The 139,333-nt window shown below is 36.6% G+C and overlaps 3 protein-coding genes across 4 annotated transcripts; 2 read left to right on the top strand and 1 right to left on the bottom strand.

Moving 5' to 3' along the window:
* The first annotated feature begins 41,574 nt into the window (after window positions 1-41,574).
* On the top strand, window positions 41,575-64,733 carry RPF1 (ribosome production factor 1 homolog). The gene is made up of 9 exons (XM_080801420.1): window positions 41,575-41,844; window positions 43,281-43,337; window positions 45,021-45,101; window positions 54,018-54,113; window positions 54,669-54,822; window positions 62,749-62,831; window positions 63,246-63,427; window positions 63,623-63,749; window positions 64,369-64,733. Exons 1-9 carry the CDS (start codon window positions 41,617-41,619, stop codon window positions 64,408-64,410), a joined length of 1,050 nt encoding a protein of 349 aa, XP_080657546.1. The 5' UTR covers window positions 41,575-41,616; the 3' UTR covers window positions 64,411-64,733.
* Window positions 64,734-65,121: 388 nt separating this feature from the next.
* GNG5 (G protein subunit gamma 5) lies at window positions 65,122-72,966 on the bottom strand. Of its 2 annotated transcripts, XR_013966709.1 has the most exons (4): window positions 72,708-72,928; window positions 68,728-68,872; window positions 66,544-66,579; window positions 65,122-65,629 (listed from the first exon to the last, which is right to left on the bottom strand). XR_013966709.1 is itself a non-coding variant. In XM_080801421.1 (3 exons), the coding sequence occupies exons 1-2, from the start codon at window positions 72,948-72,950 to the stop codon at window positions 68,747-68,749; spliced, it is 369 nt and encodes a 122-aa protein (XP_080657547.1). In that variant the 5' UTR covers window positions 72,951-72,966; the 3' UTR covers window positions 65,399-65,629; window positions 68,728-68,746. The 2 variants fall into 2 exon arrangements, 1 of the variants encoding a protein (XP_080657547.1); XM_080801421.1 differs by lacking the exon at window positions 66,544-66,579 and having other exon boundaries at window positions 65,399-65,629; window positions 72,708-72,966.
* A 23-nt stretch (window positions 72,967-72,989) lies between these two features.
* On the top strand, window positions 72,990-125,565 carry SPATA1 (spermatogenesis associated 1). Its single transcript, XM_080801419.1, has 15 exons — window positions 72,990-73,124; window positions 81,254-81,427; window positions 91,499-91,605; window positions 93,027-93,144; window positions 96,475-96,528; window positions 96,624-96,852; window positions 105,990-106,110; window positions 106,858-106,918; window positions 111,865-111,976; window positions 113,070-113,195; window positions 115,923-116,101; window positions 117,973-118,071; window positions 118,833-118,920; window positions 120,338-120,450; window positions 125,328-125,565. Exons 2-15 carry the CDS (start codon window positions 81,326-81,328, stop codon window positions 125,364-125,366), a joined length of 1,548 nt encoding a protein of 515 aa, XP_080657545.1. The 5' UTR covers window positions 72,990-73,124; window positions 81,254-81,325; the 3' UTR covers window positions 125,367-125,565.
* Window positions 125,566-139,333: the final 13,768 nt, after the last annotated feature.

Raw genomic sequence — 139,333 nt, 5'->3', positions numbered from 1 at the left:
TATACTCATTTTTTTTGTTTACACGAAAAAATGGTATCTCTTTTTTTATCAAGTGTAACTGGTTCTTACTGATTTTAATTTTTTACTCTCCTACTTGGAAGTAGGTTTTACCACCATAACCCACTGCTCCCACAGAGCTTATTACATAACACCCAAGGGAAAAAGTCGCTTTGGTGAGAGAGAAACAGAAAACTCTTTTCACCTGTACAGCCCCTAGGATCTCCTTATTGGAGACTCAACAATCATTGCACACTTAATAGGCAGAGTCTCACCATATAAATGTTGGATGGCGACATTCATCAATGATAATTTAATGACAACCAACTGCTGAGAAGCCTGCTAGCAGCTGATGCCAATGGCCTTGACTATATCACATGGGCCTCTGAAAATGTGATCCTACCTGTATGTGTGTGCCTGATGGACAACTATACAAGCCTCTGCATCTAGAGTTTTCCTAGACTTTTTAAAGAAGAGGACAATAGAAAAATCTGACCCCTTCCTCCAGAGGCAAAGCTATCATTTTCTCAAGGTAATTGGAAGACAGGGAAAACTCTTCCTCTTCCCTACTCGAGTCTCCAGCTGGGTCCAAGAATTAAACTGACATAAAACTAATAAACAGGAGAAAATCATACAGATTTTATTGAACATAAGTTTTATGCAACATAGAGGCCTTTGTAAGGAAATGAAGACCTAAAAAAGTGGCAAAACCTAAATGCTTTTATACTAGGTTGGTCATTAGAGACAACTGTGGAAAAGGTCCTAAAAATATGGGGAAGCTAAAGGAAGAAAAGAGTCATTCTCTGAGAATTCTCTCAGCTGCAATTACCCGATTCTGGTGACAAGAATGTTTCTTTCCTGCAGGTACAGAGAAGACATCTTCCACATGGGAGTTTCATCTCCTGCTCTTAGGAAGAATAGGGAAGTTCAGAGCCCCCTTCATAAGGTGGCTGTTTTTCAAGTGCCCTTAGCTCGAAATAATCCTCTCGACAAAATGGCATATTTTGGAGTGACATTGTGGTTTCCTTCATATTTCTGAACCAACCCCTCAGTGCCGGGTCCTTCTTGTCCGTGGGAGACCTCGGGAAGAGGAAGGAGCCAGAAAAAGTAGAGTGAAACCATTAACCACAGTTAATATGGATGTCAGCGTACAGACCCAGTTATCACCTGCCGCTGCCTCTGTGTGCACGTGTGTGCAGGAATGCCAAAGAAAGAGGTATACCTCCCATGGGGGATGTTAGACAAAGCTTCTACCTGTGGGGTAGTCCATCTGGGGTTAACCAGTTCCTAGGGAGTGGAAGTTGTAAAACTCTAGCCTAGGAAGCCTAGGAAGCTGTAAAACTCTAGCCACTTTTACCAGGGAAAAAATAATTTGGCCTTATTGACAGGAAAACAAAAACAGAAATAAGACACTAGTCAGGTTTCACAACTCATGTGGAGCAGTACCCAGTAGCTCAGGACCATATGCAAATGAGGATTTAATGAAAGCCTCCTGATGACTCAAGTCTATACATCTCCAGGAGGAAAAAGAGTGTCTAGCGACCAAGGGGAGGCTCAACCAAGCTGTAGGGCTTGCCAGTTGTGTCTCTCCATCCAAGAAGACTGGCAGCTTCTTCAGCTCCCACCTGAAGAACGGGCAGGGACCCCAAGACAGGAAGCCCAGCTCCTTCAGGCCAGGGCTCTGCGTGAAGGCACCTGAGAGGCTGGACCAGTTGTCCCGGGTCCATGTCTGCACTTTGAGGCTGGCCAGAGCTGCTCTCGGGCCCCCACCCAGCACGTGGCTACAAAGCGAAGGCAACACACGAAAAGCGGGGAGTTAGGACACACCGACAACGGCAGAGGAGTGACAAAGGACAGGGTGGGAAGACAGAACCACTCTAAACTCACAGCTTTCTGGAGCCATTTGGTATTGGGCTAACAGCCCCGAGGACCTCAAACGTTCCTGAGGGCATGGTGGTATTATAGCATTGGACAATGACTGATTGTTCAAAGTGAATCATCAAGCAAGGGCCAAATTATGTTCAGAACATTTGCTTTTAAGAAAGTGAGGTAAAGCATTTTGGAAAAATCACTTTTCAAAATAAAATGTTAAAGTCACCATTTAAGTCTGGGTTACACTATGTGACTACTAATAGTATCTCCACTTAAAATATTAGGTATATTCTGTGTTATGATATTAAATAAATCCCATCCAGAGAGAACTGATTTTTCTCTTACATGGTCTTACTGATATATAAATATATGTATACTTATATATCTATTTTTAAATCAAATTCTATATATTCCTTCCTTTTCCAGGACCTGATGCCATTATTTATCTACCCCCACGTTTTCAGCCACATGCTCTCTACTACATCTTTCTCTTCAGCATACAAGCATGTTCAAGTCTCTCCTGCCTTGAAAACAAAACAAACAAAAGAACCTGCCTACAGCCCTTACAACTACAGCACCCCACCCCCTCCCAGAATTGACCCATGCCTTTCCTTTCTTTTATAATCAAACTTTTTAAAATGGTCTGAATCTCATGGCCACTTGTCCAAGGAATCTTCTCTTGCTAATGCTCAGTGCTCTCTATTTAGAGTTTTAATCTTGGGGCACGTGGCTGACTCAGTTGGTTAAGCATCTGCCTTCAACTCAGGTCATGATCCAGGATGGGAACGAGTCCTGCATCGGGCTCCCTGCTCAGTGAGGAGTCTGGTTCCTCCTCTCCCTCTGACCTTCCTCCCCATTTGTACTTGCTCTCTCTCTCTCTCTCTCTGTCTCATATAAATAAAATAAAATAAAAATAAAGTTTTAATCTTATCTTTTATGTCTTTTCATTTGTAGATTTGACTGTGCCCCCTTCTTAAGTCATGCTTTCCTCCAGGTCCCTGTGATATGGCTCTGCTTTATTTTCTTCCTACCTCTGTCCAGCCAGGGTCTCCTTTCAAGTTGCCTTTTCCCCTCAATGTCCATATTTCTCAGGGTCCTATCTCTGGATCTCTTTTCACTTGAAACATTCTCCCTGGGCAGTCTATCCACTATTGCTTTGATGACACCCACATCTATGTTTTTGACAAAGTTCTCACATATGTGTGTGTTTACATGCATCTGTGTGTGTAAAATAGTGCAATAAACATCTCTATTGGAATGGCATTTAAAATGTCCCATATTCAAGACTCCCTTCTGCTCATCAGACCTGCTCCTCCTCCATTTTTCCCTGTTTGGGAACCACTCATCCAGTCACCCAACTTTGGAGACATCATAGATTTTTCCGTTTCCTTCCTCCATTGACTCAAATAATCATCACTTCCTCCTGATTCTGCTTCCTCAATAGCTCTCCTATCTATCCCTTCCAGTCTGCCTCCTGTGTGCTCTTTTACTTACACATTGGGTCGGGATAGGGCCTCAGTTCTCATCTTCACACTTCAGGTCTTGATTCCTGAACTTCTGTGTTGTCGTGCTTGGCTTCTCTTTGGAATTTTGCATTTGGTAATCTGGGTTTATTCTCACTCACTGTCCAGGACATGAGGTCCTGGTTCTGTTGTGTGAGCCAAAGACAGTTCTCCTACTCTTACCACGACCTTCCATAAGGATGAGAGAGAAACAGGATAATTTCTCTTCACTGAGGACACTCCCTCACAAATCATAGCCCAATCATAAGTAACTTATTATTCTATACTGGAATGGTTGGTTCCTTTGTTGTCTTCCACTTCGTGCTCTGAATTATTTTATAGTTCTTTTAACATTTAGATCATCAGTGGGCCTAATTCTATTATCTGCCTTGATCCTTGGTTATTAGCCATGTTTCATTGGCTCATCATATGTCTATTAATTTTATATCATATGCCAAACATTAGACATAAAAATATCACAGGGAGTCTGAATGTTACCCTCCACCAGGGAAGGTTCCCCCTTTTTCTTTGTTAGAGAGAGGAAGGGCTTGGTTCCTTCCATTATATGAGAAACTGGGATGTGCTGGGCCTGAACTGCAATTTACCTGAGACTTGCTCTACCTCTGACCTGCCCCTTGTTCCTAGGGCATGGCTCTCTTGGGCTTGAATTTCTGAGCCTAAGGGTCTTCGGCTTCTTGGCCCTGACAGATTGCAGGAGATCCAGCCCTGCCCTTCAGAAATTCCAGCCCACCTCTTCAGCCTACCTCCCTGTCACAACTTCAATATTTCAATGTCTTAAGGAGAGATGAGAAGCATTTTGAAACAAGGTTGTCTCCAGAGGGCCTTTATTTCCTAAGCATTGTGAGCGAAGTCTGCCTCTTAGACGTTTCATCCTAGGTCTGTAGCCTCCAGTGTAGTACCGAAATTCAGCAAATATGTTAGGGGGGAAATCAGTCATGCATTTGAGTCTCCTTCTTCTTATTTGTCACATATCCCTATTTGTCACATCATCCTTTTATAGCTGCTAAAAACTTGACTGGTTTTTCTTTGCCCCTGCAGAGGTTCTCTGCATAAGCAGGTCCCTCACCCAATACACTACATAGCAAATGCCATCGGGAAAAAAATATCAGGTGGTGTCATCTTACTACAGAAATGATTCTTACTCTCTCTGGAATTTTAGTGTATGTAATCTTCAGTGATTCCATAGCAACCTGATGCCTTTAAAGTATAATATTTGTCATTTATAACAGATTATCCTAATTATTGTACAAGGGGGAGTGTTGGTGGGCCGTGGACTACTACATCTGACCCTGAAGATAAAGTCCCATAAAAGACTTTTTGATGCCTATCTCAATATTTTGTGCATAATACACAATAATATGCCAAAGCAAATTTTAAATTAATGAAAAAAGAAATCATTTAACTTTTCTTAGCATCACTTCCTCCCAGTAATATAGTAGTATCTTCCATTAATGTAATGTTTAATGCTATACAAAATATATTCCATATATATTTTATTCCATATCCCATATTCATTTAATTCTTACAACATCTCTTTAGTAGGATTCATAATAATGACAAAATAGATAAAGGTAGCTGCTAGCTACTGAGTACTACTTTGGGCCAGGCCCTATGCTAAGGAGTCTACATATATTATCTTATTTAATCCCTATAATAAACTGCGAGATAGGTATTTCTCTCCCCAGTTCCATAAAGAAATGGAGGCTGGAAAATGCTAAGTGACATGTCTAAGTGCTGAAAGGTGATAAATGGAAAGAATTGGATTCAAAAACTGAACTGAATATTGAGTTCCCCTCCCTGGGTATTTTTCACTGCACTTCAGCTTTCTGTTTGGTATGATATCAGGTTTCCTACAGGGTTCAACTAAATACCTAAAATTCCTCAACTTACCATCTTTCCTAAGTACTACATGAATAAAAAATATAATTATGAATGAGCAGTCCCAAGATGATACTGAAAACACTTAGAGGTAGGGTAAGGAACGTGAGTTGATTTCCTCTTACTGATGCAGATGGTTTGGCCGTCTTCAGATGACATTTCATTGGTCTCAGATCTGACAGTGATAATAAATGGTAAGATGAATGAATACTTAGTACTAGAGATGGGTCTGTGGCCACAGTAGTTGAAGTAAACCTAAACCTCACAGGTTAGGTTAACCTCTGAGTTAACCAGCCGTAGATCAAAGAGATAAAATTGCATTCTGTGATGGAAAACTATATTGGTAAAAACGAAAACTATCATAATGATGTACTATATGTTGGCTCATTGAACTTAAAAAAAAAAAGTGAAAGCTATCCCATTTGTTTCTTTAAAATTCAGTACTTAAGAAAATAACAGTCTTGGGGCACCTTGGTGGCTCAGTGGGTTAAAGCCTCTGCCTTCGGCTCAGGTCACGATCACAGGGTCCTGGGATCAAGCCCCACATCAGGCTCTCTGCTCAGCAGGAGGCCTGCTTCTGCCTGCCTCTCTGCCTACTTGTGATCTATCTCTCTCTGTCAAATAAACAAAAATAAAATCTTTAAAAAAAATAACAGTCTTAATGTCATATGTTAAATTATTTGTTGTCATTTGGAAAAAGAGAAAAATTTACTACTGAAATAAACCCAACCATTTTTGAAGCTAAGTGAGTAAAATGCAAACTTTTTATCAAAATTAACTAGATTTCTCCTTATTCGGCATCATGTATATTTTTGTCATCTAGTTCTCTCAAAATGCTTACAAAAAATTTTGATGCCATGCTTCTATTCAGAGTACAAATAAGATGAAGGAAAAGCTAACTGGCAATGTGTTTAATCAGGTATATTATTAGATAAGAATGGGCGTATATTATAAGCTTTAGTTAAAGCATCATCTCTAATTCTTTCCTTATAAAATGCACATGGGAAATAGGAGATACAAACTTTTCCTCACCAGATAAGAATTTTAAGAAGTAACTGATTATTAAGAGTCCTGCATTCTTTATTATTTCTGCCTGTAAGCTATTATTATTCTCAGTGGGTGGGTGGAATAATTATTATAAAGAGAGTAATACTTTCAGAAAGAATTGTCCTTACCTGTTTACCTCCTCTGTGTATAGATTGCATATGTATAAAGAGATATAGATTTTATATATATATCTCACAGAGATATAACGAGATCTATTTAGCTATACATATACATACACACACGTGTATACCTATATGCATATGTACTTACACACACATGGGGTGCACAGGCACTATATATGCATTTAAGCCTATATACATACAGACGTGTCAAACTAGATCTTCTGCGTAAATTATTATGTAGTTATTTCCTGATCTTTCGAGGTGTTTTCAAATCTTTTATAACATTCCCTCATCACAAAAGTGTGTGATGTTATTAAAAGCAGAAATCACGGTACAAAGAGTTAGGTGAACTATTTTCTCCGTGGTCACGAGCAGAATCCAGATGAGAGCTTGGTCTCCTGACTCTTCCTTCTCATGGTTCTGCCACACTGGCTTGATAGGCTTCCCTCCAGCCGAGTGTGAGGACACCATGTCCTCACTGCCATCTCCTTGAATCAATTCACTCAAACAAAAGGTCGTTTTAAACAGAAACCCCGTTTGACTGATTTCTTTTACTGCATTGACCAGTTTAAATAAAATGAGCAAATCAGTGTCTTTGTTTCTGTGTCACATAGACACTGCCTAAATACTGACCAGGTGCTGTGCTACTAGCCTCCGTGACCCATTTTAAACCCTGGCTCCTGGATTAAACAAAGCCCTCTCTCTCTCATTGGAATGTGACCAAAAGGCAAGACAGAGAGGATGAAAATACAGCAGATGACATTTCCTTAAGCAAACACTATTGAATTACAAAGGCGAAAAAAAAAGCTATTTTTAACATTTGCAACCACAAGGGAGCAAATGTATTGATCCTATCATTGTTGTTGGGTTTTTTTTTTTTTTTTTTTTTTTTTTTTTTTTTTCTCCTTGTTGCTAGGATGTGGTCTATATTAAAGATAGTTGTTGCCTTGGTGAAAATCTTCCCAGAGCAAAGTAGTAGTGCTCCCCCTGCTGGCCGAGAAGCCAGGTTGGTTTTGGGGGGTTTTGTTTTTTGTTTTGTTTTTTTATTTTGTGGTGGTTGTTTTCAATTTAAAACAAAACCACAAAAGCAGAACAAAACAAAGGCGAGTAGACATCTTTAGTAAATAGCTTAGGACTTTACTTGCAGAATTGTTATTTCAATAATATTAGAAACTTGCTGGAACAACGCTGGATAGTTTCTTTCATGCTGTATCTGAGGAGAGGAAAGGCAAATTCTGATCAGGTGTCAGGTTTCTCTCTGCTTGGGGCTATTTCTTTGTTTTACCTCTTTAATTAGGGTGAGCCTGGGAAGTAATACTTTTCTCACCTTGATAATTTAAGCAGTTTGGGGGCCATCTGAATTTTTGAAAAGGCCCGGGACAAGAAATTGCTTATGATATTAACTAGTGATTTTTGCTTGTCACTAGTTACCCGTAATAGAAGAGAGGGAGGAAGAGAGTGAAATCCACAAAGCTTTAGTTTCTTTCACCATGGAAATTACTGAAAGCTCCGACATTGAAGCTGAAAAGTGGCAGGGTTAGGATGGGCAGATTATGGAGGGGAGGGCACACCCTGTTGAATTTGAAGGACTGCAGCCTATCCAGTCAGCTATGACCAGTGGGAATCGTCCAGAGAGGAAATGGGAAATGAAGTTATAGACTTAAAAATCATCAGCCTATATGTCGGAGTTGAAGTCATGGATGTGGGTGAGGTCATCCGAAGAGAAAATATAGAGACTGAAGAGAACAGGGCTGAGCATGGAAACTTGGGGAACATCACCAATCGTTAGAGAATGGGCAGAAGGGGAAGCATTAGTGGAAACTGAGACAGAATCCTCAAAGCTTTGGGGGAAAAACTAAGAGAAATTATTATCAGATTGACCAAAAGGGGCAGAAAATGTCAAGAAGGGAGAAGTTAACAGTGTCCAAAGCCAAAGGGAAACCACCAAGTCTAAGAACTTAAAGAAACCACCGGCTTTGTTATTTAGCAGATCCCTGGTGACCCCCAATGAGTAGTTGATAGGGAAGTAGAAGAGAGAAAGGGTGACTCCCCCAGAAGAGAGTGGGGCAGGAGAAACTTCCCTAAGACCAGCTGACTTGAATACATTTGGAGGATAATGAGGAAGAGCCTGCGAAGAGGGAAAGACAGAAGAACGAGTGGTTCAGACAGATTCAAGAGAAGTTGGGAAAGGAAAGGATCAAGAGCACAGGCTGAGTCTTTTTTTTTTTTTTTTAAAGATTATATTTATTGGTTTGTCAGAGAGAGAGCACAAGCAGGGGGAGAGGCAGAGGGAGAAGCAGGCTCCTCCCTGAGCAAGGAACCTGAAGCAGGACTTGATCCCAAGACCCTGGGATGATGACCTGAGCCGAAGGCAGACGCTTAACCAACTAAGCCGCCCTGGTATCCCACAGGCTGAGTCTTAACAGAGTAGAACACATCTACGTCCGGGACAGCTGGACAGCAAGAGAGGCTATGCAGATGACTTGTGAATGGTGGTACGGGTGGTGATTTCTGGAGGACCACATTGAGATGAGGGTTTAAGGAGACAGGTAAAGGTTTTTACTGCTAGAACAGTTGCTTTAAGAGAAAGGGAAAATCAAACCTGCTTAATCTTCTACTAAAGATTTGTAGAAGACTCCCTGGGCAGTACTGAGGGGACAGACAGTGAGACTGCAAATATAAACTGAAGGAGATGAGCATCACCATGTGTTGTTAAGAAAAGGAGAAAAGTCAGGAAGAGAGAACATATATTAATGACAAAAAAAGCAATGAATAAAGGACTTGAAAGCTCACGTGTTTCTCTCTACCCTGTAGCCTCCCCAGAAAGGTGTGGCCTAACAGGACGGCAAAATCTAATTACCAGCAAGGAAAAAAAAGAAGCCTTCATTGCTCCCATCCTCTTCCCTCACCGTTAAATATTAGGTTTTATTTTAAAATCAGAACGTAGGGGCGCCTGGGTGGCTCAGTGGTTAAGCGACTGCCTTTGGCTCAGGTCATGATTCCGGGGTCCTGGGGTGGAGCCCCACATTGGTCTCCCTGATGGCAGGGAGCCTGCTTCTCCCTCTCCCTCTCCCTCTCCCACACTTCCTGCTTATGTTCCCTCTCTCGCTGTCTCTCTGTCAAATAATAAATAAAAATCTTGAAAAAAAAAATCAGAACCTAAACTAAATGAAGTTGCCAACATCAAGCCTTCCTGATTATCTTCTATGTCCTAAATTGTCATGTGGGCCACGTAAATAAAACAATTTGTTCTTCTCTAACACAGACCTCTCCAAACACGGATCACCGCTGTAGCTTCGTGCCAATCCTCCCTCCACTTCCATTAAAGTAATGAAAATGAGCTCAGATTCCTCTGAGGACAGAGATAATTAATACGAAAGGAAATGCAGCTGGATTTTGCTGGTCTGAAGCTGAAGTGAGAATGAGAAAGGTTTTGTGTCTTTGTAAACTCACAGGGAAGTGCTTCCCCACCAAAGTCACTGGAAAGGAGGACATTTTCACAAGTTTCTATTTTTTGCTAAATATTTTTAAGAGTGCAATGTTGTAATGAGAGAAAACTTAGCACTTGAGTGCAGGCTCTTGGAATAGTTTCAAGGACCCTTATCCATCAAACCTAGCCTCATGACACTCTGGTGAAGGGTTGTTAAGCCTCTGGCTGTCAGGGGGCTGGTGTCTTGCCCTCCAGGTAAGTTGGGGGCAGGTAAGCAACAGCCTCAATTTCATCAGGACACAGATCAGACCTCCAAAGGCAGGAAGAAGTACAAAATAAAGCTCTTGGAAAAGTTGCTTATAGCAAATCGGGCGGTCTTCAGAGGTCTTTGTGGGAGAATGTTTGTGTGGTGTCTCTGTGCGGCTCTGGGGGTGTACAGGAGGGTGAGAAGGAGAAGTTGGAGGAGGCTGGGGACCCATTGCCCTTCTGTCTAGCACAGCTCTACTTTTATTTGTTTCATATGCTAGGTTTCTAAATGAGATTTCTTTTAAGCAAAGATCATGTTAATTAAAAAAAAGCAAACAAAAATAGAAAGCTGTAAGGTTCTTTCTAGTTTTAAAAATACGCTAGGATTATGAATCTATAGAGTGGCCATCCCCCAAAGTGGAATGCTGTGATTTTGCTGTGCTTTAAGGAGATCCACAAGGGTTGGTTTGTTCAAAAATCTCTCCTGTAAGATTCTAGATGGAGGATTGAAGGAGGAACGGCAGCTGGGAGAGGTTTCGATTGCTCTAGGGAGGAAGGGGACCTCTCAAGTGATCCAGAGGGAGAACATAACCTGCCTAGGGACATCACAGGGGCTCAGAGAGCCTGCAGAGGAGAAGGGCCTTGAACAAGGCTATGAGCACCTGGGAAAATTCCATGCTTTAGCTAAAACTGGCCCTAAACACAGTTTAGGCAAAAAGCTTGAATTTTTTTCTGGTATCCAAGGAAACATAATTAAAGGGACACAGGTGTTAATCCCTCCTAGAACTGACAAAAATTTCTCAAAGCTTTGAATACTAGGTTTGTGTCAAACAAACAGGCTTGGCTAATCAGAGGAAATCAGCAACTCCAATTAGATAAGATGAGATAAATGTTCAAGAACTTTGGTCATGGATGGGAAGGGGAAGAAAAGAAGCATTATTTGATCCTTGTCTATTCTAAGCCTGAGGAAGGGAGGAGATCGTGATTCTCAAATTGACGGTCAATATAGAGAACGGAACATTCTATCTTTGTAATATTTTATGTGACCAGGATTCATTTTCAGCTTGTGAATAATAAGGCCTCAGGACAGAGGTAAAGTTATTATTAGTAGAAAAGTATAGCTTGAAGATAATTCACACATTTATTAGGCTCTATATTTTTTTTGATTCTTGAATATCTGTATTCTCTCAACAGCCGCTTGCCCGTAATAGGTGTTGAATGAACAAATAATGAAAAATATTTTTTTAAAGATTTTATTTGACAGAGAGAGAGAGAGAGAGATCACAAGCAGGGGGAGTGGGAGAGGGAGTAGCAGTCTCCTCAATGAGCAGGGAGCCCTATGAGGGGGCTCACGTGGGACTCGATCCCAGGAGCCTGCGATCATGACCTGAGCTGAAGGCAGATGCTTAATGGATGGGGCCACCCAGTTGCCCCAATAGTGAAAAATTCTTATGGGTAATAAGCCATGGGATCATTAAATGCTTTCCTTACCTAAGACCACCAATAAAGTTTTCTAGGGGGCAGGAGCATTCTTGAATGAATTCTTGAGCATTCTAAGGTTGGTGTTAGCTGAACATCATCACTATTACCGTGTGCTTTAATATCCGGAATCAAGGATTCCTGTGTGGAAGAGTTGTGTAGGGATCTCTGTAAATCTAAAAATATGCTAAGCTCCTTGCTAGCAGTGCATATAGAAACCACAGTTTGCTTCCAGGGACAAGCTTATGGGGTAGCAATGTTAAAGCTTTCCAATAATTAATGACAAAAACAAACTGAATTTAGTGGCAATGCAGTGCATTTAAATAACGCACTGAATAAATAATAAATAATAAGCTGAATTTAGTACAGTGGCAATGCAGTGCATTTAAATAATGCACTGAATAAATAATAAATAATAAACTGAAATTAGTACAGTGGCAATGCAGTGCGTTTAAATAATGCACTGAATAAATAATAAATAATAAACTGAAATTAGTACAGTGGCAATGCAGTGCCTTTGGAGTAATTTTAGGAAAACATAAACAATTGCAATGTAAATAAAGACTTTTCTGCAAAGGAGAACTAGTGTGAAGGCTGAGTTTCTATACATAAAAGAAAGGAAACGAAAGTTTTTAATTCCATTTCTTGTCAAAAGTTCTTCCTGGTTGGGATTTGGGGGCTACATTAACACAGTCAAGAAGGGCCTGCTCCTTCAGAGGATGAACTACTCCTAAATGTTCTACATTTCTTTCTGAGTAAGTCACAATTCTGTGAAACGGGATACATTTCTACAAATACAGAATGTTAATTAGAATCATATTTACATGTCTATTCCCAAATCTCATCATTCATTTGTTTAAATAACAATCTCCTTGATGATTACTGCTGAGCCAACTGTTGAATATTTTGAAAGATTATTCCCTGCTTCCTGTTCAACTTTTTTATTATGCAGTAACTTGTTCTTAATGACAAACCTGGATCACGAGAGGCACCCTGTACATTACTAACAAATTCTTGCTTCCTGAGGGTGTGCATATTTCAGAGAAGATGGCTGATTATAAACCCCAAATCCAGCCTTCTAGCCACCCTTTCTATTTTTACCTTTATCTGCTTTTATTCTATTCTATTTAAAAAGGTGTCAGAATATCTCACTCCTCTGCTCAAAACCCTACAGCAGCCTAAACCCCAAATCCTTACAGAGTCTGTAAGATCCTGTCTGGCTTTATCTTCTATGACCCTGCACCCTGTTCACTCTGCTCCAGCCACACTGCCCTTAAATAAGCTAGGAACACACACACACACACACACACACACACGCATGCACACCCTGCTCAGGACATTTGCACTTGCTGTTACCTGTGCATGGAACATTCTTCTCCCAAATATCCTTGTGGTTTGCTCTGCTTTTCCACAATTTCTCTCAAATGTCACCTGCTCAGTATCTACCATCTCCCCTATTTAACACCATAATATTACTCTCACTCTGGAATTCCAGGCCCCTTTCCTCTGTTTTATTTTTTTGTCCTTAGCACTAATCACCATCTAAAATAATATATATTTTACCTTAGTATCTTTCTTATCTGTCCCCTCACTAGAGGATAAGCTCTATGAGAGGAAAGGTAGTCCTCTGTTTTGTTCTCTGCAGTATCCCCAGCATCTAAAATAATGCCTGGTATCTAACAAATACACATAGATATTTGTTGAATGACGTGCATGAAGTCAAATAGTACCAATCTCCTCAACCAAGAATAAATAGAAAAAAAAGTGAGAAAATATGTAAATAGGCTTTATTATTTTGGATCGACTGCCTTTGATACAGTTAGAACACCTGAATCATTTGAAGCTTCTGATTAGCAAATATTTTCCATTTACCCAGAGGTTTCTTTTTTTTTTAATTAACATATAATGTATTATTTGTTTCGGGGGTATAGGTCTGTGAATCATCAGTCTTACATAATGCACAGCACTCACCATAGCACACACCCTCCCCAATGTCCATAACCCAGCCATCCCATCCCTCCCACCCCCCAGGTTTCTATTTTCCCACAAAAACTTCCCAAAATGATGTGATGAGCAGAAAAATATTGTTTTGTATTTCATCCACTTTCTCTGTTTCTTTCTATCACTTTAAAGGCATAATGAGAGAGAGTAAAAGTAAAAGCAAAAAAATATAGATAATGTCAAATTGGGCAAACAGTCCCTAAAAAAAGGAAGAAGAAGAAGAAGAAGACAGTTGGTCTTATCAATGGAAATTATCAAGCATGACCACAAAGAAGTTTTCTTCAATGAGGCACCCTACCTGGTTTGAGTTGTTTAAGCCACTTAATTCAAATGAAAATATTTTCCCCCCAAATTTTATTGACTAATTGGGCTGGAAGGTAATTCTCTTACACAAGGAGGCAGTGTTGCTCAGAAAAAAAAAAAAAAAAAAAAAAAAAAACCTAAAGATTCTACTTCCTTAGCTAAGTCATGGTTATGAATCATCATCACATAGCCAAAACCACTACAGAAAGAACCAGCATAATTTCCATATGACTATTTTTTTCAACTTCTCCAAAACTCCTTACCTTCTGAACGAAAGTTGTTGCAAGAAACCCAACACAAATGTCTTTATTAAAACCCCACTGGAAGGTGCTCTATTTGAATGTTCACTCAATACAACCTTGTTTCAGATCCAGGTTTTGCCTTCCACAGGATCTCCAATAAGATTTTCTTTCAAGAATGCTTTTAAAAGGTAACTTTAGATGGGGGGGGGGGTGGGGGAAGAAGCAGGCCTTTATAGTGTACACATTTTCAAGTGTTAAACTTGTTTCAGCAGGAAGTAGTCTTCCTTCATTTAAGTTAAGTCCACAGCTATCCAGGGCTTTGTTGGCAGAGCTAGTGTGGGAGCTGAGGATTTCCCTTCTCGTGCTTTATCAGCCTTTTATTAACTCACCTTCGAGATAAAGATATTGACAAGGCATGCCATGGAGATTAGAGTTACAGCTGAACAAAGTCACAGATCAACCAGCGAAACAGGTTTTGCTTGTGAAATCAACTCTCAATTATTCCCTATGTGGATTACTATTTCGTACATTTTCTATGTGGAATATTAATACCAGCCTGGCTTTCTGCTGCTATCAGGAATCTCCCAAACCCACTCCGGCTGCTCCCAGCTGATGGGTCCTTCTCAAACTGAAGTCATTACAAATACCACCTGTGTAAAGCCAATCATAATTAGGAAGGAAAATCCACTACAGGGTAATAATGCAACACATTCCAAGATCAAACAAACTACAAAGTTTTAAATAATTAGCACCACAATTGCTCCTGTTTCCTATGATACTGGCTGCTAATAGCATTGTACCCTGTAGTTTCATGCCTTTGTTTCATTATTTTATTTTACTTTATTTAAACTCCAGTTAGTTAACATAGAGTGTAATATTAGTTTTAGGAATAGAATTCAGTGATTCATCATTTACATATAATACTTGACGCTCATCACAACAAGTGCCCTCCTTTATCCCCATCACCCATTTAGACCATTTACCCCCTCCATTTAGCCCAACGTTCCATTTGTTCTCTATAGCCAAGAGTCTGTTTTACAGTTTGACTCTTTTTTTCCTATGTTTTTCTGTTCTGTTTCATAAAATCTACATATGAGTGAAATCATACAGTATTTGTCTTTCTTTGACCGACTTATTTCACCTAGCTTAATACACTCTAGCTCCATCCACATTATTGCAAATGGCAAGATTTCATTCTTTTTGATGACTAAGTAATATTCCATTATGTGGGTGTGTGTGTGTGTGTGTGTGTGTGTGTGTGTGTGTGTGTTTTCACACTGTCCTTATCCATTTATCAGTCGATCGACATTTGGTCTCTTTCCATAGTCTATTGTTGATAATGCTACTATAAACATCTGGGTGTGTGCATCCCTTTGAATTAGTATTTTTGTATCCTTTAGGTAAATTCCTGGTGGTATGATTGCTGGATCATAGGGTAGCTCTATTTTTAACTTTCTGAGGAACCTCCATACTGTTTTCCAGAGTGACTGTACCAGTTTGCATTTCCACCAACAGTGTAAGACTGTTCCCCTTTCTCTGCATCCTGGCCAATCTGTTGTTTCTTGTATTGTTAATTTTAGCCATTCTGACAGGTGTGAGGGGATATCACATTGTAGTTTTGATTTGTATTTCCCTGATGATCGGTGATATGAGCATATTTTTGTGTCTGTTAGCCATCTGGATGTCTTCTTTAGAAAAAATATTCATGTCTTCTGCCCATTTTTTAACTGAATTATTTGTTTTTCAGGTGTTGAGTTTTTTAAGTTCTTCAGAGATTTTGGATGCTAACCATTTATCAGATCGGTCATTTACAAATATCTTCTCCCATTTTGAAGGTTGCCTTTTAGTTTTGTTGGTTATTTCCTTTGCTGAGCAGAAGCTTTTTGTTTTGATGTAGTCCCGAGAGTTCATGTTTGCTTTTGTTTCTCTTGTTAAGCATACACCTAAAAATTTAACTCAAGACCATGGGTGACCTAATGACTTGCATTTTGACAAGTTGGTCTGGAGAAGAACAGCTGTGTTTAGAGCTCTCCCTGGATCCTTCAGAGTAAATCCAAGGAGCACTCTTCCAGTCCTTGCTTATTTCCTCTTCAGTTCTCTCCTCTATTCCAAATCAAGGTTAACATGTGTTTTAATTTGACAAAAAGCTAATGACAGGAAACTTTTCCATCTCAGGATAATCTGGGCATGCCTTAGTATTAAAAAGCAGGATTTTTCAAAAAAATTAAACAATCAAGATAGTACAAAATCCCTTGGGGCCAGATATAATTTTTTTTCTATTCCACATGAATAAGAGAGCTTAAATATATGCTCCTGAATAACAATAAAGACAAAGAAACAGGGTGTTTACAAGGAGATCCAGTACTTAGTTTCACCATATAGATCACTAGAACTTAAGGAATGAGCCAGTGAGTACAAGAACATCTTAGTGACTATTCTGTGAGTCCAAGTTGGGTACTTGAGGTTTTGTTAGAGAATATTATCATTGCCCCTTGTGCCACAGACCATCAACAAATGTATATCTGAAAAAAATGTGTTGGGGCGCCTGGGTGGCTCCGTGGGTTAATGCCTCTGCCTTCGGCTCAGGTCGTGATCTCAGGGTCCTGGGATTGAGCCCCGCATCGGGGTCTCTGCTCAATGGGGAGCCTGCTTTCCCCTCTCTCTCTCTGCCTGCCTCTCTGCCTACTTGTGATCTCTGTCTGTCAAATAAATAAATAAAATCTTTTAAAAAAAATGTGTTGCTGACCATAACTGCAATGTTACTTGCACTCCAGTTTCTTTCTAAAAATATAATTTTACACATGCTACTGACAAACTCACATTGGCAGTTCACTGACCGGAAATATTTAATAAAAGCTGCCTCCCAAATATGTTATACATTTATTTCTCTAGATCAGTGATTTTTCACTTCTTAAAGGCGAAGATTGCTTTCTTCAAAATAAATCATATTTAGAACCCCAATTTTTAAATGAATAAAGTAAGGCTACCCTGGTTGGAATGAGGGTGGAGGCTCACAGCCCCTTTAACACCACTGACAGACCCCCAGTAAAACTTCTGTGCCACCCTAAATTCTGAGTGGTTTGACTCCGTCACTCAAGACTGTCTCAATCTTCTTGTATCAAACCAAACCATCAGAGAGCTATACATCTGAACAATGATTTGGGTCTTTATAGAATTAATTCTCCAAAACTGCTTGAAATTAACTCAATACAGTGAGTTACCCTATTTTTAAATTAATTTGGATATACTTGAATAGTAACCCCTAAAACAAGAGTAGTGTTTAGTATGATGGTCAAGGGTGTAGATATCAGAGCTAGACTGCCCAGGTTTCAAATCACAGACCTACCATTTATGAACTACATGATCTCAAGCAAATTACTTGACCTCCTTGTACCCTTGCTTCCTCATCTGTGAAAAAGAGTTGAGGACAATAATAGTGCCTACCTCAGAGAACGCTGTGAGGACTACCTAAAACAATTAGAAAAACACGATTTATGAAGTGTCATGGAGAATTCTTTTCTTTAGCCATCAACATTAAGAAAGTATATCTTCCACCCTAAGCGTGTGTTTTTTTATGAAAGCATCGCGATTCTTATCAATGACTATGAATTCTTTGTTGTGACCAAGTATAAGGACGTGTCTCCATTTGTCCCTTCAGGACTCATGGGAGGCACAACTAGCCATTCTCACACTGAAATCATACAAAGCCTTGAAATATTTTGTGAATAATCCAGTAACTACTCCTACTCCTACTACTACTGCTACTACTAACTCAAAGCTGGCATTGAAGTGAAACGTACTACTCTCCCCATGTTGCAAGTACTCTTTCCATTAAACCACTTTTCATTCCAGGTCAAAGAAAGAGCAACACCAGAGAAATGAATATGGAACATGCTTCTGAAATAAATACAACAAATAAAAGAAGCCAGCCTAAGTTTTTATTTATCAAAAATTAACATTAACATATTATGTACCAGGTACTTTGAAATATGAACTGTTAATACCAAATAATATAAACCTCATGATAGCCCTTTTGAGGTAAATGCCATTATCCCTATTATATATATACGAGAAGGGAGGTGGGGAGAAGTTGAGAAACTTCCCACGATCACACAGCTTGTAAACAATAATGTAGGCAGTCTGACTGCAAAGGATAGCATTTAATCACCTTGTGATGAGGGCTGTCTTTGGAGTAGGAAGAGAGAATGTCAGAGCTGGACTTTAAGAGGACTCACTGGAGGGCAGAAAGTAGAATGAATTTGGAGCGCTGAGCAGTGACATTTATTATTTTGTGCTGTACACTGATCATGTGCCAGGCATTCGATGAGTACTTTACATACATCCTGTCAGCTAGTTCTCACAACAAGCCTTTGAGACCAATACAGTTGTGTTCCCCATTTTACAGAGAAGTTAACTCATGGTCAGGGAGGTTCAGGAATGACACATAGGCAGAAAGTAGCAGGGCTAAGACTCAAATCCAGTTCTGCTTGACTCCAAGCCTATGTTCTTAACTTCTCACAATATATGACTTTATGGGGCAGCTGGGTGGTGCAGTCAGTTGGGCATCCAACTCTTGGTTTCGGCTCAGGTCATGATCTTGGGGTAGTAAGATGGAACCTTGCGTTAGTCTCCACTATCTCTTTCCCTCTGCCCCTCCTCCTCATACGCACTCTCTAAAGCAAATAAATAAATCTTTTAAAAAATATGACTTTAGGGGCATCTGGGTGTCTCGGTTAAGTGGCTGCCTTCTGCTTGGGTCATGATCCCAGGGTCCTGGGATCGAGTCCCGCATTGGGCTCGCTGCTCAGTGGAGAACCTGCTTCTCCCTCTCCCTCTGCCTGCTGCTCTGCCTACTTGTGCTCTCTCTCTATCTCTCTGTCAAATAAATAAATAAATAGATAAATAAATCTTTATAAAAAATATGACTTTATCTGACATATGTGAAAAATAATAGGAACAAAGAAGGAAAACTGATGTAAGACATACTGCAAAGAAGGAATCCATAGAGTTTAGGCTATTGTAATATTATCAAAGAAAGAGGAAGGGTTAGAAATGACTAAAGTTTGACACGTAAGTAACTTGGTGAAGAGTGACACTGAACAAACAAATAGAGAATTCAGGAAGAGCCAGCCTCTGAGAGCTGGGTGAGTTCTTACTCAGACAACACTCATTCCAGAGCAGGAAAACCGTGTGTGGGACAGAGTTATCATTTTCACACCAGCTCACGCTACTCATCCATCAGATTTTCTAAAACCCATGCATTGACTGGAACTCCTGTTTTTTGCTTTTCCAAACAGATTTTTCTGATCTCTTTTACCATGTGAACAATGAACATGATTTTAAAAGTCAAGTAAGAAGGGAAAAAATGTTAAGATGTTGGTTTCTTAAAGAGCAGGGTGGTCTATTTCTTCAGGAGTTACTGGTTTGTGTTTAACTTTCAAGCAACCAACAAAACCTCTGCACAACAGTCACCACTATATTTTTTTAAAGATTTATTTATTTATTTGAGAGAGCGAGAGAGAGCGAGCGAGCATGCGCATGAACAGGGGGAGGGACTGAGGAAAAGGGAGAGAATCCCAAATAGACTCCATGCTGAATGTGGAGCCTGACACCGGGCTGGATCTCAGGACCCTGAGATCATGACCTGAGCTGACACAAGAGTCAGATCCTTAAGCAACTAAGAGACCCAGGCAAGGCAATGCCATCTTAGCCGAAATAGGAGTTCCACCTTTTTGTGAAAAATTCTGTTTCTTCTACACACATTATTACCATCACCACCACAAAAAGATTAGAATTTTTCTGAGAAAAAAATTCTTGGTTGATAAAAATGTCAGGCTTCGGCTATTGGTTAGTTGTGTGACCTAGACAAGCAACGTGACTTTTCTGTTTTCACCTCCTTCCTCTATAAACTAAGGAGGTTGTTTAGATTCAGTTTAGCTCAGACTGTACTAACATTAGGGGAACCGATGGTAGGATTCTTTCCCATGCTTTATGTTCCATTATTCAAGAAGGTAGAAAGGAGGGACTAAAGGTCTGGAACCTAAACAGAACATTAGAGCTGAATGTGCTGCTATAGCCCATTTCATGCACTTCCCTTAGTTTATAAACCAAGAAAATGAGGCACAGAATCTGGATCCAGCTAGGGAGCGATGAAGTCCAATCCAGAACCAAGATCCTGATTCCCAGTCTTAAGCTTGTCCCACTACACCGCAGTGTCTCTTCTAACCAACTGGCTGATTTAGAAATATTTGCCTTGGATGAACTCTGACGAGTTGGGGGGTGGGGGGGGGAAGCCAAAATACAAAGCCTTCCTGACCAGAGAGAGATTTATGTGATGGACTTAAGGTTCTTATAAAATGAAATCCCATAACACTTCAACTGCAACATAAAAGTAGACTGTGTTGTGTGCTTTTTATAGAGCAGTATAATGGCTCAAGCCTCAGACAGAATTTCTGGTCTTCCCACTGCAAACACAGTGTAACCTGGAAAAGTCACTCTGAAGTCTCGACTCCTGAGACCACAAAACGGAAATGATCGTATCCTCCTACGTAGAGAATGCCCTTGGCCAAGTGTACATTTGCTCCCCACATTGACTCTGCTGCTGGAGAAGCAAAGAGAAAAAAGATGTCCTGAATAAGATAGACAGGAAAGAAAGTGGGTGACAGAGAGAGTGCCAGCCAAGTCCTCCACCCACATCCCAGATCCCCATCTTCAATTCCCCCTTTCTTTACCACTGGCCCTAAAAGGATACAGAGAGAGAGGAACAGCAAATACAAAATCCAAACACAGAAACTGAAGTGAAAGTCAGCTTGTCCCTGCCTGAGGAACTATAGGCAGATGTACACTGTCCACCCCAGGGCTGCCTCAGCTCACACTTCTCTGCTGAGTTGCCAGGCATAATACAACCATCCGGGAATTATCTTGGAATTCCTTAGAGATAAGCACTCAATGAACACAGGAAAAAAAGACCAACAAATAAAACAAGTTCATTGTTTTTTTAGATCAGAGTCTTTATATCTTCCAAACAAGAGTGAAAATGAAAAGATGAAATTCACCACATGCCTCCTTTGAGGCAAAACCAATCTGGAACATAAAATAGCCACCCTGTCTGTGCATAAAGGAGCATACCTCCTCTGACACTTGGATGCCTCAAGCTTTCTTTGGGGTCCTTTTCTGGATGATGGGCCTTCTGCTATTCACAATCCCAGGCTAAGTGTACTTAGGACAACTCTTACTCCAAAATGAATCTTTCTTTCTTTCTTTCTTTCTTTCTTTCTTTCTTTCTTTCCTTTTTTTAAATAGCACACTGATATTCGTTCAACAAGAAGTATTTATGAAGTGCCTCCTATGTGCCAGGCACTGTTCTGAGTGCTAAGGAGCGCAATGAAGAAAGGAGACAAAATCCTGTGCTCCTGGAGCTTACGTTCTCGTTGAAATCTCTCCCTCTTTGTTTGCAAAGTGCCTACTTTCATAGATGTTTGTTGAATGAATAAATGATAAAGAATATTTGGGGTAACCTGTGAGAATCAAATGGACTATAGTATAAAGATGAGCAGTGAGCCACATAAAACCTAAAATGTATACTTTTTTTTAATCAATCCTTAAATTTCATCTCCATTCCCCTTCGACTCTCTTTTTTCTTACTGGCTGGATGTAACAGAATAAATGGAGATAATTCCTAGGAAGTGTTTCTCCCAAGACCCTGAGTTAAAATATCAACAAAGGGAAAAGAAGCTCTTAGAGAAAAGAAGGGAGAGCCTCCTAATGATCACCCTCATTCCATGAAGTCCTACATTTAAACACCTCATGTATCTATGCTAAGCGTAAATTTTTTACTTGAAGAATAGTTGACATACCATATTATATTAGTTTCAGGTGTACAATGTACAACATAGTGATCTGATACTCACATACATTATGAAATCACCACCATAACAAGTATAGTTACCATCTGTCCCAAACAAAGCTGTTGCCTGTTAGTGACTTTATTCTCTGCTGTACAGAGAATGAAATCTTCATGTCTGAATTATCTTTTACTAGAACACTGTACCTTTTAATCCCCCTCACCTATTTATCTATCTCTCTATCCCCAAGCATCAAATTTTTAGAAATTCAATGAAGCAGCATCTCAAAACCAACACTGAAATAAGTAATAATCTGGCTGAAAACTTACTTCGAGGAGGTTCAGAGATGACCCTCTACAGGCTGGCCTTTGGAGTTCCATGTTGGTTTAGGCTCATCTGAACCCAGAAGACTACTACTGACCTCCAGTTAGTGGCAACTTCATTTTCATAGTGTCCTGGGTGGTGCAGCCTATGGAGGGATGGGTCAGACAAACCCAGGTATTTCATAATATAGGCAGGCACAAAGCATGTTCTTTGCCTCTGGGGAGTAAAGTTATGAGGATAAAGGTTATGAGGGAAATCACCTCCAGCATCAAGGAATGGCAACGAATATGGAAACATAGACATCAAAGCTGAGGTGATTATTAACACGAATCTCCAAAGAAAGAAATGCCATCATTTGATGAAACTGACTCTCACCCTCCCCTTCTAAGGTGGTTAGATGAAAGAAGAAAGATATTTATTTTTCTATCAGAAAGTTCAAAAATAACAAAATACCGAACACCACAATCACATAACATTTGGTAGCATAAACAATGCTACCTTCATCTCAGTGTAGCTTCTCCTTAGAAGGAAAGCCTATAATAAAAGGAACGAACTAGGCTTTCTTTGCCATTCCTCTTGACCAAAATGCCATTTATAATACTATCAGTTACATCCATATCCAAAGAAAACAGCAGAAATTAAATAAAAATTTTCAAATAATTCTAAGGACATACAGGTTAAAAGAAATCATAAATATGTATATTTACCTATATATGATATAGAATTCACATATATGTGACATATAATCATATGTATAATATATCATATATATCAACATGAACAAGAATAGAAAATGACATTACAAAGTCAAGAGTACAAGCTAGCTCCATCTGATGATGGTAGCAAGAGGTGGATTCAAATCTTGATTCCCCTCTTGGGTCATCCTTTAAGAAAGGTAACTTTACTACTGGTAATGAGAAAGCAGTCAGAAGTAGTTCTCTGTTTAGAAGAACCTAAGTAATGATGAGCAATAGCTCTATTATGTATATTGAAAGAACATGTTTAAAACCACTGGACTTTTATCAACAGATGAATGGATAAAGAAGATATGGTATATATACATACAATGGAATACTATGCAGCCACCAAAACCCCCAAATCTTGCCATTTGCAATGACATGGATGAAACTAGAGGGTATTATGGCAAAAGCATCCAAATGTTTATAGCAACAATGTCCACAATAGCCAAACTATGGAAAGAACCTAAATGTCCATCAACAGATGAATGGATAATGAAGATGTGGTATACACACACACACACACACACACACACACACACACACACACACACGGAATACTATGCAGCCCTCAAAAGAAATGAAATCCTGCCATTTGCAGCGATGTGGATGGAACTAGAGGGTATTATGCTAATCAAAATAAGTCAATCAGAGAAAGACAATTATCATATGATCTTGCTGATATGAGGAATTTGAGAGGCAGGACAGGGGGCCATGGGGGAAGGGAGGGGAAAAGTGAAACAAGATGGGACCAGGGAGGGAGACAAACCATAAGAGACTCTTAATCTCAGGAAACAAACTAAGGGTTGCTGAAGGGTGGGGGACGGGGAGGGATAGGGTGGCCGGGTGATGGACATTGAGGAGAGTATGTGCTACGGTTAGAAAAAAAAACAACAACAAAAAACATTGTGACTTTTGCGCAATGTCCCTCATCAGCTAAAACGTCCTGTGTAAGAAAGTCGTGGGCAGGAGAAGGATGATGGTGGAGATGCAGATGTGAAAGGAGGAGAGAAGGCATAAGTGATACTTTATGTGTTTTTGTTAACTCCTCCTCTTCACCTCCATCCTCTATGTATAGCAAGGCTCCAAATTTCTGTGTCAGAGAAAGGAACAACATTAATTGTTGTTCCATAAATGAGAGTATGATCAGGATTAGGGAAAGAACTGTTTTTCTCCCTTCAGGACTGGGTCTCTGAAAAGATCTGTATAAGCTGGTGAGAAATATTGCAGGATGTGACAGAGATGGATCCTTAGGAAAGGAAGTCCACCATTCTAAATTCCAGCCCTGACACATGATCAAATACAGTCATTTATTGCACCTCCATACATTTCCCCATCCAGATTTTATTTACATAAATGCATACAGGAAGCTTGGAATGGCAGACATAAGGTGTTCATGAAAAAGATGACTAAGACAACACCTTGCCAGTGACCCGAAAGCCAAAGTTTAAGATGGATAGGCTGTGCCCCAAACACTCTGACAGGAAGGAAGAGTGGTTTCCAAGAGCTCTTTCAGATGATTTGGAAAATACATAAAGATTGTTCATTTTTGGACACAGGCATAATCGTTGCTGGCATTATACTGACAAAAAAAGAGCCACTATAGACCCAAGAAAACAATCTAATACATCTAATAATAAATGTACATTCATGAGTAAAATATTAAATAAAGCAAAATACACCAAAAAATACAACAAAGTGATAACAAAGATGTCTTGAAAGGTACCACTATTTTTATTATTAAACCACTGGGGTGTTTGGAAGTGTGAACTTCTTTTCTTTTCTTCTTTTGTGTCTTTTCATTTTTCTTCTATGTCCAACCTTTTCCCAGTTCAAGGATATAGAAAATGATGTGCTTATGGACTCTGAGTAGCTTTGGGGCAAAGTGGAAAGTAGAAGAGGCCTACAAATCTTTCACTACTCTTCCAGGACCTTGGGAGAACACAGTAGTTCTTTGAAGGAGATGAAAGTCTCTATGCTAAACATTGAAAAAGTGTCTTGGCCAGAAATAAACAGGGAAGAGGGTTTTCACAAGTAGAGATCCCCCTTGTTCTACACTGGTGGTTGAGGGGAGAAGAGAAGGTGAACGGAGGAGGTCTGCAGGTTCTGAGAGCAAAGCACACCTAATCCTACTTCTTGCCAGCATACTAGGCCAGCAGCAAGACCCACAGAGGAAAGGGCTACCTGCTGTGTCTAAGCTTGTGGGAGTAAAACCACCTTAGTACAAAGTTTCAAGCTATTTTCAGTAGGTAAAGTTGAGCAGAGTTTCACCACGGGGGAGGTATTAAATCAACGTTCTTGGCTTAGAAGCAAACTACACCTGGTTTGAGCAAAAAAAGAATGTACTACCATCAAGCAAAAATGGAATTTACTGGAAGGTTATGGGGAAGTTCAAAGAATCAAAGGCAATCCGGGAGCACCTAGTTTCAGAAGGGGAAAACTAAGGTAAATTTGGAGGCCGGGACAACAGGAAGTATGGGCTTCCTCCAGGGTGCTGGCATCAAGTGAATCAGCTATAATCTTTTTTCTCATCCTCGAGTCACTCCTCACAAAACTGAAGCTCCTGGAGAAAATGAAGGAGGCTTGCTCAGAGCCTTTGTTCAGCTTTCAACTAAGGACAGTCTGATAGCTTGTTTGATCATCGTAGGAGATTGTAGCCATCGGGGAAGTGTTAATACCCCAAAGAAAAGACGAGGTATAATTACAAAAAGTGAAACCATGGAGGCTAAGCAGACATAAGCAGAATATGCCCACTACAGATGGCCACTTAAGATATACAAAAATCTCATATGTTTGATTACTGCTTAAAACATTATTCATGTGTGATAATTAACTGGAAGAAGTTGGAGCTCAATTTGACTGAGCATTCAATACATGCTGTCACTTCCCTGCTCACAACCATTTATTGACTCTTTGTTCTTTCCCATAAAATTCCAAATTCCTTCCTGTTCTTCTAGTCCTTCCCACTTCCTCCAGTTTCATCTTTTATTCCCTTCCTTCCCTGAACCTTATGTCCCCATCATACAATGGAAGATACAGTTCTTTGAACACATCATCCTATTTCATATCTATGAGTCTTTACATGTGCCACACCCTCTGCTCAGAATGGCTTTCCCTATTCCTGGTCTGCCTGGAGAGCTCCCCCACCCTATTCAAACACTTCCGTTTTAGGGATGCCTCTCTGATGTCTTCTTATTCCTATCATCCCTTCCTCCCACTACTTCTCTTTTTCATTTTGGTACTCCTACTCTACATCTTCCATATGCCTCTATTTTTAAATTTATTCTCATGGGATGTAGTTATTTGTGTATGTGTTTATCTCCCCTACAGATCCATGAGCTTTTTGGAGAGTAGGTTCTGAGTGGATGGTTGCTGAATAAACTAATGTACTTTCCAATCAGACACCAGTATTCACCAAGGGCCCACTCTGCCACAGAAGGCATTAGTATGAGAGTCATGCACATTATCAGCTAAAGAAGTAAGTCTTTACTAGGGATATGCAGACCATCGGTAGGCAGAGAAAAGTGGTCTAGGTGGGATGAAAGGTTTTCATTAGAATCTCCAAGTACTCATTCTTCCTTAATCACCATGTCCACTTGCAAGCATAGTGCACCACTTACTGCCTACTTTATTTGCTTTATTTACTTTTGCAAATTTTTATTTATCTTCATTTCAGGTATATAAGTGGTAAAGTGTATACTCCAAAATATTATCATCTTTTTAATTATTAGTAAAACACTTAGTTTCATATAGTGGATCATTTTGTACCGTGGCCCCTAAGAATATGCAGGAGCCAGGTTGCCTGAGTGTGGATCTGGTCCAGATTGGGGTCCAATGACTCTGGGCAAAATATTTAATTTAATTTAATTTCTCTGTGACTCAAATACCTAATCTATAAAAATGAGACTCACAATAGTACCCAACACATGGAACTGTTGAGAGAATTAAATGAGTCATAGACGTAAAACACTCAGAACATTGCTTAGCATGGGAACAGTGCTAAGTAAAGTTGGCTGCCATTATTCTTGCAATAAAATGTACTTCCTACCATATTACCACAATTTTTTGGTCAGTAAAATAATATAGTAAATGAGAAATATAATAACACAATGCACATAACCATGAGTTTGTTTTCATCATAGTAGGATTCAGGTTCTTGGTGAAGTAATTAAATCTCTTCCAGTCCTGTCCATGTTGCTGCAAAAGTTGGGTATTCGTCCTTTCTGATGGAGGCATAATACTCCATAGTGTATATGGACCACATCTTCCTTATCCATTTGTCCGTTGAAGGGCATCTTGGTTCTTTCCACAGTTTGGCGACCGTGGCCATTGCTGCTATAAACATTGGGGCACAGATGGCCCATCTTTTCACTACATCTGTATCTTTGGGGTAAATACCCAGTAGTGCAATTGCAGGGTCATAGGGAAGCTCTATTTTTAATTTCTTGAGGAATCAGCACACTGTTCTCCAAAGTGGCTGCACCAACTTGCATTCCCACCAACAGTGGAAGAGGGTTCCCCTTTCTCCACATCCTCTCCAACACATGTTGTTTCCTGTCTTGCTACTTTTGGCCATTCTAACTGGTGTACGGTGGTATCTCAATGTGGTTTTAATTTGAATCTCCCTGATGGCTAGTGATGATGAACATTTTTTCTTGTGTCTGATAGCCATTTGTATGTCTTCATTGGAGAAGTGTCTGTTCATATCTTCTGCCCACTTTTTGATATGATTATCTGTTTTGTGTGTGTTGAGTTTGAGAAGTTCTTTATAGATCCTGGATATCAACCTTTTGTCTGTACTGTCATTTGCAAATATCTTCTCCCATTCCGTGGGTTGCCTCTTTGTTTTGTTTCCTTTGACTGTTTCCTTTGCTGTGCAGAAGCTTTTGATCTTGATGAAGTCCCAAAAGTTCATTTTCGCTTTTGTTTCCTTTGCCTTAAGAGACATATCTTGAAAAAAGTTGCTGTGGCTGATATTGAAGAGGTCACTGCCTATGTTCTCCTCTAGGATTCTGATGGATTCCTGTCTCACATTGAGGTCTTTTATCCATTTCGAGTTTATCTTTGTGTACGGTGTAAGAGAATGGTCGAGTTTCATTCCTCTACATATAGCTGTCCAATTTTCCCAGCACCATTTACTGAACAGACTGTCTTTTTTCTACTGTATATTTTTTCCTGCTTTGTCAAAGATTATTTGACCATAGAGTTGAGAGTCCATATTTGGGCTCTCTACTCTGTTCCACTGGTCTATGTGTCTGTTTTTATGCCAGTACCATGCTGTCTTGGTCCAAGCCTCCCTCAAAAAAATTGAAAAATCCAGAATACACCAGCTGTCTCTACACCTTAAAGAATTGGAGAATCAACAACAAGTCAAACCAACTCCACACATAAGAAGGGGAATAATCAAGATTAGAGCAGAGATCAATGAGGTAGAAACTAGAGATACAGTAGAACGTATCAACGAAACTAGAAGCTGGTTTTTTTGAAAGAATCAATAAGATCGATAAACCACTGGCCACACTAATCTAAAAGAAAAGAGAGAAAGCTCAAATTAATAAAATTATGAATGAAAAGGGAGATATCACAACTAACACCAAGGAAGTGGAAACAATCATCAGAAGTTATTATCAACAGTTAAATGCCAATAAGTTAAGCAACCTAGATGAAATGGATGCATTCCTGGAAAACTATAAACTCCCAAAATTGAACCAGGAAGAAATTGACAACCTGAATAGACCGATATCTAGTAACGAGATTGAAGCAGTGATCAAAAACCTCCCAAAAAACAAGAGCCCAGGACCTGAGGATTCCCTGGGGAATTCTACCAAACTTTCAAAGAAGAAATAACACCTATTCTCCTGAAGCTGTTTCAAAAAATTGAAGCAGAAGGAAAACTTCCAGACTCTTTTTATGAAACCGGCATTACCCTGATCCCCAAACCAGGCAAAGACCCTACCAAAAAGGAGAATTTCAGGCCAATATTACTGATGAATATGGATGCTAAGATTCTCAACAATATCCTAGCAAACAGGATCCAACAGCACATTAAAAAGATTATCCACCATGACCAGGTGGGATTCATCTCTGGGTTACAAGGATGGTTCAACATTCACAAATCAATCAATGTGATAGAACAAATCAATAAGAGAAGAGAGAAGAACCACATGGTCCTCTCAATTGATGCAGAAAAAGCATTTGACAAAATCCAGCATCTGTTCCTGATTAAAACGCTTCAAAGTACAGGGATAGAGGGAACATTCCTGAACTTCATAAAATCTATCTATGAAAAACCCACAGCAAATATCATCCTCAATAGGAAAAAGCTCGCAGCCTTCCCGTTGAGATCAGGAACACGACAAGGATGCCCACTCTCACCACTCTTGTTCAACATAGTATTAGAAGTCCTAGCAACAGCAATCAGACAACAAAGAGAAATAAAAGGTATCCAAATTGGCAATGAAGAAGTCAAACTCTCTCTCTTCGCAGATGACATGATACTTCATATGGAAAACCCGAAAGACTCCACCCCTAAACTACTAGAACTCATACAGCAATTCAGTAACGTGGCAGGATACAAAGTCAATGTACAGAAATCAGTGGTTTTCTTATACACTAACAATGAAAATACAGAAAGGGAAATTAGAGAATTGATTCCATTTACTATAGCACCAAGAACCATAAGATACCTGGGAATAAACCTAACCAAAGAGGTAAAGGATCTGTACTGGAGGAACTACAGAACACTCATGAAAGAAATTGAAGAAGACACAAAAAGATGGAAGACCATTCCATGCTCTTGGATCGGAATAATAAACATTGTTAAAATGCCTATACTACCTAGAGCAATATATACTTTTAATGCCATTCCGATCAAAAATCCACTGGTATTTTTCAAAGAGCTGGAGCAAATAATCCTAAAATTTGTATGGAATCAGAAGAGACCCCGAATTGCTAAGGAAATGTTGAAAAACAAAAATAAAACTGGCGGCATCACGTTACCTGATTTCAGAATAGAAAGCTATAAGGCCCATGTAAAATCTTATTCCTGAGAAAAAAATTTTATTCCAGAGAAAGAAACCTGGAAGATAAATCAATCATTCTCCTGGTCTCTAGACCAACAATTTTGTAATTGTGTCAATCAAATAAATTTCAGTTTATTACCTCACATCCGGGAATCATAAAGATAATTTTTTCCCACTTTCTATAATTGGGAACCCCTGAGGAAAGTTTCCCTAGTTTAATTACATATATGGGAAATAATACAACAAATATATATATATATATATATATATATATATATATATATATATAAGCTTAAATTCATTTTGCCAGGGCCCTGAGTAGCTCAGTGTCCCTTTGGCTCAGGTCATGATCCCAGGGTCCTGGGATCAAGCCAGCAGGGAGCCTGCTTCTCCCTTTCCCCCATGCATGTGCTCTCTCTTGCTATCTCTTTCTTTCTCCCAAATAAGTAATAAAATCTTTAAAAAATAATTCATTTTGTCAAAACCGTATCAAGCTCTACCATACGGGCAAGAGAAACAGGTTGAAGGAGTTCAGTGTAAAACAAATATTGCTCTTACATTCACTACTTCAAACTTTATGTGTCTGACTCTTTTAAAGGATCCACACTGCACTTCAAGTTCTTTGTTCCTGATCATTCACTGCAGAGTCAAGAAAAGAAAATGAGTTATATGCACATGTATGGGGTTGTGTTCATTTAATAATTTACTCTAAGTAATACGGATCTAAAGGCATGACTCATGATTAGTTGAAAGAGCGATGGCCTAAGAATTATAATTTGTGGTTTAATCAGTGCTGTTTTTTTGTCTCTTTGAATTGTCATTTTCCCATTGGAAAAATGGTGATAATTCCTACCTTGCATCTACTTATAAGAATTTTAGAAGGTCTGAGATGATATATTGGAAATATTTTGAGTATCTCTAATGTTAGATGTATCATAATTCTTGATTATTTACTTATTTATTTAACAGAGGGAGAGACAGCAAGAGAGGGAACACCAGCAGGATGAGGGGGAGAGGGAGAAGCAGGCTTCCTGCCAAACAGGGAGCCTGATGCAAGGCTCCATCCCAGGACCCTGGGATCATGACCTGAGCCAAAGGCAGACACTGAACGACAGAGCCACCCAGAAGCCCCAATTCTTGATAATTTTAAGTAGCTTTGATTTTTATTTACAGAAATACTACCAAGGAACACAGAGAGAAAGTGTTCCTTCTCTTACACACATTTTTCAGATTTTCTCAACACACATCAAGAGCCACAGCAAGATAGTATTTGTGATCCTTAATTACCTTAAAAAGCAAAGTATAATAAAACAAAAAGCATGGAAGAAACAAGACTGGTAACTTTCTGTTCAGCCCAAAATTTATTTTAGAAATGTTAACTTCACCACGAACTATTCACCTTCAGTCTTGAGTGTATTTCATATGGATGATTTAAATTTTTGATATTCTGGTTTCCACTGACAAATTCTGCATTTTGACAAGTTTTGATGAGGTCTATTCATTCTAGACAATTTATGCAAACCTAACTTGAGTAGTTGATTTTGACTTTATCCCCTTGAGTTCCTAGAACTGCCCTGATTAAATTTTAAAATATAATTACAGGTAGCACATTGAGTCAGTCAGTTAGTCAGAGAAATCTGAGCTCTGAATGCCTACTTCCTGCAGTGGCTGCGTTAAGTGCTCTGGAGGAGGGCGGGGGTGGATGGGAACAGTCATCCATGAAATGATTTGAGGATTATTATTAAAACAACATATCACCAAGTACAAAGTACTCAAGTAGGAACAAAACATAAAAGTTCAAGGAAAGAAGAGTAGAGCAAACACCTTTCCTGCTTTTATTGCCTGTCCTATATACTTAGCAAATGTGTTTGGTGACTATTAGCCGTCATCCCTCGCTGGCACCCCAAGGAAACAAATTAAACAATGTGCTCCACCTGACAAATGGGCAGCCTGGGTTGGTGGAGAGCAGTTCTCTAATTTCTTTTATCTGGTAATACTTCAACAGCTGTGTTAAGTGAAGGATCAGGCAGAGTTGATGGGTTTTTTTTTTAAATCATTTTTAAATTTTGGAATGATTTTAGATTTACGAAAATATTGCAAAAAGAATACGGAGAGTTCCTATACACCCTCATCCAGTTTTCCCTATTCTTAACATTTTACTTTGCCATACCACATTCCTCAAAACTAAGAACCAACAGTGGCACGTTACTGTTATAAACTTTGGACTTCATTCAGCGCTCATTGATTTTCTGCTATTGCCTTTTTCCAGTTCCATGATTCAATCCATATACCACGTTGCAAAGAGATTTTAATGTCTTTCAGCTGAGATTTGAAAATCAACCATTTTGGGGCAATGAAGTTAATCATTGTCAAAATATTAATGTAAGTAAAAATAAATCGAGAGTCTAAGAACCACCTGAGCATACCACAATGTCAAGTTCTTTACTAACTTAAGCAAAAAGTAAGCATGATCTTATAGTCAATCATTCTCTCTCTTTTATTTACCTAAAGACTATGCTTGCATCAATATGGGCTTTATTATCATTGCTAGGGTATTTTTTTCATATCTGGGAGAATAATTATTTTGGTATCACATAGGGTGGGCACCTACATTTTCTTGTATGAAGACACAGACACAGGCTGATTGGGTTTCCAGTTAGGGAAGCTTAAGTACCATAATCACTAAAGAAACAAAACCTTAAATAGTCTGTTTATTTGAATCAGAGGATAATGGATCAAGATCAATGGGTCTGCAACTTGGGTATGCAAAAAAGATCTCCTGGAGAGCTTACTAAAACACAGATTTCTAAGTCCTTTCCCCAGAGCCTCTGATTCAAAGAGCCTGAGCTTGCCCAGGCATCTGCATTTCCAAGACTTCCAAGATGTGGATACTCCTGGTCCTGGTACTACACTTTGAAAATCCCTCTTGTTGATAGTTGCTTAAGAGAAAGTAAAGTCGTTTTGTTCTGACAAGGTACAATTATAGGTCCCTAGATTGGTATGTTGCCTATCAGTCAGATAGGGAACCTGTTAAATCTCATTCCAAATGTGTGCAAAGACTAAGTTGGCAAATAAAACAAATATATTAATTTTCCATAATGGTTATCAACATTCTATCTTCAAGTAATGCAATCATTTGTAAAATAATAAAATATCGTTTTTAACAATAGTAAAATATAACTGTAAATGAGCCTTTAATTTGTGTCCTGAAACAAGGCCTCTGGCTGATCAGTAGATATCAATAGGGGTGAGGGATGTAATACACATCTTCTTCAGCAGTGTTTCTTTAACGTTTTTATGAATCATCTAGGGGTCTTTTAGTTGGTCTGGAGATGGACCCTGTGATTCTGCATTTTTATCCAGCTTCTAGATGCTGCACACATTCTCTTTCTGCTGGCCCACTTTTGCAAAGTTTTAGCAAGTACAAGGTATTCCAGCATCTAGTGATCCCTGGAGAACGCTGGAACTTCTTAGCATGTCTCTGTCATAGAAAGACTGCCTTTAACTAAGGCAAATTTTGGAATGTATCAATCTGTATCCTGAACTCTTTTATTCCTTTAGAATAAAGAAGGGATAATTATAGGGAAACTGAATTAATCATATCTCCCTGGAGGATAATTGGAACATAGTGGAATTTTAGGAATCCGATCACTTACCCAGGGGCCTTTTATTCCTGATCTCCATTTTTTCACCCTAGTATCAATCTAGTAAGAATGACATAGGGAAAAAAATATATGGGATAAGAGTATAATCCAATTTTGCCATTTCTGCCCATATCACTATTGTTAATGCTGATCTCATAAACACATCTTCTGTTCCTCAGACTGATCTTCCATCTTCTCACCTCTGTCTGTCACAGCGGGTCCTCCTGGCTCTTGTGATGGAAATTTCAAGAAAGCTACTATTTGTTTCAAGAAAGCTACTATTTGTTATTTCCCCTAGACGAAGCTTATAATTTTCAATTTTTGTGAAGGCGGACTAACATTATATAAGCTCTTACCATCCCTATTACAGTGTAAAGGGATAAATAAGGTGTCTATTCTTTCTTTCTTTTGAGATTTGTTTATTTATCTTACAGGGAGAGTGTGCATGTGAGCAGGGGAGGGACAGAGGAAGAGAGAGAGGGAGAGAGACTCTTAAGCACACTCCCTGCTGAGTGCAGAGCCCGACTTGGGACTTGATCTCATAACCCTGAGATCATGACCTGAGCTGAAACCATGAATCAGACAGACGCTTAACCAACTGAGTCACCCAGGCACCCCAAGGTGTCTTTTATTTCTATTTGATCTACAGGAAAGAAAAAAAGGAAACTTCAGAAAAATTGAAAAGGTTTGTGGATTGCCTCAGGGGAAGAGAAGCTATGAGAACACATTCTCTTTCACAACTGATGAGAAGGAAAAAACCTCAGTCAAAAGCAACAAATAGAATAAACATTGGATCCCTCTAGATGCTGCCTTAGGATCCAACATATGGTGGATTGCTAGCTTATATCCTGCACAAATTAATAGGGTGGAAGAACCAGACAAAGCAGTCCTTGCACTGCATCTGTAAGTAGACTCCAAATATATTCAAGTCTTCTGATAATGTTGCTCTTTGCTAACTAATGGTGGCAATGGAAAAATAAGCCAACTTTCAGGGGCCCATAGATAAAGAAAAGGCTCTTATCACCCACAACTCCCCTAAAGCCCTGTGTCCAGCCCCTGCATTGTCATTAGTGATGGGGGTTGGGGTAGGGGTAGTGGGAGAAAGTCCCCACCCAGTGAAAATCAGAATTGTGGGAAACTTTTCTCCACCGCAGTAAGCCTGACAGCTTACCAGTACCAGTATTTGAAGACTATTCATGAGATTAGCACTGATTTTAACCAACATGAGTTTTTGGTGTCGTATAATGAAATGTGTCAACTTTTGGAAGATATACATAACTCAGTGAACCAATTGTTTCCAAATGACTACCAAATGCTTGATGTTACAAAGTCTTGCGTGGGTAAAAGATCTATTCAAAATGCAAGACAGACATATAGATTTAGTGTGATAGAGTACATATAGACTATTGATACGATTTCAGATTACACAGTGCAACTGACCTTTAGGAAACTTAAAACTTCTCAATTTTTCGTGTAATATCAAAGATGAATATCCATAGTTATCTGAAAAAGTTCTTAAATACTCCCTTTTCCAACCACAGACATGTTTGAGGTCACATTTTCTTTATATACCTCATCCAAAACAATATGTCACAACTGGTTAAATGCAGAAGGAGGTTTAAATCCAGCTATTTCCTATTAAGCCAGACATAAAAGAAATTTGCAAAGCATGTGAAAAATGCCACTCTTCTCACTAATTTTTTTTGAAAATACAGTCATTTCCATAGAGTGTGCATATTATCATGAAATGAGTTTCTTATTATTGTTCTTAGATAAATAAATACATATTTAATTCATTCTCAGTTTTAATTTCTATATGGTGTATATTGATATAATCTAAATAAACAAAAATTCTTTGGGGTCCTCAGTAATTTTTAAGAGTGTACAGGGGTGGGGCGCCTGGGTGGTTCAGTGGGTTAAAGCCTCTGCCCTTGGCTTAGGTCGTGATCCCGGGGTCCTGGGATTGAGCACCACATAGGGCTCTCTGCTCAGCGGGGAGCCTGCTTCCCCCTCTCCCTCTGCCTGCCTCTCTGCCTACTTGTGATCTCTGTCTGTCAAATAGATGGATAAAATCTTTAAAAAAAAAAAAAAAGAATGTACAGGGGTTCTGAGGCAAAAAGTTTGAGAACTGCTATCTAAACTAAGGATTATGCTGCATTACTTTTCATTTTTTAAAAATTTTTATTTAAATCCTAGTTAGTTAACATACAGTGTACCTTTCTTTTATTGTCTTTTATTCGTTTGAAAAACAGAGAGAGAGAGCAGTGGGAGGAAGAAGGAAAGAGAGAGAATCTTAAGCAGACTCCGCCCTGAGCATGGAGCCCAACATGGGGCTCCATCTCACAACCCTAAGATCACAACCTGAGCTGAAACTAAAAATTGGACACTTAACCAACTGTGCCACCCAAATACCCCCTTTCATTTTAAATATTGTGTCTCTGATAATTGCCCAGAATGTGTGTTATATTTTATGTTTGTGAAGTGTATAGTAGAGAATATTTTATTTCATATAGAAATTCTTTCTAAGGTTCTGGAAAGTTAAAATAGAAATATGGAGAAAAATTAAACAGTATTGGCTTAAAACAAAAGAAACAAATATTTGTGTCTCTAGTCTGGGTGGATCTTATCACTACACATGGGTTAAATTTTATGGAAAATATGTTCTCAGCTACCAACAAGGGACTTAGAAACATACCTAATCTGGCTCTTAGAAGACATGAGAAGGTGTAATTCTAAATTTGGTCGTGATTATACAACAAGGTAGCAGTCCTAGAACCTTTTACACTTTTTGGATTTGCTTGTGTGTTTGTCTTTCCCCACTGGCGTTCTTTGATGACAGGGAGTAGTTTAATTTTGACTGCTGTAGCCAGAGGACTGACACAAATTATTACTTAATAAATATGTGTTGAATGAATGAATCAACAGAAAAAATTCTTAGACACATAAATGCCATTCCAGGTTGTTATTTAAGTTATGTTTATGGTTACTCCATTATCAGAAACGTAAGCCAGAGGCACCACATACATTCGAATCAAAGATATAAATAAAAGCTCCTTTGATGAACTCAACCAATCATAAATCATTTTAGGAGATAATATTTTAGTGAAACTGAAGTCTGTGGTGCTGCTTTCCCCGGTTATGTGAGAGTCAAGAATATGTATCACCAAGGATGCCTGACTGGCTCAGTTGATAGGACTTGTGACTCCTGATCTCAGGGTCCTGAGTTCAAGCTCCACATTGGGTGGGGAGCCTACTAATTTAAAAAATAAAATAAAATAAAAGTGTATCAGCAGACAAGACAAATGTGGAACTGTATACACTACAGAAATATTAACAGGCAGAAAAAAAATTCTGTTTATCCAAACAGCTCACCTTGACATTAAGGACCAAGCTACTTGGAAAAGACAACAAAAACTGCCCTTGTATCCTATAGCATCATGGCCAAGGTTAGAATATGCTCAAAAAAGTTTAAAATGCCTCAAGGGAATGGTTAGAAATTATTCCAAAGTCACAATCTGAAGACTTATTTCTGGAATAAAATTTCTGGTTTCCCAATATGTTTCTGGTTTCTGGCCAGCGCACGCATTATGTCTCTTTCATAGTGTGGAGTACACAGAGTTGACAGTATTCACCATATGATTACTCTTCAGGTTTTTAATATTTGGAAAGTCTTCATGTTTGAGTCACCAATTCATTTTCCGGTAGGAGGGGGTATGACTCTAACATCTCCTCCCAAAATTATACTGATTCTATTCTTCTTGACTTTAACTTCTTTCAAAGGAGAGTGGCTATTGTGAAAGTCATATTGACACTATAAATCCCTGTAATAACTTTTCAACCTACTTCCTGGGTTAGTAAAGCCCAAGGACCCGAGGAACAAACCTCATTAATCACTTAGATAATTTTAAATATAGAACAAATAAAAAGGAAAACTCTCAAAATGCCTTGAGATAAGTAGTTTAAGTGCCCGAAACAGCTCTTGGGTACCTCTGAAACATCCACAGATGAGAGGCTAGTTCTGTAATAGGTCTACTGTTCTTGTCAAAAGAAAATTCCAAGAGCTTTGTTTGATATGAATATTCTATTGAGCAAGAAACGAAACTGTTCACAGACCAAAGGGACACTTCAGCTAAAAGGGGTTAGGAGCTCAGCTTTTAGCAGCTACCGCTCAGTTTGTAAAACCTGAATGAGGGAGTACATTGGTAGTTTTTAAAAAACGTGATTGGTTACTAAAAACTTCGTCTTTTTAGCATAGTAGCACTGTGTAAGCTTAATTGTATGTAGCTGATTGGCTAGGAAGCTATAAGGTGACATTGACCTGAGAAAAGTTTAGGTTTTGTTTTAGGTCAGTCAGTATTTTGGGGAAATCAGGATAGTTTAAGTTTTGGTTACATGACTATGAGTGGTGGTCTAGGTGTGTTTTCAAAATGTGGCCTTCATGTTGGTTTTTTCTTTAACAGTTCTTATCAACAAATCATATGGCGTAATTCAAGTCCAGGAAGCATTAATTTACTTTGTGTTTGTCAAAGGTTTATACCACATTGTAAATAAAACATCTTCCAACCCTCAAACTGGTGCCCCTTGTTCTTAAAAAATGGATTTATATTTTGTACGTCTATAATAATTTCTGTGATATAAAGAGCTTAAGTCACATTGTAAAATAATAGATCCAATATTCTGAACAGAACCGTGGTCATTTATTAGTTTGGATGATTGAATTCATCTGGTGTCTAGGAGTTGTATTTCAGGGTATCTCATATACCATAACTAAAATAAGCAAAAAAAAATTTATTAAATATTTAAAATAAGCATTTTACTTTAAAATAACAAATACTCTTTTGGGAATGTGTTCTGAAAATAGCAGACAATGAAGCAATTAGTGAGAAAAAACAAATGGCTGAAATGGAAATCAAGTTAAGAAGCATTCTACACTGACATTATTCAATACATACCCTAGAATTGTGCTTCAACTTCTTCTAAACTATAAGCTACTTGAGGGAAAATTATGATGTATTTTTTTCTCCACAATGTTTGGCATAGTCTCTTACACTAAGAATTATAAAAACAGCTAGTTAGCATTTACTGGATGTGTTTCTACATGGCAGTATAATTAGCCCCATTTACAGATCAAGAAATTGAGGCTTACAGAGATTATGCGATTTAGTTCAGATTTTATAGCATTCAGATGACTGAGTAAAGGTCTGAACACAGAACATAGAGCCCACAGTTTCCATCATAGTCATTCACACTGTCCATTTATTGAGTAGCTTAAATATATATTTGCTGAATTGACCAATGCTTTTGTGACTTTTTCAGATTTTATTCTGATCACAGAAATCCTTTCATTCAACTCACACAATGTTATTACAAATGAGCCATGAAGGAAAAATAGGCAGTTTCTATGTTAAGCAGCTATGGTCTCATTTGTATGGTAACTCTGAATAAATTTAAGACAGTTATCTAATTCCATTTCAGGATTATTTTGTGTTCTTATGAGGAAAGGATATATTAAATATAGGGAGATGAAATATTAAGAATAGAAGATACTTCCTCAATATTTTTTCAGTCTATATTTTTTAGATATAAACTGGTTTGTCTCCTCTTGCTTCCCCCTCCTCTTCCTCCTCCTCATTTTTGATCTGGTTATTCCTCTTTAAATAAGTGGTATAGTATTTTATGACTTATTGCAGCCCAACTCGTATGTCAGTGATTTTAAAGCTCAATATTTTTTCCTTCCTATTGTATTGCCTAAGTCAGATCCAGTTTTGTATCTAAGGATTATGGTTTTAGTTTTCTAATCACAATTTTGGACTTTTGGCTTTATAGCAGGTCTTGATGGAGTTTGTATTCTGGAAAATGAAGTTTTGATGTTTTCGATATTCTATTTAAAAGAACTTAAATGGTTAAAAAAATGCAGTATGGACACCAAACTACTGAATTATCAAAACACTCAATGTCAATACTAAAATGTATTATTTCAAATTAAGGCAGTTTCTAACAATAAACCAAAAGGAATACTTTTGTCTCTGGAGGACATTTTCATAAAATTAAAATGAGGAATACAGAAAAACTTAATAATTGTGTAAACACTTTGTTGGTTTCTATGACACTCTTCGTTTTCCCTTCTCATTCTCCTTTACTGGGTCCCCCTTTCTCTCCAGCTCTTTATGTATGACTGTTCCAGTGATCAGTACTTGATCCTCTTCTCTTTTTCAGTTCTTTATCCACACTTGCTATAATTATTTGAAATACTATCTATATGACAGTAACTCCTACATTTTTATCTCTAGTCCATACCTTTCTCTCCTGCTACATAATCATACATAATCATAGAGCCCAACTGACAACAACAATCAGTTGACTACTAAGTGTCTCAAACTCAATTATTTCCAGAACTGAAATCTTGATCTTCAAATTTGCTCTACCTAAAGTCTCTCTCATCTCAAATGATGGGAACCCCATCTTTCCAGTCACTAAGTTCTAAATTCTAAAGTCTTGGAGGTCATCCTTAACTTCTCTCTCTCATGCACTTCATTCAGTCATCAGGAACCCCACCTTGCAAAAGAAATCAGATCACTTCTCACCACCTCCATTAGAACCACTCTGGTTCAAGCCATTGTCATTTCTCCCCTCCTTTCACTTTCCTTCCCCTAAATAAAATTTCTTCTCCGAAGAAGAGCCTGAATGATGCTTTCAAAATGTTAAGTCAGATCATGTTGTTTCTTTTCTCAAAATCCTCCAGATGTGCATCTCACAGAAAAGCCAAAGTTCTTACAAAATTCTACACAATCTGTTACTTCTAAACTCTTCCCGCACCTACTCTCCTCCTTTCTCATATTAATCCTAGCTTCCATGGCGTTACCCAAACATATCATGCTTACTATTGACTGGGAGTCTTGGAATTGTATGTTTCCATTGCTTGGACAGCTTTTCTCCTAGATAACCAGCTTTACTCATATGAACAGCTCTTCCCTCAAATAACTGCCAAGTTTACCCACTACCTCTTTCAAATCTCTGCTTTTTTTTTTTTTTTTAAGATTTTATTTATTTATTCGACAGGCAGAGATCACAAGTAGGCAGAGAGGCAGGCAGAGAGCAAGGAGGAAGCAGGCTCCCTGCTGAGCAGGGAGCCCCATGTGGGGCTTGATCCCAGGACTCTGGGATCATGACCTGAGCCGAAGGCAGAGGCTTTAACCCACTGAGCCACCCAGGCGCCCCTCAAATCTCTGCTTAATGTAACTTTTTCAATGACGGCAACTCTAACAATCCTATTTAAAAGGTGCAACCTACCCCTTTATCCTCTGATCTTCCTTTATCCTATTCTATTTTCTCCCTACCGTGTGTTATTTTTTAGCTCGCCACACTATTTGTGTGCTCATTTCAGGTCTTCTTCCAGTAAGACATAAATTTTATACAGCAAAGGCTGCTTTGTTCCAATATTTTGAGGGATTGGCACATAGTAGACGCTCAATAAAGGATTCTACAAACTCATCATTTCAGTATTCAGACCGCAGGGCAAACCGCCCTAAACTTTTCTCAAAGCTAAATTTCGCTTTTTTTTTTTTTTTTTAAAGATTTTTATATATTAAGAGACAGAACGAGAGAGAATGAGCAGGGGGAGGAGCAGAGGTGGAATGCGACTCCCCGCTAAGCAAGGACGTAATGAGGGGCTCAATTCCAGAATTCAGGGATCATGACCCGAGCTGAAGGCGAACGATTAACCGCTTAACCAAAGGAGCCACTCAGGCGCCCCTAAATTTTGCCACCTTCTTAAATGGCTAAAAATCACAAAGTAGTCCACCTTTTTCTTTAAGAACTTTTTGACCCCGGAAGTAAAAGTTTAAGTGAGGGAGTCACGGGGGAAAGCTGTTTCCGTTTCCGTACAGACGCCTGGAAGCAAACACCATGGCGAAGACCGGGGATAACAGCGGCAGCCGAGGAAAGAAAGGCCTGAAACGGAAAGCGGCCGCCGAAGAGCCCCAGGAGGCTGCAGTCGCTGAGGATGGAGCGACGGAAAGCGGGGTCCAACCCCCGAAAGCGGCCGCCTTCCCCCCAGGCTTCAGCATTTCCGAAATTAAGAACAAACAACGGCGACATTTAATGTTCACGCGGTGGAAGCAGCAGCAACGTAAGGTAGGACGGGGCGGAGGCGGCCGGGCGCATGCGCCGCATCATTCACGCGCGCGCCTGACGGTGGGGCGGGGAATAGCACTTGCGTGGTCGCGCTTGCCTGGCGTGCGGGAGGAGATAATTAATCTGGAGGAGTGAGGCTGAAGTTCTTGCGTCCTGGTACCCTCGCACTGCTTTGGAGACATTCTCTAGGTTTCAGCTTTTTGTCCGAGCGTCAAGGATTCTCTTCCTTTTCAGCCCCTCTTGGTTCCCCCTCTGAGAATGAAAGCAGGAAGTCCTGCTCTCGTAGCAGTGAAAATACCCCTCCAGACCTGGAACGCGAAATTCTCCCATCTCTATGCTTCGCCCGGTCCGCCTAACTTTGCTGATTCCTAGAATCTGTAAAACGGGCACTACATAAACCCAAAGTGATGCTTCTCTGATTCCTGGGCAACTCTTACCGAAATTATTTATGCAGAGTCTCTAGTAGTGGTATTTGTAGCGTTGTCTTCATACTGTTCTAGGGATAAATATGAAGAGATAAATAAAACTCAAGGTCACAGTACTTATCTGTGGTTAAATTGCAATTGGAAGCAAGCATCTGTTTATCTTTATACGTCGTAAAAGTTCACACGCAATATTCTTTTCACTTGCCTGGCTCCTCTTACTAGATACTGGATTTTTTGAGACTGTGGATTGTGCCTTACTCATAATAAGCGTCAGAGTGCTATTGGAATATATACTCTAACTCACTCTAGGAGAGCAGGTTTGCCGGAAGGGTCTCCTAGAAGTCTTCTTGACACTGTCATCTGAAACTTGATGAGGGGTGGAGGGTAGATAGGCACTGGGGGGGGGGGGGGGTGAGTGCTTTCTGTTGTGTATTAAGCATTCTCTTCAGAAATCTCGGGAAGGTACAGATTTACAGTAATTACAGGTGTAATTCAGCCTGCAAGTTCTTAATAATCTTGAAAGCATATTTTGATTGTAAGATTTATGGATAACAAATGGTGGTTTATTGGAAGCAATCTGAAAATGTATCTCCCATTCTCATTTATTTTTAGTACTTTCCAAAAGAAGTAAGCAGCATACCCATGGTTTTCTTTAGAACACAACTTATTAGGAATGCAAAATGAAATAAGAAAAACCTGTTAACTTTTTTAAGCATACATTTTACATTTTCACTTAAGTTGGACTTTATAGTTAAAGATAAAGCTAGTAAAACTTTAAATATTTGAGCTTGCTAATTTAGATCTTTTTGAAGGAGCAAGATATTTATGTTTTATTGATTGGCCAGCTTATTTGGTTTACAATAATTTAGGTATGAAAATCTGTGTTAGGATATTTAATACATTACAAAGATTTCTCAGTTTATTTATAGCATTAGTAATGTATAGTTTCAGTATGTGTTTGTGATGTAACTGGTGGTTTCTCAATATTGTTCTTGTCTTTAAACTTTTTAGGAAAAGTTGGCAATTAAGAAAAAACTTAAGAGAGAGAGAGAAGCTCTTGGTGATAAGGTAAATAAAATATTTAGCCATCTGCTTTCTGTCTTATGTTGAGGAATGCTCTCTGATATTTATGTTGTATCACTTCTAAATTTATTATAAAATATTACAAGTGTATAAAAGATGTGAAAATAAAATAACAAACCCCTTTCTATTCTCTACCCAGCTTAGAAACAGTGCATTGGCAAATAATATTCAAAGTCTTTTGTATGCTTTTTCCTGATTGCTTTTCCCTCTAAAGATAACCACTTATGAAATTGCCGTGTTTTGTTCCTGTGCACTTCTTTTTTTGTATTCCTAAATGATGAAAACAATAGTGGTGTTTTGCATTTTTTTCAAAATTTCACGTAAATGGTATGTCTGCTTCAGTGTGCTTATTTTACTTAATTTTATGTGTTTGAGAGACAGACACTCACCTTCCTGACTTTGGGAATGGGGAAGCTCCCCAGTCTAGTACTTGCCAGACTTGCCAGTATTAGACTGTTCTGATGTGCAGAATCCTATCAGGCAACATTAGTCTCAACTCTCAGTACTCAGTCAATTACAGCAAATATGCTGATCACCATTTGGAAATTTCACCATTCTTGTTTCTTTAACTGAAAGATGACTTCCTAGAACTGCCTCCTTTAAAAAAATTTTTTTTAAACTCAGTATTTGTTTCATAGAATAATAAATAAAATCCCAAATAGTTAATCAGTTCATACTTCTTCATATCTCTGCTAGCATACATATGTTTTGAATTTATTTTAGTCACTGTGTGCTTACAGTTCTCTCTTCCTGCTCCTTAGCATTTCATTTACAAATTTTTTGGTCTGAGTGTGCATGTTGCCAGTTCTAACAGTATTCCATTATGTTGAAGTGTTGTAGTCATTAACTTTTTGTATGATATTGGCCCTATTTGCTGTTCATTTCCACTAATAATAGTGCTGCTGCATATTTTTTATATAAATTGCTCCTCCCTTTCATTCCTTACTGTAAATGCCTCAAACTTTCTAGTTCAGTAGATAGACTCGTAGCTTTGTTACTTATTTCTGCATAGCTTTCTGGAAGTACTGGAATAAAGCTGCATATAGATACACCTTTGTACAGCCGACCCCCGAACAACATGGGTTCCAGACCATCTCCATTCCTGCACAGTTGAAAGTCCCCAAAACTTAACTGCTAATACCCTACTATTGATCTGAAGTCTTACTGAGTAAATAATCAGTTAACACATATTTTATATGTTATATGCATTATATACTGTATGCTTACTGTACTATATGCTTACTGTAAAATAAGCTGGAGAAAATGTTATTCAGAAAATGATAAGAGAAAATACATTTATATTCTTGTACTGTAAAAAATTCATGTGTAAGTGGGCCTGCACAGTTCAAATCCATGTTTTTAAGGGTGAACTGTAATTTTTCTCGTTCTGTTTTAATATTCTTCTTAGTGGATAATTCTTTTAATTCCAGTTTCTTCTTTCAGGTACTTTTGCATGGTATTAAGTCATTTCATTCAGTTAGCGTTTCTTCTAGGATGTTTATAGCTCTGTTCAGAGTTAAAAACCTCTTACTCAGTATTATTGGGATGAATGAGGAACAGATTTGGTTTTTGGATTATTTGGAAATTTCTGTTATTCTTCCCCAATCATACTGCAAAATTAGTAATGTAAATTGCTTCTAAAAACTTAATTTTTTTTCTTTTATTTAGGCTCCACCAAAGCCTGTACCAAAGACCATTGACAACCAGAGAGTATATGATGAAACTGTAGTAGACCCTAATGATGAAGAGGTAATGTTATAAGCCTTAAATAAATTTGGATGGCCACAGTTGATAAATCATTTGTTCACATATTGACACTTAAAAGTACTGGCTGGTGAAATTGTATAATGGACTGATTCAGCTATAATGTTGGCATATTTGCTATAGATCATGTCATAATTGAATTTCTCAAATGTTCTAGAAAAAGGCAGAACATAGAAATATATTTCTATTCTCTAGAAATGTATGATATTTTATGCCTAGGTAAACTTTTGTCATTTAGTATCTTATATAGTTCTATTTTTAATATCATTCGAAAAGCATTATTCATACTATAGATTTTTGTTGTATTAGACATTTTGATATAAGGATAACATTTGGTGATATTTTCTGTGTCCTCATAAAACTTTTGGTTTCAAGATTATCATCCACTTGTCACTTTTCACATTTTCCCTTTATTTGGTGACAGTACAGTGAGAGAATCAAGGTTTTTAAATTTTTTTTTTTTTTTGTATAGCAGATTTGATTTTGGTTATATTTGCTCTCAAATAGTACTGTTTGTGACATTCCTTAACATTTCTAGGTATAGTCATTCATTCAGTCAATCTGTCAGTCTTCCAACAAATGTGTATTGATCGTCTGCTGTGTATTGGGATCTGTTTTAGGGACTTGGATTCCACCAGTGGACCAAACACTCTGCCGTATATACATACAAAATATCAGCCCACCCAGAACTTGTATTCTAGGGAGAGAGATAAACAATGAACATAATAAAATAAATTATGTGTTAGCAGATGATAGATTACTACAGTTAAAAACTAGGGTGAAAGAGGGGTGCCTGGGTGGCTCAGTCAGTTAAGCATCCAACTTGATTTCAGCTCAAGTCATGATGTCAAAGTTGCAAGATCGAGCCCCAGGTCAGACTCTGTGGTTAGCAGGGAGTCTGCTTGAGATTTTCTCTCTCCCTCCCTTTCCACATGTGCGTGCTTTCTCTCTTCCCCTAAAATAAGTAAATCTTAAAAAAGAATCTGGATAAAGTAGACTGAGGACTATCTGAAGTAGAGAGAGTTTGCAATTTTGTATGTATAGGAGTATGTGTGTGTATGTGTGTATGATTTATTTAGTTTGACATAATTTCAGACTTAATAGAAAAGTGGGAATTCATGCTCTTATTAGAGTCATATATTGTTGATTTTCCCATTATAGCTTCTGTTTTTCCCTTTGTAATAAGTATTTGGGAGGGGGTATGCTTTGAGATTATGTAAATGTGTACTATTCAAACTTTCACTCAAGATTTTGCAATTACAAATAATTTTTTCCAGTCTTATGGGTGATTGTATCTCAGTGTAGTTTTAGTTTTTTGTTCACTTGTTGTGAATGAAGTTGAACATCTTTTTATGCTTTTTTTCTTTTTAATCAATTGTGGTCATATCTAGTGGCCATTTTTTTGTTGATTAGGGTTGCAGTTCTATATAATGATTGTCAGGGTAGGCTTCATTGAGAAGATGACCCTTTAGCAAAGACTTGAAGGATATAGAGAAATCAGCTATTTTTGGATGTAAAGAAATTGGCCTCCTTGCAGTTCTGCCCCACTTGGTTTCCAAGGAATGACGAATGTAAAAACTATTGCATAAACAGTGCAAAAGTTCTAAGGCAGGAGGAGCATGCTTAGTATGTTTTTGAAGAACAGCAAGGAAGCCAGTATGCTGAAACTAAGTGAGCAAGAGAGAGGGTTATAGAAGAAGGGCCAGTATTGGGAAGAGCAGAGGCCAGAGCAGTGGCTTGGTTGACCATCGTGAGGACATAGGCATTTTATACTTAGTGCAATGAACCATTGGTGTTTTGAACAGGGGGATGATATGATCACACTTAATTTTTAATAGTAATTGGTTGCTATACTGAGAATGTAATTTAGAGAGGGGGAAATAGATACTTAAGAAGCTACTGAAGTAATCCAAGATTATGATGATGATTTGGGCTATAGTGGTTACAATGGGTGTTGAGAATCAATTTGATTCTAACTAAGGTTTGGGTTTTTTCCCCCAGGTATATTTTGAAATTAGAGCCAGTAGAATTTCTTGATAGATAGGAAGTGGGATGTGAGAAAAAGAGGATTCAAAGGTGGTATTGAGGTTTTTAGCCTGAGTAATTAATTAGAAGGATAGAAGGATGGAATTGTCATTGACAAGATATGGAAGGGGTCTTGACTGGAGATAAATTGGAATTCACAGGTGTTTAGAGGCTACATATATATGAAATTTTCCTAAATTTTACCTAGGGGAGAATTTGTTAGGTCGCGAGGTATGTGAATATTCACCTTTATATGGTGGTGCCAAAATGTTTTCCAAACTAGTGCTTGTATCATTTTTCACTTGCATAGAGTAAGGGCAGTGTTTCTGGCCATCTACGTTCTGACCAATACTTTGATAGTGATAAAGGACTATCTCACTGTGGTTTGAATTTGCATTTCCTTGATTCCTAATGCGGTTGAGCATCTTTACATGTATGCACTGTGTTTTGCTAAAGTTATGCCACCTCATGTCTTTTGCCCAGTTTTATTAATCCATTTTTTTTACTGATTTTTTTTTATTTTACTGATTTGTAGAACAACTTTTTATATTTTGTATACTAATCTTTTATATGTAAGTATCTTCCAATTTGTGGATGCTCTTTTTACTTTTTCTGTGCTGTCTTTGGTGAATAAAAGTCCTTAATACACTTGAGTTACAGTTGAGTTTAAAAGTTTTTTAATATTTTTAATATTTAATATTTAATTTTTAAAAAATTTTAATTAAAATTTTTAATTAAAATTTTAAAATTTAAAAATTAAAAATTTAATTTTTTAATTTAATTAATTTTTAATTTAATTTTTTTAATTTAATATTTTTAATATTTAATGTTTTTTGGGTCAGATTTAAGAAATCTTTATCCTGTGATCATATGTTCTCATATGATCATTTTTTTTTCTTTAAAAAATTGAGTGGATTTTTGCATTTATGTGATTAATCATCAGGAATGGATTTCTTTGTTTGGCATGAGAAATAAAACCAATTTTTCTTTCCTCCTCTGCCCCACTTCCTGCCCCCACCATATGTAACCAGTTTCCCCAGCACCATTTTTCCAGTAGTACAACCTTTCCCACAGTGGATTATAATGCTGTGTCATAAATCAAGTATCCATATATACTTGGCCTTTTGCTGAGCAATTGGTCAGCTTGTTGCTTTATCACTTATTTTCTAATTTATTTATTTTCATGCTAAGTTTTGATATCTGTTAGAGCAGAATGCCCCTCTCCACCCCCATCCTCTAATCTCTCTCTTCAGGAATATTCACTTTGTGAACCTTCGGTCTGCCATATAAAATTATAAATCGTGTTAAAGTAGATAACTTAGGGGTTCTATTTATATGGTTTTTTTTTTAGGTAAGTTTTCTGTACAAAAAATGCATTTCGGTGAATTTTGTAATTTTCTTCATGCAAGTTTTATACATAAATCTTGTTAGAGCTATTGCTGGATATTTTGTGTTTTTTATTAGTGTAAATCACATTTCTGAAAATTGTTTTATTTGCTGATTTATAAAAATCCATTGATTTTTGTATTGTGATCTTCTAAACAGTATACCTAAATTTGTTTCTAATCATTTGTTTAAATATTGTTTTCATTTCATGCTTAGCTAATCATTTCTGCAAATAACTTTCAGTCCATTGATAATTTCTTTTGTGCTGAGTAGAACCTCCAGCATGTCAAATACATAGAAATAGCAATAGTGTTATCTGTGCCATGTTCCTGATTTTAAAGAGAATACTTCTAACATGTATCATTAATGTTTGTGTCTTTAATGGTAGATTCTTCTTATGAGCTAAGGAAAATCCATTTATTTTCTTGCTGGCAGGATTGTTTGTTTTATCACGAACAAATGTAAAATGTAAAAAAAAGGTGCTTTTTCTGCAAATGTTGAAATAATTATGTACTTTTTCTCTGCAAATATTGAGATGAATGCAGTTTTTCTCCTTTACTGTGTGAATGTAGGAAATGAAGTAGATTTTCTAATGTTAAATCTCTTTTGCATTCTTGGAATAAATTCAATTTAATTAAGATGTTTTATCTTTTTCACATTGTTTTGGTTTGTCAGTACTCTGTTTAGAATATGTATATCTGTATATATAAGGGAGACTGCAGTGATGCTCCTTTCCATTCCTAATATTATCTATTTGGGCTTTTTATCAGAGATAATATCTATTTTGTTAACTCTTTCAAAGTACTTTTCTGATCATCTCTATTTTGAAACTTTGTTTTCTAATTTATTTATATCTCACCTTACCATTTATTTCTTGTTACTCTCTTGAATTTATTCTTTTTATTTGATTAACTTGTTTTTCATCTTCCTTTTTATAATGAGCAGTTAAGTCCACAAAATTCCCTCTAAATACCACTTTTGGTACATCCCTCAAGTTTTATGTGTTTCCTTTCTTTTTTTTTTTTTATGTGTTTCCTTTCTTATGGTTCAAATCTAAGTATCTCTTATATTGAAAGATTTATTGATTCTTCATGTAATTTCATCAGAGTTTGGTTTGGTTTGGTTTGGTTTTTGCTTGATGTGTTTTATTTCATTAGTTTTTTTCCCCGATCCTTATTATTTCTTTTCTTCTACTTACATAGGTTCATTTATTCTTTTTCTAGTTTCTTAAAATGGAAGCTTACGTTACTAATTTTATACTTTTCTTTCTTTTTAATATAATCACCTAAAGCTATGGTTTTCCTCCTAAGCACTGCGTTAGCCATAGCCCATACATTTTGATATGTTTGTTGTGTTTTCATTTTCATTCTGTTCAAGATATTTTCTGATTTCTCTTGTGATTTCTTCTTTGGTTCATCAATTATCAAGAAGTGTGTTCAGTTTCTTGAGGATTTCGCAGGTATATTTCTGCTGTTGATTTCTAACTTAATTTTACTGTGGTTCTGGAACATACTCTGTTTGATTTTAGTCCTTTTCAAGTAAAGAAACTATTCTGTGTTCTAGCGCAAGATCTATTTTTGAAGAATGTTGTGCTGTTTCGAAGTGGATTGTTAAGAGAGTTGTTTTAAGTTGGTTGATTGTGTTGTTCCTATTTTCTGTGTACTTGCTGAATTTCTAATTTTATCAGTTACTGAGAGGATATTGAAATCTCTAATTATAATTTTTGAATTATTCACTTATTTCATTCCTTTCAGTTTACTTCTTGTCTTTGCGGGTTCTTTTGTTAGGTACATACCTGTTTTTAAATTTTTTTTGTTTTAACTTTCCTTCAGGTATGAGTCCATTTATAATTATTATATCTTCATAGTATATTGATTTATAATCCAGTATATCCCTTGTTGTCCCTTCCCTTAAATTGTTCATTGCAACATTTCTTTACTTAGTGTCTATTTTATCTCATTTCACATAGCCACCTAAACTCTCTTATGGTTACTATTCTTTTTTCATGCTTTTGCTTTTGATGAGTTTATATCTTTGAATTTAAAATGTCACAGACAGTGTATAGTTGGATATTGCTCTTTTATTCAATCTAACAATTAGTATTTAATGTTAACTATTGATGTAGTTATATTTACATCTGCCATTTTGCTTTTTTAATATGTTTTATGTATTTTTATTCTGTTCCTCCTTGACTGCTTTCTTTTATATTAAAAAATATTTTTTAGTGTGCTATTTTAATTCCTTTTAATCTTTTGAGTTATATGTTTAGGATTCTTTTAGCAGTTTCTCTAGGAATTAGAGCATAACTTCTTTAATTTATCAAAATCTACTTCAAGTAAATACAGATATGATGCTGATGAAGTATAACAGGTTACACCAGTATAGCTTAAAAGTTTACACATACACAGACAAAAAGTCTTTCATGGTTACCTTTGTATTTACCATTTATAGTGCTCTTCTTTTCCTTGGATCTGAGTTACCATCTGGTGTCATTTTCTTTCAGCTTGTAGAATCTCCTTATGTTTTTGTTTTTATAATAGATCTAATAGCTAACTGTCTCATTTTTGTTTATTTGAAAATATGCTTATTTTGCCTTCAGTTTTGAAAGAATTTTGCAAATTAAGGAATTCTTGGTTGACTTTTTTTTCTTTTAGTATTTGGAACATACACTATTATATTTTGACCTTCATAATTTCTGATGAGAAATCAGCCATTTTAATAGTTGCTCCCTTGCATATGATTTTTCTTTTTTCTTTCAAAATGTTCTGTTTTTGGCTTCTAGCAGTGTGACATTGATGTGCTAATGTTGCTGTTCTTTTTATCCTGTTGGGGCTTGTTGCGCTTATGGCCTTATGTTGGAAATTTTCACCCATTATTTCTTCAAATACTTTTTTCTACCTTCTCTTTCCTTCAAAGACTTCCTTTTTTTTTTTTTTTTTTTTTTTTTTAAGATCTTGTATTTATTTATTTGAAAGAGAGGAGGAGCAGGGAGAGAGAGAGAGAAGCAGACTCCCCGCTGAGCAGGGAGCCTGGCATGGGCTTGGTCATGACCTGAGCCAAAGGTAGACGCTTAAGGGACTGAGCCACCCATGTGCCCCAAAGACTTCCTTTTCACACTCTTAAAATGGCTAAGATAGTCCTATAGTTTTCTGTAGTTTCTGTAGTTTTGTTCCTTTTTAAATGATTGTTTTCTCTGTTTTTCAGATTGGGTATTTATTAATCTAATTTCAAATTCATTGATTCTTTTGCCATCTTAGATCTACATTAAGCCCCTCTTTTAATTTCTTGAATATATTTATTATGGCTGCTTTGAAATTTTCACTGAATTCAACATCTAGACCTGCTCAGAGACAGTTTTTATTGGTTGCTTTTTTCCTGATTATTAGTTATACTAAGTACCTAATTTTTTGGCTGAAAGCTGGACACTCTGGACTGTTTTATTTTTTGAGTTACTGATTTTTTTTTTGTTCTAGTAACTTGCCTGGATTTAAACTGTGTAATGACTCTATCCTCCCCATCTATCTATCTGTGTAATGACTCAATGCAAAATGAACAAATCTTTTAGAATTTCTATTAAAAAAAAAGAAAAAGAAAAAGAGCCCAGTTGAGGAAGGCTTTACAGGATATACACTTTTGACAAAGAAGAGTACTCTGGAGAAGGAAACCCTAATTCAGGGTTATATATATTTTTGTTACATCGTGAGTTATAAATCATCATGACAAAAGACATTCAGAAAATTACAAATTTCATCTTATGGTTTCAGTGTGTGCAAGGTTGAAGGCTTTGGAGGTATGGAAACGGAACTTAGGGAGAATTTTACTCATCTTTAGTTTAAAATGTTCTTTTAGAAAGGTATTTGTTAACAAAGCAAATATAGGGTGCCTGGGTGGCTCGGTGGGTTAAAGCCTCTGCCTTCGGCTCAGGTCATGATCTCAGAGTCCTGGGATTAGGTCCCACATCGGGCTCTCTGCTCAGCAGGGAGCCTGCTTCCCCCTCTTTCTCTGCCTGCCTCTACCTACTTGTGATCTCTTTCTCTGTCAAATAAATAAATAAAATCTTAAAAAAAAAAAAAAAACACAAAGCAAATATATAGTGTGTGTTGGGGGCAGAGAGCCCATGCTTTGAAGTTTAGTGAAGTCATTCTGACCTTGGTAAAAGTTTGGCTTCCTTGGGAGCCCAGGAGCCGGGCCCATAAACATTAAAAGTTGAATTTCCTTTATCAGCACTGTATGTCTCTACTTGTCTTTTTTTGTTTTTGTTTTTTTTATTGTTTTTAACCTGCCTCCCTAGAGATTGTCCCTGTGTTTGTGTGGCTTAATGGTAAGCCTGCGCTTTGGGTGGATACTGTGTTGAGATACCTTGAGCTTCCAAACTTCTGTCAACTGAGCTGAGTGTGGGTTGAGGATTGCATTCAAAGTTGGAGCCAGTTCTCAAGTCTCCCTGGCCTTTCATGTGAACTGGTTTCTTAGAACTCTCCCATGTGTATGTAGTTTAGCTGTCAGCCAGGGATTTTGTGGAGATTATTTCAGCCCCTCTGTGGCTCTTTCACTTCCTTAGCTCTACATTTCTGACTGATCCACATCGACCCTGAACTGGCCCAGTAACCTTGGACTAGCAAAACAAGAGTTTTCAGACCCACCTACCCCCAATCTAGTCCACCACCCTTAGATTCAAGATTGCCAGTTCTTGCCTACCATCAAACCTAAAGTTAATAAAGTTAGTATTTTCTCAGCCATGTTGATGGAAGAAATGGAATAGTTCTTAGCAAGATTCCTGATGTCCTTGCCCCATAGCCCTAGCCTTTTTTCAAGAATGAATATGGCTCAGGGAACCTGAGTGGTTCATTTGGTTAAACAACTCACTCTTGATTTCAGCTCAGGTCATGATCTCAGGGTCATGAGATCAAGTCCTGCATTGGGCTCTGCTCTCAGCAGGGAGTCTGCTTGAGATTGTCTCCCTCTTCCTCTGCCCCTCCCCCTGCTTACACACACACACACACTCAAATAAATAAATAAATTTTAAAAGAATAAGCACAGCTCAGTTTGTGTCTTGAAATTGTTTTTTGACAATTTTTTCCAGTTTTATACTTATATTCTACAAATAGAAAATCATTCAGCCTGTTCATGTTGCCATTAATGTAAGTCCCTCTTGGCTTTCTTTAAATCCCCTATCAGTCAGGGAGGTAGTCCATGCCATAGAATCCTGCTGGAGCTACTTTTAAAATTTTGGCCTAGTAGTAGAGTATGTTTGATATAAAATTATATTTTTCTCAGGGGCACCTGAGTGGTTCAGTCATTAAGCGTCTGCTTTTGGCTCAGATCATGATCCCAGGGTCCTAGGATCGAGCCCCACATTGGGCTCTTTGCTCAGTAAGAAGCCTGCTTCTCCCTCTGCCATTCCTCCTGCTTGTGTTCCCTCTCTCGTTATGTCTCTTTCTGTCAAATAAATAAATAAAATCTTTTAAAAATTGTATTTTTTTCTGTTCACAGGTTGCTTATGATGAAGCTACAGATGAATTTGCTTCTTACTTCAACAGACAAACTTCTCCCAAGATTCTCATCACAACATCAGATAGACCTCATGGGGTAAACATATCAATCAGTATAGTTATTGAATTCTTTATTTTCCCGCATAGACTATTTAAAAGAACTCCTTTCAGAATATCCGAGTTCAATTATTAGTAATTTCAATAGATAGTACCTATGAATAAGCTAAATAAAATTATACATTTCTAAGCATGATTCTTCAGGGTAGAGTTTACCGGCCTCAACACTACTAGCATTCTGGGCTGCATAATTTGTTATTATGGGGGTGGTCCCCTTCATTATAGAATGTTTAGCAGCATGCCTGGCCTCTGTGCACTAGATACCACTACCAGCCATCCCCACCATTACCACCAGTTACAACCTCTTTTGCCAAATGTTCTCCAATGGGCCATAATAACCCCCAGTTGAGAACCAGTGCTTTAGGATGATCAGCCCTTAATAAAGGATTAAATACTGTTCAGATTTCATTCTTTCCCTACTCTTGCCCTTTATTAATAACATATATTAATCATTGCTTCTTTCCTTATAAATGTATATCACTTAAGACTTTTATTCCTTCTCACCGTCAAAGATTTCTGTTATTTTGTTTTGCAGAGAACAGTACGACTCTGTGAACAGCTCTCCACAGTTATACCAAACTCACATGTTTATTACAGAAGAGGACTGGCTCTGAAAAAAATTATTCCACAGTGCATTTCAAGAGATTTCACAGATCTGATCGTTATTAATGAAGATCGTAAAACACCAAGTATCCTTTTTTGTTTTATTAAAGAAGTTTTCCTGTCTCACCTTCATCCCCTTTTAAAATACATTTGAAAGAATAAGGAAATGTTTTCTATAACTTTAAGAACATAGAATTTTTTTTTTAAAGATTTATTTATTTATTTATTTGACAGAGATCACAAGTAGGCAGAGAGGCAGGCAGAGAGAGAGAGGGAAGCAGGCTATCTGCCGAGCAGAGAACCCGATGTGGGGCTCAATCCCAGGACCCTGGGATCATGACCCAAGCCGAAGGCAGAGGCTTTAACCCACTGAGCCACCCAGGCGCCCCAAGAACATATAATTTTTTAAGCTAGAAAATTATGTATCTAAGATTCTATGAACTAATTTTTTTCTTTTCATTTAGCAAGTATTCATCAAGTAAATGCTACAGGCTGACATTATTTTAATCCTTAGTAAAAGATGGAGAAATAAATAGGAGCTTCAGGGAGTTTGTAATCTAGTAAGAGAAAATAGATAAGTAAACTTACAAAACCGTAGCATGGATAGTTCAGTTAAAGAGAGAAATTCAGGATATAGTGCACAGTCTGGTAAAATCTGCCCTGGGGATATCAGGGAGGAGGGACTTGACAGAAAAAGATGCCTAAGCTCAGTTAAGGTGAATATGGGTGAATAAATTTGAAGAAAAGTGCCCAGTGCAGATACACTATTTGTAAAGGCAGAGGCCTGATGGAGCTGACCCAGTTGGGGATCTGCAGTTAGTCTGATATGGCTAGATTTTATGTTACCAGAGGTGGTATCACAGGGTTACATTTTTGAGGTAGATATTTGAGCCCATATTATGTATTTGCTACTGTTTCAGATGCCAAGAATACTCTATCCTTGTTCTTTGAGTCTCAGATCTGAGGCCACTGTGTGACATGAACCCAAGGTATTTTTTCCTGTTTGGAGATGAGAGAGCTCATAAAGATGCCTAGATTTGTTTTCGTTGTTGCTGCTGCTTTCCTTATTTATCAGTTGGTGCCTCTGAGCTCATTAATGTAATATAATTTTTTAAGATTTATTTATTTATTTTTAGAGAGTGTGCATGAAGCAAGCAGAGAGAGGAACAGAGGGAGAGAGTGAATCCTTAAAGAAATCCCCACCCCCACCCCCACCCCACGCCTGCCAAACCCTGAGTGTGGAGCCTGGCACAGGGCTCAATCCCAGGATCCTGAGATCAGGACCTGAGCCAAAATTAAGAGTTGGCAGCTTAACTAACTGAGCCACCCAGGCTCCCCTGTGAGCTTATTAATTTTAAAGATGATCATTTGCATGGGTCAAGTTATTAAAATTATTAAGGATTCATAAAAGATAGGGACAGGATTTTCCTGTTGCCAGAATAACATTTTTTTTTTCAATCAATGAAGAGTGTTTCTTTTTTTTTTTTTTAATAGTTTAAGAGCTATGTTTTAAAAACCTAATAAATAGCTTTTAGGGCCTTATTATTTTCAATATAAGTTAAAGACATTATCCATTTACATAGTTGCTTTCCAGAGACTAAAATAGACTAAAACTAGCTTTCTGATGTGATGTTTTTGTTGGCCATATTATAGAAATTAGATTATGGGTTAATGTACCCCAAATAATTAAAATCTCTTGAATATTTAACTATTCCAGAAGAGATGTTTTTAATGTAGTTGCTGCCTTCTTAAAACTGTCTCCCAAAATAAAGTGGCAAGGTCTGTGTTCCTCTCTGTTTTTGGCAGTTAAAAAACGATTACCATTTTATGGCTGCTAGCAGGCATTCATCAGTTCAATAAACACTGATCCTTGTTTTAGTTTAGGTATTTTATATAGGTACAAAGTTTCACTTAACACCATCTGTTGCCTTTAGAAAGCTTATGTTCTCTTTTCCTTATAAAATTATATTGTCTTTTTCCCAAAATGTATTAATACCTTGTAGGGTAAATTCATATCATTAAGGTACCATCAGTAAAAAGACCAAATTTATATTAAGGAATAACTAGACTAATTAATTCAAGTCTAAGATTATATTCCTATACACATAAATATGTATATGCACACACATATAAGCATGTGATGGGTATCCCATGATTGTAAGTTTTAAGTATGGAATTATGCAGTTTTTAAAAGTCCTAATGAATAGAATTTTTATAAGTATAATCTTGCCTGGATGTTGATTTTTTTTTTTTTGAGGTTTTATTTATTATTAGAGAGAGATAGTATCAGAGATAGAGCACAAGCTGGGACAAGAGGGAGAAACAGGCCTCTGCTGAGCAGGGAGCCTGACATGGGGTTCGATCTCAGGACCCTGGGACCATGACCTGAGCCAATGGCAGACACTTAACCGACTGAGCCACCCAGGCCCCCCTGGATGTTGATTTTTATAATTTCAAAGATACTTCATTTTCTTTCCTATTTGATATGTAGTAATGCAGTTGATGGCAAAGTGTTGGAAGAAGCTAGAAAAGCAGACCTAAATTGCTTCTGTGTTCTCTTAAAAGAGAATGGTCTTTAAGACTAATAAGAACATTGGTAAGGGGCATTGGAAGTCCATCTTGGTTAAAAAGATTTAAGGCCTAGACACTCTGAATAAGGTCACATATCCTGCTTTCAAAGAATATCTGCACAAACTTGTAAATGAGACTTTGCTACTCTGAGCAAGATATAAGACAGGCAAATGGAAGGAGAGGGAAAGAGGACTGCTAGTTAGTATTTGCCATGATCCAGAAAAAAAACATGTAGAATAATTTAAAGGAGAATAATTTGTAGGCACATAATAGAAATGTTAGTGTGATTCCTAGAGGCTTAACATGGGCTTACAAATAGTAAGTCATGATTTCTAATGATGACACTTGGAGAAAAGTTGAAAGAATTGAGGATATTTGGCCTGTATAAAATTAGAATATGGAGGCATGATAAGATACTGGAAGGGCTGCTGTAAAAGAGTAGTGCCACATGGTGGAAATTTATGGAGATACAAACTTTTGATTTCTTCTAGAAAAGAGCCTTGTCAACTGTCTAAACTGTAGTCTAGTGGCTTTGGGTCAGACAGGTGGGATGTCAGATACAGACTTCATTACTTGCTGCTTTTGTAATTTTGTCAAGTTTCTTGGGTACTCGGTTTTCTCATATTTTAAAATGAGATAGTACCAAATCTTTAGGGTTCCCACAAAGGTCACATTAAATGTATGTTTCCAAGGCTTAATGCGTGGTTTGTTGTAGGCATTTTAATAAATGTTATGGTATAGGGGAAAGCATGGAAGTTTTTTCTGGAGAGACCTACATCCTCTATTTGGTATTTCTAAATGGAAATTTGAGCTAGGTAAGTCTTTGTGCTGTACTTTTGGCAACTTGTAAACTGTTTTGCGTTCTTGACGTTTGGGAAGGTATTAAAAGTTTCACCTCAGTCTTTATAACAGAATGCCTCCTATGCATTAGGGTTTGTGCACAGGTGTGATCCCACCCTTAAGGTCTGCCACCTAGCTCTGAAATTTGGGTTAATCTGCCTAACCCATCTCAACCCCTTTTCCTTGTTACTGAAATAGGGATAATGACTCCTGTTCTTCATGGTTTATGTTTGGAATTAGCAGTAACATAAGGAAAGCTTTTTGTACAGTGCAGGTACTTCGGAATTGATAATTTTGCATTTTGTAGTTTTCTTTTGACAGAAACAATTCAGTGGGAATGTTTTAGGAAGGATTCAAGTCTTGATTTAGGTTAGAGGAAATTACCGTTACTTTTCTTAGCCCCCTGAGATTTCATTACTTTTTTTTCAGTGTGCAAATGATTCAGAAATTCTTTTTGGCTATAGCTCATGAAATTTGAGAAGTCGGGAAGAATTCAAATATTACTGATAATCTGCTGGGTAGTATGCACTACTATTTATCAGTAAGAAATCTGTCTTTTTTTTTTAATTTTATTTATTTATTTGATAGAGAAATCACAAATAGGCAGAGAGGCAGGCAGAGAGAGAGGGGGAAGCAGGCTCCCTGCTGAGCAGAGCCCGATGCTGGGCTCGATCCCAGGACCCCGGGATCATGACCTGAGCCGAAAGAAGAGGCTTTAACCCACTGAGCCACCCAGGTGCCCCCAAGAAATCTGTCTTCTAAGAGTTAACAGATTAGTTGGGAAGAAAGTCATTTACATGATTATAACTCAAATAAGTGACAGGTGCTAAAGTTAAGTAACAGTGACAGGTGAGATTTAAAGCTTAATTTTAACTCTATAAAAAGAGGTGGCATTTGAAGTAGGCCTACAGTACTGCACTTCTTGGTCAAGCTTGCTTCAGTCCGAGCATGGCAAGCTCCTTCCCTAGAAGACCAGCACCACGTCTCCTGACCAGAGTTCTGCAGGGCTTCAGTTCTAGTGGAAGTAATGTCAGGTCTCACTTCACAAACAGATCAGAGCCCACCTAGTTAAAACTTAATATAGTTTGGCCAAGGACCACTACTGCCCACAGCAGGCAAGGAGAGCCTCTGCAGATAATTGGCCTAAAGGACAGAGCAGCCAAAACACAACAATAGAGCACACACCAGAGACACTCCCCTAAAGTGCCAGGCCCTGGACCTTATAGGGCCTCTACTTCTAAAGCCATTACTATTTGGAGCAGGAAACATAATGGGCTTTCTAACACAAAAGAAGGCAGAGACTTTGACAAAATGCCAGATGGAGAAATTTACCCAAATGAAAGAAGATAATGTCACAGCCAGAGATCTAAGTGAAACAGATAAAGGTAACACGTCTGCTAGAGAATTTAAAACAACAATCAAGGATATTCGTTGGGCTTGAGAAAAAAATGGAAGATTTCAGGAAGGTCCTTACCATAGAGATTAAAGAGTCAGAAATGAAAAATGTAATAACTGAGACTGGAAACAGGCTGGATACAATGAATACAAGACTGGAAGAGGCAGAAGGATGGATAAATTATATAAAAGACACAAAATAATGGGAAATAAGCTGAACAAAAGAGTTATGGAACATGAGAACAGATTTAGGGAATTGAGTGACTCCATCAAACATAATAATACCTATAGAGTGCCAGAAGAGGAAAAAGGGCAGGAAATTAATTTGAAGAAATAATAGTTGAAAACTTTGCTAACCTGGGGAAGGAAATAGGCATCCACATCCAGGGGGCACAGAGAACTCCCATCAAAATCAACAAAAGCAGACCAACACCAAGATACTTTGTAATTAAATTTTCAAAATATAGTTATAAAAAAGTCTTAAAAACCAGTAAGACAAAAGAAGTGCCTAACTTAACAAGGGAAGGCTAGGTGCAGATTTCTCAACAAACTTGGCAAGGCAGAAGGCAGTGGCATGGTATATTCAAAGTGCTGAATGGGAAAAATATTAAGCCAATAATGTTCATTCTGTCCAGCAAGGCTATCATTCAGAATAGAAGGAGAGATAAAGAGTTTCCCAAACAAAAACTTAAAGTAGTTTGTGACCACTAGACCAGTCCTGCAAGAAATATTAAAGGGGACTCTTTGAGTAGAAAAATCTCCAGAAACAGTGACAAAACAAGTAGTGGCGCTAAATACATATCTATCAGTAATTACTCTGAATGAAAATGGACTAAACGCTTTAATCAAAAGATACACGGTTTCAGAATGGATAGAGAAGACCCATCTCTATGCTGCCTACAAGAGACCCATTTTAGACCTAAAGACACATGCAGATTGAAACTGAGAGGATGGAGAAACATTTATCAAGCGAATGGATGTAAAAAAAAAAAAAAAAAAAAAATGGCGTAGCAATGCTTATATCAGACTTAAAACTAGACTTTAAGCCAAAGACTGTAATGAGATGTAGAAGAGCACTGTATCATAATGGAAGGGGACAGTTGAACAAGATCTAACAATTGTAAATACGCACCCAACATGGGTGCACCTGCATATATAAAACAGTAACAAACATAAAGGAACTAATTGGTGAAGTGGGCCTTAGTAGATGAGTTAAAGATTGCAGGTATTTGAAATAGCATGAACAAAAAATACATAGTAGTATTAATATGTGTGGTGTAGAAGAGATTGTGTCAGTGCCTACCAGTTAGGAAACATAGGGAGGCATAAAGGGAGATTAGAAAGGTGGTTTGGGGCCACATGAGAGCTGTACTGATGTCTTTGTTCTGTAGGTGAGCAGTGGTAAGAGTAGAATGAAATTAGCTACAGCTGTCAAGACTCAAGGTATATCTCGTTTTTCACTTAGCATGAGAAACCATGGTACAGATAAAATGAGAGTTGTATTCCATATCTTACTACATGTAAACTTGATTTACAGTCTTGGAAAATGTACTTGGAATGGTGAGAGAGGTCAGACCAACTGTTTTAATATAGGTGGAAATTCTCAAGGACCTCAACTAAGAGAATAACAGTAAGGGTAAAGAGGCAGCTGTGGGGGCACCTGCGTGGCTCAGTGGGTTAAAGCCTCTGCCTTTGATTCAGGTCATGTTTGCAGGGTCCTGGAATCGAGCCCCGCATCAGGCTCCCTGCTCAGCAGGGATCCTGCTTCCCTGCCCCGCCCTTGCCTGCCTCTCTGCCTACTTGTGATCTTCGTCTGTCAAATAAATAAAAATCTTTAAAAAAAAAAAAAAAAAAGGAGGCTATGGAAGTGAGGAACTTATGAGGGTAAAAGCAGTAAATAGGATTTGGTAAGGGAAGGAAGTATTTGAAGATAACCCATGGGCTAATGGGAGAATGTTTTTGCTTTTTTGTTTTTTTTAATGGGAGAATGTTGATGCTTTTATAAAAAGATGGCAACATCTGTTTTGTAAAACTGTGTGAAGATAATTTGGAATAGTCTGATTCTGACCTCTTTAAAGGTTCAGTATTTGGAAGAATCAAATTGTGTTACGAAGACTTGAAGAATGTTGTATGGGTAGCTGCATTTCAGACATTTAAAGCCTTTTGGCTGCTAACTCTACCAATTGAAGTATACTTAATTTATAGTTTAGTGTGTCTGACAGAAGCCTCTGTAGTATTATGCTGAGTGAAATAAGTCAAGCAGAGAGAGTCAAGTATCATATGGTTTCACTCACTTATGGAGCATAAGGAATAACATGGAGGACATTGGGGAGATGGAGAGGAGAAGTGAGTTGGGGGAAATTGGAGGGGGAGATGAACCATGAGAGACTGTGGACTCTGAAAAACAGAGGGTTTGGAGGGGAAGGGGTGAGAGGTTGGGTGAGCCTGGTGGTGGGTATTATGGAGGGCACATATTGCATGGAGCACTGGGTGTGGTGCATAAACAATGAATTCTGGAACACTGAAAAGAAATAAAATTAAATTTAAAAAAAAGTCTCTGTAGTAGATCGTCAGTAAATGGTTATTAATTAGTTGATTTTAATTTGTGGCACAGTAATCCCAAGAATAAAACTTGTCTTTTGAGAAACACTAACTTTGATTTCAAGAAGAGGGCTGAGTCTCCAGTCTTATGGGACAGTATTCAAAGCTGACAGCATATATTAACCCTACAAATCTATAAAAAATATACATATAAATGTGTTTATGTATAAAAGTGCATTTTTAGGGTTATAAAGTCTCTGAACATGGAGGTAAACTCTTTTGTTTGCAGTGCTAAAATTATGCTAGAATCTCATCTTATCATTCTTGTTTGGGGGTAGTGGGCATAAGCTCTTTTCACCTGGTTTAGCTGAATACCCAACATATCCTGTTGAGGGTGATGACTCATTTGTCATATTGTGAAGAGAAAAAGTGGGACTACTATAGCTTAATCTGGTTTTTTGTTGTTGTTGTTGTTTTAATATTTGGGTTGACTTACGGGGCTTTAGTTTTGAGTATGGTAAGGAACTTTGTTAACCCAGAGGCATACACACATCTACCTTTTCACCTAGCTACAAATTTTAGGAGCCTTTGGTCAGAGGACCAGGTATTTATACAATTTAAGATTTAAATTACAGAGTTCAATGTTTTCTTAGCTTTTTGAACAGATGGATTAATTCTAAGCCACTTGCCAAATGGCCCAACTGCTCATTTTAAAATGAGCAGTGTTCGTTTGCGTAAAGAAATTAAGGTAAGTTTTATTCATTCCTTAATTGGCTTTGATCTGCTTGCAGTATATGCTTAGTCAACTCTAACTTACAGATCGAATTGCTTTTATAATGGCATTTGTCCTTCTGCTTAAATCAAGTTTTATCTACGGGCAGTTTTCTTGTGAGATTGTAATTGAGTTATGGCAGACAGGCAGTAGCCTTCATTACTATGAAACAGGTTACTTTCTAGCAGGACTTTTTGGTACAGTCACTGCAAATAATTTTAGATCTATTTTATTACTTCATGAGACTGATAAGTCATACATGATAGTTTGTCATCAAGAAAGACACCTTTAAAATTTTTCAGTTTGTCACGTAAATTCTGAAACTTGAACTTGCAGTATCAGGATATAGATTAATTCCTTGTTGTGATTTTTTTTTTTCCATTTTTCCAGAGAAGAGGCAAGGATCCTACAGAACACATACCTGAAATAATTTTGAATAACTTTACAACGAGGCTGGGTCATTCAGTTGGACGTATGTTTGCATCTCTCTTTCCCCATAATCCGCAGTTTATTGGAAGGCAGGTTGCCACATTCCACAATCAACGGGACTATATCTTCTTCAGATTTCATAGGTGAGGAAGGTACTTTAACTCCTTAGACTTTGACTTAAATCATGAAATACATTTCAGTGTAAACATGTTTTCTAATATATTGTGACAAATATCATAGATGAGAAATAAATTTTCTTTTGAACTCTATCACATTGAAGAAATTACATTTCATTCATTCAGACTGTTTTCCCTTAATTCTTTGCTTTATCTTTGAAGGTACATATTCAAGAGTGAAAAGAAAGTGGGAATTCAAGAACTTGGACCACGTTTTACCTTAAAATTAAGATCTCTTCAGAAAGGAACCTTTGATTCTAAATATGGAGAATATGAATGGGTCCATAAGGTAATGTGCCTTATTTCAAAAGCCACTTAGATCATTTTTAAAGAATGGAATGAGAAGGAAACCATGTACTTTATGCTTTGAGTACTTACATCTCAAGTTATGCTTCTGACCTCCATAAGTTCAAAAGAGTTTTGGTCTGGTGATGAACCCTGGTTCATTTGAATTATCCTAAAGATCAGTGGTCCTCAAAAGTGGCCCGCAGCATCACCTAGAATTAGGAAGGCAGATTGTTGGGCCATAGACCTACCAAATCAGCAGCTTAGGGAGTGGGGTCCAGCACTCTTTTATAAGCCAGTGTTATGATTCTTGTCTATGTTTAAAAACTATTGCTATAGACATTTTGTAGAAGTTTGGAGATCATTTTAAATCAGAAATGAAAACTTCAATATTTTAAAACCTATCTCTTTTCTGATAAGCAACAGTTCACTTAGGTATGATTTTTACTTCAAAATTTTATATATGTTATACACACACATATTAGAACAGCAATTTCTAATACTTTTATTAGATCTAGACAGTTCAGTCTCTGAAATGGACCCAGAAGGGTTTTTTGTGTTTTTTGTTTTTAGGATTGTTAACCTATAAGTTGTTTACATTCTTTTTTTTCTTCTAATTTCAGCCCCGGGAAATGGATACAAGTAGAAGAAAATTCCATTTATGAAATACTGAAGGAATAGTATTGAATTGTGCTAAATGGACCTATCTTGAATTTATGACAGAAGACCCTTTTCAGAATGTCATTTACTGGTTTCCTAAACCTTTTCATGTGTGGACAAAATACCAAGCGCCATGAATTACCATTCACTGTAGCAAATACAAATAAAAGTCATTTTGGTGAATTTAGAAGTTGCAGCTTAAGTTTCCTAAAAATTTTTATTTGTAGGTAATTTTAAGTTGGAATCACGATTCAAACTAACTTTCCCATGTGTACTTTCATGGAACATGTGGTCTGGAGAGAAAATAAAACAGTTCTTGGTAGACACTAACCCAATAGTTTTCTATCAGACTAATCTTGGACCTAGCACGTAACTTTAATTCTGTTTCTTGCATGACTATATACTGGGAGGCCAGGTTTGTGGAATGTTTTAATATTTCCTTAAGCCTTTCAGAATGGTAAAAATTTTAAAGCAAAAATGGTTTACCAAGGACTTAACAGTTGCAAATTACTGAAGCTAAACCTTGGTTCTTCTCGTGGTCCTTTGTACCTCATTACATTGTACTATAATATTCCACTCAAGAAATGTTTGAAACTCTGATGTTTTTCTTAACATCTTCTAATGGCATTCCTATGTCCAGTCTTTACTGTTGTAATTAGGAGAGCAACATATTAAGAAGTAATTAACTTTTAGGTGTAATAGTAATACACCCTACACAAGAGTTTAAGAATTTATTATTAAAACAAAGTTCATCCTGCAAATAACTTGAGTAGGAACTAGTATCAACAGCTTCCTCCTGATCTTGAAAGGATAAAAAAAAAAGTCTGCAACTTTCCTAGTTTTTCAAATAAATGTATGGCATAAAATTATGTGAGATGAATTGGTAGGAAAAAGCACTAAAACTTAACCCCTTCTTAATAACAATGGGAAATTGTCATTTATCTTAGGTATTCAAAATGAATTAATACATAGCCTATTAAATACCAGTAATTAACCAAAAAACTTTTACACTAAGTATTTTATTGTATGCTGCTGCCAGTGTATATAAAACAATTACCCTTATGAAATAGAAATTTATGAAAATTCAGAGAGGTAGATATTAAGGACTGACAAAAGTAGAAGTTTATATAGTATGGCACGTGTTACGGGATAAGCTTTTGTACAGGCTTCAAATTTAGTTCTCCTTTGAATATTCACTGGTTCATGAAAAGTGGTCTAGAAAACCTGAAATGGAAAAGAAAAGAGTGAATTAGGGTAAAGTACCAAAGCACAATAGTTTCTTCTGAAAAGTAATACATTTTCTATTACTTTAAGGACATTTGTTTTTATGTCAGCTTATAAAGTGCTTTCAATTAAACTAAGCCTGTGTTATTTTTGAAAAAAGATTTATTAGAGAGTGAGCACTGGCGTGTGTGGGGCCATGGGAGAGAATATCCAAGCAACTTTGACTTCGGGCTTGGCTCAGAATGACTGAGCCACCCAGGTGCCCCAAACTAAGCCTGGGTTTTTTTTGTTTGTTTGTTTTGTTAAAGGCAGACTTATCTCAAGGTTTCCAGGGGGAAAATGATAAAACAGGAGATCTCTGTGGTATATAAAATGTAACTTCCTCTTAATTTTCATAACCATTCTGAAGTACAAATCACTTCTGGTTTACAAATAACAGACTTATAGATTAACTTGCCAAGATCACTCCCAAAGATACTCTATGTCCTAATTTTTTAAAAGTTAATATAAAACTCTCAAATTCAGAAAAATCTGAACATCCCTAGAAAATGAGCAGTTGGCATTGATGAGAAGAGTCTGGCTATATCTACTAAGGAAAGGTGCAGTCTCATTTCCGTTTACCTAGATAAACCTATACATAAAAGAGAAACACGTACACGGATAGTGACTGTAGAGGTGTTTTAACAGCAAAGAACTAGAAATAGCCTAAATGTAACTCAATAAGGGAATAGATAAATAAACCAGGGTTTATACATATTGTTGAATACTCTACAGCAGGTAAAACAATTTACATGGATCAACACAAATCTCAGAAATAATACCATAGTTATTCCTTAAAAGAGAGTAACATCTACATGGAAAAGTAGAAAAAGTTGATCTTTTTAAAAATTTTTTTGATACATGTTTCTACTTACTTGAAAATTTCTGATACAACAAAAATGTTCAAGAAGCTGAAACAGAATCAGTGGTGAAAAAACATTTAGCTTCAATTAACATCAAATTAGTGTAAATTTTAAAAACTAGATAGGCAGAAAATAAGGAACAGCCTGAGAACTGTTTAGCAAGAGCTCAACAAAAAAGCATTCTCAAGGTTCAGGTGGGAAGCCTGCTCCTAGTTATGAAGTGCTACTAAATTTTAAATGTCATTCTTTATTGAATAGTTTTACTTTTTTTTTTAAGATTTCATTTACTTGAGAGCGAGCCAGCAAGAGAGAGCATAAGCTAGGGGAGGAGAGCAGAGGGAGAGGGACAGGCCGACTCTGCCCTTCAGGGGCTCCTTCCCACAAAGCTGAGCTCATGACCTGGACCAAAATCAAGAGTCAGAAGCTTCCAGTTGAGCCACCCATGCACCCCTAAATAATTTTACTTTTAGAAATTTATCTTAAAGAGGTAAACTACACACAGGAGGACCAAGCTATTTGCCTCAATGTTTAATTTTTTTATTTAATGTTTAAATAAAAAAATGCAAGTGTTTTTTAAAAGCAGAATAAAAAGTGTACATACTATGATCCTGTCTGTAAACCAGCCCATAAATATTTCTTCCTCTTAAAAGGAAATGTAATCTATTATAATATTATATTCTATTATGATCTATTATAATATTAACAGTGATTGCGTGATCATGGTAATTTCTATATTCCTTGTACTCTAACTATTGCTAAATTAGCTATACTATCTTAAATTATAAAAGCTATATATTTTTAAAAGATGTGAAAATAAACACTGAAATGTAGATTCTTTGCATCCAGGCCATTTCACTAAGGGCCACCCAGGACCAGCAGCATTGATATAACCTGGGAGTCTGTAAGAAATGCTTCACCCCTAGAATTCAGACCTATTGAGAATCTGCATCTGAACAAGGGGATTTGCAGATACATTCAGGTTTAAGCAGAAATACTTTTACATCCAAATGTCCTTTTCCTGGACCAAGGTGTTTCAAATTGTATCTACAAGCTTATTTTATTATACTGCCAGGATTAGTAGCAATTATTGTACTTTGAAACCTGGGTTCTTATCCTAGCTATATTTATAACTTTGAGCAAGTCATTTAAACACCTATCTGTAGACTTTTGTGAAATGAAACTGTTAAGAGCCAGATAAGAAGCCAGGCTTAACAGTATTTTATATCAAATGAAAATAAACCACTTTATAAAGTGAATACAAAAGGAAAAGAGGTTAAAAAATATTTAGTAAGCCATGAAAATATGAAATTTCCAAAAACTGCCATGAAGAATTAATGTTGCTAGAGGCAACGAACTATTAGTTACTCAAAATGAACGTGTTAAGCTGTTAATAAGAATTACTTCCTCATGGAAAACCTGTTACTCAAAGGTGGTTCTGGTGTTTCAAAATCTTAACCAATTTAACTATTTTATTTACTGGAAACACACTGACTTCCTGGATACTACCAAATCTACAAAGCTTAATGAGGGAGGGCACAACTGTAACATGGTATTTTAGGAAGCAGCTTCCTGAACTTTGAGGAGTTAGAATGTTTGTAAAGGGTGTGTGCCACACAGTCTTTTTTTTTTTAAAGCACTACTAATTTAAGGTTGCTTCTCATAGGTCAGTACTAGTGAGTAAATCTCTGACTAAAGTACCATGTATTTATAAAAGGCAGCACCCTTGCATTACATTTTAAATTCTCCACAGCCTGTTTTTTGGTCACAACTCTCTTGGTTAACATTATACATTTTTGCACACACTGACATTTGATCTGGAAAGTAAAGATTGATATATAGACACATGCCTTAAACCAGCAAATTCTTTAGTTTCTTAATCTTATGAAATCATATCCACTGCCTGCCACCATGAACTCATACACTTCATTTCCCTCATTCTATCTTTACTTAACAAGAATAAAAAGTAAAACCTGTCATTCCCCACTACAAATGTTGACACCATGTCAGTTTATTCAACCATCTCCTGATTTTCTCTTGCACTCCCAACTCCCAATTCTTTGCTATGCTGCACTACAGCTGGGTTCTATTAGAGGAATAACATCAGAATTAATCCAAATCAGTTGTGGTAGTATTTAAAAATCCCCATAAACACTGCAGATTTTTTTTTAAACTGTCTAAATACTTAGGGAAACTTACCATCCAAAAATTCATTTTACTACAAAAAGGAACAGACTTTCTGGGGTCTGAAGGGATTTGTACTTGAAGATACACCAGTTAGCAGGGGGTCGTGTTGGGCATTCTGCAGACAGAATTGTTTCAGATCTGCAGCTGCCTGGGAAACCTGTAAAAGACAAAAGGAGAGGGTAGTGGGAAGAGGTGAGAAGGTTTTAATGAGTTTTTTCAAATCTCTGAAATACCTGCAATAAACACTTTTCTTTTTTATTTTAAAAAGATTTTGATCCTCCCAGGTGCCCCTATAAACATTTTCCTAGGTCAAAAGAAGAACTATACTAATTGAAGGTCAACGGTCATATACATACTGAGCTCATACTCATGTACAGAGAATTAGTTTATAGTAGGTTTTCTTTTGCTTGCTTATTAAAAGCATCAAATGATCTGAGTACATCTGCAAAATAAAACCTATCTTTCTAGTTTATTAATAAACTTCAGAGGTATTCCACCTTCAGGCTACTCAACATGTTGCTTTTCATTAAAAACAGTACATTCAATAAAAAATGTGTTAAAATTCTAACCAACGGTTACTCTGTCTTGAAAGCAATATTATTGGAAAAATGCTACCGTGAACATTATGTTCTAAATCTGAACCATTCCGTTCATTGTTTTGGTATTATGTACCATCTGCTATTTAAGGTTACAAAACTGTGACAGCTTTCTGCTTAGTGTCATGCGACTGAAAGGCTGATAGCAAACTTCAAATTATTTTAGTAACTTCACTGAACAGCGCCTGCCTTTAAAAAGCAGTGTATTTGCTTAAGTGTGATTTTAACTATTTTCATATACATATGCAATGCCACTCAAATGGGACTTAAGGAATTAAGTATCACTTAAACGTCTACTCTTTGTATATATCCTGATAAGGTGATGTAGGATACCAAAACAAAGAACTGAATGGTTCAGATGTAGAACAAGAATAACTAAAAGATGCCCAAATGAATATAATATCCTCAGTCTTGAGGTTTTAGGAAGATGGGAAAAGTAACCATTTTAGTTTCAAGTGTCCCCAAGGAGGGTGAGAGCAGGTGTCCAGTCCGGCTGGGCATTTGCCTTGAAAAGGAGGTAAGAGCATCACAAATATCTCTATCAGAAGAAATCCTCCAGGTTACTGCTGTAGCCCAGAAATCTACCTAGTAAAAGGAAACACGATCCTGAGATGAATCTCAAATCTTGAAAGCTAGCTGTATGTTTGGCTTATACAAACAGTCCAGAGTAATAATGAGTTCCATAACTTTATTTAGCAACTGTATCAAGTAGTATGTAAATACCTGGTACCAAGTGCTACAAAAAAAAGGCCACCCTGTTTACCCACCAAAAGAAGGTATAGCTAAAGTGGGGGCTATGCATGGTATCATTTTGTACACTCTTTTTTTTTTTTTAAAGATTTTATTTATTTATTTGACAGATAGAGATCATAATAGGCAGAGAGGCAGACAGAGAGAGATGGAGAAGCAGGCTCCCTGCTGAGCAGAGAGCCCGATGTGGGACTTGATCCCAGGACCCTGGGATCATGACCTGAGCCGAAGGTAGAGGCTTTAACCCACTGAGCCACCCAGGTGCCCCATTTTGTACACTCTTAAAATGTTTCATTCACATTAACTAGCAAAAAGGACAAAGTATCAACTTTCTGCCTAAAGGGGAGGCAGGCTCCAACTTAACTAATTCCCTTTCACAAACTTCTCAAGTGCTAGTATGAACCAAATATACTCTAGGCACTGAGAATACCAAGAACAGCCAGGTCCTTGTTATGGAGGTGACAGTTCAGGGGAAAATACAGACAAGGAACTCTTTGGTAAAGAGTGGTTAGATCGTGCCTTAAGGGAAGATGTCTCTGGGGAGGTGACATTTAAACTGAGATCTCAATGACAAAACAAACAGCCAGGTAAATATCAGTGAGAAACCAATCACAATTCCAAGCAGTGAGGAGAACTAAGACAAAGGCTCCAAAACTCAAACAAGCTGCCAGCCCCTGAAGCATTATAATAATCACCATCCAGGATGTTGAAACCCAATAATCCTGGCAGAATTATTAGTGCCCTCTCTCACTTTCAGAAGTGTCCTGGGTTGGCAATACACTGTTTGGTCACACTACATATGGTAGGATTTGTCAAGCATTTGTGAAAATTTCTATCAAGTGAATTCAAACAAAGGTTTAACAATAAACCTGTGCTAGCTTAAAAGTAAAAGATCACCCAAAAACGCATCTAGCACAGAGTCACAGATAAAACAGGTACACAAAATAAAATCAAACTAACCACACTTTACAAGAGATTTAAAGAAAAACTCACTGTAAGTTCCACAGCAGGATTCCCTCCCTTCCTTGCTACAGTCCCTAGCAGATGAAATAGAACTCTAAAACCAAATCACCTATGGTGCCTTTAAGGCTCCTGAGCGGAAGCCTCCTGAAGAACTGAAGTATAGTGAGCAGGCATCACTCTGTGGAAAGTTACTGGAGTAGCTGGGTTTTTCATGGTGAAACCCTCATAGTACTTTTGTTTGAGGACTTCCATTTCGGTTTGAGACAAGGACTAAGTACCCCTACTGAACACTTAACTGCTTTCAACCAGTTCCCCCTTTTATTTTGCCTCCCCCTCCATTTTTCTTTCCTGAGGCACTCCAACTATGATAAAGGCACACCTGAATGATAATGTAAAGGTTAAACATTTGATTTCGATTTCAGAGTGAAATCCAGCCAAGACTGACCATAAACCAGAGATGAGTTAAGTAATCTGGATATGAGAGAAATGGATTCCAAACAGCAATGGAGTCTACAGCAATTAAGCCCAGAATGCTAGGGGAATCCCACACCAAAACTGATGGGAATTTCCCTTCCGTCCTGAGGTGACCACAACTGAGTAAGCTAGGTCCCTGACATTTCTATTTAAGGAAATAGGTAAATGGCTTACTCCACAGAACACTTCAGGAAGAAGTAAAGACTAGCCTCAGGAGTGAGTACATAGTCATCTTGGAAATTGGCTGTTTCTTTCAACAGAGTGCATGATTTATATTCTTCTGTTTCTTAATTACAAGAAGTGTTTCACTTGTAAGCTCACCTCCTCCAGAAAGAAGCCAATCTACTTGAATTTTAAAAATCAGGAGAAACTTGGAATAGCATTTCAATGTCAGGTTATCCTACCAACACACACAAAAGGTTTTTTTCCCCAAAGTAAATCCTTAAGGTCAGTGTTAACCAGAGACAAAACAAGTAAGACTTGTCCACCCTGATCAGTAAGATATGCAAACTAGCAGATATTCCCAAGGTCAGATCACAGCAAACTGTGCCAAATAGGTATGAAATGCACGCTTTGTACGAGGCTATACAGGGCACCAGTGGTAACCTTAGGCACTGGGGACGTTTTGAAAACAAACGTGCTTCTTTAACCTGAAGTTTGCGTTTGCAAAAATTCGTATTCAAGTATGTGTTCGATGGGTAAGAAGCGCGGGAGGTAAGAATCTACTACTAAAGGTAGAGGGTTTGGGAGCGTTCTAACTGGAAAAGAAAACAGATTCTGTTCTAAATTAAAAGTCAGATAAAACTGTCCAGTGAAAAGAAAGGGTGGAGTCTGGTAAGCTAACGACTGGAAGGGTGCGGACGGCGCTCGGAGGAGCAGCTGTTGCCCAAGCCAGCCACCGAGTCACTGCAGAGGGAGGGAGAGAGAAGGGCGACCGGAATGCGGAAAGCCTCATTTCAGCCCCGGGACCAGCCGCCGTGAAAAGCGCCTGGCCGCGGAAAGACGCACTAACCCCTGAAGCCACGGCGCCGACGCGCGCCGCCACTTCTCTAAAGTTGGCCGCTCCCGGATCCTCGACGCGGAGCGCGCGCCCTCCCCAAGCAAAGCGGGAGCAGGGCTCCGGCGCCGCGGATCCCAGACACCTCAGCCGCCCGATCCCACCCTCCGCCTCCGCCCTCCCCTCCCCCTCGGCCACCCGCCCCCGCTAACCTTCACGCGGTTGAGCCCGGCTTCCAGCCGGAGCTGTTGAACCACTTTCTTCATAGCGGCAACGCTGGAGGAACCAGACATGGCGCTCTCAGGAGCGGGGCAGATTTTCGTGCGTGCGTGGATCTGTCGGTTCGTGGGTCCGCGGGGCCAGACCGTGGGGCAGCGCGGCGGGGGGGCGGGGCTCGGAACTTTGTCTCTTAAGTTTCCGGTTCTTTGCCCCGCAGCTCCACCCGCGGCGCGCATGCGCGCTCCTCCTCCGCGCTCCGTTCCAGCGCCTCACCCCCGGGGGTAGCCGAGCCTGAGCGTGGGTGGAAGGGAGCGAGAAGGGGCGGAGCGGACTGTGGGCAGACTAGCTAAGGGACCCGAGCGCGAGCGGACGCCCGTCTCCTTCCTCTCCGAGAGGCCGACTTAGGAGAGGTAAAAAGAAAAGTTTGTTATTAGCCGCCAAGACCCGAAAGGGGACCCTGAAGAGGACTGGTGAGGGAAGTCAGGTGCTTGAGGGAGTTTATAAAAGTGTGGTGGCGGGGTGACAAGGAGTTTCTAGCTTCCCTGACGGCGTTAGTGATAGAGGTTGAGGGAAGAGAAGGTCCCAGTCGGGGTGTGTGGGAGCCAGAAGTACCGGGTGCGAGTCACTGACACCCTGTCTCCCTGGAGACGTGTCTCTAAGAGACTCGAGTTTGTTCAACGGGCGGCCCGTCTACAGCCTCCCCTCTGCCATCAGACCACTGAGGCCGAGAGAGGGCACGGAGGTTTCTGTAACTGACCTGTGGGATCCGGGAGCAGGGGTGCTGGTTTGCTAGGGAAACGCGCTTTTCGAGATTTAGCTTCTTTCGCCTCTTACCTCTTGGTTTTCTCAAAGAGGTGAACAAGCCAAGGTACTTGATGAAGATTACAACCATCTCCTCTTGTTATCCATTTCATTTGGGGGATTAACCCTTATTATACCTTGACAAAACATTTTTGTGTTTCGGGAAAGTTTGTTCTACGTTTCAGTTGTATCTCATTACCTGCTGCCTGAAATTGACCTTCAAAGGAGTTTCTGGAGAGAGAGAAACAGTGGGATCTAATCAAGCAAAATAGGCTCAGCCAAAGTGTGTTTCACCCACGGAAACAGATTTATTATGGCACAGCACTTAGGACAAGCGTTTCCTATTCAGCGACTCAAGTACATCAACAAATACCCTGATGTTTTCAATAAATGTGAATAATTTCATCACTAAGACATTACAGATTTTTTGTATGGTGAGAAAATCCACATATAATTTACCCCAATTGAAAAATAAAATCTAACTTCTTTACTAAACAGTTTAAATCATTTTACAAAAATGTACAATGTACTTTAGTATATGAATTTATACGATAGATGTAGTGACTAGGTTTATAAACCAAGGTGTAAATTCTGGCACTACCACCTACCTTGGTAATCCCAGGCGAGCCACTTTAATTTCGCTGAGCCTCTGTTTCCTCATTTTTTTTTTCCTTAAGATTTTATATATTTATTTGACAGAAAAAGCACAAGCAGGGGGAGCGGTAGGGAGAGGAAGAATCAGGCTCCCCAATGAACAAGGAGCTGGATGTGGGGCTCTATCCCCAGATCCCTAGGGATCTGCCATCTGAGTTAAAGGCAGATGCTTAAATGACTAAGCCATCCAGGTACCCGTGCCTCATTTCATAATGAAATGATAAAGCTTTCCAGAATTTTTTTAAATTGACAATTCTATTCATTATGCTGTGCTCACAAGTATAGCTACCATCTCTCACCATACAGTACCATTGACTGTATTCCATGCTGTACCTTTCAGCTGAGAATTATTCATTCCATAACTGGAAACTTACCTCCCACTCCTCTTCACCCATTGTGCCTGTCCTCCCAACCTGCCTCCCTCTGGCCATCATAAGTTTGTTCTCTAAAATTATGGGTCTATTTCTGGTTTTGTTTATTCCTTTGTTTTTTAGATTTCACATTTAAGTGAAATCATATTGTATTTGCCATTCTTGGATTTATTTCACCTAGCATAATATCCTCTAAGTCCATCCATGTTGAAAAGGGCAAGATCTCATTCTTTTTCATGGCTGAGTAATATTCCATTACTCTACATAGTCCTTATATGTCATTCTACATATATGTAATATTCTATATATTCTACATATTACTACATAGTAATATTCTACATATTCTTTTACAGTCGTCTATTGGTGGACACGTGGTTCCTTCCATACCTTGGCTATTGTAAATAATGCAGTAAACATAGGGGTGCATGGGGGTACCTGGGTGGCTCAGTTGGTTAAAAGTCTACCTTTGGCACAGATCATGATCTCAGGGCCCTGGGATGGAGCCCCACATCAGGCTCCCTGCTCAGGGAGAGCCTGCTTCTCTTCCTCCCTCTGCCCCTCCCCCTTCACATGGGTGTGCTTGCTCACTCTCTCTCAAATGGGTAAATAAAATCTTTTAAAAAACATAAGGGTCCATATCTTTTCAAATTAGTTTTTTGTGTTTGTTTTCTTTGGGTAATATGCAGTAGCAGAATTACTAGATGGTAGGTATTTCTATTTTTTTATATTCTATTTTTAATTTTTGAAGAAACTTCATGCTGTTTTCGACAATGGCTGCACCAGTTTTTATTCCCACCAGTAGTGCATGAGAATTCCTTTCCTCCAAGTATCCTTGCCAACACTTGTTATTTCATGTCTTTCTGAAACTAGCCATTCTGAGAGTTATGAAGTGATATCTCCTTGCTGTTTTGATTTCCCTAATGATTAGTGATGTTGAGCATCTTTTCATATGTCTGTTGGCCATTTGTGCATCTTTGGAAAAATTCCTGTTCAGGTTCTCTGCCCAATTTTTTTTAAAGATTTTATTCATTTAAGAAAATGTGAGCAGAGGGAGAGAGAATTTTTTTTTTTAGGTTTTATTTATTCATGTGAGAGACGGAGAGGGAGAAGCAGGCTCCCCTTTGAGCCAGCCAGGAGCCCCATGTGGGGCTCCATCCCAGGACCTAGAGATCATGACCTGAGCTGAAGGAGATGCCCGACCATCTGAGCCATCCAGGCACCCCAGGGTGAGAGAATCTTAAGCAGACCTAACGTCCAGTGGGGCTCAATCAGAGGACCCTGAGCTGAAATCAAGTGTCAGACACTTAACTGAGTGAGCCACCCAGGCACCACTCCTCTGCTCATTTTTTATATCAGATTGTTTTTTATTACTAAAGTGTAATTAGCATAAAATATTATATTCGTTTCAGGTGTATAACATGATTCAGCAGTTGCATATATTACTCAGTGCTCACCACAGTAAGTGGTGAGAACATCTATCAGCAATGTTCTCACAATATTATTGACTATATTTCTCATGCTGAACTTTTTATTTCCATGATTTATTACTGGCAGTTTGTACTTTTTAATCCCCTTTATTTCACTCACCTCCCTGTGGTCCTCTGGCAATCATCAGTTTGTTCTTTGTATTTAAGCATCTTTTTTTTGTTCATTCATTTGTTTTTTAGATTCCACCTATAAGTGAAATCATTTGGTATTTGTCTTTCTGTGTCTGACTTATTTCACTTAGCTTAATACCCTCTAGCTCCATCCATATTGTTGCAAAGGGCAAGATCTCATTCTTTATCACTAAGTAATATTCCATTGTATGTATATATACCACATCTTCATTCATCTATCAGTGGACTCGGGTTGCTTCCATATTTTGGTTATTATAAATAATACTGCAATAAACATAGTGGTGCATATATCTTTTCATTTTCTTTGTGTAAATACCTAGTAGTGGAATTACTGGATCATGTGGTGTTTCTATTTCTAATTTTTGAGGAACCTGCTTAGTGTTTTCCACAGTCGCTGCACCCACTTGCCTTACCACCAGCAGTGCGTGGGGGATTCTTTTTCTTCACATCCTCACCAAAACTTGTTTCTTGTCTCTGATTCCAATCATTCTGACATGTGTAAAGTGGTATCTCATTGTGGTTTCAATTTGCATTTCCTTGGTGATTAGTGATGTTGAGCGTTTTTTCATGTGTCTGCTGCCTTTATATGCCTTCTTTGGAAAAACCTGTCTATTCAGCTCCTCTGCCCATTGTTTAGTTGGATTTCTTGTGGTTTTGGTGTAGATTGTGTAAATTCTTTATGTATTTCGCATATTAACCTCTTATCAGATATATCATTTGCAAAAATCTCACATTCAGTAGATTGCCTTTTTATTTTGTTGATGGTTTCCTTCACTGTGCAAAAGCTTTTTATTTTGATGTAGGCCTAATAGTTTATTTTTTCTTTTTCTTTTCTTTTTTTTTTTAAGATTTTACTTATTTATTTGACAGACAGAGATTACAAGTAGGCAGAGAGGCAAGCAGAGAGAGAGGAGGAAGCAGGTTCCCCACTGAGCAAAGAGACCAATGCGGGCTCAATCCCAGGACCCTGAGATCATGACCTGAGCCAAAGGCAGAGGCTTTAACCCTGAGCCGCCCAGGCGCCCTTATTTTTTCTTTTATTTCCCTTACTTGAGGAGACATATCCAGAAGAACGTTGCTAAGGATGATGTCAGAGAGATTACTGCCTATGTTTTCTTCAGGTCTCATATTTTGATATTTTAAGTTTATTTTTGTGTATGGGTTGAGACAGTGGTCTGGTTTCTTTTTCTTTCTTTCTTTCTTTCTGTTTTGGTAACTGTCCCATTTTCCCAGCACCATTTGTTGAAGAGACTATCTTTTCTCCCATTGTATATGCTTGCCTCCTTTGTTGTAGTTTAATTGACCATATAAGCATGGTTTTATTTCTGGACTCTCTGTTCAGTTTCACTGATCTTTGTTTCTCTTTTTGTACCAATACCATACTATTTTGATTACTACAACTTTGCAGTATATCTGGAAATCTGGGGTTGTGATCCCTCCAGCTTTGTTCTGTTCTCTCAAAATTGCTTTGGCTATTTCAGATCTCTTATGTTTCCATACAAATTTCAGTATTATTTGTTCTAGTTTTGTGAAAAATGCTGTTGGTGTTTTGATAGGGAATGCATTGAATTTGTAGATTGTTTTGGGCAGGTAGTATGGACATTTTAATAATATATCTTCCATGAGCATGCAATGTCTTTCCCTTTGTGTTGTCATCAATGTCTTTCATCAGTGTTTTATAGTTTACAGAGTATGGATCTTTCATCTCCTGGTTAAGTTTATTTCTAGGTATTTTATTCTTTTTGGTGCAATTGTGAATGGAACTGTTAATCTCTTCTTCTGCTACTTCATTATTAGTGTATATAAACACAATGGATTTTTGTTTATTAATATTGTATCCTGCACCTTTACTGAATTCATTTATCAGCTCTAGCAGTTTTTTAATGGAGTCTTTAAGGTTTTTTTTATGTATATTATCATGTCAGCTATATATAGTGACATTTTAAGTTCTTCCTCACCAGTTTGGATGCATTTTATTTCTTTTTCTTGTCTGATTACTGCAGCCTGGACTTCCAGTGCTGCGTTGAATAAAAGCAATGAAAGTGGGCATTCTTGTCTTGTAATTGAGCATAGAGGAAAAGCTCTAAGTTTTTCACCATTGAGTATGATGTTAGCTGTGGCTTTTTCATATGTGGCCTTATTATGTTGAGGTTATCTCTCTAAACATATAATATTGGGAGTTTTTATCATGGATGGATGTTATACTTTCTCAAATGCTTTCTCTGCATCTATCAAAATGATCATATGGTTTTTATACTTTCTCAGTGTGACTTCTTATGTTGATTGATTTGTACATATTGGAGCACCCTTGTATCCCTAGAATAAATCCTGCTTGATTGTGGTAAATAATCTTTTTATTGTTGAAATTTGTTTGCTAACATCTTGTAAAAGAATTTTGCATCTATTTGCATCAGAGAGAGAGGACTGTGGTTTTTTGTGTGTGTGTGTGTTGTCTTTGTCTGATTTTGGTATCAGGTTTAATGCTGGCCTGGTCGAATGCTTTTGGAAGTTTTCCTTCATCTTTTTTGGAAAAGCTTGAGAAGAGTGGGTACTAACTATTCTTTAAATGTTTGGTAAATTCACCTGTGAATCCACCTGGTGTCCTAACTTGTTTATTAGGAACTTTTTGATTACTGATTGAATTTTGTTACTAGTAATCAGTCCAGAATTTTTCTTTTTTATCCAATCTTGGCATACTGTATGTTTCTATGAATTTATTTCTTCTAGGTTGTCCAATTTTGTGGCATATAATTTCTCATAGTAGTCTTTTATAATCCTTTGTATTTCTCTGATGAAGAAATATATCTCATTTCTGATATTATAAGTCCTCTCCCCTTTTTTCTTGATGAATCTGGCTAACAGTTCATTAATTTTATTTATCTTTTCAAGGATCCACTCTTAGTTTCACTGATTTTTTTTTATACTCTATTTCACTTATTTCCACTCTGATTTGATTTCCTTTCTTCCTTACTTCCTTTAGGTATAAGATTAGATTGTTTGAGATTTTTCTTATTTCTTGTGTTAGACCTGTATCTCTATAAACTTTCTTCTTAGAACTGCATTTGTTGCATCCTAAAGATTTTGATCCATTGTGTTTCCATTTTCATTTGTCTCCTGTTTTTTTGATTTCTTATTTGATTTCTTTATTGGTTACTGGTTGTTTAGTAACATGTTTTCAAATCTCCACATGATTGTATTTTTTCCAGTATTTTTATTTTTTATGTATTTTGTAATTTCTAGTTTCATACTGTTGTGATCAGAAAAGATGCTTGATTTTATGTCAGTCTTCTTAAATTTATTGAAGCTTGTTTTGTGGCCTAACGTGATCAATCCTGGAGAATGTTCCATGTGCACTTGAAAAGAATGTATATTCTGCTGTTTTTGAATGGAGTGTTCTGTGTATCTGTTAAGTTCATCTGGTATAATGGCAAAGCCAGTTTCCTTCTTGATTTTCTGTTTGGATGGTCTATCCATTGATGTAAGTGTGATGTTAAAGTCCCCTACTATTAATTGTATTACTGTCAATTTCTCCCTTCATGTCTGTTCCTATTTCTCTTACGTATTTAGGTGTTCCTATATTAGGTACACAAATATTTACAATTCTTATATCCTTTCCTTGGATTGATCACTTTATCATTAGATAACGTTCTTTGTCTCTTGTTACAGTCTTTGTTTAAAGTCTGTTTTGTCTGATATAAGTATTGCTACCCCAGCTTTTTTTTCTTTTTTTATTCCATTTACATGAATATCTTTTTCTATTCCTATACTTTTAGTCTGTTTATGTCTTTAGGTCTGAAGTATGAAACTAACTTGATTTAAAAGATATTATGGTATGCATGGGTGGCTCAGTCAGTTAAGTGTCCAGTTGTTGCTTTCAGCTCAGGTCGTGATTCCAGTGTTGTGAGATTGAGCCACACATCAGGCTGTGTGTTGAGTGGTGGAGCCTACTTAAGATTCTCTGTCTCCTTTTCTCCCCGCCCTTCCCCCTTTGTGCACACTCTTGCTCTCAAAAAAGAATTAAAATAATAAAAATAAAAGATGTTTTGTCCCAGGATATAATTTTTAAATTTTGATACCATTAGAACAATTAGTGATCTTTGTTATGATTTCATAAAGCTTTAATCAGTAACAAATCACAGGAATTTTAAATTTGTTTGATTTACTCACTAATATAAATCAAGGTGGATCAATGCTTTGAAATCTTGGAAAGACTTCTGGTATTGGTATCTTTTTATATCCTTAAGGCTTACCCAACTTTGATTATTCTTTTTTATAGTAATTCAGCTACCTTATTTTTTAGTTCTTATTATATATTTATATTATTTAAATTTTTAAAAAATATTTATTTATTTGACAGACAGAGATCACAAGTAGGCAGAGAGGCAGGCAGAGAGAGAGAGGAGGAAGCAGGCTCCCCGCTGAGCAGAGAGCCTGATGCGGGGCTCCATCCCAGGACCCTGGGATCAGGGCCTGAGCCAAAGGCAGAGGCTTTAACCCACTGAGCCACACAGGTGCCCCTATAATTTAAATTTTACTGGGTATTCTTGTAAACTGCTCTAAACCCTGTGAGAAAAATACAGGAAACAATACAGAAACATAGCTTCAAATAATTCAAGACGGGCATTTTCATCTGGAATAATCACATTTACTATTGAGGCATCTAAGCCTAGGAAGAAATAGATGGGGTAAAATGGTTTCACATCATTCTATAGTCATTTGTACAAATTTAGTCTTATCACTTCCAGAAACATAGTTCTACTTCATGTAAAATACCATATATATTTAATTCTTAAACTTAAAAATTAATTGTTTAGAATAGTATTCTAAATTCATATATTCTAAATAGTATTCTAATTTGTTTCTCTTCTAAAATGAATTGTTTAGAATGGTAATATATGCTCTGATCATAAGTCTATCATAATTTAGCACTCTATTTAGTTGGATATATGTTCATTTTATTGCATTACCAGTCCTACTTACTAATAATATGTCTTTTTAAATTACTATAATAAGAGTGTATACATTCCTAAGTTTTCACTTTTGGTCTATTTTAAAGCTTTTTGTGTTTTTCTTTTCACTTTTCACATGAATCAGAGACCAGAAATGAGTGGAACGCTATCTTAAAGAAGTCAAAAATCTGTTAAAATCTTTATAAATACTACTTAAATGAAGAAAGATAAAAAAACCCACAGAATTCCAACTGATAATTACCCCATTCAGACACTGGTGAATATGTCCCTCAGTCCAAGCCGACCTTCCTCCTCAGAGGTAAGAAAATATTTTAAATGAAAATATAAGAAAGACTTGCTTAACATTGCTTTTGAAGAGTTCTGAGAAAGAAAAAATATGGACTATATGAAGTCTTAGATATTAACTCCACTATGTGTCTCATTGTCTGAGTATGGTTATTTTATTACAGTTCATTTATCTCTAGCTTATTGTACTGGAACCCCCAGTGCATTGATCCTATCACTTTTTTTTTTTAATTTTTCACCTTGTGATGCCCTCTATAGCTTAAATACCATAGACCATAGAGCAGTCTTCATTACTCTCTTGCTCATACTTCTGACCTTTGCATCTCTCTCATTTTATCATACTGCTTGCCAAAACAAAAACCCTGGTTTATTGAACTCTTCACCTATGCTATACTTATGCCTACAATGGAACGTGGCTGGAAAAAAAGTATACCAACATGAAGACTATTCTCACTTTAAATTCAAGACCATGAATCTAAACTAGAACATTTTACTGGTAGGCAATCAGACTGTCTTCCACTCACTCAATTTTCTACGGTTCTAGACAACTGTTTCATACCTTTTCATACCCTCAGTACCTTCTCCATTTTCTCTTTAGACCATCTGTAATCACTTTCATTCCACTACTACACCAAAATTGCTCATGTTAAATTCACTTCTACATTACTAAATATGTTGTTTAATTCTTATCCCACATATTCCAATCTATCTGTGCAAAACAGTTGACACCATTGATCACTCTTCTTTGACATAATTCCTTCACTTGACTTTTAGCATACACATATCTTGGTTTTCCTTCTACTTCCCTTGTTGTTCATTTTCAGTCTTCTTTGCTGGGTTTTCTTCTTCTTCTTGATCTCTAATATTGGAGAATTTCAGGGACCAGCTCTTTGTTCTCTTCTGTATCTGTACTCATTCTTTCATGATCTCATTCAGTATGATAGCTTTAAATACAAACTTGATGCTAAGGATCCTCAAATTAATATCCCCAATCTAGTCCTCTTTCCCAAACTGCAGATGTGTATTTTCAGCTGCCTACTTGATATCTCCACTCAGATGGCCAGTAGACATCTTAAATTTGCATGTCTCAAACTGAATTATGGACCTTTCCCCCCTCCCCTAAACATGTTCTATTTGACTTTCTCCCTCTCAGGTGATAGCAAATCCATCCTTTGAGTATCTAAGGCCAAATGCCTTAGAGTTGTAATTCTTTTTCAAACTTCACTTCCAAAGTACTACTTTAGCTTCAAATTATATAAAAAAAAATGACCACTTCCCATCATCTCTACTGCTAGTACATTGGAGTGAGCCACTATCATCTCACACTTTAATTATTCAGATAGCTTCATAACAGGTTCCATTTTCTTGTCTCTTACAACCTAATCTGTTATCCCTTTAATAGTTATTACATATAGCAAAATTTGCAAGTAGGACATTATATATGTCCTAATGTGAAGCAGTATGAAAGACAAGGTACCATTTATAAAGTATTCTTGCTCCCAGGTGATTAATTTGCATCAGTTGAAGGCTATACAGTTAACTGTTTACAAGACATAGAGGACTTCATTTCAAAAATGCTTGTGAAATGAGGTTGGGTGGGAAGATGGCAGAATAGGAGGACCCTAAGCTTGCCTCATTCCATGGATACAACTAGATAATATTCATGTCAGTGTAAATAACCCAGAAAATGACATGAAAAAGACTGGCAGAACAAATTCTGCAACTAAAGGTAGGGAAGAAGCCACACCAAAGGAGTTAGGAAGGCCAAAGACATAATCTGAGAGCAGAGTAGACCATGGCCATCTTAAATGGGCAGATAACCAGTGGTATGGAGAGGGACAGAAAATAGATTTTCACACCATGGAGGCCACAAATAGGGAGGACGAAGCCCTGTAATATTTGCCTTTGTAAATGAGAGGAGCTGAATTTCTTGAGTTCTAACAACCAGTGCAGCTTAAAGCCTGGAATTTTAAAAATCAGTAGGCTCTACTCTGAGAGAGGAGGGAGGGCAGTAGGAAGTGGACTCCCTGCCCATAAAGAGCTCACAAAACAGCACATGCAGACACAAGGTAGAACCAGCAGTTTGAAAAATGCTGGGAGAAGGAGAGTTATCTGCTTATCTCAGAGCATAGCCCAGAGACATAGGGATCACCAGAGACCCCTCCAGGAACAAAGGATCTGGCAGGAGCCATTTACCTCCCCGATCCCGCAGAATAAACAGTGGCTGCTTGTAGGAACCAGTGTGGTGCCAAAACTTGTTACCTAACTTGCTCACACCAAGCCCTTACCCTCATGCTTTGGCATATCAGCCCTTCCCAGTCCCACTTGCTTCAGTCCTAGTGCTGCAGGTTCCTCCCCCAGAAGACTGGTGCAAACCCTGCCAATACTAAATCTGCTGATCCATGCATTTTGCAGGACTTCACTTCTGACAGTAGCAGGAGCAGGTCTTGTTTCATAAGCAGATGACCATATGCCTTGTTAAAAGGCACCCCATTCCTGCTGTGGACAAAATAATACAGTAGGCAAGGAGAGCCTCTGCAGATGACTGACACAACAGCTAAGCAAATGCAACACACATAGGACACACTCCCTGAAGCTCCAGGCGCTGGGGAATGGGACACTGCACTGCAGGGCACTATAGGATCTCTTCTTATAAGGCTATTATTGTTAAAAGCAAGAGAAGTAGCTGACTTTCCTAACACAGAGAAACAGACACACTAAATGAGACAGAGAAATCCTTCCCAAATGAAAGAATAGGACCAAACCATTAGAAGAGACCACAATGTAACCTATAAGTAACATGACTGATAGAGAATTTAAAGTAATGATCATAAACATACTCCTGGACTGAGAAAAGAGTGGAGGACATCAGTGAGTCCCTTAACAAAGAGATTTAAAAAAAAAAAAAAACCTAATCAGAGATGAAGTACACAGTAAATGAAATTAAAAATACGTTTAATGGGATAAATAGCAGGCTAGATGAAGCAGAGAAACAAATTAATGACCTGGAAGACAAGTAATGGAAAGTAACCAAGCTGAAAAGTAGAGGAAGGAAAAATACGCAGATTGAGAATAGTCTTAGGGAACTCAGTGACTCCCTCAAGCATAATAATATTTGCATTACAGGGATCTCAGAAGGGAAGAAGAAATAAAAAAATTACATGGAAACAAATGAAATAAAAACACAATGGTTGGAAATCTTTGGCTGCAGCAAAAGCAGTCCTAAGAGGGAAATTTATAGTTTATAGCAATACAGGCCTACCTGAAGAAGCAAGAAAAATCTCAAACAACCTAACCTTACACCTAAAGGAACTAGAAAAAGAAAAACAAAACCCAGCAAAAGGAAGGGAGTAATAAAGATTAGAATAGAAATGATAATGTTAAAAAAAAAATCAATCGATGAAACAAGATCAACCAAATTGATAAACCTCTAGAAAGATTCATTTAAAAAAAGGACCCAAATAAACGAAATCACTAATGCAAAAGGAGAGATAACACCACAGAAATACAAATGTAATAGAATATTATAAAAACACATATGCCTACAAATTGGACAACTGAAAAGATATGGATAAATGCCTAGAAACATATGACCTACCAAAACTAAAGCAAGAAGAAATAGAAAATTTGACCAGACCAATTACCAGCAATGAAATTGAATCCGTAATCCAAAAACTCTCAAAAAACAAAAGTCCAGGACTAGATGGCTTCACAAGCAAATTCCACCAAACATTTAAAGAGTTAATACCTATTTTTGCAAACTACTCCAAAAAATACAAGAGGAAGGAAAACTTATAATTCAATTTATGAAGCCAGTATCAACCTGATACCAAAACAGATAAAGACACTGTAAAACAAAACAAAAAAAACTACAGGCCAATATCTCTCATGAATATAGATGCAAAAATCCTTAACAAAGTATTAGCAAACCAAATCCAACAATATATTTTAAAAAATCATACACCACAATCAATTGGGATTTATTCCTGGGATGTAAGGATAATTTAATATTCACAAAACCACAAATGTGATATGTAATATCAGTAAGATAAAGGCTAAAAAACCATATGATCATTTCAATAGATGCAGAAAAAGCTTTCAACAAAGTACAACGTCCATTCATGATAAAAACTCTGCAAACTAAACCTAGAGGAAACGTACCACAACATTATAAAGGCCTTATATGAAACTCACAGCCAACATCATACTCAGTGGTGACAGCTTTTCCCCCAAGGTTAGGAATACAATAAGGATATCCACTCTTACCACTTTTCTTCAACATAGTACTGGAAGTCCTAGCCATAGCAATTAGACAACATAAAGAAATAAAAGACATCCAAATTGGCAGAAGGAAGGAAGAAGTAAAATTTTCACTAATTGCAGATGACATACTATATATAGAAAACCCTAAAGACTCTGCCAAACAGCTACTAGAACTCATAAATGAATTCAGTAGAAATCTGTAGAAATCTGTTGCATTCCTGTAAAATAATGAAGTAGCAGAAAGTGAAATTAAGAAAATAATCCCATTTACAGTTGCACCAAAAACAATGAAATATCTAGGAATAAACTTAATCAAGGAGGTGAAAGACCTGTACTCTGAAAACCATTAAACTCTGATGAAAGAAATTCAAGACAACACAAAGCCATTCCATGCTCATGGGTTGGAAGAGCAAATATTAAAATGTTTATACTACCCAAAGCAATCTACAGATTTAGTGCAATCCCTATCAAAATACCAATAGCATTTTTCACAGAGCTAGAACAGACAATCCTAAAATTTGTATGGAACCACAAAAGACCTTGACTAGCAAAAGCAATCTTGAAAAATAAAAACAAAACTAGAGGAATCATAATTCCAGATTTCAAGTCATTTGTCAAGGCAGTAGCAATTAGAACAGTATGGTACTGACATAAAAATAGACACATAGATCAATGGAATAGAACAGAAAACCCAGAAATAAACCTATAATTATATGGTCAATTAATCTTCAACAAAGAAGGAATGAATATACAATGGGAAAAACACAGTTTCTTCAACAAATGGTGTTAGGAAAACTGGACAGCCACATGCAAAAGAATGAAACTGGGCCACTTTCAGTATACACAGAAATAAACTCAAAATGGATTAAAGACCTAAATTCAAGACCTGAAACCATAAAAATCCTGGAAGAGAGTAATTTCTCTGACATCGGTCATAGCAACATTTTTCTAGATATGTCTCCTGAGGCAAGGGAAATAAAAGCAAAAATAAACCGAGCAATTGGAAGTACATCAAAATAAAAGGCTTCTGCACTGTAAAGGAAATAATTGACAAAACTAAAAGGCAATCTATGGAATGGGAGAAGATATTTGCAGATGATGTCCGGTAAAGGGTTAGTGTCCAAAGTATATAACAAATTAATACAACTCAATACCCAAAAAACAATCTAATGAAAAATGGGCAGAAGACATGAACAGACGTTTCTCCAAAGACATCCAAATGGCCAACAGACACATGAAGAGATGCTCAACATCACTCATCTTCAAGGAAATGCAAATCAAAACCACAATATCACCTCGTATCTGTCAGTATGGCTAAAGTAAAAAATAACAAACAAGCATTGGGGAGAATATGGAGAAAAAGGAATCTTCTTGCACTATTGGTGTGACTGCAAACTGGTACTATGGAAAACAGTATGGGGATTCCTCAAAAAATTAAAAATAGAATTACCCTTCAATCCAGTAATCGCACTACTGAGTATTTACCCAAAGAATCAAAGGAGTACATGCACCCCCCCATGTTTATTACAGCATTATTTATAGTAGCCAACCTATGTAAGTAGCTCAGGTGTCCATTGGTAGGTGACTGGATAAAGAAGATGTTTTTATATATCTTTATATACAACAGAATATTATTCAACCATAAAAAAATGAAATCGTGCCATTTGCAACAACATGGTTAGAGCTAGAGAGTATAATGCTCAGCAAAGTCAGAGAAAGACAAATAGTATATGATCCTACTCATGTGGAATTTAAGAAACAAAGTAAATGAGAAAAGAAGAAAAGGGGAGAGAGAGAAACCAAGAAACAGACTCTTAACTGTAGAAAACAAACTGATGGTTATCAGAGGGGAGGGGTGTTGGGGGAATGAGGAAAATAGGGGATGGGGATTAAAGAATATACTTTTCATGATTTAAAATATATTAAAAATATACTATGTTTTTAAAAAACTGGAGAATTAAGTTAAATGCCATGTTGAGATTATAAGGTAAATTCAGAATGCAAAACATTCTTTAAAATAACTGGCCCCGTCTCTTCAAAAAGTTAATGCCATGAAGAGGGGGCAAAAGAATACAGGTCCGGAAGAACTTGCGGATTAAGTTATTTAAGGATGTGACAAACCCAATGCAAAGATATCCTTGACTGGATTCTAGATTGAAAAAACATTGAGGACAAATGGACAATTGAGGAAATTTGAATATGGAATAGATATTATTTTACATTAAGGGATTGTTAATTTTCTTAAATGTGAAAATCATACTGTGATTATTTTGGACAAATCTTTATTTTTAGGAAATGGCTGCCAAAGCACTTAGGAGTATATTTTCACAACATCTGATTTACTTTGAATGATTTATCAAGAAAGGGATAGAGGATCTGAGAGAATCTGTGACATCTGTCAGTCCATTGATCACCAGGCTTGATTTGGCTGGCTGACAAGGGGGGTGTCCTCTTCCTCCCTCACAGCTCCATGTTCATCCCTTCCAAAGCTGCATGCTGTGTTGAAGAGGAGGACCTTCCCCAATAAAGGAGGACCATTCTTCAGTCAAGGGCATAGGAGCAGCTGTGCTTGCCTGCTGGAACCTCCAAACAAGCTCTCAAGGTCCATACGTAGGAGAAGTTAGGGCAGTCAAGCTTCCCATACTTCAAACACATCCAAATAAGGCCTGCATGTGGCAGTCTGCCTTTAAGAGAGAGAGAGGAAAAGTAAATGTGGCATGATGTTAACTTTTGAATCTACATAGTAGGTATTTGGGTATTCAGAGTTTTATTCCTTTTATTTGTATTTATGTTTAGAATTTTTCATATTAAAATTATATAATGAATGTCAGATGTTGTCCTTCTATTAAAACCCTGTATTGGCTTCCCATTTTCTGAAATGAAGATCTTTCGGTGGCCTGAAAAACCCTATTTATTTTGTTCCTTGTCCTCCTCATTTTTATTATTTTATCTCTTACTGTTCTCTGCTTCAATCATACTAGCACTCTCTCATTTTGGGGGTGCCTGGGTGGCTCAGTTGGTTAAGCGTCTACCATCAGCCCAGGACCCTGGGATCCAGCTCCCTGCTCAGCAGGGAGTGTGCTTCTTCCTCTGCCCCTACCCCTGCTCGTGCTCCCTCCCCACCCCGACTTCTCCTCACCCCCTCACTATCAAATAAATAAAATCTTTAAAATAAAAAAAAAAAGACCTTTGCTTTAGGTCTTCTTGGAACTCTTTCCCTCTACATCAGCACTTGGCTAATTGTTTCTTCCCCTGCAGTCTTAAATCTCACCTTTTCCATAAGACCTACCCAGGCTATTTAAAACTGAAACCTGCTTCCCCTTTTATCGTTCCAATTTTCCTTACTCTGCTCTTATCCTTTTCCCCAGTACTTACCCCTTTCTCATGTACTGTATAACTTATCAGTGTTTTATATTTATTGTTTATTGTTTGTGCCCTTCACAGGTCTGGGACTATTCTGAGGCAAATAAGTCACTTGCCTTGGGTACAAAATTTAAGGGCACACACCAAAAAAACCCTTCATAATTAAGATAAATAATTCAATAAAAGATTTTCTTAATGAAAAACTGATGCAAGAAATCCATAATAGCAACATTTTAAATGGAAATAGAATCTGATAGTGCCATGCCTAACCATTTTGGAGCTTGATGCAAAAGGCAAAATATGTGCCCATAAATATACATTTTAGTATATTTTTAAATGGCTAATAGTTTTGATGAAAATATTACTGATGAGCTTCCATGAAAGCCGGGAATGTAAAATTATAATAGATTCATGTTTTGACATAAATAGAATATTTGACCTTAAAATAATGTTGTGAATTTTAATACATCCTTTTGAAGTTTTCAGTATTTTCCAACTACTAGGTTATTCTGAAAACAGTTGACCATTAAGAAATATACATATATATTTTTAAAGAAACATGTATTGAAGTTCATATTTTTTCCTTTTTCCTCAAGCTTTAGTAGTAGTATTAAATTCTGTCTTTATTTAAATTTTTGATATTTTGTTTATCATGAACTTTTTTGCACTGAGTAGTTTTTTTTTTTTTAATGTTATTTGTCTTGATTACTGAGGTTTTGGTATAGCCTTAAATTTTGTACCTGAGGTGAGTACTTCACTTGTTTCACCCTTCTTCTTGCCCTGATACCTCATTAGAATGTAAAACTATACATAGGCAAGGATCTTTGCCTTATTGACTATGTATTCCTAATGCCTAGACCAGTGCTGGCACATGATAGACATTCAGTAAATATTTGCTGAGGGAATGAATAAAAACAAATTCACTATGAATTTTGTTAAATGTTTTATTAAGTGTATTTTCTTAATATATATATTAAGATATATAAAAATATATAAATACTTAATATAATTTTAATATATTTTCTCTGTATTGCCTACTCATTCAGTTATGGAATTAAATCTGTACAAACACTTTGAATTATAGTTCATGAATTATTATAAAAAATATTGACAGAATTTACTTGGTTTATACAAAAAAATAGAGTAAAATGTTCAATAAATATTTTTTCCTAGAAAATATTAATGCATTTATATACAGGATAAGGTCATATTTAAGTCTTCTGAAGGTTTTGCAAATATTGTGTAGCTATTAAATATTATAGTATTAATAGTATTGCATAGTGTTAGCTATGAATAGTATAGTGTAGCTAGGGAATTATTTTTTAAATGCTCTGGTGTTCAAAATACAGTATGTGGCAAGCCTGACCTCAGATATATACATATATCAAATGTATAGAAATAATTGACTTGGTCTATAAAAACGAGCAAAACATTCAGTTCAATATAAAAATTTCTAATTTTAATGATTGATTATATTCAACTATTTAAAGTTTTTCTCAGATATTTAATATTGTAGAGTATAATCATTTAAATTTTAAAATGCAATGAATAACTTCCTTAGACTAAAAGATTGGAATATTTGCTATAATTGTTCTGTTTCTGTTGTAGTAATCTAAATATTCTTCTAAACGAAGTATTCTCATTGAGGTTTAACAAAACATTAATAGAAAAGAAAGTTGTATTTATAAGCACATGCAAGCTAAGCTGACAGACATGACCTATATAAGAACAACAATTTCCTTCCCTATCACCATCAGGAATAGGTTCTTCCTAGAATTCTGGGAAACAAAAATACTTCCTAAACCACAGTATTCACATGTTTGCAGTTGCTGAGAACTAGCAATCATCCAACTATGTTAGGGAGACAATATGTGAAGTATAAGGATTCTACAAATCACCCCAACAGAACTGAGTAGGTAGGGATCAGGGGAGAGGAAAAGGTTGGTAACCAGAAAACTGATCTTGGTGGGCTGGTACTCTTATTCCAAGTCACAGAAAGAAACCTGTGTCAGAGATGTTAGGGTACCCTAGGGCCACATCTATGACGTTGTTTCTAGGGAGATGTGCTCCAAGTGCCAAGTAGCCAACTAACCAAAATTTTGGCCCTTCATTTTGTTTTCTGTGTCTGTTCAGAAAAATACATGTATTCCATGTTTATTTCAATTACGTTTATTAAGCTTAAAATTCTAGAGGAGATCGGTTGATTTTTTTCACTTTAAAAATATTTTAACCATGAGAGACTATGGACTCTGAAAAACAACCTGAGGGTTTTGAAGGGGCGGGGGGCGGGAGGTTGGGGGAACCAGGTGGTGGGTATTAGGGAGGGCACAGATTGCATGGAGCACTGGGTGTGGTGAAAAAACAATGGATACTGTTACGCTGAAAATAAATAAAAAATTTAATTTAAAAAAACCATGAAAAAAAATATTTTAACTGATGTTCTTCTCAATTTATTTAGTTGGTAGAACTTCATGTTTTTTATGTCCCTGAAGGATCGTGGAACTATAAGCTAAATACCATTTCAATAGAAGTTGTTAATAAATTCATTTCAGCTGGATTTATAAGGCAAGTATTTTGTGGTCATGTTATAATGTGCCTGAAAAAGCAGTCTTTTTTTCTGCAGAGAAAAATGTTTCTTTGGAAATTTACATTATAAGTGAGACACTCTGGTCCGTATGATGGATCCAGTTTCTAACTTAATACTATCAATAAATAATGTTATATGACAGTTAATAAGTATTTTAGAAACATATGTTACTTAGCCAGGTGTCACTGCCACCCATATAAAAGGGTATAACAGGTATATTACTATCATTACACACAAAGAGAATGAGAGAATTAAGAGGGAAATTATCTGAAATTAGAAACCTGTTGAAGAGCTGTGAATAGTAGTTAAATCAGTATATCCACAATGACTTTTTTACTGAACTGTTTCAAAATAGAAAGAGACTATATGTGTATGTAAACTTACATATATGTACATGTAAGTATATGTACACATAGGAAGCACACATGACATTATTCCTTATCTTCCCCATCACTTCAAGCACACTAGTGTCGTTTTTGTTCTGGAACACATCAGACATGAATCTACCTCAGGACCCTTGTCTACTTGCTGTTCTCTTAGTCTAGAATGCTGTTTCTGCCCTAATATATCCTATCTCTTCTTTAACTCTTTACTTCAAATTACTTTTTTGTTTAGATCTTCTCTAATCACTATATTTAAAATTGTAGCTACCCTCCCTTCCCTACTTTATTCTTCCTTATAGTACTTAGCAGTGTCTTATGAATTATGTGTTTTTTTAGTTTGTCTAATTTTCTTTCCCACCATTAGATTTATAAAGTCTGTAAAGGCAGAGATTTTTGTCTCTTTTGTTGATTGCCATATTCCCATCCTTTAGAGCAATGCCTGATATATAGTGGGGGCTCAATAAATATTTTGTGGTTGAATGAATTAATTATATAATGTTTCCCATAAAATCCTAGAAAAACAAAAACCCTAAACAGTAGCATAAATGATGGCTTTAAATTTTAGATGTTGAGGAGTGAAGTATTCTTAATGAACAAAGACATGGAGTCTGACAGTATTTGATTATCAAAGAAATTTTTAAGCACTAGATCATCCTGTCAAGCTTCCAAAATAAATATTTGTGGCATAATCATTCTTTATGTATAAAAGTATATAAATTCCATAGCAGAGTTTTCTTTTCTTAATAATACAGTTTGGAGGCAGATGAGAAAAGTAGATAACCATTTTCCTTTTCGGTACAGAAAAGACTTTTATAAACAGTATTTATCTGTATAATCATTTTATTTTTTTAAAATTCCTGAAGTTTTATAAAGTGCCAGACAATGTAAAAATAAATTGAGCTATATATGATACATTAAATTAGTATTTATGTTTGAGATAGCTAACGTTATAGAATTTGTAGTATAGCTGAAACCTGTTTCATTTTCCATTATAAGGCAATGTCATAATATTTCAGAGTATCTCCTCACCTAACTTTACAAGCCCTGAGAGAACGACTTGGTGAGTTCCTTGGTGAAGATGCTGTTGCAGAAAAATTTTTATTTCTGAAATGCATTGGAAATAATCTAGCTGTGGTAAGTCTTCTTAATTTTTTTTCCATTTGGGAGCACCTGGGTGGCTCAGTAGGTTAAGCCTCTGCCTTAGGCTCAGGTCATTGTCTTAGGGTCTTGGGATAGAGCCCCGCATCAGGCTCTCTGCTCAGTAGGGCGCCTGCTCCCCCCCCCCCCGTCTGCCTCTCTGCCTACTTGTGATCTCTCTTTCTCTGTCAAATAAATAAATAAATAAAATCTTTTTAAAAAGTTGTTTTTCCTTTTGATTAAAGAAAAGCATAACTTAACAAATTGTGTTTTTTAAATGCTTGTCAACTCAGCTTCTTGTCAAGTCACTTCTATAAATGGGATAAGTAATATCAATCATAACAAAATGAAAAATCACTAAATACATGGATCATCAAGGAAAAATGGGCCTTATTGGCATATTATTGGGCACTAAAATGATGGGAGATATTTTGGGGTGTGCATTTCCTTGGGAAGAAAAGGAAGACAAACTTAAAATGTTATTATATAAATAATGTGTGTATTTTTAAATTTAAATGAGTGTTTAAAAAAATTTTTTTTTTTTTTTTTTGGAGAGAGAGCATATGCATGTGTGTGCATGAGCTGGTGGGAGGCAGAGGGAAAGAGAGACTCTTAAGCAGGCTTCACATTCAATGCAAGCCTGACATAGGCTCAAGAGTCACCCGCTCAACTACTTAGCCACCCAGGTGCCCCCTAAAACATTTAAGTAAGTACTTGGGTTCTGGACAAAAATGGGGCTTCATTGTTTGGGCCACAGCTAGACCCATTTGATGTGAAATGATAGGACTCCAACAATTTTTGTTTGTTTGTTTCAGCTGTTATCTGCTGAACACTCCTCTTTATAGTTTCTGTGGTTTAATGGCAGGATTTTCTTTCTTTCCTTTTAAGATTTTATTTATTTATTTGACAGAGAGATCAAAAGTAGGCAGAGAGGCAGGCAGAGAGAGAGAGGGGGAAGCAGGCTCCCTGCTGAGCAGAGAGCCCAGATGTAGGGCTCCATCTCAGGATCCTGAGATCATGACCTGAGCTGAAGGCAGAGGCTTAACCCACTGAGCCACCCAGGTGCCCCTAATGGCAGGATTTTCTAAGTAGAATTTTCCTACTTGAAATTCTTAATCTAGCAAGCCATCAGATCTCAAAATTTCTGGTTTCTCTTAACTACATAAGGTTTATTTCTTTAATCAAAAAGACTTTCTATATTAAAAATGCAGTATATTCCTATTCCACTCTAGTTAATATATTATATCATTAGTATGTATTTATGTGACTGTTTATATTTAACATCTAATTCTGCCATTAGACTGTAACTCCCTGTGAGCGGGGACTTTATTTAATTCACTATTGTATTTATAACCAGTGCCTAAAATTAAATTAGAGGTATTTCAGTATTTTTTGGACAAATTAAATAATGATAGTGGGGGAAAAAAAGCATTTCCCATCAAAGTAGTACTGTAAAGGAATTCACTGTATGGAATTCTCAGGATCAGCAGCTAGATACGAAGTTTTTGTCATTTGAAGTCTGTTCAGTATGGTTAAATATCTATTTATCTTTAAGTTTTTCTCAAGGAAGAAGAAACAATTCTCCTTTTTGTTCTTGTTCATAATATCTAAAATACAAATTATCAGTCACAGAATCCTAGGTTGAAAGAGACCTAAATAAAGATAATTTAAATCAACTTCTGAAGTCCTTCTAATATTTTATTCTTTTTAACAAATATTTATTGGTGTTTTTCTAGAAACAAAATGAAAAAAAAAAAAAAAAAGAACTGGCTATGGATCCAGCCCTTAAAGAGTATTCACTGTAGTGGTGCAGAGAAAATACATAATTAAAATAGTGTATTTTGTATATTCAGAAGAAAAGGGGATTACTTCCAGCAGGAGAAGAGGGGAGATAGAGAACTTTGAGAAAAGAACTATATTCAGTTTGGATCTTGAAAGATAAATATTTGACCTAGCAGAACTGTTGGGTGGGAAAATCTTTCTGAGCAGAGAAAATAGAATGAGCACAGAAGTAGAAAAACAGGCAATTAAGGAAGAGTAAATGTTGCCCTTTTTATTGGAACATGGTATAAAACAGAATAGTAGAGAACAAATTGTAAAGTGATTTGCTGAAAGTCTTGAATACCAGATTAATGAATTTTGTTTGTTTCTGAAGTGTTGGGAGGTTTTGAGCAAAAGATGACACTATGAGAGCCCTCAAAGACTAGAGGCAGGGATTGTAACTAGCAGGCTTTAATTATGAGACTTTGTAGTGGTTAAGCCAGAGATATAGAGGGCTTAAGGAATAGGCTCCTTCTCAGATTTTATCTGTTGCTATTTTTCTTCTTAGTTTTCCATTTCAAACACAAAAATCTTTGGTCGTCAAATACAACAAACTCCTTTCTGATTTATGTTCTTTGCACTTGCCTGGAAATTACTTCTTTATGATTTTCAAATAGCTTTCTTTTTCTTTTCATAATTCAGGTCTCAGCCTCAAGTATTATATTTTCAAGAGTCCATCTAGTTTTTTTTCAACTGTCCACCTAGTTTTTAGATGTTCTTTCTCTTAAGTTACTCTCTATTACATCAGGTTTTTGTTTTCATAAATCACATTTCACTATCCTAAATCATGTTTATTTAACATCTGTTCTCCTAAGTAGAATATAAGCTACATGGGAGCAAGGACTTTGCCTTGTATACCATCATATCTCCCACCATATAGAACCCATAGTTGTCACCCATAGTGTGGGTCTTCCTGACCCATAGTATGCCCTCAGTATTTGTTGAATTAATGGATGGATGGATGGATGAATAATAAATGAACTCTATGGGCTATATATTTAGGAAATAAAATTTACAATGTTGGACTCTGGAGCCAGATTATCTGGTTTTGCATCCCAATTTGGAAAATTCCTAGTTATAAAATCATGGGCAAGTTATTTAACTTCTCTTTCCTCAGTCTTATTGTCTAATATGTAATATGTGTGCCTATCACATGGAATTGTGGAGATTAACTGAGCTAATATATGTAAAGCACCTAAAATAGTGCTTGACATAAAGTGAGTCCATGTAAGTGGACTTATAATCATATATAATCATAGCCATGTAATCATATAACCATATAATGATAGCCATGATTATTACTATTAAATGACAGAGAATTTCTTTTATGTTTTGTACAGTGAATAGAAATAAGGTTATGTTCTACATTTTCTAGACTCTAGCCTTAGTTATCAGCTTTTAGATTTGATTTTTATGTCACAGATATGTGCCTTCTACAAAAAAAAAAAAGGAATAAAAATAACTGAAAACATACAGAAGCTTTATTTTTTTGTCATTTATTTCTAGGTGAAGGTAAAACAAGAATCAGAACTGAAACTCAAATCATTTGCTCCTCCGTATGTATGTAATGTAACATTTTAAACTTATGTTAATTTTTTAACTTACTGTTTTTTAAATTACAAACTTAATTTTTTAAAATTTTCTGTATGTTTTAGGCTCTTCAACCGGAATTATATTTGCTTCCTATAATGGATCATTTAGGAAATATTTATTCAGCATCAACTGTTGCTTTAGATGGGCGGCAGACTAATAATGGTGTTGCTGAGGCTGATGGAATAATCCACAGACCACTTAGAGTAACTTTGTTGAAGGAAGAACCTGGAACAGATCCCAGTTTTTTAGTAAACACTTTGAAAGAGCTTCTTAACAAGAATCAGGAAGAAGGTGATTTCAGCCGGAATGGGAAAAACAAAGAGGTTATTATAGTACGTTTTAGTAGTCAGGTCTGTAAGCAAATTCTGGGCAAATCTAGCCTTACAAATGTGGCAATATCAAATGAAAGCTATAGTTCCATATGGGGATTTTAAAAAATAGTTTCACCAAGTGAGAGAAAAAAAAAACAATTTAATTAGTATGTGAAAAAGCCAAATAAAAATACTTATTGCACTTAAGTAAACTCTACTACCTTCTTTTATAATAGCTTCAGATAAAGTTAAGACCAAAGGAGAAAGGAAGTGATCACTGCATAGAACCTTGGTATTATTACTATAAGAGGATCTTAGCCACAACTGTATCAAAACCAAAGCAAAGCAACTTTAATGCTGGGAGACATTTGTATTTCAAAGAATCACAAATTTTTATATGATTACATTCTTCAATTTACTGATAGTTCATTTCTTAAAAAGTGGTAGATATTTGCGACACCTGGGTGGCTCAGTCTTTAAGCATCTGCCTTTGGCTCAGGTCATGATCCCAGCGTCCTGTGGAATCCAGCCCCTTCTCCCTCTCCAGCTCCCCTGTGCTTCTTCCTCTCTTGCTATCTCTCCCTCTCTCATAAATAAATACAATCTTTTAAAAAAAAAAGTGGTAGATAATTAAACAAAATTAAACATATAAATAAAGCTGGAACTATAAGAACTTACTGAAAAAATATTGCATAAAGAAATAAACTGTTTATGATGGAAAAGCAAATACACTAGACATTTATAAATGAACCCCTCCAACTAATGACAACATCCGTTACAGCTGCAAAATATACATGTTCTTCATCAGTTGCATTTTTCTCCATCTTCAGTTATAGTCATTCTTACATTGTAAGTTTATAGCTCCCTTCTGGTGTGTTTTATTATTTCTGATGAGACATGCAGATGAGATCCACCTATTTTATTTGATGCCAGTGAGATACTCAGAATCTTTACTTCATTGATCTAGGCTTGTGTCTGCTACAGTGTTAAATATTGCTTTCTAGTCAGGATATTACTTAAAGGTTAAAGGGGGAAAATACCTGGGGAAAAAAATTCGGAGTGGAATCCCAGCATTCCTGAAAAGTACAAGGTCAAGTGGCTAATGAAGTTGGCATCTGCCCTACATAAAGCTGTGAGTAGTGTCATATTTCATATCCTGAGCTCTACTGGCCAGATATTTGCACAAAACACACAAAAAAATCCTTGGTGGGAATATTTAACCCTTGAATTTTGTGGAAGTGTAGTTTTCAAATTGTATTAATTTCTTGGTGCTTTCCTCCAAAAAGAAGTATGCTGGTCAGCATATGCTCATTTTTAAAAAGTTCTGGAAACACCATTAACTATAAAGAAGAAAATTAAGTTTAAAAATAATTCTACAATCTGGAAATGGCTTTTGTTAGTATTCTGGTATATATTCTTTCAGTTATTTTTTTTTCAGTTCTTGTATGTAATATTTTTAGCTTTTAAAAATGAGGATACGGACCTTCTTAGACCCTCCTTTTATATTTTAGAATATATTGTAGATCTTTCCTATCAATAAATACAGATCTACATCATTATAGAATTCCTTGTGGTATAATTTATGTACCCATCCCTGTATCAATGTTTTTGCTATTATGAATACTGCTGCAAGCAACATTTTTCTAAGTGCTTTGTGCATTTGTCCTATTTTTTTTAAGAAGCTTAATGGCTGTTTCTGAGGCTGTGTTTCTGGTTGTTATTCTTTTCCTTTTAAGAACTTTTCGGGGCGCCTGGGTGGCTCAGTGGGTTAAAGCCTCTGCCTTTGGCTCAGGTCTTGATCCCAGGGTCCTGTGATTGCGCGCCTGCATCGCCCGCATTGGGCTCTCTGCTCAGCAGGGAACCTGCTTCCCTTCCTCTCTCTCTGGCTGCGTCTCTGCCTACCTGTGATCTCTGTCTGTCAAATAAATAAATAAAATCTCTAAAAAAACACAACTTTTCAACATTGTGTGTCTTCCTCTAGTCCCATCTTCTTTCTTCCTAGAGATAACTACTACTTTGATTTTTTGTGATCATTGTTTTCTTGCTTTTCTTTGCAGTTTTACAACCTGAATATGTGTTCCTTAACAATAGTTTAGTTTTTGTATGTTTTGAATTGCATTAAGATGGAATCATATTGAAGGTATTTTATTTTTGACTTGCTGCTTTTGTTCAACATTGTAAGATTCAGTCATGTTTCATTTCATTTTTTCATTGTATAATATTTCATTTATGACTATACCATAATTTACTCTGAATATGAACATTTGGTTTGTTGCCAGTTTTGGGGTATTACAAATATGCTTTTATGTACATTCTTGTACATGACTCTTAAATGTACATGTGGATGTCAAGAGAATATACCTAGCCATTGGCATTGTTTGTACATATTCCACTTTACTAAATAATGTCCATATGTTTTCCAAGGTGGTTGTACTCAGCAGCAATGTCTGAGAGTTCTATTGAACTGTAACTTGCTATTCTATCAGATATTTTGTCTCCTGTTTCTCTGCTATACATTTTGGATAATTTCTGTGGATTTTTCTCCCAAATCTATTTTACTGATTCTCTCCTTAGTTGTGTCCTATCTGCTATTAAATCCTTACACTGAATTTTTGATTCCCAATGTTTTATTTTTCTTTTCTAATGGTTTTCTTTGGTTGAACATGTTTTTATATGTTATATGTTTATATGGCCATTTGGATTTGCCTTCATTCAAGTGTTTTGCTCATTTTCTGTCTTTTAAATATTGATTCATTTTATATACATATGTATTTTTTCCACCGTGTGTGTGTGTGTTTGTGTCTGTATATTTAATTCATTCTAGATTTTAGTTTGTGGCTTGTCTTTTTATTATCTTTGTGATTCTTTTGATGAAAGGAATTCTTAAATTTTTGAAGTTACAAGGATTGTGTTGATGTCTTCAGCTTTTTATCAGCTTTGCTCTATGTATATTGAAGCTATTTTTAAATGCATGCATATTTAGGATCATTATGTCTTCTTGATGAATTGACCCTAATGTGATTGTGTAATGTTTCTCTTTTTTCTGATAATAGTCTTTATTTTAAAGTTTACTCAGTCTGATATTAATGGAGTCACTCAAGTTTTCCTTTGATTAGTGTTTGCATGGTATAACTTTCTTCATTCTTTTATCTATTACTGAATATCTAAAGTGGATTCCTTGTAGACAGCATATATTTAGATCTTACTTTTAAGTCCAGTTTGACAAACTGTGCCTTTTACTATGGGTATTTAGACCATTTACATTCAGTGAAATTATTGATGTGGTTGGTTTTAAACCTAGCATCTTACTCTTTGTTTTCTATTTGTCTCGTGTCTTCTGTCTTCCTAGTTTTTCCATTTTCTTGCCTTTTCTGGATTGAGAAGTTTTTATGATTAACTTTTATCTCCACTACTTGCTCACTATATCTCCACTATTGTCTTACTCTTTCTCATTTTAGAAAATTGTTAGTGGTTGCTGTAGGGTAGAGGTAAGCAAATACCTATATTTATACTTGAATTTTTTTTTTAATTTTAAGTAATCTCTACACCCAATGTGGAACTCAGTCTCACAACCACAAGATCAAGAGTTGCATGTTCCACTGACTGAGCCAGCCAGACACCCCTATTTTATTTTATTTTACTTTATTTTATTTTATTTTAATCCATACCTATGGCTTATTTTTTTAATAAATATTGTTGGAACACAGCCATACCCATTTGTATTTATATTTTCAATGACTGTTTTTACACTATAATGACACACTTGAGTAGTTATGATAAAGACCAAATTGTCCATGAGCCTGAAATATTTAGTATCTGGCCCTTTAAGAAAAGGTTTGCTCTAAGGTATACATTATATACACTTTTAATTTGAAGTCTACTTTCAAATTATATACAACTTCATATATAAATAACATACAGCAGTATTACTATTTCCTCCCTCAGTTCCTTTGTGCTGTTGTCATATATTTTACTTCTGTGTATAACTCCACAATATATTGTTACCATTTTTAATTTATACTGTTAGTCAACTTTTAAAGAAATAAAAAGTAAGGAGAAAAATAACTTTTTATATTTAAGAGAGAGTTTTTTCTCCCCACCCAGTGATAATAAACCTAATCTTTGTATCAGTGCATGATCCTGGGCTCGAGATAATCCTTACAGCTTTGGCTCCTACCCTTCCTTTAGGCCTTGCCTCTAACTGGGGATGAGAGGGTTTTCTATCCCTTCTCCAAAGACTTTCCAAAGCTAGTATTTTTGGAAGGAGAGTCACCTGCTTGCTGATGGCTTTTGCCTCTATTCCTCCATGAGAGCCAATAGATTTTTGTGTGGGTTCTGAGATGGGTGAGTTTCCTGTTCCTCCCCACAGTGGCTTAATTTTTTACTTTGTATGAAAGGATAGTGTTGAGAAGGATGGGGTTTCATACCTATGTGCCACTGATGGCTCTTTCAGTTTACCTGCTCTACCCCCAGTCTGTCTTGTGAGTATGATATAGGCACATGGAAAGGAGCTTGCTATTAAGTATTGATATCCTTTGTGTCTGAGGATCCCAGAGATTCCAAACTATCCTGGTAGCCTACACTGGCCTTTAGAATGCCTTAAAATTTTAACTATTTTCTTATTTCTTTTAATAGTAGTTACCCCTTCCTCCTGTGCTCTGCCATAGAGGAAATAATTTTCCCCTAGAAGGAAACTGGAATTCAACTCCTTGCAAATATAATTCTCTAATGAATTCAAGAAAAGTTATTATTTTATAGGTTATATACCTTTTTCTCCTTGTTCAAGTCAGAGCACTGTTTCATCTTTCTATAATTCTAACCAGAAATGGAACTGCAGTTCTTAAATTTTAATATAATCAACTTTACTGGCATTTTCATTTATGGGTAGTGTTATTTATATCTTTTTTAAAAAATCCCTTTTCTACCCTGAGATGTATTATCTTTCAAACATTTTGTGTTTGCTTTTCCAATTTAGTTTATTAATCTATCAGGAATTAATTTTTACGTGTGAGGTGAAATAAAGTTCCTTAATTTTTTTCCTTAATTTTTTTCCATATGTACTCTTCCCATTTGATTGTTGTGCAGTTTCTTAAAAATACCAAATTACTCTTTTGTGGTGCATGAGAATGCAAAATATCTGAGGTCTAGCATTATATTAGCAAATATAGCTAGGAAGACAGTACATGGTATGTTTTACAAGTCCTTTAATAAAGGAGGAAAGAGTAATGCTTTACCCATTTTCATATCAAAATGGGTGTTCCCTTCCATTAGATATCTTCTGTTCCTTCCCATGGGTCTGTGCTACACACCTCTACATTTTTGTATCTCGACTTTAATGTGTTTAATACTTTATTGTTGCCTCCAAACAAGTATGCTTTCTTGACTTCTTTGGTTTCATTATTCTTCTAGTTGTTAAGACTTTGGTTCATTATTCTTCTAGTTGTTCAAACTTTGAAATATTCCTCACTGTAGAATAATAGATTCTTAGAGTAAAGGAAACTTGAAAACCATTTTGTAGCCTCCTTGCTGCTTATAATCTGCTTTCCAGTCTATTCTCCAGAATGTAGTCAGCATCATTATTCTTGTTACAGGCTGGATTATATATCTCCCTGCTCGAAAACCTTTGAAAGACTCATTCATTACTACTTAAAGCCCAAGTTCTTTAAGATGACATAGGGAGTGCTTTGCACTCTGACTTCAAACCCAGGGTTGCAAACCCAGGGCTGCAAATGTTTGGCCCTGCAGATTGTTCACTGCCTGATGCCTGAAGGCTTCCTTCACGTAGATGATGATATGAATGGAGCTTTCAGGATTTGCCTAATGGGGTAATTGGTTCTGTAACTTTTAGCTATTATTATTATTACTATTACTACTACTACTACTACTACTACCTCTATAGTTTGGGGGTAGAAGGGGAGGAAGAAATGCCATGAAGTACAACTAGAGAGGAGGTAGGGACTGCAAGAGCCTTGGTTCCAAAACTAAGGAATTTTTAGGCAGTGAGAAGTCATCTGAGCTTCTGTTTGTTTCAAGTTTTTATTTAAATTCTGGTTAGTAATATTAGTTATTACTAATATTAGTGTAATATTAGTAATATCAATAGTGTAATATTAGTAATATTACACTAATAGTGTAATATTACACTATTACTTACACTAATTAGTGTACACTAATATTAAACTATTAGTGTAATATTATTATTATTAATATTACAGTACTAGTGTTATATTAGTCTCAGGAGTAGAATTTAGTGATTCATCATTTATGTATAACACCCAGTGGTCATCACAAGGGCCTGCCTTTAATACCCATCACCATTTAACCCATCTGCCCACCCACCTCCCCTCCAGCAACCTTGAGATTGTTCTCTATATTTGAGTCTGTTTTATGGTTTGTTTGCCTTCCCTCCTGCCCCCCACGATTATCATTAGTTTCATTTCTTGAATTGCACATATGGTATTTTTCATTCTCTGACTTATTTCACCTAGCCTAATACACTCCACCTCCATCCACATTGTTGCAAATGGCAGGATTTCATTCTTTTTGCTGGCTAATATTCCATTATATATGTGTGTGTGTGTGTGTGTGTGTCCACACCACAACTTCTTTATCTATTCATACGTTGATGGACGTTTGGGCTCTTCCCATAGTTTGGCTATTGTTAATAATGCTGCTGTAAACATCAGGATGCATGTGTCCCTTTAATCAGTATCTTTGAATCCTTTAGGCAAATTCCTAGCAGTATACAATTGCTGGATTGTAGGGTAGTTCTGTTTTTAATGTTTTGAGGAACCTCTACTGTCTTCCAGAGTGGCTGCGCTCTAGCTTGCATTCCCACCAAAAGTGTAAGAGGGTTCCCCTTTCTTCACATCCTTGCTAACATCTCTTTCTTGTGTCATTGATTTTAGCCATTCTGACAGGTGTGAGGTGGTTTCTCATTGTAGTTTTGATTTGTATTTCCCAGACGATCAGTGATGTTGAGCATATTTTCATGTGTGTATTGGCCATCTGTATGTCTTTGAAAAAGTGTCTATTCATGTCTTCTGCCGATTTCTCAACTGGATTATTTGTTTTACAGGTGTTGAGTTTAGTAAGTTCTTTATAGATTTTGGATACTAACCCTTTATCAGATATAGCATTTGCAGATATCTTCTTCTATTCCAAACGTTGCCTTTAAATTTTATTGATTGTTGCCTTTGCTGTGTGGAAGCTTTTTATCTTGATGAAGTCCCGAGAATTCATTTTTGTTTTTGCTTCCCTTTCCTTCAGAGACATCTCTATTAAGAAGTCACTCTGGCCGATGTCAAAGAGGTTGTTGCCTATGTTCTTCCCTAGGATTTTAATGGTTTCCTGTCTCACATTGAGGCCTTTCATCCATTTTGAATTTATTTTTGTGTGTGGTGTAAGAAAGTGTCCAGTTTCATTCTTCTTCATATGACTGTCCAATTTTCCCAACACCATTTGTTGAAGAGACGGTCTTTTTTTCCATTGGCTACTCTTTCCTCCTTTGTTTTAATGGGAGTAACATGATTGAATTTCAGTTCTGGAAAAACAACTTAGGTTACATTATGGACAATAGACAGGTAATAAGACCTAAACTATGAAATGCAGTAGGGAATAGAAATCAGAACTTGAAATCAAGAAACTCCTGAGGATTGGGTACTGTGCTGCGTGCTTTACATGTTCTCTGCCATTTTAGGAATAAATAAGGAGACTTGGGTTAGAGAAATAATACCTGCTGTGACAGTGCCAGGACTTAAACTCCTGTGTGTCTGACTAAAGGCCATGCTTTATTTATAACACTGTGCTAGAGTCATACTGAACTTTTCACTGTTGTCAAAAATGCTGCGTACATTGGTACACTGTATCTTCCAAATGCCATTTTCTTTGCATAAATTATTCTTACTCTCTTCTTTGTCAGGCAAACATCTCACAGTTCAAAACATAGTTTCACAGTTATCACTTCTTTTTCTCTGAATTTGTAACATTTTATGCATATATTACTATACCTCTCAAAGCACTATTATGATTTTTTCAAAAGTGAATACACCTTTCTTTATGTTTTTAAATTGCATAGGTATTGAATGGTACAGTCATCATGCTCTATACTGTTACTAGGAATGAGATCCACGTGCCATATCCTATCACAATTACTCAAAATCTGAACTTTGCATTGTTATTTCTTTCTTTGGCGGGGTGGGGAGCTGGTATTTTACTCTTAGCTTTAAAATAGCTGATATATCTGGGTTTTGTTCATTTTGCATTGAATATATCCTTTAGAAAATCCCTGTTCTAAAAAGATTTTCAAATGTGCATTTGAAATGTACATTTCAAAGGGAAATGTAGCAGCTAGACTAAACTTAAATCAGTATGGGTTGCAAAATTTTGTGGCAACCATTATAAAAGATTTTTCAATTATTAACATGACCATTAATTTTTTTCTAAATTAAAAAATTTGATTTTTCCAAGGGAAAAATATCTGTATTAACACTTCCAGGTTCATGGATCTCTTGTTCATATAGATCATATAGAGAACATTAATGTTAACATTTTAAAGGCATTGCATAGTTTTCCTATATGGGGAAATTTTGTTAAAATGAAGGGAGATTTTATAACTAGAAATGTATGTGAAATAACAAATGACATTATATGCTCTGTATTTATACCAGCACTTTCCAGAGAAGTTTCCTCAATACAATTTCAAAAGATGCTTTTGGCAAAAACTTTCTGAAGACAATTAAGTTTGAGTAAAACCCAACTTATCCCCATCTTGCAGATTCACATTGTACATAAAAACAGAAATCCTGCAGGTGTGTGTGTGTAGGGGGGGCAGGGTAGGGTTCCTTAATTCGTTTTTTCCCAAACTGAATTGACCAAAGAATTCTTCACATAAACTGTTTCATGAAATTCACTTTGGAAATTGTTGTCTTATATCATGAATAGTAGAGTTCATGGAGATTCTGAAACATGGGACAAGATTATAGTGTGTGTGTGTGTATGTATGTGTGTGTATGTATGTATGTATATATATATATATATATATGCATACATATTTGTATGAAATCTCATTTTACTATTTTCTTAATATTATGAACTTTATTTGCCATGGATGAACAGCAGCATCAGCTGGGGGAAAAGCCACTCCAAAAGAAAACCAGACGGGAAAAATTCAAATTGGAAATTCTGAAGTTCTAGGATCATTGGAATCTAATAGTGATTATTTTAGCAACAAAAAAAGGTAATTACTACAGGTGTTGATTCTACGTGTCATAGTCTAAACTATAAGAAAGAGATATCCAGAGTACTGTTACAAGAATTTCTAATCAGAACAAACATATGAGTAAAATTAGTAATATTTTAATAAAAATAACCTTGAATTTAATCTCTACTGTTATATATGAACAATATAATCAATAATAATCCAATATAATCAATAATTTATTTCCATTGTGATTATTTTATTGGGGCAATGTAATGACAGAAAAAGTTCCCTTTATTTGACTTTCTTAGAATTAATTTTTCTGCCTCACTTAGATTCTAGGTTATGGGTAAACTAACCAGCATGCTGATAGTTTAGAACATGATTCCAGTTTCATATGGAATCATTTCATTCAGAATTATAGTATTTAGACAACAGTTTTGCATATAGTATTTTGAAATCAAGATAAGGGATTTTATAAACAATCATTCACAAAAGAACTATAAAAATGTTTCCAAAATTTTTAATTATTTTACTTTGCTATAGACAATACAATGTGATTTGAATTTAGCTGTAATAAATATGATTTTCTTACTCATACTAAGCATAGTTTGTGTTGATCATTAATGAGTTTGAAAGATAATATGCTAATGGTCTCAGGTTTTTTAAGGTTTTAATGTTACATTTGTGTTTACAGAATATCAAGTAAGCTATGTAAAATGCAAAAAGCTAATATTCATGGAATTGTTTTTTAACATGACTTTCAAATCTGTCATTCCCTTTAAGTCCGTTTCTTTGGAAAAATGAAGATGATGGAGTTAGTATCATTAGAACAAAGGACAATCAGGTATGATTTTAAAGTTTTTGTTTAAATGCAATATTGCAACAATATTTATACTACAAAACTGCAGCATAAAATGTTTAAGGCTAGAGGATGGGAGATAAGCCTCAAGAAAGTTCAGGAGTCAACCATTTCAGTGAAATTTTTGGGTGTTCCATGGTATGGGTGAGACATATTGAGGTACGCCTGTTAGAGTGAAAGTGAGGTTTGTATATCTTGCCCTAGTTTTCACTGAGAATCAGTCATTTGATGGACCTCTTTGGAATTTGGAGAAAGATTTGCCACATTTGGATGTGCTGCTTCAGTTTTGGGTTTTTGTTTGTTTGGGTTTTTTAAAAATCAAGTAATCTAAAAAACTGCCAACTTTGGGCCCAAAGCAAGAGGAGGTTCAGAAGGTGATCTGAGAGACACTACAAGTTGCCACTTGGGTTTTAAAGGCCAGGTCATACAGTGCTGCCTGATGTGTAGTAGATTAGAATGCTGAACAGAGTCTGAGGCAAGCCCTGGTAGGGGAATCACAGCTCAGAGCCCTTGGGTTTTAGAGCAAATAAATGTTCTGTTGTTTCTGGATATTAATAAAATATGCTATCTTCATGCTTTAAAATTTTTGACAGTCTAGTGGATGCTTAATGCTATCCATGGTTTGAATTTTAATTTCCCAGATTATCCGTAAAGTTGATCATGTTTTAATATTTTTATGGACTCCATTTTGGTAACTTTTTGAAAGTACCTTTTCAAATGTTTCTTTTGAGTTGCTTGCTCTATGATTCTGATTAGTATGTTTTTTTTTAAATACTCTGGAGGTATTTCTTTTATGCTTATGCTATGCTGCAAGTATCCTCCCCTACTCTGTATCTTGTCTATAATCTGTTTGCTGAATTCCTTAAGTATTCCATATCCTTATTTTTTTCCACATTCTCTTGTTAGGTCTTAGACTGAAAGTAGTATATCAGAATCTCCTTTTATTAGTGTGTTACTGTTTCTCCTTGCATCTCCTGTGGTTTCTGATTTATTTAGATTTCTCTGTTATTTGGGACAAAGTTCTAATTTGAATACTAGGATCACTTTTGCACTTTTTTGACTCATTTAATGCTTTTTTCTTTCTTTTTTTTTTTTTTGGCCTGAATTCTCCTTTATTGCATATCAAGATATTAACCTGCTTTCTTTTGTATACATTTATTTGGCATACCCTCATCTTCCCTCCCCACTTTTTTCCCAGCCTTTCTGAATTGCTTTATTTTAGGTATGTCTTTTTTTTTTTTTAAGATATTTATTTATTTGAGAGAGAGAGAGAGAGCACAGAATGAGAGAGAGCAGAGCGACAGAGAGAAAAGAGAGAGCATGAGCTGGGGCAAGGGGCAAATGGAGAGGGACAAGCAGAGATCCCACTGAGCAGGGAGCCCAATGCAGGGCTTGATCCCAGGACCCTGAGATCATCACCAGAGGCAGAGGAAAATGCTTAACTGACTAAAACACCCAGGCGCCCCAGGTATGTCTTATATGTACAGCCTAGATAGAGTTGGGTTTTACTTTGTGAGACAGTCTGAAAATATTTTTCATTTAGTAGGTGAGTTATGTCTACTTATATTATTGATAGGACTGATGTGTTTGTCTGGAGATTTGTCATTTTATTTTATGTTACTATGAGTTACTATGTAGTTTATTTGTACTTTTCCCCCCTCCTCGTTTTTTTAGGAAGGTTGTATTTTTGTTCTAGTGTTTATCTTCACACTAATACATTGATGGCTAGTATTCTTAGTGTCTTCCTTTTTCCTTTTTTAAAAATGTATGCTTCTGGCTTTTGATTTTTTACCTCTAAAATTATTCACTGACTCCTATTATATTCAGGGCAATCAAAAAAATCTCCTTTCTTCTCTCATGTATTTTTAGTTCTGTTATTTCTACTGTATCAGAGAATATCACGTTTATATACCATACTTCTAGTCTTACGCCCTCACCTTTTGTTTTAGTCGCAGATTGTAGTTAAATATATTAAATACTTACTGCAGAAGATTTTTCAATCATCTCTTGGTTGGATTAAGCTCAATTTAAAAAAGCACCTCACTGTAATATTCTCTTCTTCCACATTTAAAACTTTGAGCAGAGTTAAGTAAACTAGGGCCTGGAGACTGTTTTGTAAGGCCTTGAACCTAAGTGTGCTTTCTGCATTTTTTAAAAAAGATCTTATTTATTTATTTGACAGACAGAGATCACAAGTAGACAGAAGGGCAGGCAGAGGGGGAGGGAAGCAGGCTCCCCGGTGAGCAGAGGGCCCGACGAGGGGCTTGATCCTAGGACCCTGAGATCATGACATGAGCCGAAGTCAGAGGCTTAACCCACTGAGCCACCCAGGCGCCCTGTTTCCTACACTTTTAAGGAATTGAAATAAAAGAAAAATCATGACAGAGACCATATGTAGCCCACAAACCCTAAATTACTTAGTCTCTGGCCCTTTACAAAATGTATTAATCCCTGCTGTAGAATTTTGATACCTGAAGGATAGCTTGATTGGGTATTACATCCTTGGCTTACATCTTTTTTCCTCTCAATTTCTTTGAAATATTGCTCTACTGATGTCTTTTTTTATATGTTACTATTAAGTGTGGTGACTGGTTTTCTTTTCTTTGTAAACTAGCTTGTGTTGATTTGTCTGGAAGGCCAGAGGATTCCTTTAATGTGTACTAGTTTTACCAGACTGTATCTCAATTGAGAATTCTAGGTCAGGTTTTTCTGTGTACACAGTGGATTCTTGCAGTGTGAAAATCAGGACTTCTTTATATCAGGAATGTTTTCTAAAATTATAATTTCGGGGGCGCCTGGGTGGCTCAGTGGGTTAAGCCTCTGCTTTTGGCTCAGGTCATGATCTCAGGGTCCTGGGATCGAGCCCCACATCGGGCTCTCTGCTCAGCAGGGAGCCTGCTTCCCCTTCTCTGCCTACCTCTCTGACTACTTGTGATCTCTCTCTCTCTCTCTCTGTCAAATGAATAAGTAAAAATCTTTTAAAAAAATAAAAAATAAACAAAATCGTAATTTCAGAAAACAATTCAGATAGATCCATTCTATTTTATTTTTTCTTCTTTACCCTTTATATATGTTACTTTCTCTAAATAACATATAAAATAGATATAAATAAAAATAGTAAAATAGATATATTTTACTAAAATAGGAAAATAGACATATTTTACTACTTTTTGTGTTTCATATTCTTTGCTCCTTTTATTTGTATTCTCCACTATCCTTTTTTTTTTTTGGCCATATTTTTTTCCTTATTGGATACTTACTAATTTATTCATTTCTGAGAGAATTTTGTTTTTCCTTTCATTTCTTTTTTCAGTTCAGCCAACTTTCATTTCATCTTCCTGTTGTTTTTCCTAACTTATTATGAGTTTTAAATTTTCTGATTTATTGTGTTTGTTGGTATCTGCAAATGCTTGCTTAATTATGTTTAATCTATACTGAACTATTGTTAAGTCTTTCTCTATTTCTTTTTTTTTTTTTTTGTCTTTCTCTATTTCATGGCTGCCTATTTTGTTTTGTCTTAGCTCTCTGTTTTGAGGGTTTTAAAAAATAAATCTGTGTGAACGCTAGATTATTTTGAAATATTGTTTATGTTTACTTGTGTTGGATTTTTCCTGTAAGTAATAACAGGTGTTCTTACAGAGGACAGGGAATGCTGTTTGGTGGTTTCTTTTGCTTCTTAGATCAGGAGCTCCCTCTTCTGTTGATGTAGTGAAGTGCAGCAATTTATTTTTAAATGGGGTCTTTTGTGTCTATTTTCTTTGAATTCTCTTCTACTATTTAATTCAGCAGAGCTATCTTGGCCACTTTCTTCTCTTTTACCACTTGGCCCTGAAGGAACACCTCTTCCAATTATTTTCCTCTCTCCAAGAAGCTGTCTTCCCATGATTACCACCTATGGCCCCCTATATTTTATAATCCCTTTCTTTTGGCCTCCTCATCAAGTGCTCTGATTTATAAGATCTTATCCTTACTCTCAGTATTTCTTCTATGCACATGGGGTCCTCTCCTTCAAGACTAAATCGTGTTTATTGTGTTATCTTTGTATAGCAGTCACTAATGCACAATCCCATCTGCTTGTAGGTGGGCTCCTGAGCACACTCTCCTTGTCTAGGGTGTTTATTTCCCCATGTATACGTAAAGTAAAGTATGTGTAAATTAAAGGAGTCTGTGTCCTACTTATGCTGTAGACATAAATTATGGGTTATTTTATTTGCTTTCCTTTTATAATAATTGGGAAGATACATGGCAAGATTGTAATTTAGGTGGTTGCCATTATTTTATTAGAATCTGAGCTTAACATTAAAAACTAGAAAGAGAACAATAAAACAAAGGAGGAGTAAGGATCTATGACGTGCTAGTGGGAGAAACATCAACATTGGTAAGGCTTAAGGTACTTTATCATAAAAGGGTGGTAACACAAAAGTTAGGGAAGGTGAAGGTGATACAAACACAAATACAGAGCAGATAAAGCATATGAGAATAAAATATTTTCTAAAATTTGAAAATGTAATACATTTCCTAATTTTCAAAGTAGAATATAAATGATCAAAGTTGACCCAATTTTTTTAAAAAAATCAGTAGTCATCTTAGAAAAATTTTAAAGTTATGATAAGTAACTAAGAAATCTTGGAAGGAAATCATGTTTAGGAAGGATTAACGGATTCCTTTTTTTTTCCACTCTTAATTTTAAATGAAGTGCCTGTGTATAATGTCCAAGGAATAGTGGAATGGAGAAGCTGGAGCACAATAGAGAATCCATAGTTATAAATACAGATTTGGGAGTTCATCACCATATCAGTAAAAACAACAACAACAACAACAACAAAAAAAAACAGAAAACATTGCTGTTGTGAATTATCAAATGCTTACAAATAGGTGAAAAGTAATGTGTTATCCTACCAGATCCTACTGATTTTCATGTTTGCTTACAGATAGATAAAAAAGAGTGTATCACCCTACCAGATCTTATTGATTTTCCTTCACTTCCTTGTCAACCTGCTCTTTCTCCAGGAATAATTGATATATCTTTATTACAGATTGAAAGTAAGTATGTTGACACTGTAAGTACAGATGATTCTGTGAGGTAAAGTTAAATATTAATGGAAAGTTATTGCCTACTGGGTAGAGAGATTTGATTTGGGAAGATAAAGTTCTAGAGATAGGTGGTGGTGATGGTTGCAAAGCATCATGAATGTACATAATGCCACTGAACCGTACATTTAAAATTAGTTAAAACTGTTGATGTGTATTTTATCACAAAAATGTTGTTTTAAAATATGTGAACGATATATTTTTACTGCATATGTTTAACAATCACTAATGTTACTTGTGCTTTTAAAAATATACATTTTGGGGGGCACCTGGGTGGCTCAGTCTGTAAGGCATCTGACTTGTGATTTCAGCTGAGGTCATGATCTCAGGGTTGTGAGAGTGAGCCCCACATTGGGATCTGTGTTCAGTGCAGAGTCTGCTTGAGATTTTTCTCTCCTCCTCCCTCTGCTCACACACACACACTCTCTTTCTCTTGAAAATTAATGAGATTTTTATATATAAAAATACATCTTTCATCTAAGAACAATAAGTCTAGGTCAAAGAGAAATTTACCAAAAGAATTAAACCAAGATGCATAATTACTTTAACTTTACCTAATTTCTACACATATATGTAAATGTAGAAGAGACATACTATATTCTTTTTTTTTTTTTTCAAATATTTTATTTATTCATTTGAGACAGAGACAGAGAAAGAAAGAGAGAGAGAGAGAGAGAGAGAGAGCATGAGCAGGGAGAGAAGGCAGAGGGAGAGGGAGAAGCGGACTACCCACTGAGCCAGAAGCCCGGTGTGGGGCTCGATCCCAGGACCCAGAGATCATGACCTGAGCCAAAGGCAGTAGCTTAACCACCTGAGCCACCCAGGTGCCCCCATACTATATTCTTTACATATCTGAAAATCCCCTTGTTGTGTTCCTGTTAGAAACTGAAATGACTCCTCAATATTTTCCATGCTATACTGCAGCAAAAACAAAAACAAAAAAACAGACCTTTGGGTAAAATTTACTCTTGCTATTTTAGTGTACTCTTAAGTTTTACACTCCCTGCTTTTAGCTTTTAGACATTGATGGGTCATTACCTTTTAGGAGAGAAGATTATTGAACAGATGAAACAAGTAAAGGAAGAAAGAAGATATCTGGAAAGAATTAGAGAAGAACTTATAAAAAAAGTTGAAAAGCTATTTGAACAAAGCAAATTGAAGCGATATCATGGTAAAGCTTATTACACCTTTTATCACTCTTTTATCATTAACATGCTTTACAGAAAGTTTTTTTTAATTTAAGTTCAAATATTTTTTATAACTGGCATTCATTTATTCATTATTGTCTACTGAATTTAGCCACTGTTCTAGGGGCTGAGGAAATAATAAGCAGACACAATTTTGACTCTGCCCTCAAAGAGCTTATAGTCCAGTGAGGAAATGATAATCAGGAAAACAATAATGCATCCTGATGATGCTATGATAAAGGAATTACAGAATTGTACGCCTAGAAGTACGGAGGAAGAACACCCAAATTAGATGGGAGAGATCAAGAAAGGCTTCCAGGAAAAGTGTTAAGGATGCTAGAATCTGAAATGTGCCTCCTCTTGCCTATAGGCCTTCAGACATGTTTTTCCCTCTGCCACCCCTCGTCCCAGGTCACCTGGCTTTTTCCTACTAATCATTTGATCTCAGTTTAGGTATCTGTTACTCTAGAAGCAATCTCAGGATCTTAGTCTTCCCTACATGGTTAATTTTGTGGTATGTGTCTATCTGCTTTGAGTGAATGAACGAATGAGAAAAATTAGGTAGAAAAATAGCTTGTTTTCTTGTAACAGAATTAGAAACAAGTGTTACTGGGACTGGTAGAAATGGAAAAATGAGCCAGAATGGAGAAAATATAGGATAATGGTTTGAGAAATGTTGAAGGATTTGAAAGGACTACATTTTGAGTTGTATTTGAGGATTGTATGAATAAAAGGTATATATGGAATTAACTGGTTTTTAGGATCCTCAATTTACAGCAAGACTCTTTCTTCAGTACTATAACTGACTAAAAGTTACAGACAATGTCAGAGATACTTCTGCAGGCTCCACCTCATAATATTAAGTGTTATTCTGGAAATGGTGGCAATGACTCAGCTTTGTTGTACTGTTCAAAGTGAATTTATCAGACAAATTTGAGTAATGGACTAAAAATCATAGGACCAAGATTCTAATACCAGATCAATCTTTTACTTATTTCTTCTCTTTGTGCCTCCCTTTTTCTGTTTATAAAATGAGAATGATCATTCACTTTCTATTTCAACAGGAATGTTTCAAGATAGAAGACATGTATCATCCATCAAATAATTATTGAGGTTATGTGCCTCAATTCCCTACATTGTTTTAAATGTTGAGGGCACACCAGCAAACAAGATAAACAAGGCCCTGCTCCTAAGGAGCTTGCTTCTAATGGGAAGACACAGAGAGTGAACAAATAAGACAGTATGAGCTACTGACCAGAACTCAGAAGTCAGTTAAAAGAGCATAGTAAAGGGTGATGGCACAGTAGAGCTGCTTGAGCTAGGGTTTTCAAGGAAGGCATCACTGAGGCGGTGTCATAAAGATGTGATTAATAAGGAGGCAGGCAGGTAAGGAAATAAGAAAAAATGTCTGAACAGAAGGAACACTAAAATGTCAAGGTTCAGAGATGGAAACGAGCTTGCAGTAGTAAGGACCTGAAATGAGGCCAGTGTGGCTGGAACAAAATACAGAGTAATGTAGAGGAAAATAAAATCAAGAGGTCAGCAAGGAACAGAGAGTCCCATTCAAGAAATCTAGATTTTATTCTAAGTAGGTGAGAAGCCATTGGAGGATTTTTAAGCCAGAGGTTTATAGGATTTAAAAAATATTTTTAAAAGATCAGAATGACTGCTATATGGAATAGCCTGTTCTGTTAGAGGGGCAAGAATGGAAGCAGAGAGACCAGTTAGAAACATAATGTACTTTCAAAAGATGATAGTGGGGGTGCCTGGATGGCTCAGTCGATTAAGCATCTGACTCTTGATTTCAGCTCAGGTCATGACCTCAGAGATTGAGCCCCATGTTGGGCTCTGTGCTCAGCAGGGAGTCTGCTTCAGATTCTCCCTCTCCCTCTGAGCACACATACATATGCACGCTCTCTGTCAAGATAAATCCTAAAAAAAAGATGATAGTGGATTAACTAGGGACATAGCTTTGAAGAAGGTAGAATGTGCCAGATGCTGGAAGTATTTTGGCAATAGCATCAATAGAACCTGCTGAAAGATTGGATATAAGGCATGAGGGAAATAAAACTCTTGAATTTTAATCAAATCTCCTTATAGACTTTTTAAATTTGGGTTTTCATTTCTTTGATAATCTTTTAGAAATAAACACATAGTTTGATATAATAGCCTGCCATTTGTGTTCCTGTTAAGTTTGTATTTAGAATCTCCTTGGTGTCAAAATGATAGCCTAAACTGGTGGTATTAAATTTCTAATTTTCTCAACTAAGGGGCTCAGATTTAAGAAATTCCTGCCTTATATAAGTTTTGGCAATATATTTGGAATAATTTTAGTAAGTGATGAATCAGAATCAGCTTATTTTATAAAATGTAAGTCATTTTGGGTGGCTGAAAAGACATGCCTTTCTCTGGAAAAAAGTGATCAAAATAAATACACACATTTTGCTATAGGTAGTATTTTCAATGAAGATTTTTCAGAAGTAATTACAAAGTTAAAGAACTTGGTCTGGTTCCTGTGTTTATCACTACTGTATTTGTAAGGCAAATCCTTTTATTATCTAGTAAACATTTCAATCTTTGCTTTAATTTCCTCAACATATGTGGGAAGAAGTTTAGGGGAGTAGAAGGGTTTAAATTAACTCTAGGGTCCTTTCCAGATGGAAAAGTTTAATCCTTTAGTCAGACTCACACTACAGTCTGCTTTTTTATAGCCTGTGATGGTTGGAAGAAAAAATACTTGGAAACAAAGAAAATCACAGCATCACTAGAGGAGGTTTTAACAAAACTTAGAGAAGATTTGGAACTTTACTATAAAAAACTGCTCATGCAACTTGAAGCCAGGGAGATCAAGTTGAGACCAAAGAATTTGGCAAACATCACAGACTCTAAGGTACTTATTACTAAAGGTGTTCATATTATGTTAGAGAAGTTCTACTCAAAATACATGGTTTATCATTGTTAGTATTACATGTAGGATGCTTTGGGGTACAGGTAACAAAACCTTGACTTAACCTGGCTTCAACAATAAGAAAATTTATAATCTCCTGTAATGGGTGCTGAGAAAATACCATCAGCAGCTTAATGATGTCTTTAAAGGGACTAGGTGCTTCCGGTAGTTCTTCCCTATTATTTTCAGTGTTGGCTTCATTATAAGACTGCTTTTCCTCATGGTACCAGTAGAGTTGCCGATAGCTAGTGGAACTATATGCCTCCCAAAAAAGAATATATAAAACTTTTCCTTTAGCCCGGTGGAGGTTCAGCCAGGTTGAACTTGGATTAATAGTAGTTATCAGGGAGTGCTGTGTGCTAACTTAGACTACTTAGGATCTACTTCGGTACCTGGGGATAGGGTCACTTTCTTTGAATCTATGGGAAAGAGATGAATATGGCAGGGGGTCAAAAGTCTGCACTACATTCCTTTTCTTTAGCTGGGGACTAGTTAATAACACCTACAGAATATAAAGGTATTGGTATTCTAAGAAAATTATTAAATTATTAAATTAAAATTACTAAATTATATTTTGATTTTTTTCCTGAGATAGTATTGAACCTTGATAGATCAGAGACATGAAGTTCACTTTTTAATTGAGTTATTCTGTGTATAAACAAATAAATTCGAGGCCATTTATCAATTTTTGTTGGTTGACCAAAAAAGACTGTATGTTAATTATGATTAAGAGTATGGATTTGACTTTAGACATGATGAAATAGTAAAAGTTTGCTATTTTATTTTTTCCCAGTCTTATTGAGATATAATTGGCATATAACATTAAGATAAAGTGATATATGTATATATTATAAAATGATTCACACAATAATTATAAACTATTTTTCCTGTGATGAGAGCTTTTAAGGTCTATTCTCTAAGAAACTTCCAAATATACAATATTGTTTTGGGTTTTTTTTAAGATTTTATTTATTTATTGGAGAGAGATCACAAGTAGCCAGAGAGGCAGGCAGAGAGAGGGAGGAAGCAGGCTCCCTGCTGAGCAGAGAGCCCTATGCAGGGCTCAATCCCAGGACCCTGAGATCATGACCTGAGACGACAGCAGAGGCTTTAACCCACTGAGCCACCCAGGGGCCCCTACAATACAGTATTGTTAGCTATAGTTATTGTGCTGGGCATTATATCCTCAGAACTTCACCCATTTCCCCTTATTCTCTACCAACCCACCTCCGGAATCTGTTCTGTTTCTATGAGTAAAAGTTTACCATTTTAGATAAACCTAATGTAAAACTCAAATAGGCTCAAGTAATAGTTTGTCCATTTTAGCAGATACTTTTTATTTTGCATAGCTGATTTTTTGTTTTACCAATTTTTTTTTCACAATGGCAGCTTAAAATTTTTAATAGTTTTTGTGGAGCACTATACTTCAAAACTTTTCTAAACAAAAATAACCAGAAAGTCGTCTTATATAAAATATAATATTCCATTATTAAGTATTTTAAAGAAATACTAATCTGATTCAAAAGCCTAGTATCTTAAACCTAGTATATTCCTTTTGTAGTAATAGTTCTTGCCTTTGTGGTGCTAATTTAATGGCAACTTGTACAGATATCTACTTATTTTTATAAAACATGAATAAAGGTGGTAGAACAGAAGAGAATGTGGTCCTTAAGACAAGAAATTTACTCCAAGCAATGAGTTTATTTTATGCAATAGGTTATGATTTGCTTTTTTGGAATTATCACTTCATAGTTTACAAGGCAATAAAAATAGATGTTTTACTAAGTAAGGGTGTCTTTATGTATTTCACACAGAATTACCTCATCATCCAAATCACTGAAGTACAGCATGCAATTGACCAACTTAAGAGAAAACTGGATACTGACAAAATGAAACTCATAATAGAAGTTAAGGTAATTTGCATTTCTCCTAATCAGATAACATTTATCTTGAAATAAATTGTTTTAGTGTTTTAATTTTGGGCATCAAAATTTAATTTAGTGTAAGGATAGTAAGGATTGTCTTAAAATCATTATCTTAACAACCAAGAGCATGAGTGAGAAAAATGCAAGAATTAAACCCTGTGTAAAGGCATAAAGGTTATAACAAGGCCAAAGTAAAATTAGTAGAATTTCACTAAGAATTAAAGGAAAAGGACCTTCTGAATCAGTGTAGAGTCTTAATACTTTAAAAGTAATTTTCATATATTAAGTCATCCGTAAATAAGTCTGACAAACCACTGAACCCCATTTAATTTTTTTTTTACCTGTTCCGGGAGTAATTATCTCATGCTCTGATTATTTTCATATATATATATAATTATATGAAAGCTCTAAGTTCACTTCTTTATAATAGATCTATGACATGAATAATGTTCTAGAATCAGAACTGTCCAATTAGAACTTTCTGCAATGATGGAAATGTTCTGTATCTGCACTAACACAGCAACCAGTAGCCATGTGAGGATATTGAGCACTTGGAAGTGTAGCTTGTTGTGTAACTAAGGAATTGATTATTAAATTTTATGTAATATAAGTAGCTACACGTGGCAGGTAGCTACTGTACTGAATAGTGCAGGTCTAGATTCTTTTCACTAGCAGCATTCAATTAGGCCTCTCTCAATTTTAGAAGGGTAAGATGAAAGTTCATTTTTGAAAGGTGATTCTTTTTATAGATGAGAAAGCAAGCAGTTTCAGATTTACGCACATTGAAAGCTGAACTGGCACAGAAGAAAATTAACACATCTTTACAATCTCAATTAGGTATGTTAATTTATAACTTGTCAAAAAATTTAACCATTGTTCTCCTTGGTGCAGTAATTTATATAAATCATAAGTTTATATGTTTTCACTTTTCATGCAGGTTTTACAAAGTGTTTCAGGAAATATTAGACGTAAGAAAGCAAAATGGTGGCTACTTGGTTATTTTTGAAGCTTTTAAGTATTACATATTTTATAGTACTATATAATTTTCTCTTTTAAATAGAGGCAGTTTGTTGATTGTATTTTAATTAAAAGCAATCTGGGAATATAAAATAGGGATATTGAACTTACATCCAGGCTATGATACAGATTAGTATCTAAGAATTAAAAATTTTATAAATACAGACAGTAGTAATTCAGCTAATACTATGGAAAGTGGTTGGTTTTTCTCTGTGATAAATAACTGAGTAAATAGAAAATGAAATAGTCTCAATAACAGATGACAGGATCATCATTTATTCCAATTTGAAGGCAGGGAGACTATACAGGGAAGGCAGATTTATGTAAGACCAGAATTCAAGGAAGCAAATTTTTAATGTGTTTATAGGAACTAATATAAGTGTAACACAATATTCTTAATTACCCTGAGGAAGAGAACAGAGACCTCTGTACATTTAGAAAAATTTTAATTGTGCAGAGAAAATAATTGAGAAACCAATATCCTTAGAAAATTAAAAGTAAAATGCCAATATAAACTAGCTAGGATATAAATTATAGATGTTCATAAATGAAGGAATAATAACTAGAAGGGTAAATAAAGTTTCTGCTATAACTTCATAAAAATAGTTTCAGTGAAAAATACTACTAATTCAGGGTAGCCTAGGTGGCTCAGTTGGTTGAGCGACTGCCTTGGGCTCAGGTCATGATCCCAGACTTCCAGGATTGAGTCCCGCACTGGGCTCCCAGCTCCTTGGGGAGTCTGCTTCTCCCTCTGACCTTCTCCTCTCTCATGCTCTCTCAAATAAATAAATAAAATCTTAAAAAAAAATACTACTAACTCAAAATATTACTTATTTTATTCCTTTTTCCCCCTTTTGGAGACTTAAAAGATACTAAATTGCAGGTTTTAAATTAATTGAACAAAAAGTATAGAACAAAGTGCTTCTCAAAGTCTAGGTTTTTAAAAATTTTATTCTGAGCAAATAGTTTCCACTTCAAATTATACATATTTTTAAAATTAGCATAATAAAATCCTGAAAACAGTTTTTCCTAATTATAGTATTAAGCATAAAAGAGTAATATAGTAAGTTGACTTCTTACCTTTGTTTTTAAACAATCAAAGCATTTCTTTATCTGCTTTTAAGTAGAGTAACTAAAATATGTGACATGATATTTGTATTCTCTTCAAGAAACTGATTTAAACTGATTCATTTTTCTAAATCTTAAGAGTTTGACAAAAGATGTTTATCTGTCACAGCTTTGGTTTTAAGACTTTCCACATTTCTTCAGTTTGCTGTTTGGCTACAGCATCTCCAGAATAGTCAAGACAATTTGCGTGCCACATGCCAATGCCTCGTAAGCCATGCTTTTGTACGTATGCCGCCTTTAAAGAAATGCTCTGAGGGTCATCATACCACACTTGATGAAAGTGGCCAGAAGAATCCTATAAGAATAAATTAAACTGTTCAGTACAGTATTAAATCCAATGATTCAAAAAGGATACAATGAAGTAAATAGAAATTTTAGGGCACAGTACATTATGCTTTCATGGTTCTGTATGTGATACTTTCTAGATATGATTGTGGTACTTTCACAACAGCAGAGATTACACAAATGAGCTTCGTAATATAGTCTGTACTATATTTAAAGTCCTTCTCATGCTCTCGTTCCTTCATGCCCTGAGATTTCTTCCTTGGTCTGATCTGATGGTTAGCAACCAAGATGTACATCTGAGTCACTCATGGAGCTTTTCAAAATACAAATTCCTAGGACCCACATGAAACCTACTTAATCAAAATATTCTAGGGCTGGAACCTAGGACATGTCCTTGTTTTGTGTTTACTATCCCATTAGGTAATTCTGATATACAGACATAGTTAAGGAGGATCACTGCTATGGTCCTCTAAAACCAGCTTATGTGGTTTTATTTTTGTTTTGTTCTTTTTTTTTAATTAGGAGCTCAGGGGATGATTTTGTTTAGGACGAATTTGCCAAATCAAAAGGTAATGGGTGGGGAAAATATCTCCTTTAATAGGTCTTACAGAATTAAGAACCATAAACTAGCCTGTGAAGTCCTCCCCAGCATCAACTGCCTCTATCTAGTACTAACACCGTCTCTCTTAGAAGGTAGGTATGCTATTGGATAAGGGATAAAAGAAAGAGGAAAGGAACAGAACTAGGCAAAAGGGTTAAGGAAAAGAAGAAAAAATAAGAACTAAAAAATAGAATGGCCTGTGATTTAAAATAATTTACTGATTCTTATATAACATCTGGGACACTTTCAAAGGCAGTTCTCAGTGGATACCAGTAATAGGTTGTTTATGGTAGCACCATTGGAATTAGAGTAGTCCCCTAAAATGATTAAAGGACATTAGGCACTTGGTAAATGAATAAACTGTGGAGTATTTAAGTAGACTCATTTACTACAAGCATATCTCACGTTCTTTAAAATTTTAAATTATGATTCACTATTAAAGGCAACTGTAGAACTTATTTTTACAGATTTAGGGGCAAACCCAAAGTCCTAGATCTCTGAATTTTGCCATTATTGTGGCAAGTACTTTGAACCTTTTTGATAGTTTTAAGAAATTTCACATGCCTCAAAATAGTGAAGGATGAAAAACTGAGTTAAATGTAAGATTAACATATGCACGATTATGGCATATATATGCTTTCAAGAATATTGAGTGCATGATGAAAGAGCATAAAAAAGCAGAATGATTCTCTTCAGTCACAGCAAGAAATTTAATTTTGCTTGCTATGGAATTTTACAATAAAAGAAAAAAAAGTTTTATAATCAGATTGTTGTCTAAAATGCCATTAAATGAATGGCCTTCAAAGGCTTATCAAAATATTTCTTGAATTCTAAAACTTTAAAGAAGGTGTTTTTTTCAATCAAGGCAAAAATAAGACAGGGACTACAAAAAGAGTGTAAACTATTACACTGTTTGGCAAAGACAGGAGTATAATATACCCTAATTTAATAAATATCTTAATTAGTTATATAAATTGTAAGCCTAGTTAATGAGTAGGTATGTAATTTAAGATTTAGAAAGCTCTATATCAAAGCTTTCTGTGTAATTGATATGTATGTACATGCCTGTATACCATTAAAATATTAAATATAAATGTTTAGTTTTTTTCATAAATGGGTACCAGATTAATAAAGAATGTAAGTTCATACTGAAATCAACTTACATCATAAAATTTTAGGGCTCCTTCCACAGTGACAAAATCTAAAGTAAATTTGAAGATGGTTTGTAATTATATTTTTGAAGTGTGGAAAAATCTCTTTGCCTCTTTGGTATAGCAGGTCCTATTTATCAAACACTACCTAACAGAATTGCCCTGGTCATGTACTCTATTTCTTTAAGTTTCTGTTTATACCATTTTCTACTAATGCATTTCTTAGTCTCAGCATCATGCCTCCCTATAAAACAGCCTCATCAGAATCCTTAGGCTACGTTGACAGACCTAGTAACCTGTTTTGGTCCAAAGCCACAGTTGATAATTATCAACTATTAAGGCAATCCTGTTTGTGATATGACAAGTGGCCCATGCAGAGCAGTTCCATTATTACCATAACTTGAACTGCTCACCAGCAAAGTAAAGTCCTGATTAGACAAGTTTACTCATATAAACAGTAATCTGTATATTGTACCCTAAAAGAAGGTGGATAGAATAAAGATTCATAATTTGTGAAAAATCTTACTTTGTAATTATAATAAGGAGCCTGCTGATCTTTATCCCAGTGGCTTCCAGAAACAGAACTATTTACTTGCTTCATAATTACTTTATAGGGCACCTGACGTCCTGAAGTAATACCACAAGAATCCCTCCAGGAAGGGACTTTTGGAATGGTACAAACACGATCCTAGAAATACAAAAATGTTCATGTTATACGTGTAAGCAAATCTTAGGAACCAAATCAGAAAAACTATATTAGAAATAAAATGTATACTCTAGGGGCGCCTGGGTTGCTCAGTGGGTTAAGCCTCTGCCTTCTGCTCAGGTCATGATCCCAGGGTCCTGGGATCGAGCCCCACATCGGGCTCTCTGCTCAGCAGGGAGCCTGCTTCTCCCTCTATCTGCCTGCCTCTCTGCCTACTTGTGATTTCTCTGTCAAGTAAATAAATAATCTTAAAAAAAATGTATACTGTAAACAGATAGACTATACAGTATAAAAGTTAAATTTCACTATTGAAAGGAAATATATAATACTCAGAAACGTCCATGGGATTAAATAATTAAAAAATAAACTCTACTTTTTAGTCTCAAATTTCAAACAGGCTTTAAAGAATAGGAAGAAAAAAATTATATAAGAAATAATCCTTACTTACCTCCAGTAGATTTAGACAGGTATAATCATAACCATACCAGGGAACACCCATTACAAGCTTCTTAGGGTTAATGCCTATCTTGATGTAGTCATCGTAGCCTAATCAAATTGGGACAGAAAAAGCTTATGTTTTTCTTTTCTTTTTATATTCTACTAATGGGTTTATACAAGCTATGCAACCATTCAGAATTGAAGTCTGAAAAACCAGGTACATTTATGCAAAATACTAATAGTGTTTCCCTAACATGACATTCTAAACATTATCCCTTAAGAACTATAAATTCTGTATCATTTGATAAATTATTTCTTTTTGAACAATAGAAAACATTCAAAAGGTCAAACTGAAGCAAAAATTTCACAAAATTTAATTCTAGGAAGAATGACATTTCAGGAAAGCAAGCTAATTGTGTGTATTAGGTGCTAAGATATATTTGGTATTCTAGATTCAGAAAGGTTCTTAAACTTTCTGGCAGGGATGGTCTCAGAATTTTTTTTTAAAGATTTCATTAATTTATTTGGCAGGGGGTGCCTGGGTGACTCAGTGGATTAAGCCTCTGCCTTTGGCTCAGGTCATGATCTCAGGGTCCTGGGATCAAGCCCTGAGTCAGGCTCTCTGCTCGGCAGGGAGCATGCTTCCCCCTTTCTCTCTCTGCCTTTCTGCCTACGTGTTATCTCTGTCAAATTTTTTTTAAAGATTTATTTATTTGGCAGGGGGAGCAGGAGAGGGAGAAGCAGGCTCCCTGCTGAGCTCAATCCCAAGACCCCGGGATCATGACCTGAGCCAAAGGCAGACACTTAACCGACTGAGCTACCCAAGCACCTCTCAGAACTTTTTGTAGTATATTTCTAAAGCATGGAACACTTGTGCTTTCTAGAAGTATAATTAGACAGGGACAAGAAATGCCCCCCTTTTACTCTAGTCAACAAAGAGAAAGATGAACAAATTCCTGGTCATTCCCTTTTGTGCCCAGTGTAAATTTGTTTTTCCACCAAGAATGTTCCAAGATTAACTAAATTTGCTATTTTTCAGAGCCTTTAAATAAATATATGCTAAATATCCAAATCTCAAACATACTTGATAATGAGCCTTGTATTGATAGAACTCCTTTATGAAACACAGTTTGGGAACACTGGGTTAAATAATTGCTTTGTAATTAGAATTTTTTTATTTTTAAGTAACATGCATATGATTAGACTGTTAATTTGGATGTGATGAGGCTAGGCTTTAAGATTTTTGTCTCTAAATTAAAAGGTTTTTATTTATTAGTCAACACTTAAATCAGGGCCAATTATCCCAGAAAATTTCACTTGACTTCAAAAGATAGCAAGCAATCTTTTATTCAGTTGGCTGATGGGATACTAATGCAAAACCCACATTATATGAATGACAGAAGTACTCTTAATTCTAATAGAATTAGAATTCTTAATTTTTAATTAAGAATTTTAATATAGCATTTTTAATATAGCATGAGCATTAATAAATGCCAAGTAAGACAATCTTCTATCAATCATGCATAGTAGGTACTCACATTATAACTATCTTTGCTATTTGGTTATTTCAACAAAAATATCCTGTCAAATTCTAGAAAAGCAAAGATCTCCTTCATGTCATTCTGGGAGAAGAGTGTTGAAGTTAGTAGTCAACTGCTTGAATAGCAGTGCAATGAGAACTTAATACTCATCATCTGATCTATTATAGAGGATTAATAATATACCTGTCCCACAAGATTTTTAAAAGAACTAAGTGGAAACTTTAGAATGTATAAACTTGAAAGCTCTCCAGATTAAGTGATATTCATGTTTCAGTGTAGCTTTATAAATGGAAAAGGTATACAAATGACTTAGAAATAATAATCTTATTATTTAAGTGATCATTTGTAGATTCTTACCAGTTAATGTCTCCTTGTAGGGAGCGTTGGCTGCTGCAGTACATTCTGACAAGGCCTGACTTTGTTCATCATAAGACATCACAAAGAGAAAGTCACAAGCATCTGCAATTCCGGCATAATTATAGCACCTGTCTTTGTACTTTGGAGACCAAGTTACATCAAAGGTTACCTGTGGGAAAACACATGCCATTTTATGGAACATGATCAAATATGCTCATTTTGTCTGTTTTTTTAAAATTATATATTTTCTTGCCTCATACTATCCAAGAGAAAAGACTGTTTACATATATGAACATAGGGTTCGACACGTATAGAACAGTTCTAAGATATTTCTGCCCATATGGATTGACCTAGATAATATCTGGCCAGATATGATGTCCAGGAGCCGGGCTCTGTGTAGAAGAGGAGTTTTAAACTTAAATGTTTTCAAAGGCTAGACTGGTAACTCAACTGAGGAAAGAAATAGGTAATGACAGTAGGGTATGGTGAGGCCTCCAAGTAACTAGGCAGTAAAGAAACCACACTAAAATAAGTCAAATACAAAAGGTGTGTGTTTTTTTTTTTAATATCATGCAGGCTAGATAGGTTATCTTTTAGCACAAGTTGACTGACCTGTGTTGGGAGTTTAACCCCCTGATATACAATTACGTTACATAATAGTTTTAATCCAACATTACAGTTAAAGGATAGTGGCTTATGACTATAAGGATAAATTAACTCAAAATGTTGAGCAAATCACTTAAATGGTCTTATTTTATGGGAATAGTCAAATAAAACTTGAGTGATGAATTTTGGTGAGCCAGTCTTCAACAAGGATGAGTCTGTTTAAAGTATTTACTGCCTTAGCCAAATATTAATTAGCCTTACTTTATATATGTGCAAATGTTCTAAAGCTTCAGTAAAGGTTTTTTCCTGTCATTAGACACATTAATTATTACAAAAATTGAGATAGTTCAGTTAAAACTTTTATACTTTGGCCAATTTATTACTCTTCTTAGGACTTTGTCAAAATTTTATAATTGTCTGAATATCAGCACTAAAGGAAGCTCAGCTTTACAAGTACAAGCTTTCCTCAATAGCACTACAGCAAAATAGGTTATAAAGTGAATTTGTTTTACACATCCGATCCCATTTTATCACTGCCTTGCCTATTATAAAATAGGAGCTATATTCTAGTAATAGAGAAACTAAATGATCACCTCTAAACAGGTAAATTTCAAATCCATTGTATAAGTCCTTATCCCCTCCTGAGCATTAAGAGTATTTTTACCTGCATTTTCTGTCATAGTTCATCTCCTATTTTGGAGAAAGCAGCATTAGTATATTAGGCAAATCAAAATGATTTTGGTTCTCCTCTTGGCTCTATTATAACTAGGTCTGTGTCACTAAAAACATCTCAAACTCTTTTCCTACCTGTAAAAAATGATGAAGAAAGAACTCTTCAATTCAATGACCATAATTCTATAATCTTAATCATTTTTCCCCCAAAACTAATTTCTCCTTCTAGACTCTAGTCATTTTTTTTCTGGTGGCCAGTTTAAGAACTTTGGGGGGACTTCTCTCACCCCCCCATAACTAATCTCACATTTTCCTTTGAGTGGCTTCTCTGTTCTGCCAGAGAACAGCTGTTCTGCCTCTTTCTTTCCATTAATTAATATTTATTAAACATTTCCTAGTGTTAAGGTTATGCCATCATCCTAATCCAAACTATAAATCTCAAGTTGTTAGACCTGGATTAGTCCATACTGGTCTCCATTTCTCCTCTAGACTATTATACATACTACTATGGAATAATCTTCCCCATACACTTTCTACCATGTAAACCCATTACATACATACAGAATAAAATGCAAATACTTCAGTCTGACATTCTGGATATTCCATAATCTGACCTGTTTTCACAATTGTACCTCCCCTTAATTTTAAAATTGAATTTAACAGAGTAGCCCAAATTGTTCTACTTGCCCCCCAAACATGGAAATATTCCTACTGCAAAGTCTTTGTTCAGTCTCTTCCTCCTTGCCCTTTCACTGTAGGATAATCAGGGCCAGCAAAGAGATTGTTTACCACACACTAATTCTAACGTATTAGTAACAGCAATCTAGAGACTGAAGGAAAAGTTTTCCAAGAACAAAATTTGACAGGAGAGGAGGTGGCTTGCATACCAGGTATTTGCTATTCTTAATCTAAATTGTTTTCATCTGAGGAGGGAGGGTACAAGATGGTGATATAGGAAAACCCAGAAATCACCTGCTCCATAGACACACCAAATCTATACCTCTTTATAGAACAATTCCTCCTGGGTACCGGGGGAGCTTAGGTGGTTAAGCAATTGCCTTCGGCCCAGGTCATGATCCCAGGGTCCTGGGATCGAGTCCCACATCAGGCTCCCTGCTCAAGCAGGGAACCTGCTTCTCCACCTGCCTCTGCCTCTCTCTCTGTCTCTCATGAATAAATGAATAAAATCTTTAAAAAAAAAAAAATTCCTCCTGAAGAACTGAGGACTGACTGAACAGCTTTTACACAACAGAAGATAAACACACCACCTAGAGAACAGCAAGAGAGACACAGTAACAAAGGAAATCCCCACCCCTTGATGCTGCTAACTGCAGTGGGGAAGAATATATATATATATATATATATATATATATATATATATATATACACACACTAGGAGACCATGAGCAGATTTTTCTGCCTTGGGACACAAGAGGGAAAAAGCAACTGTTTAAAAGACCAACTAGAATATATAAGATCAGTCCTAGAACTTTGTCAGACAGTGGGAGAGCTGCTGGAACTCTGGATCAGAAGGACTGGAGAGCCCCATGGTTTACCTTCCCTTTCTGCCTTGATAACATGAATAGGAAGAGGGTCTGGGTGAGTGCCCAAGCCAGCCTACTACCTCGGTAAGCCCTGGGCTCCTAGCCCATACCAGCCCCAACCATCCCACCAAAGCAGATTGAGTACAATTGACACAGGACACCCCTGGCCAATACTTACTACAGTTCCAGCTATCTCACTAAATTGACACAGGTGCAAAACACCCTAAAATACTCCATGCCTGCACTGCTTTGGCTCCAGGTGATTTTCTAGGGTACCCCCCAAGCAAAACACCTTGGGACACCCTGGCCTTCTCCTGCCTCTGCTCCAGCCACCCTGCCAGGTAACCCCTGCACCTGATGCCCCAAGACCCCCCACCTTCCTTAAGAGTCAGCTGTCCTGCTAAGGCATCCTCTGCAAAGAGCCCTGGACTGTCCCAGACCATGCCCACTTCCCCTCTGACCATCCAACAGGGTTGTCCTAACCTATAGGACAGCCACAGCTCCAGCCACACAAAATCACTAAGTGCTACATTGTACACAGGGGATGATCATACAAAAAGATCACTTCAAGTTTAGAAGTAGCTCTTCCATCTAATTCATAGAAAAAAACACAAAGTCAAGCAAATGACAAAGAGAAATATGCTCCAAATGAGAGGATAGCTTAAGGGTTGTTATCTTGGATATCCAAGGAAAAAGCATTCACATTCTAGGGGTCCAGAGGAGGACAGAAAACTTGTAGAAACAGTAGCTGAAAATGTGCCTAACCTAGGAAGGAAACATACATTCAGGTTCAAGAATCACAGAGAGTTCCAAGTAAGATGAACTCAAGGATGGCCACAAGACAATAATAATTAAAATGTCAAAGATTAAAGAAAGAATTTTAAAAGCAGCAAAAAGAATCAGTTACATACAAAGGTTAAAGCGTATTTTTCAGCAGAAACTTTGGAGGCCAGAAGGGACTGGCGTGATATACTGAAAGCATGGTAAGGGAAAAACCTCCAAGAATACTCTACTTGGCAAATTTATCATTCAGAATTGAAGGAGAGGGAGAGTTCCCCAAACAAAAGTTAAAGAAATTTATCACCACAGTTAAAAGAAATGTTAAAGGCACTCCCTTAAGTGAAGAAAAAGGCCATATTAGAAGAAAATAATGAAAAAATTTCATGAGTGAAAGGAAACACATTAAAGGTAGTAGAGCAATCACTTATAAAGGGTATGAAGGTTAAAAGACAAAAGTAGTAACATCAATTATATCTAAAAAAGTAGTTAATGGGACTCACAAAATAGGAAGATATAAAATATGACCACATATACATGGGAGGGACTAAAAATGAAGTTCATATAAAATGTGTTTGAACATAACTGACCATCAACTTATTATAGACAGCTGTATACTTAATATATTATATATGAACCTTTTGGTAACCACAAACCAAAAACTCACACTACACAAAAAAATGATAAAGCAAAACACTAAAAAAGTCATCCATTACAGAGAGCAAGAGAAGAAAGGGAGAGACAAAATCTACCTAAAAAATCAGAACACAAAATGTCTATAGATACCTACCAATAATTACTAAAGGGGCACCTGGGTGGTACAGTTGGTTAAATGTGCAACTCTTGGTTTTGCCTCATGTTGTGATCTCAGAGTTGTGAAATTGAGCCCTGTGTCAGCCTTCATGCTCAACACGGAGTCTGCTTAGGACTCTCTCTCTCCCCTTCTCCCTCTGCCCTTCCCACCTGTGCACAAGCTTTCCCTAATCAATCTTTTTTAAAAATTCCTTTAAATGTAAGTGATCTAAATATTCCAAAAGACCTAGACAAAACGGTTAAAAGACCCATTAAAAAAAATAAAAAAACAAGACCCATCAGTATGTTCCTGCAAGAGATTCATTTCAGACCTAAATACACATACAGACTGAAAGTAACAGGATGAAAAAAATATCAGAGGAAAAATAGCAGGATGAAAAAATGGAAGGGGGGAAAAAGGTGGCACAGTTGGTTAAGTGTCTGCCTTCAGCTTGGGTCATGATCCCAGGGTCCTGGGATCAAGTTCCATGTCAGGCTCCCTGCTTAGCAGGGAAACTGCTTCACCCTCTCCCCCTGCTACTCTCTCTTTCTGTTAAATAAATTAAACCTTAAAAAAAAAAAAAAAAAAAGATGTGTTATCAATACTTATATCAGACCTAATAGACTTTAAAACAAGACTGTGGACTCTGAGATACAAACAGAGGGTTTTGGAGCAGAGGAGGGTGGGGGGTTGGGTGAAACTGATGGTGGGTATTAAGGAGGGCATGTATTGCATAGAGCTCTGGGTATGGTCATAAACAATGAATTTTGGAACATTGAAAAAAATAAAATTTAATTTAAAAAAAAGAGACTAAGGTGAGCATACATAATGATAAAAGGATCATTGAATCCAAGGAGAGGATTCAACAGTTATAAATATCTATTATGCAGCCAACATCAAGTACCTAACTACATAAAGCAAATATTAACAGACCTAAAAGAAAAAATGGACAGCAATACATAATGGTAGAGGACTTTAAACCCCACATGCATCAATGGATAAATCATCCAGACATAAAATCAACAAGGAAACAGTGGCTTTCAATGACACATCAGACTAGATGGACTTAACAGATATATATTTTTTTTAAAATTTCATATATACATATATATATATATATATATATATATATATATATATATAGACATTTCATCCCAAACCACAGAATACACATTCTTTTCAAACACACATGGAACATTCTCCAAGATAAATAACATGTTAGGCCACAAAACAAGTCTTAATAAATTCAAAAAAACTGAAATCAAGATACTGATTTCAAAATATTAATCAAAATATTAAGCATATTTTCCAACCACAATGGAATGAAACTAGAAATTAATTACCAGGAAAAAAAAATGGAAAAACCAAACACATGGAGGCTAAACAGCATGCTACTGAACAATAACAAATGGGTTGACAAAGAAAGAGGAAACAGATAATATACAGAACCAAACATGAAAATAGAGTGGTCCAAAATCTATGGGACACAGCAAAAGCAGTAGTAGGAGGGAAGTTTATAGAAATACAGGACTACCTCAGGAAATAAGACAGATCTCAAATAGACACTCCCACCTTACACCAAAAGGAACTAGGAAAAAAAGCTCAAAGTTAGAAAAAAATAACAAAGATCCAATTAATAAATAAATGAAAGAGAGAATTTTAAAAAAAAAGAAAATATCAGTAAAACAACTATCTCTTTGAAAAGATAAAGGTAAGAAAACTTTAGCCAAATCCGTCAAGAAGACAGGACTCAAATCAGAAATAGAAGAGCCAACTCCACAGAAATACAGAAGAGTATAATAAACTACTACCAAAAAACTATATGCAACTTGGACAACCTAAAAGAAATGGATAAATTCCTAGAAATATAGAACCTCCTAAAATGAAATTAGGAAGAAATAAAAAATCTGATCAGACCAATTAATAGCAACAAAATTGAATTTATAATCTAAAATCTCCCAACAAACAAAAGTCCAAAACCAGATGTAGTCACAGGTCAATTCTACCAAACATTGAAAAAAGAGATAATACCTATTCTCAAAGTCTTCCCCACCCCTTACAAAAAAAAAAAAAAAAAAGAGGAAGAAAAACTCCACATTGATTATGTGAGATCCTAACACCAAAACAAGACAAAGACAATACAAAAAAGGGAAAACAACAAGCCAAGAAAATATTAGCAAACCAATATTCAACAATATATTATTGCAGATTCAACAACATATTAAAAGAATCATCCACTGGGGTGCCTGGGTGGCTCAGTGGTTAAGCCTCTGCCTTCATCTCAGATCATGATCTCAGGGTCCTGGGACGGAGCCCCGCATCGGGCTCTCTGCTTAGTGGGGAGCCTGCTTCCCCCCCTCTCTTTGCCTGCCTCTCTACCTACTTGTGACATCTCTCCCTCTCAAATAAAATAAAGTCTTAAAAAAAAAAAGAATTATCCTCTAAGAGCAAGTGGGATTTATTCCAGGGATGCAAGGATGGTTCAGTATCCACATACCAACATGGTACACCACAGTAAACACAATGAAAGATAAAAGTCATATGATCACAACAATAGATGCAGAAAATTCTTTTTTTTTTAATGATTTTATTTATTTATTTGACACAGAGAGAGAGAGATAACAAGCAGGCAGAGAGGCAGGCAGAGAGAGGGGGGAAGCAGGCTCCCCGCTGAGCAGAGAGCCCGATGCGGGGCTCAATCCCAGGATCCTGAGATCATGACCTGAGCAGAAGGCAGAGGCTTAACCCACTGAGCCACCCAGGCGCCACAGATGCAGAAAATTCTTTTGACAAAATGTATTATCCATTCATGATAAAAATTCTCAAAGTAGGGTTAGAGGTAATGTACCTCAACATTATATAGGCAATATATGATAAAACCCACAATTAAGATCATTCTCAATGGCGAAAAACAGAGCTTTTCCTCTAAGTTCAGAAATAAGGCTGTCCACACTTACACTTTAATTCAATATAGTATTAGAAGTCCTAGCTGTAGCAATCAAACAAGAAATAAAGGGCATCCAAATTGGTAAGGAAGAAGTAAAACTGTTACTATTTTCATATGACATGATACTATAAATAAAAAACCCTAAAGACTGCACCAAAAAACTTGAACTGATAAATGAGTTCAGTAAAGTTGCAGGACACAAAGTTAATATACAGAAACCTGTTGCATTTCAATACACTAATAATGAAGCAGCAGAAAGAGAAATTAAGAAATAATTCCATTTATGATTGCACCAAGAATCAAAAAAAAATTACCTAGGAATAAATTTAACCAAGGAGGTGAAAGCCTTGTATCCTATAAACTATAAAACATTTATGAAAGAAACTGAACATGACACAAATGGAAAGCTATTGGAAGAAATAATATTGTTAAAATGTCCATACTACCCAAAGCCATCTACAGATTTAATGCAATCCTTTTCAAGATACAAGGACCAGTTGTTGGTTTTTTTTTTAACAGACCTAGAATAAATAATACCAAACTCCTTATGGTATAATGAACAAAGCTGGAAGGATCAAAATTCCAGATTTCAAAATATACTTCACAAAGCTATAATAATCAAAACAGTATGGTACTGGCACAAAAAGAAACACAAAGTTCAATGGTACAGAATAGAAAGGCCAGAAATAAACCCACATTTTTATGTCACTTAATCTACAACAGAGGTGGCAAGAATATACAATGGGGAAAATCTCTTCAACAAATGTTAATGGGAAAATAAGAGCTACATGCAAAAGAATGAAATTGGACCACTTTCTCAACCCATACATGAAAATGAATTAAAGATCTAAATGTGAGACCTGAAACCAAAAGTATTCTAGAAGAAAACATGGCTAGTAATCTAAGATCAGCCTTACCAACATTTTTCTAGATATGCCTCCACAGGCAAGGGAAATAAAAGCAAAAATAAACTATTGGAACTACAACAAAATAATAAGCTTTTGCACAGTGAAGGAAACCATCAACAAAATGAAAAACCTATTGAATGGGAGATCTTTATGAATGATACATCCAAGAAGGGGTTAATATCCAAAATATATAAAAAATATACACAAAACCCAAAACACAAATAGTCCAATTAAAAAAGGGCAAAGGCCTGAATAGATATTTTTCCAAAGAAGACATACGAAGAGCCAACAGACACATAAAAAATGCTCAACATTATTAACCACCAGGAAAATGCAAATCAAAACCTCAAGGAGATATCACCTATCAAAACAGCTACTATCAAAAAGAAAAATTTAAGTATTGACAAGGATGTGGACATTTGTGCCCTGTTGGTGAGAATGTAAATTGGTGTATTCACTATGGAAAACAGTATGGAGTTTCCTCAAAAAAATTAAAATTAGAAATGCCATATGAGGGCGCCTGGGTGGCTCAGTGGGTTAAGCCTCTGCCCTCAGGTCAGGTCATGATCTCAGGGTCCTGGGATCGGCCGGTGTTGGGCTCTCTGCTCAGTGGGGAGCCTATTTCCCCCTCCCCCTCTGCCTGCCTCTCTGCCTACTTGTGATCTCTCTCTCTGTGTCAAATAAATAAATAAAATCTTAAAAAAAAAAAAAAAAAAGAAATGCCATATGATCCAACAATTCCACTACTGGGTACTTACCCTAAGAAAATGAAAACACTAATTCATAAAGATATGCATCCCTATATTTATGATAGTCAAGATGTGGAAGCTATCCAAGTGTCTATCCATAGTTGAAGGGATAAAGGAGATGTGGGTGTGATTCTGTGTCTGTCTCCCCATCTCTCTCTCCCACTTTCCCTTCCTTGCTCTCTATATATATGATGGAATATTTCTCAGCCATAAAGAAATGAGATCTTGCCCTCTGCAACAACATGAATGGACCTAGAAGGTATTATGCTAAGTAAAATAAGTCAAAGACAAATATTATATGATTTCAGTCACATGTGGGATTTAAGAAACAAAACAAGTGAGCAAAGGAACAAACAACAGACTTCTAAATACAGAGAACAAACTAGTAGTTGCCAGAGGAGAGGTGGTGGGGGGAAGGTAATGAATAAGTTGTACTCAGCTGAAAAGCCAAATTCTACACTGACAAAACTTCCTTACTTATATAAAGCCATAGGCATATCAATCCTTACATCATTTATTATTTTCCAATGAATCTCAAATTCTTGTTGACCAACTGTACCAAAATCTCTCAGCACAGTTGGTAAAAAAATACAGTTCCTAGGCTCTATGCCAGACCTACTGAATCAATCTCTTGAGATATTTTATCTGGTGATTCTTAAACCACTAACTCTAAACCTATTTATATGAAATAGAATATATATTTCACATGTTTATATTTCCTATTTAAATTTTAAGTTTTTGAAAGGCAGGTATCATTCATTCACTAAACAATTTTTGACATTCTGTGCGATAGAAAAGAGCTGGTCTCCACCTTCAAAAAATCTCATTATTTAGTTTTGGTATAGGTATATCTCATTTTATTGTGCTTCACAGATACTGTTTTTTGTTTTTGTTTTTTTTTTTACAGATTTAAAGTGTTTGGCAACCCTCCATCAAGCAAGTCTATCAGCACCATTATCCCAAAAGCATTTGCTCACTTTATGTCTCTGTGTCACATTTTGGTAATTCTCACAATACACCAAACTTTTTCTTTATTTGTTCTGATTTGTTATCATAGATTTTTCATGTTACTCTTGTAAGAGCTTTAGGGTGCAACAAACCATGCCCATATAAGATGGCAAACAACCCATAAATGTGTGTGTTCTGACTGCTCCACCCACTGGCTGTTTCCCTGTCTCCATCCCTCTTCTTGGCCTCCCTATTCCCTGAGACACAACAACATTGAAATTAAAACAAATTAATAATAATTTAAAAAAACAAATTAATAACTCTACAATGGCCTCTAAGTGTTCAAGTGAAAGGAAGAGTACCATATCTCTCACTTCAAATGAAAAGCTAGAAACGATTAAGCTTAGTGAGGAAAGTATGTCAAAAGCTGAGATAGGCCAAAAGCTAGGCTTCTTATGCCAAACAGCCCAGTTGTGAAAGCAAAAAGTTCTTGAAGGAAATAAAAAGTGCTACTCCAGTGAACACATGGATTATAAAAAAGCAAAACAGCTATAATGCTGATATGGAAAAAGTTGTAGTAGTCTGGATGGAAGATCAAACCAACCACAACATTCCCTTAAGCCATAACCTAATCCAGAGCATAAGGCCTTAAATTCTGTGAAGGTTGGGAGAAGTGAGGAAGCTGCAAAAGTAAGTTTGAAGCAGCAGAGGTTGGCTCATGAAGTTTAAGGAAAGAAGTTTTCTCCATTAAAAAAAAAAAAAATGGGGTGCCTGGGTGGCTCAGTGGGTTAGGCCTCTCTCTGCCTTTGGTCAAGTCATGATCTCAGGGTCCTGGGATTGGGCCCCAAGTCGGGTTCTCTTCTTGGCAGGGACCCTGCCTCCCCCACCTCTCTACCTACTTGTGATCTCTCTGTTAAATAAATAAATAAAATCTTTTTTTAAAAAAACGTGCAAGGTGAAGCAGCAAGTGCTGATATAGAAGCTGTAGCAAGTTATCTAGAAGATCTAGCTAAGATCATTAATGAAGATGGCTAGAGTAAACAACAGATTTTCAAGATAGACAAAACAGCCTTCTATTGGGAAAAGATGCCATCCAGGACTTCCATACCTAGAAAGAAGTCTGTTTGGTTTCAAGGCTTCATAAGACATGTAGTCTCACACTAGGGACTAAAGTAGCTAATTACTTCAAGTTGAAGCCAATTCTCATTGACCATTCTGAAAATCCTAGGGCCCTTAAGAATTATGTTAAATCTGCTCTGCCTGTGCTCTATAAATGGAACAACAAAGCCTGGATGAGGACACATCTGTTTGCAACACGGTTTACTGAATGTTCTAAGCCCACTGTTGAGAACTACTGAGGAAAGATTCCTTTCCTGTTCATTAACAATGTACCTGGTCACTGGAGAGCTCTGATGGAGATGGACAATGACATGAATGTTGATTTCATGTCTGCTAACACAAGGTCCATTCTGCAGCCCAGGGATCAAAGAGTCATTCCAAATTTCAACTCTTATTATTTAAGAAACATATTTAGTAGGACTATAGTTGCCATAGACAGTGATTCTGCTGAAGGATCTGGGCAAAGTAAACTGAAAACCTCTGCAAAGGATTCACCATTCTAGTTGTCATTAAGAACATTTGTGATTCAGGGAAAAATCAAAATATTAGCAGTAAGAGAAGTTTGCAACAGGAGGGTTCATACCCACTCTCATGAAGGATGTTGAGGGGTTTAAGACTTTCATGGAGGCAGTAACTGCAGATGAGGTAGACCTAGCAGGAGAACTAAAATTAGAAGTGGAGCCTGAGATGTGACGAACGGCTACTGTGCCATGATAAAACTTCCACGGGAATTGCTTCATATGAATGAGCAAAGAAAGTGGTTTCTTGAGATGGAATCTACTCCTGATGAAAATGCTGTGTGAAAGATGGTTGCAATGACAACAAAAGATTTAGAATATCACATAAATTTAGGCAATTTAGTAGCAGCAGGATTTGAGAGAATGGACTCCAATTTTGGAAGAAGTTCCACTGTGGGTGAAATGCTATTTAAACAACATGCTATAGAGAAATTGTGAAAGGAAGAGTACATCAGTGCAGCAAACGTTATTGTTTTAAGAAATCACCACTGCCTCCCCAACCTTCAGCAACCACCACCCTGATCAGTCACAGCCATCAAGGCAAGCTCATTTCCCAGCAAAAAGATTACAACTTGTTGAAAAGCTCAGATGATGGTTAGCATTTTTAGCAACGAAGTAATTTTTAATTAAGGTATTTACATTATTTTTCAGACATCATACTATTGCACATTCAATAGACTATACTAGTGTAAACATAACTTTATACCCACTGAAAAACCAAAAAATTCATTTGACTTGTTTGGGGTGCCTGGGTGTCTCAGTCGGTTAGTGTCCAACTCTTGATTTTGGCTCAGGTCATGATTTCAGGGTCATGAGATCAAGTCCTGGTACCAGGCTCTGTGCTGAGCATGGAGCCTATTTAAGTTTCTCTCTCCTCCTCCCTATGCCCCCCTCCTGCCTGCTTGCATGCATGCATGCTCTCTCTCTCTCTTTAAAAGAGAGAGAGAGAAGGATACAGAAGAGAAGAGAAGGGGGGGGAGGGAAGGAGGAGAGGGAGGAAGGGAGCGGGGAGAGGAAAGGAAGGGGAAGGGAGGAGACAAGGCTTGGTTATCTTAATATGCGACCAGGTTTGAGATCACTGATCCAGGGCCACATTATCTTTTATTACCCATACATTGCCTGGCAAGATGCCTTCTGCTGTAATCTTCTGCTCTAATCTTGCTCATTATGGTAATACGGAAGCCTTTGTCATAGCTCTAATTCTATGGAGTTAGTCCTTTGAGCTTTCTTGGACATCAGGTGCTTTACAAGTAGCTCAGAGCCTATGAAGTGAGTGAGACACTTCCCCCAGGACTATGTCTACTCTTAGTCCTGCCCTGGTGAAAGCAGGGCCTGGACAGCTAAGCACTTCCTTATTTTGCTGATCTAATTGCCTATTTAATATCTCTAACCTGCTGCAAGGCAAGTAGGGGGAACAATCTCAATGCTGTGTCTTCATATGGATAGAGAACAGAGCACCTTAAAATTCTGTAAAACTTCTCTAATAAGAACCTCAAAAGTTCCAGAAAATATTTTTAGAATATATGTGCTGAAATTCTTTCCTACTCAGTAAAACTGAGATTCTATTAGTCACACCTTCATGAATACATTTTGATATGGAAAATAAGGAGTTTCCAAAACAAAACAAAAAAAAAAATGAACTTTTACCTGTGATCCCTTAATTTCACGATGGAAAGAGTCTGTGGTTTCTTTGACTAAAGTGGTTAATGCGTAATATTCAGGTGATAAACAATTAGCTTCTTGCTCTATGTCTATATTAATTCCATCCATGTATTGTGTTTTGGCCAACTTAACTTTTTGAGCTATCCAGGATGCTCTGAAACTAGGATTGATGATATCCTTTAAGGGTGCATCTCCTATGGAAGAAATAGACATCCTTTGTGCATATATGCTTTTTGCAGTTTAATGACATTTATTTCACAAACCCTTTAAAACACCTCATTAGTTTGGAATGCTAAGTCCCCAATTTATGTTTTCCAAGTAGAGAAATCATATACCAAAATAATAATAAAGTTTCAATCCCCAAAATAACCATTATGAATAAGTAACATAATTCTCAAATTAGAAGCAGAAATTGAAGACTATGACTAGCTAAAAGTCATCATGCTAATCATGATTCACATTTTGCTCAAAATCATAGTAGCTTAATTCTTTAAGAATAACTATCTGTGAAATGAATTAGTATCTAAGATTAATTGTAGGACAATAAAAAATAAACCAGATAAACATGAAAAGGGAATTTTTTGGAAAGTCAGGATGGCAAACAATACAAGTAAACTTACCAATTGGCCAGACACATCTGGTAAAAACTGTAACTCACCTTTTAGCACTACTCTGGCTCCATGTGAATGAGCGTAACACATAAGTTCTGGGTCATATTTTCCAAAAATCACCACAGTTGTAATCTGTGACCAATCATAAAATTTCCAAGTTTTATTTCCAACA

Source organism: Martes martes (genome assembly GCF_963455335.1).
Source record: "Martes martes genome assembly, chromosome: 4".
Classification (NCBI taxonomy): domain Eukaryota; kingdom Metazoa; phylum Chordata; class Mammalia; order Carnivora; family Mustelidae; genus Martes; species Martes martes.
Note: the sequence above shows the minus strand (reverse complement) of the source record. Positions and strands in the feature narration are given on the sequence as shown.

Bases quoted from the DNA above. Each gene is read 5' to 3' on its own strand.
- RPF1 (XM_080801420.1), top strand. From the start codon at position 41,617: ATGGCGAAGACCGGGGATAACAGCGGCAGCCGAGGAAAGAAAGGCCTG. The intron at 43,338-45,020 runs GTAAATAAAATA...TCTTTTATTTAG, and splicing joins GAGAAGCTCTTGGTGATAAG to GCTCCACCAAAGCCTGTACC. The intron at 62,832-63,245 runs GTAAGTTTTATT...CCATTTTTCCAG, and splicing joins GTTTGCGTAAAGAAATTAAG to AGAAGAGGCAAGGATCCTAC.
- SPATA1 (XM_080801419.1), top strand. From the start codon at position 81,326: ATGAAGAAAGATAAAAAAACCCACAGAATTCCAACTGATAATTACCCC. The intron at 106,111-106,857 runs GTAATTACTACA...ATTCCCTTTAAG, and splicing joins TATTTTAGCAACAAAAAAAG to TCCGTTTCTTTGGAAAAATG. The intron at 116,102-117,972 runs GTACTTATTACT...TATTTCACACAG, and splicing joins CAAACATCACAGACTCTAAG to AATTACCTCATCATCCAAAT.
- GNG5 (XM_080801421.1), bottom strand. From the start codon at position 72,950: ATGCGCGCCGCGGGTGGAGCTGCGGGGCAAAGAACCGGAAACTTAAGA. The intron at 68,873-72,707 runs GTTAGCGGGGGC...TGTCTTTTACAG, and splicing joins CCGGGCTCAACCGCGTGAAG to GTTTCCCAGGCAGCTGCAGA.